Below are 130,156 nucleotides of genomic sequence, written 5' to 3' on the forward strand. Positions count from 1 at the left end.
TTAGTTCATTAATAGGCTAAAACGAAAGTCATAGAAATGGCGCCACAGTGGCTTGATGACAAAGGCTCATTAAGATCACAATAAATAATTTCAACTAGCCAAAATTATATTTTATACATACTTGAACATGTATATTATCAATATAATACATTGCCATAAACATAAAATGACATTTGACAAAAATAAAAAATACCCTATACTGTAATATGAAACAAACTTTTCTTCGTAAGCTACAAACTAAATACCTGGCTCATAGATGCAGTGGCCCGTTATATACACGTTAAAACCGGTATTCTTGTCAAGAGAAACAGTATACGACGAAAATGCTTCAAAATGCAAATTATCACAAGCGCTAGCCAGACATTGTTCTGTCAAAATGACATGGTACCCGGCTCCCCTTCATCGATTAGCGAACCAACGGAACACTCGATCCTTTTCCGATGGTTCCCGTCCTTCGGCCGCTTTCGCTAATCGATTAAGGCGAACCGGGTATTACGTCATTTTGACAGAACAGTGTCTGGAAAGCACTTGTGATAATTCGCATTTTGAAGCATTTTCGTCGTATACTGTTTCTCTCGATAAGAAAACAGGTTTTAACGTGTATATAACGGGCCACTGCATCTATGAGCCAGGTATTTAGTTTGTAGCTTACGAAGAAGTTATAATTTTCAACAAGAATTGGTCTTTGTTTACATTTTCGCCGGGCGAACATTCTTCACTTGTTTCATATTACAGTATAGGGTATTTTTTATTTTTGTCAAATCTCATTTTATGTTTATAACAATGTATTATATTGATGATATACATGTTAAAGTATGTATAAAATATAATTTTGGCTAGTTGAAATTATTTATTGTGACTTTAATGAGCCTTTGTCCTCAAGCCACTGTGAATGGCGCAGCATGTTATAAAGCAAACTCCATCTTTGAAAAGAAAGAAAAGGCAATTGAATGGCATGTCAAAGGAATTTGAAATCAGTTGGACCTATTTGGGCTGCAGTATCACTCGGTACTCCACTTATTTCATGTTCGTTGTATATTTCGGTACGCCCCTTGTTCTAGGTTCGTTGTATATTTCGGTACGGCTCTTTTTTAGATTTGTTACATATTTCGGGACGCCTTTTCTTTTAGGTTCGTTTTATATTTAGGCACGCTTCTTATTCTAGTATTGTTGTATATTTCGGTACGCGCTTAATACTAGGTTCGATGTATGTTTCTATACCCCTCTTATTTTAGGTTCGATGGATATTTCGGTACGTCTTTTATTCTAGGTTCCTTGTATATTTCGGTATGCCCCTTGTTCTATGTTCGTTGCATATTTCAATACGTCTCTTATTTAAGATTCGTTGCATATTTCGGTACGCCTTTTCTTCTAGGTTCGTTGGATATTTCGGTACGCCTTTTCTTCTAGGTTCGTTGTATATTTCAGTACTCATCTTATTCTAGGTTCGTTGTATATTTCGGTATGCCTCTTATTTTAGATTCGTTGCATATTTCGGTACGCATCCTATTCTAGGTTCGTTGTATATTTCGGTACTCATCTTATTCTAGGTTCGTTGCATATTTCGGTACGCCTTTTATTTTAGATTCGTTGCATATTTCGGTACGCATCCTATTCTAGGTTCGTTGCATTTTTCGGTACGCCTTTTATTTTAGATTCGTTGCATATTTCGGTACGCATCCTATTCTAGGTTCGTTGTATATTTCGGTACTCATCTTATTCTAGGTTCGTTGCATATCTCGGTACGCCATTTATTATAGGTTCGTTGTATATTTCGGTACGCCTCTTATTTTAGATTTGTTGCCTATTTCGGTACGCCTTTTATTCTAGGTGCGATGTATGTTTCGTTACGCCCTTGTTCTAGGTTCGTTATTAGTTTTGGTAGACCTCTTATTCTAGGTTCGTTGTATATTTCGATACGCCTCTTATTCTAGGTGTGTTGTTTATGACTGTATGCGTCTTACTCTTGTCTCGATGTATATTTCGGTACGCCTCTTTTTCTAGGTACGTTGTATATTTCGGTACGTCTCCTATCCTAGGTTCGTTGTATTTTTCGGTACGCCTCCTATTCTAGATTTGTTGTATATACCGGTACGCCTCCTATTCTAGGCTCGCTCAATATTTCGGTACACCCTTTAATCTAGATTCGATGTATGTTTCCATACGCCTCTTATTCTAGGTTCGATGGATATTTCGGCACGCTCCTATTTTACGTGAGTTATATATTATGGTACGCGCTTTATTTTAGGTTCGATGTATGTTTCAGTACGCCATTTCTTCTAGGTTCGTTGTAAATTTCGGTACGCCACCTATTCTAGGTTCGATGTATGTTTCAGTACGCCATTTATTCTAGGCTGGTTTTATATTTCGGTAGGCAACTTATTCTATGCTCGTTGCATATTTCGGTAGCCCTTATTCTAAGCTCAATGTATATATCGTTACGCCTCTTTTTTTGCCTCGAAGTATATTTCGGTACGCCCCTTATTCTAGGCTCGTTGTATTTTTCGGTACGCCTTTTATTTTAAGTTCGATGTATATTTTCGTACATTAGGCACGATGCAGATTTCGGTACGCTTCTTATTCTTTTCAATCAATAACCATTTCATATAAGTTACTGTTAAGTCCGTTAATGTTCTGAAAAACCTAATACCGTTTTCAGAAAATATCGAAAATCACAATCTTGAGTTAAACCGAAGTTTTAATAGTTGTGTTATTTTACAGTTGAAGTTAACATCAATTTGGACGTTTACTGTAAAGTGTTTTTATGATAATGTAGACACAATCGGTGAATGTAAATATATAATAGTCTTAAGAATCAAACACCTCGTGGATAATCGATATATGGAGCTTAAAAGTTAAATCACTAATCGTTGTCTTATAGATTACAAGCATAGTTTATAGAGAAACAATTGTTGTTAAGAATATCAATATTGCACAAGCTTGGTACAAACGTTTATACGATTTTATAATAATTTAGGTAAAGTACTTAATACAAAATCTTGTGAATAGGATGCATGTAGAAATACAAATTAAAATTTTAACCTGTAGGTCCTTTGAATGTACATAACTTGTTCGTAAATTGTCTACCCAGTAATCCAACTAAATCGATCGTGTTGGATCTTTCACGTCTAGTCTTCATTGTGCGCCTTAACGGGTGGTGTTAGTAGTTCATACTCCAGGTCCCGTCGTGAGCACATCGAAGCGTGGAAATTCAACCATCGCACACCCACCCTGGGCATACTATCTGGCGGTTAACCAGTACTAGGTGCCTTCACCTCTGCAAGGAACTGACAACTTCTGTACATGTCAGGGGCAGTGGTGCAGAGCGAATGGTCGTAGAAAAGATTTCATAACCAATCACAACAGAAGTGACCTGGTCCGCACGGGAATCGAACCCGGGTTGTCAGATTTCCAACCAACGCTCTACCGATTGAGCTTACCGGGCGGACGTGCGCCGTCGAAGTAGATATTCTGCCTTTTATACCTTTTATACCCACCTTTTATATTCGAAGTAAATGTATAGTTCCCAAACTTTATTGTATTTTAAGTTAAATAAATGTTGAATAACTTCTTGAATTTAAAACTATTCATGATGTGAATGTCGTATTTTGTATGGCACAGGGGCAGGGTGCGTTCTAGGGCCAGTTTTATTAACACCTTCGTACAAATTAGACACGATCACTTCGTACGAACTAGACCCCAAATCTATGATCACTTCGTACGAACTAGACCCGAAATCTACGATCACTTCGTACGAACTAGACCCAAACTCTACGATCATTTCGTACGAACTAGACCTGAATTTTACGATCACTTCGTACGAACTAGACCCGAATTTTACGATCACTTCGTACGAACTAGACCTGAAATCTACGATTACTTCGTACGAACTAGACCCAAAATCTACGATCACTTCGTACGAACAAAATCCGAAATCTACGATCACTTCGTACGAACTAAACCCGAAATCTACGATCACTTCGTACGAACTAGATCCAAAATCTACGATCACTTCGTACGAACTAGACTCAAAGTCTACGATCATTTCGTACGAACTAGACCCGAAATCTACGATCATTTCGTACGAACTAGACCCGAAATCTACGATCACTTCGTACGAACTAGACCCGAAATCTACGATCACTTCGTACGAACTAGACCAAAAATCTACGATCACTTCGTACGAACTAGACCAAAAATCTACGATCACTTCGTACGAACTAGACCCGAAATCTACGATCACTTCGTACGAACTAGACCCGAAATCTACGATCACTTCGTACGAACTAGACCAAAAATCTACGATCACTTCGTACGAATTAGACCAAATATCTACGATCACTTCGTACGAACTAGACCCGAAATCTACGATCACTTCGTACAAACTAGACTCAAAATCTATGATCACTTCGTACGAACTAGACCTGAATTTTACGATCACTTCGTACGAACTAGACCTGAAATCTACAATTACTTCGTACGAACTAGACCTGAAATCTACGATCACTTCGTGAATTTTACGATCACTTCGTACGAACTAGACCCGAAATCTACGATCACTTCGTAAGAACTAGACCCAAAATCTAAGATCACTTCGTACGAACTAGATCCGAAATCTACGATCACTTCGTACGAACTAGAACTCAATTTTACGATCACTTCGTACGAACTAGACCCGAATTTTACAATCACTTCGTACGAACTAGACCCGAAATCTACGATCACTTCTTACGGACGAAGACGACCGTTTTAGTTTAACGCTTTCGTACCATCGCTAACTATATAATAAATATTTTCTTAAGGACTACAATACAATTGTTGAAAAGAACAATAATGGAATCATCTGGATTAAGTTAGACAATTCAATATTCTTACATTAGAATGATGTATACTTATGTCATGCTTATCGACCTCCAAGTAGTACAAAATATTTTATCACCAGAAATACAGATGACTATGATTTCTTTGAAACTATTGAATCTGATATTGTAAGGTATGATAACCTTGGGTATAGGCTATGTACGGGGTGAGATAAACTGTAGGGAATCGAATGACTTTGATTTCATTTTTTATGATAAATACTTAGATGGAAATCAACCATTGATCATTGAAAATAAAGAATCAGTTTTGCGTTAAACTGGCAAAGATAAAATTATAGGCTTTGGAGGGCGAAATTTGCTTAACTTATGTCATGCTACCGGAATAAATTTGAATACCTTCTAAATTGCAACTCGAAAATGATACTTTACAATCTTAAGGATGTAACTTTGCAAGAATTAGCTCCAGAAAATGTACTTGTTTGTGAACTATTCATTGATTGACTTGTTTACATGCTATGAACATTGTATAATGTTTTAAACAATAAACATTCGTAGCGTTTTAAACAGGTAATTTTGGTTGCATTTAATCAGTATTAATTAGTTGCAATTGTGGCCCGTAATAACCGGCGTTATATTATCAAAGAAATATGCATTATACTGACAATCTTTAATTGGCAATCATTAAAGTGTGAAAACCCATCTTGGTGGCGCACTTTCACTGAACAATTCAATTAAAACATTTGCAACGGAAAACAAACAAATATGACAATCCAAAGTTCATTTCAGAAAGCAATCGAACACCTATAAGATCATTTAAGCATTCACAAAAATCAATAGTTAAAAAACTTTATGTAAAACTATAAATCATTTTTCATGATGTCCGCAGATATGGTACGTTATAAAGTTTAAACAAACAGTAAGTAAAACTATAAATCATGGTCCGTAATGTCCCGAAATAGGGTACGTTAAAAAGTGAAATCAAACTGTGAAGTAATTATAAATCATGGTCCGTAATGTCCAGAAATATGGTCCGTACTGTCCCCAAATTTAGTCCGTTGTTTGGTCCGTAATGTCCATGGTCCGTAATGTCCATGGTCCGTAATGTCCGTGACCCAAATAATCTATACATAGAGCTCTATTTAATTACTTAAATTTGAAAACATCACGGAAACTTTGTTATCCAATGCGAAATAGGAGTTTTGTCATTTATTTATTTATTTATTTATTTATTTATTTATTTATTTATTTATTTATTTATTTATTTATTTATTTATTTATTTATGTATAAATTTTATTTATTTATTTTATTTATTTATTTATTTATTTATTTATTTATTTATTTATTTATTTATTTATTTATTTATTTATTTATTTATTTATTTATTTATAAATTTTATTTATTTATTTATTTATTTATTTATTTATTTATTTATTTATTTATTTATTTATTTATTTATTTATTTATCTTTAATCTAAACCGAGGTAAGTTTAAATATGTCCCATTATATCCAAAACACACGAGTCCGATTTGAAAATGACACGATGTTAACACTACGAGGGCGTGAACAAGAAGGAGATATCGACAGAGATCGGTTAGCTTCGAAGTAAGCGATGGTACGAACGCGTTAAACTAAAAAGGTCGCAGAAATCTTCGTACGCAAGTTTGTACGAAGTGATCGTAGATTTCGGGTCTAGTTCCTGTCAGTAGTATAATAATTGGTATTTCGCGGCCATTTTGTTTGGTGGTTTGGTGGTTTTGTCGGTGGTTTCATTGTTTGCGCATGCGCAAGTTTGAAATTGACTTTCGCGGCCATTTTGTTTGGTGGTGCGGTGGTTCTGTCGGTGGTTCCATTGTCTACGCATGCGTACGTATATGTTTTGGCGGACAATTTTCAAAGTTTAACTCAACCAACATTGAGCGGGAAGACAATGGTATCGATTTCGCGCGTTAGCGTTCATATTTGGCGATTTCCCGCTTTTAGCGGTTATGTTTAACCATTGTTTAAAATCCAAGACAAAGGGTCATTGTTTAACTGGGTCTCCATTGATTATCAGTATTAATCTTTTTGCGATTGAAGTTGGCAGCCATTGTTTTACCGGCTAATATGAGTTATAATTTGACACCATATGACTCAAACAGGAGAATGTTTGATTCCTTTTGGGATGAGAATGGTAATATGTTACCCTGGAACGATAGTGAAGCTCGTTGTATATATTTGTGGGTTAAGGAGAGTCATCAGAAAATGGTAACTCTTTTAAGACAAACTAACAATTTTCAAACCATAGTTGATCAGTACAATAGCCATCAAGAGATTGAAGAATATCAGGATAGATGTAAATTCATTCCCTTTTTAACCGCATATACAGGACTTAAAGACGAGCCCATAGTACGAGAATAATCAACGTCCAAGACATTTTTTTTTTTGAATTGTCAATAGTGGTATATAACAAACCGAACAAATTGGATATTGTAAGTCTGTGCTTTAACAGTTGTCTAAAGTGTTTAAAAAATACAAAAAATGGCTCAAGCTCAGATACGTTTTTCTAACGAGTTGCAGACATATTTGAGAGGTTTTGGTTTTGAAAATGTCTCTTGGTCACCAATAAGAAGGGAAATTACATGCACACTTGATGACAAATTTGTCATAGTTGTGAAAGAGAGACAGCGACGCATTAAAATAATATTTAAAAAGGGTCACCAAAGTTTTCAATTACCATTTGATATTTTTGAAACTCTCTGTGATATGAAGGAAAGTGTTCAGTTATTGGCTTCATTCTTACACGGACAGTCGAAATGACAACTTCAAAACTATTAGAGTTTGAATATAGTTCTCCAAGCATGCTATTCTTTCAAGACAGACTTAAAACGTTCGACATGTGGCCACCTCAAATAGAACCAAACAAGTTCCAATTATCTTCAGCAGGATTTTATTATACTGGCAGAAATGACACAGTAGAGTGTTTTTCTTGCGGTTTGCGATTACATCAGTGGCAGAAAGGAGACGAGTCGTTGTTAGAACATAAAACACATTCTCCAAGTTGTTTATTTTTGAACATAATTGGACATCATGAAAACGACATTTCATGGCAGCATAAGGACACCCGATCTTCGTCCTCCAATGACTCATCCCGAGCACCATGGACGTGGACCGAACCTCTGGCGGGTTTTCAATATGGCGATATCCCCGGATGATCTGAAAATTCAAATTTGAATTTTTCCGTTACCATATGTAACTATAAAAGACATACAACACAGCACAAACATTCAGTGTTTCATCGACATTTGGTGTGATCATATCGCAGCAGAAAAACTTAACATGGATTGCAGTGAACTATCTCAAGATATTTATGAAAATGAACATTGTGACTCCAAAACGAATGTTATGGACACTACAGAGATTTATACTCCAGTTTCTACAAGTGTCGCGCTAATGAATTCATACTTTGACTTTGTATATGCGAAGGCACTGTGTGAGGTTATGGGTATGGTGACTAGACAACTTTGCTATGGTTGCCAGATGGATCTCCCATCTCAAAAAGATCACGATTGTATCATGGATACAGACCCTGATGATGATGAGTATAAAATAGAACGTTACTTTAGTGACATGCTAAACGCAGTTAATGAAAAAAATATACTACAAAGTTGGGAAGAAATTGTGCGCATTTCAAACATTTCCTCTGAAATGACTGATTTACACAAACATTTGCTAGAGAGCAATGACTATCTGCAGATAATGAAAACCGAGCGGTGGTGTGAAAAAATGAAAAGAATGGTGTTGACAATCAATCGCATTGAAGATCGACTGTTTCGTCCATCACGTTGAGCAAAAGAATATTTACAACACAACAAAATGGACATATTATGCAATGTTGTATGTGTTTTACTGCATTTTTCTTCAAAAAAAAGAATTGATGAGAAATTAAGAACTCTGGTATTGTGTGGCGTAAAATGATTTGTTATATTTATTACTTCACGAATTTCCTTTTTGCATGTTTCAAATAAATATTTAATTCACTTTATGTACATGTATGTCATTGTATGTACATGCTTGTATGATCATATGCTGACTTATTTTATACATGTTTAGTTTCAAATAAATGTATTTATATCTATACATGTTTTCATTTCCTTGCTTTAGTTTAATTAACAACCCATGTGTCCCATAATATAAACTACTAACAACGATGATCATGTTTAATCATGGAAAAAACGCAGAAGGAACATATCCTATCACAATATTATTTCGATTCAAAAAACGCAGGCAGCTTTTTGGGTGCAAAAAAGTTACACAGGATATTAAACCAAAACTATCCAAGAGTATTTACTACTTATTTCATACAGAAATGGCTCAACAATCAAGATTCGTATGCCATTCAACGTCAGGCGAGACATACATATAAAAGACCACGTGTTGAAGTGGCGGGTATGAACGATCAGGGTGATATGGATTTAATGGCAGTTGATAACATTGCTAAATACAATGATGGAGTTAAATACCTACTCATTGTTATAGATATATTTTCACGTTTTCTATCCGTTCGACCCTTAGTTAATAAAAAATCTAACACGGTATTGTTAGCAATCAAGGATATTCTTAGTGTTCATAAGTTTAAAAAGTTAAGAACGGACCGAGGTTCTGAATTTATCAATCGTGAATTAAAAGCGTTTATGCAAAAGAAGAGAGTTTACTTGTTTAATACACAAAGCACCGCTAAAGCAAACTATGCAGAGCGAGTCATTCGTACCCTTCGTGGTATGATATTTAGAATGTTAAGATATCAGCGAAATTATAGATATATAGATCACCTTCAAGATATTGTAAATAGTTACAATAATTCCCCTCATCGGAGTTTGGATGGATTAGCACCAAGTGATGTTACAAAGAAAAACGAGACACAACTTTGGAGTAAAATGTATCTAAAACCTAAAAAATTCCCCAAAACGCCTCCTCGCTTTAAATATAAAATTGGTGATTTGGTTAGATTAAGTTACACGAAACATCCCTTTAGAAGAGCTTATCAACAACAATATACTACAGAAGTTTTTAAAATAAAGAGCAAGATTTTCAAACAAGGTTTTCCATTGTATAAGATCATAGACTTGAATAAAGAACCAATATCAGGTTATGTGAATCAAAATGAAATAATTCCTGTTGATAAAGATGCAGACAGTCTTTGGTATGTTGATAAAGTTTTAAAAAAGAGAAAAGTCAAAGAGAAATTAGAGTATTTTGTTCGATGGGAAGGATTTCCAAAATCATTTGATAGCTGGATTGATGCAGATCAAGTTCAAGAACAATAATAATGGAACGATATGTGTTTGTGAGAGACAGTGAAAGTAATCACATCTTCACCGAGAACAAACCCTATAACTTCAAAGTGCAGTTAAAATTACCTCTATCTTTTAATGGTTACTGGAAGGTTGCTTTGTGTGAAATAAGTATAAAAACTGATCCTAAAGCAAGAAGAAAAACTGTAGATAATACCTTATTTATTTACTCAAACGTTTGCAAAGAAAGCGTTGTTGACGGAGGTGAACGTCCCTTATTGAGAAGAATAGAGAAAAACGAAGAAAATGGTTGGAATTATGTGTTAGAATCTCCTTTTTATTTACCCTTAAACCGATCAGAATTCCAAGAGATTGATTTCAGTATAAAAACTGTGGAAAACGAGTATGCTTCATTCGTAAGTTCACCAGTGCATCTCACACTTCATTTTAAGCGATATCCATTTTACCCCAAATATGAATCAATCTAAGTTGTATGTACCGAACCCACAAATGTGGATAGACTATTTCAAAAATAACAAACCTCAAGTTGGGAGGGGATTTGCCATTCCACACAAGTCGAAGATGGGAAGTAATGGTATGACAATCAGCACAGTTTCCCCATCGGAACAGACAGTAAACCAGGCGAAAAGTGAGCTGAAACGAGATGGTTTAAATACTTCAGAAATGTCAACCCTTGTTCATAAATTATCCAAACCTTCAGAAGTAACACATCGTGTAAACAGCGCGAGAAAAAAACAGTCGAGAAACAGGAGTAAACAAACTAAACCGAAAAAAGGACAGAAGTCTACAAGAAAAAATAAACAAACTGAAAATAAACCTGTAAAAAACAATCAAAAATCAAGAAAAGGTGTAAAAGCAAGCAAAAAAGTGGACAATAAATGGAAAATTGATAAGAAAGCGAGAAATAATTCGAAGAAATCTATAACAACGTGGGATATATTTGGTTCATAAAATGTCTTATTTCACAAAAGACGGATTTTCTGAAGGTGTTCCGAATGAATTACTACTATTTGACTTACCTCCTACACAAGTTGCGGTGAATGATGTCCATTATCAAGAGATTCGTCCAATATCCCAAGTGTCGGATGATACTCCCATTGAGTTTCAAATCAGTGGTCAGAATTCGATGGACTATCTCGATCTGAAAGATACACAGTTATGTGTGAAACTAAAAGTAACTAATCCAGATGGATCTAACTTAAAATCGGGTGAGAAGGTGGGACCTGTGAATTTGTTCTTGCAGGCATTATTTTCAATTATAGAAGTGACTCTACAAAACAAGGCGGTTATATCATCTAATTACAATCCATATATAGCCATGTTTAATACTTTACTATGTAATGGAAAAGATGCTTCATTTTCTCAATTGTCTTCTCAACTATTCATAAAAGATGACAATGATCACCCAGAAGACTGTGATCCTAGTGGAGCAAACAATGGATTGTTTTTACGGGCAAAATATATAACAGAATCAAAAACTTTAGAGTTGCAAGGGCCTATATATCACAGTTTATTTACTATTAAACGGTACCTGTTAAACCAAGTGGATGTTAATGTGAAGTTGTATCGTAGCATTCTGTCTAAGTTCTGGCGAGACATCCCCAAGCTATAAAGTAAACATTACAGATAGTTATCTTTTAGTAAAAAAAGTTAGAGTCAATCCAGCTCTCATTGTTGCTCACTCTGAGATGTTAAAGATCAACACAGCAAAGTATCCATTTGATAGACTTGAATGTCGGTTACAAACCATTGCTGCAGGTAGTACGGTGTTTACGTGGGATAACTTATTTCAAGGACAAAAACCAAATACAATTGTCGTAGCCTTTGTCAGATCAGCAGCAATTTCGGGAGATTATAAATCAAATCCATTTCATTTCCTAAACTGTGACATTAGGAGTATTTGCCTTTATGCTGATGGGGTTCCAGTGTGGGGTAATCCACTAAAAACAAATTTTAATAATTTAAATGGAGAAAGTTTTATGAGAGTATACGCAAATATGTTTCTAACAAATGGAATGTGGAATAAAGATGCTGGACTTGATATAAACAGAGAAGACTTTGCACGCACATCCTGTATTTTTACATTTCAATTAGAGCCAAAGTTTTCTGATGAAGCATTTCTATCTCTAATAAAAACAGGAAATGTGCGATTAGAGGTTCAATTTGGAACGGCTTTATCTACCGCAACAAGCTGTATTGTGTATAATAGTTCTCCTGGATTTTTTCAAATTAACGCTCAGAGAGACATAATAACAGAATGAATACATCACAGCTTCAGTGTTGTATAGACTGTGATCCAATGTTGCAAAAAACAATTTTGGGGGTGTTTGCGGCTGATCAACTACCAAACGACTTGGTATTTCCATGTGGTTTTATTGCCAATACAGACAATCATTTCATGGAAGGAAGACATTGGTGTACATTTTACTTCCCAAATTCAACCACTATCGAATATTTTGACAGTTATGGGAAACCAATTGACTATTTTAACACTTATTTTCTGAAATATGCTTCTTATTTTTCAACTGTTATCACAAATTCGAGACAGCTGCAGAGTAATTACAGTGATGTTTGTGGGATGTATTGTTTGTTTTTCTTACTACAACGAACAAATGGTGTATCTTTTTATGACATTGTACATAGTTTTTTCAATGATTATGACTGTAATGATTTACTTGTATATAACTTCGTTAGAAATATGTTTCCATATTGTTCGCAAAATGGTTGTTTCAAAAACCAAACATGTAGATCACTAATAAAGTAGTGTATTTAAATGGTTTTTGTTTGTATTCTATTTATTGTGTTCTCTGTTATCAACAAGTGTAGATCATGTTGGATGCATTAATTAAATTTGAATGCCCTGCCACTTGTATTGTGGCAGGAACAAGTGGAAGTGGAAAGTCAACCTTTCTATTTGAGTTGTTTAAAAATGCAAACTCTATGTTTACCATGATTCCGAAAAAGATTATATATTGTTATTCTACCTATCAATCCTTATTTGATGATATGAAAGAACATGTGGAAAATATTGAATTTTTTGAAGGTTTACCAACTAAAGACGATATGGACATGTGGACTATGGAAACTGACTTCAAAATATTAGTGATTGATGATTTAGCACAAAAAGCTTCACAAAGTGTAGATATTGTCAACTTATTCACCATTTATAGTCATCACCATAATTTTTCAGTCTTTTTCGTAGTGCAAAATTTATTTACAGGAGGAAAATATTTTCGAACTATTAGTCTAAACAGTCATTATTTTGTGTTGTTTAACAATCAGAGAGATAAATTACAAATTCAAGCATTAGCCAAACAAATGTTTCCCGGTGAAACGCATTATTTTATGGATGCCTATAGAAAAGCCACAAACAAGAAATATAGTTACCTTCTGGTGGATGTAAGTCCACATTCTAACCCGTTATATAAACTTCGTACAGACATCTTTCCACATCAAAGCCCCATTGTATTTCTACCTGAAAAGGAGAAAAATGGAAGATAAACTACAGAAGGAGAGACATTTTTTAAAATTTATGATCAACACCAATGAAAAACAACAAAAAATGTTGATAAAAAACTTAACAAAATCTCAATTGGCTGCACTTATAGAGGTGATTTACAATGCTATCAGGGGAAATCTTGTCATTCCAGAAAAGGATAAAAAGAACTTGAAACGATATAGACATGTCATACGTAAAGTAATATCCAAAAGACTCTCTCAAAAAAGGAGGAAAGCCATTCTGTTAAAATATTTCAAACAGTTTTTAGCGTTAATTAAACCCAGTGAATCATGGCTCAAGAATTAGTGTTAATTCCTAAATCAAAGTATGAATACTTACTCTCTAAATGTGATGGAAGTTTACAAAACAGTCAACCTTCTAAAAACAATAACATGGTATTACAACAAAATGGTAAGAATTCACAGAAAAGGTTGACTCAAAATGGCGGGAAGTTACAGAAAAAATCAATTCAAAATGACGGAAATTTACAGAAAAGACTAGTCGTGAAACGTTTAAACAAGTTTTTTGAAAAACCTAAAAAAAATAAGAAAAAAAATGAGAATCTCAAAGAAATAAAGTCAAAACAAAACAAAAGGGGAAACACAAAGATAATTAACAAATTGAAATGGATTCCCTATAGTATTTGAAATTCAAATGTTTAAAATTCAAATGTTTGGCGAACTTTTTTCCCGCCAAATTCACATTTTGGTGGAATATTTTCCCACCAAAACATTTGACAAACTAGTTCATTTACTATTGAGTTTCCGAGTTAGTAACATTCTTTAAGTTTTTACAGAAGGAAGAAATTGATACTTTTGAACCTGAAAAAATACCAGAGGATGGATCTAAGGGGTATATTCTAGAAGTAGATCTAGAATATCCAAAACATTTACATGACAGTCATAACGACTACCCATTAGCTCCGGAACGTAAATTCACACCCAATGAAAAATTATCTCCTTATGCTCAACATGTGTTGAAACATTTACACAACAGTGAGGAACTTCCACCCAGAGCAAAGGTGGAAAAATTACTCACCACTTTAGAAAACAAACAGAATTATGTACTTCACTATCGCAACCTGCAACTGTATCTCCAACTCGGTCTAAAATTGAAAAAAATACATAAAGTATTAGAGTTCCAACAAGAGGCTTTCATGAAACCCTACGTTGAGTTCAACACCAAAATGCGACAACAAGCCAAGACTGCTTACGAGAAGAACTTCTTCAAACTCATGAACAACTCGGTCTTCGGTAAGGTTGTTGTTGTTTTTTTTTTTTTTTTGGGGGGGGGGGTTCGTGTTAATTATAACATTGTTATCATTTTTGTATGATCTGCCCGTATGTAATTTATACAATTTATTTATTGTCACTTCCATACCACTAATACTTATCTACAAAAACAACTGTTCAATAATTGTCAGGCGTAGTTTCACTTTTTGGTATTTCATTCATCTTCAATCAAACGCTTACAAGTGCTCATGTACAATTAGGAACCTAAAGTAAAACTGACCAAAACTAACTACCGGCAAGTAAAAAGTGTATTTTTCGGTCCCATTTTCATATCCCTCATCCAAAACACAGGTATCTAAGATAACGACGGATACCATCATAAAAACATATATTGAGCAGTTCAGAGTAAAGATTAACATGATGAAAAGTTACTTACCAAAAATTTTGTTTACTTTCAGGAAAAACCATGGAAAATCTTCGGAAGCATCGGTCCGTAGAACTTGTTCATACAGAAAAACGACTACAGAAGGTGTCATCCAAACCCACTTATAAGATGCACCGGATTTTTTCTGAAGACCTTGTTGGTGTTGAATTAAGTCGCAAAAATTAAATAAAATTAAATTAAATAAACCAATTTTTGTTGGAATGAGTATCCTTGATTTGTCAAAATATACCATGTACGATTTTTATTATAATCATTTGAAAAATGTGTATGGTAGCAACGTTGAGCTAGAATTAACGGACACAGATTCATTTTTAGTATCATGTACAACACCGGACATTTTCCAAGATATGTTGGCCTATTCACATTTGTTTGACACTTCAGATTTCCCTAAAGATCATTTTTTATATAGTGACTTCAACAAAAAAGTAATGGGAAAAATGAAAAGTGAAACAAATGAGAAATGTATTAGTGAATATTGCGGTTTGCGATCGAAAATGTATGCATTTAAGTGTGATGATATAGACGAGAAAAGAGCAAAAGGGATATCAAAAGCGGTTGTTAAAAAATCATTGACTCTTAATGATTATAAACATGTATTATTTAATAATTCTCAAATGCACTCAACAATGCATTCATTAAGTCATAACCATAAAATTTATCTGGAAACAATCAGCAAAGTAGGATTATCTAGTTTTGATGACAAAAGATTTTTATTAGAAGATGGAATTAAATCATATGCTTATGGACATTATAAGATACAAGAGATATAATTTCTATGTTTTATACCAAATTACATCTAATTTCATGTAATTTCATGTGATGTTATCTACTGCTCTACTGTTAAAATGTAACCTAAAATAAATAAAAAAAAAATAAATAAAAATGTATGATCTTTGTTAAACAAATTGTTTGAATTAAATTATAATCAACTTTATTTGTATTTGCATTGTATTGTATTTATAAGAAAATAAATATTAAAATCTTGTCTGATATTTTATTTATTGATACAACATACCGGAATGGTATAAAATAGCTCGTCAGACATGTCCTCAACTTATAAATCTCAATTTGGTCTTGTTAAATTTTAAAATATTGTATTAATGGAATGAAATAGTTATACATAAAAATAAATAATAAAAAACATTCACGTTTTCATTACAATAAGATCGAACACATTTTAACATTTCTGTAGGGTTGATTTAATGAAATGTAAACGATACATCATACCTTTAAGGTATGAGGTTATTTGATAAAGAAATTGTGTGAATCCTTTACCGATTTAATAAAAATAGTGAAACTCAAAAGAAGCTAAGAGAGGACAAAACTGTTATATCTTCAAAACCTACTTTTGGTGGTCAAAATAAAAGATTATTTATTAAGTTGTTTGAAAAACTTTCATGTCATTGTAAGGTTCAACGGAGGTGTTCATAATGATAAACAGAGTCCAGTGAATCGAGCGCTGGCATTTGACAATGGTTTAATAAGTGATTTATTGTGATAGCTCACCACAGTGGAAGAGCTTTAGTCACCCTGAATGATAAACTAGATATATGATAACGACAATCTCGTCTTTTGAGCCATCAGCAGCTCATTTAACTGTCTTCACTTTTAAGTTATTACAATGGGTACGTCGGAGAGTAATTGAGTGGCTATTAGATATGGTGTTGTTGTACGAATTGACACTAAACGGTCAGGTTTTAGTCATTCAATTTCTTGAAATCACTTTCGATCACGCGATGGCTGGGTTCTGATGAACTTTTGTTTGTCAATGACCTGTGATCTTACATATAAAAGAATCCGTTTGATCACATATAAAGATGGTGGAGGTTATGATAAGTCCATCGTCTGATGAGGGAAAACAATACCATTAAATAGATCCTAGGTCGATGACCCTATGTTAGAAACGTTGGATGAGTTGTCCTTTGACATACAATACACTGATGTGGTTAGTGTGACAATGCTATTGTTTATATCCCTTCTATTGAAATGAATACTGTTAATCAATGGAGACCCAGTTAAACAATGACCCTTTGTCTTGGATTTCAAACAATGGTTAAATATGGCCGCTAACGCGGGAAACCGCCAAAGATGGCCGCGAGAGTCAATTTCAAACGCACATCCAATCAAAAGACACATGCTAAATTTATAAGTTTAATGATGTATATTAATGTGTGATCAGTTCGTCCTCCACCTCCTTGTCTGTCTGGAGCGTACATCTGACAGGTTCCAATTGCCCTATCCACCTAATGTACAGTAGCAATACTGAATTTTATCACCACACTTGCTAAAATGTATAACAATGTTGTTAAATTAGATGAGTTTGACTTGTAATTGCTGAAAGTATAGCTTTCATATCAAATATCTGCTGTATGTTTTAAATTAGAGTATGTCTTGCTATACCTATTTCAGGGACTAGAATTTGTCATCAATGCCATCGCGGATAAAATCATTTGCAAGTGAATAATTGCTTTTTTTTCTAGAACGGGCATAAGTACAATTTTCAATGTTCGTTGAATGCACAAGACTATAGGTACTCACATTACAATAACATAGTTGTTAAATGTTTTTCTCAAGAAGCAAATATTACATGGAACAATTTGAACACCTGCTGAAGGAAAGTCATTTCCCCCTTTCTCCTCTTTAGCCAATATATCATTCGTCATAAATCTGTCAAAACCAGGGTACAAAATCAAGTACTAGTAATACGAAGGTTATTAAGGTACCTCTTTGTAAATTATTGGATCAACCAATCATGATTACAAGTAAACATTTAATATAAAGTATATAATACTGCAAAAGTTTCATGAAATCAAACCTGTGAAAAAGATGATGTTATAAATCTGTTTAATATCAATATGTACAGGATTGCTTGGTGACAGTTAATTAAACTATGTACAATAACAATGATTAATTACAAACTAGTTTAATAACATACAAAACAAAATATCGCATGGGGCTTTCTGATTCTAACCAAAGATTAAAACAACACAGTAATGACTAATATTGATCTCAAAAAGAGATTTTTAAAGAGGAAAATTATCATTATCTTCTCACACAAAGGAGTGTGTAATAAATCGAGCATTGGACAACGGTTTAATTAGTGACCTACTGTGATAGATCACCTCATTGTACTAGATTTAGTTAGCCTGGATGATAAACTAAATGTATGATAACGATAATAGTGACAGTCCCGTCTTTTGGACTTTCAACACATCATTTAACCGACTTTTCACTTTAATGGTATTACAATGCGTCAATGACATGTGCTTTTTCACCTTAAATAATCAGAAGTTTGATCACTTAAAAAGATAGAGAGGGTTATAATTAGTACATCGTGTGATAAGGGGATAACAATTAAAGGCAATACTATTAAACAAATGATGCGTTAATCATTGTTAGAAACTTTGGAGCGTTGTCCTTTGGCATACATAACCCTGATCTGATAAAGACGATAGTGCTATCTTCGTGTCGTACCATAAACTACATTGAAATGAATACTCTCAATCAAACAATGCACCCGTCAACATTCCGCGGACCTGCCTGTGATGGGACCCGCCAGATTCGTCAAAGATGACCGCGAGTTACCTTCTTTTACCCTATAACCTAGTGATAACTATGGGTTTTTTCCTTTGTAAAAATGGAAAACATTATTATTCTTTTGAACAGAGACATTATAAATCTTTGTGGTAATGAAAAAACTGTATCTGCTGATGAACAAGGACAACAAACGTCTTTTCAAAGTTTTAAAATGAACATTTTGAAACCTTTTTCTTAAACTTTCTTCCAAAACATTCGTGTATGAATCGTTATTCTTTGAAACAAAGAAATCATATAAAATCATTAAAGGGAAAAAAAAACGTTGTAATTTTCCTAACTAGTGAGATCAAATTTTGTTTATTACTTGTAAAAGGGATTGAAAAAAAAACTTTTGAAAAATTTGATGATTGTAGAAAACAATAGTTATTATCATAACCTCTCAACTGTTAGGTCAGCTCAATATAACCTTTATCAATATTTTATGTAAAATGATCATGAGCCCCTTTTAAAAGGTATCAAGTACAATCATTATAACAATCGTGACCATTTCTATGATAAATGTTATTGTTAACATGTTAAGATTGTTCTCCCTATCGCTCCTTTTGGGAGTTGAATTGATATATAAAAATATTGTATTGATGGTAATAACGGAACTCATCTTGGCTAATGTTATGTTAACGGAAAAATGAGTATGGTTTTGCAAGGTGAAAAGTTCATATCACCGTTCATTAAATTTGAATGTCTTTCACTGTTAACAATGACCCTTTGTCTTGAATTTTAAACAATGGTTAAACATAACCGCTAAAAGCGGAAAATCGCCAAATATGAACGCTAACGCGCGAAATCGATACCATTGTCTTCCCGCTCAATGTTGGTTGAGTTAAACTTTGAAAATTGTCCGCCAAAACATATACGTACGCATGCGTAGACAATGGAACCACCGACAGAACCACCGCACCACCAAACAAAATGGCCGCGAAAGTCAATTTCAAACTTGCGCATGCGCAAACAATGAAACCACCGACAAAACCACCAAACCACCAAACAAAATGGCCGCGAAATACCAATTATTATACTACTCCTGTCCCTGTGTTAAATACAAAATACGACATCCACATCATGAATATTTGTAAATTCAATGAGTTATTCAACATTTATTTAACTTAAAATACAATTAATTTTGGGAACTATATATCTTCAGCGTATGTTTAAGGTGGTTATTAGGCTCTAAGTATAAAATGCAGGAGATCTACTTTCACGGCGCACAATGAATGCTAGAAGTGAAACAGAGAGAACCAAGTTGATCGATTCAGCTGGATTAACGGGAAGCAACTCGCAATTTGCGAACAAGTTATGTACATTCAAAGGAACTACAGGTTAGAATTTTAATTTGTATTTCTACATGCATCGTATTCACAAGATTTTATATTAAGTACTTTGACGAAACCTTTATAAAATCGTATAAACGTTAGTACCAAGCTTGTGCAACATTAATATTCTTAACAACAATTGTTTCACTATAAACGATGTTTATAATCTATATAATTCCACTATTAATGATTTAACTTTTAAGCTCCACATATCGATGATCCACGAGATGTTTGATTCTTAAGACTAATATTTACATTCACCGAATGTGTCTACATAATCATAAAAACAGACTGTATCCTACCATTTATTAAAACACTGGTATGAGTCACTCGTTGATAAACGTGGTGCATTTAATCTGAAGTGCCACATGTATAAACGTGCATAAAGCCTAGTTTTAAGACCAGCACAGAAATGCTGAAACTGCGAAAACAAACAATTTATAAATGTGAATATATAAATACATGTACGGTTTGAATTACTTTACAGTAAACGTGCAAATTGATGTTAACTCAACTATCTATTAATTAATTAAACTAACATCGGTTTAACTCATGATAGTGTTTTAATCGATATTTTCTGAAAATGGCATGTTCTAAAACCTGGTCTGGCCTGGCATGCTGACTCAGCAGTTTGTGTAGGACCCGGCCAGGCCAGGCCAGGACAGGACAGGCCATATTTTAGACATATTGAGAGGACTGAATATATTGAAACACGATGATAGACTTTTAATTAGAAACAAAACTGCATGTTTAATGTAATGAGTATTATTTAGATTAAATGGTAGTTAAATGAATGCGTGGGAATATTGTTAACACTAATCGTATACTTTTTTTTTTATCTAAGTTCATAGAAGTGGGTTTACAAATCGAACCTTAAAATCAATGTGTTCAGACTCAAGATAAGCAAACATATATATTTTATTTTTTACATACATATCATTATGTATATTCTATTTGTGATGATTTTTATGTTTTGTCTTTATTTAAGATGTAGAAATTCCATCTTACAGTTCATATAGTTGAACATCAAGTTGTTCATAAGTACATGCATAGTTCAAATAAAAACGTGATTTTTGTGTAAGTAAATTAATTGATTATGTGTTCAATTAAACTACATTTTCATCTAAATAAAACTCAGAAATAAATATAACATTTAAAATGCAGTTTAATTTCGAAATAAAGGTCTTTCATCGTGTTTGATTATTTTCAGAACTTTTACTCTTATTTTTTATACAATATGGCCTGGCCTGGCCTGGTCTGGCCCGGCCTGGCCTGGTCTGGCCCGGCCTGGCCCGACACAGAGGCCAGGCCTGGGTTTAGAACATGCCTCTGAAAATGGCAATCAGCTTTTCAGAAAATGAACGGACTTGCTTGATATGAAATGGTTATTGATTGAATAGTATAGGAAGCCTACCGAAATATACGAACTTCGTGCCTACTCGTTCTAAAATGCCGTCCAGGCTAAAAATCAAATAAAAAAGAAGCCTGGACGGCATTTCAGAATGACTAACATCGTTCCTAGTGTACAAAGATATACATCGAACTTAAAATAGGAAGCATACCGAAATATATATAAGCATACAATAAGAGGCGTATCGAAACATACATCGAATCTAAAATAAAAGGCGAACCAGTAAAATCATCGAGCCTAGAATAAGAGGTGCACCGAAATATTTTTGTATACATAGTGCCTAGAATAGAAGGCGTATCGATCCTTGTAAAAGAGGCGAACTAAAATAAACATCGACCCTAGAATAAAATGTGAACTAAAATAAACATCGACCCTAGAATAAAAGGCCCACAGAAATATACATCGAGCCTACAATAAAATATAGTACAAAAATCGAACCTAGAATAATGGGCGTACCGAAATATACATCGAACCTAGAATAAGAGGCGTACCGAAATATACAACGAGCATTGAATAAGAGGCGTAACGAAATATACATCGAGCCTAGAATAATGGGCGTACCGAAATATACATCGAGCCTGAAATAAGAGGCGTAACGAAATATACATCGAGCCTGGAATAAGAGGCGTAACGAAATATACATCGAGCCTGGAATAAGAGGCGTAACGAAATATACATCGAGCCTGGAATAAGAGGCGTAACGAAATATACAACGAGCCTGGAATAAGAGGCGTAACGAAATATACAACGAACCTAGAATAAGAGGCGTAACGAAATATACATCGAGCCTAGAATAAGAGGCGTAACGAAATATACATCGAGCCTAGAATAAGAGGCGTAACGAAATATACATCGAGGCTAGAATAATGGGCGTACCGAAATATACAACGAGCATTGAATAAGAGGCGTAACGAAATATACATCGAGCCTAGAATAATGGGCGTACCAAAATATACATCGAGCTTAGAACAAGAAGCGTAACGAAATATACAACGAGCATTGAATAAGAGGCGTAACGAAATATACATCGAGCCTAGAATAAGAGGCGTAACGAAATATACATCGAGCCTAGAATAAGAGGCGTACCGAAATATACATCGAGCCTGGAATAAGAGGCATAACGAAATATACAACGAACCTAGAATAAGAGGCGTAACGAAATATACAACGAACCTAGAATAAGAGGCGTAACGAAATATACAACGAGCAGTCAATAAGAGGCATAACGAAATATACATCGAGTCTAGAATAAGAGGCGTACCGAAATATACAACAAGCATTGAATAAGAGGCGTAACGAAATATACAACGAACCTAGAATAGGAGGCGTAACGAAATATACATCGAGCCTAGAATAGGAGGCGTACCGAAATATACATCGAGCCTAGAATAAGAGGCGTAACGAAATATACATCGAGGCTAGAATAAGAGGCGTACCGAAATATACAACGAGCATTGAATAAGAGGCGTAACGAAATATACAACGAACCTAGAATAAGAGGCGAACCGAAATATGCATCGAGCCTAGAATAAGAGGCGTACCGAAATATACATCGAACCTAGAATAAGAGGCGAACCGAAATATGCATCGAGCCTAGAATAAGAGGCGTACCGAAATATACATCGAACCTAGAATAAGAGGCGTACCGAAATATACATCGAGCCTAGAATAAGAGGCGTAACGAAATATACATCGAGCCTAGAATAAGAGGCGTAACGAAATATACAACGAGCATAGAATAAGAGGCGTAACGAAATATACATCGAGCCTAGAATAAGAGGCGTACCGAAATATACATCGAGCCTAGAATAAGAGGCGTAACGAAATATACATCGAGCCTAGAATAAGAGGCGTAACGAAATATACAACGAGCATTGAATAAGAGGCGTAACGAAATATACATCGAGCCTAGAATAAGAGGCGTAACTAAATATACATCGAGCATAGAATAAGAGGCGAACCGAAATATACATCGAGCCTAGAATAAGAGGCGTAACGAAATATACAACGAACCTAGAATAAGAGGCGTAACGAAATTTACAACGAGCCCAGACTAAGAGGCGAACCGAAATATACATCGAGCCTAGAATAAGAGGCGCAACGAAATATACATCGAGCCTAGAATAAGAGGCCATCGCTGAATTTAGGATGATAGTTTTGTACTATTTTAAAAGTATAATACTCATGCATATGTTACCTTTTTTAAAACAAGAAACAAAGCCCAATGAAAGGTTGACACGCCATATGGTCATCTTAGGGACCAGCACGTTGAATAGACACAAAGAATAACACCGTATGACTCGATATACTGCGGGAATTTGCGTTTGTTCCCCCAAAACCATGTCTATAATATGTATCATGCGTTGCATCGACTCATGCATTCATTTCTTGTGTGTTATCCTATTTTTCAGAAGCCAATGCTCGTTTGGTAGATGGAGAAGACGAAAGTGAAGAGTGGCTTAAGGGTATGTATTCTTTTGTTCATTATATCAAATGTCTATCTAAAGAAACTAATGTTCCTGGTAAAATCTTCATGTAATGCATACTTGACGCATGTCGGGATTACTAACAGTGTCTGCATCGCAGGATTTTCAAATAATGTTTATGAAATGTTTCCAATTGCAGCGTTAAACGTTGACGTAGACAAATGGACGGATGATGACGCTCCCAAATTACGCCAAGGTAGGATATTATGTGCACATGGATACTTTTATTTACTTATAATCAATATCGAAATATATAGTGTTTCTCGTACATTGTTTGTATACTTTGCTTGATACAGTGTCACGGGTTGATGAAAGCCCACGTTATTCCTTATCACTTCTCAAGGTTTCAACTAAAATAGTCCATATTTTACTCCCACGATTAGCCCAAGACCCGGTCCGATTTCTTGCTGAATGTTACAGCGTATAACACGTATCAATACTCACACATATGTATTGTAAAACGAAAGCGCAATTATGACAAATATGACAATGCCAAACTGTCAACGTGGGGACCAGTTTGTTCGACTAGATTATAAGTATCTTCCATGAGTGTAAGATAGGTTCATTCCGACCCAAGCGCAGGGTGTTTTGCGGAAACAAGGTTTACTTATAATAATTGGATCTACTTATCTGAGGTGGGAGAAAAGTAGATCCAATAATTTAACCAGGCTAGAAATTCTTATCTTGCCCACGGGCGAAGATAATATGCCCGTATGGAGCTTTTTAATGGTAGCCACATTGTAATTACCTCCCTTGTTGAAGACTGTCGTCTGTAGCATCATGGAAATCTTGTCTTGTGGCAATATTTAGAACGCTTATCAATTATTTCTCGCTTCAAATGTCACCATAAAACAGTTTTCACGCACCTTTCAAGAAATAATCCTTCACTCTCCTTAGAACTATTTAAAGACCGATTTGACTATTAACATAATCTAAATCACTGCGCGCATATCAATGACAACCACGAATTATCGCATATCCATAAGCAATTATTTTCACTAAGCTCTAAAGAGTTCCAGCAAATAAATACATTTTTACTTAATTTTGTTTATCTAAGCTGGGAGAAAAAGGCATTTACCATAGCCGCTCGTGTAAAATAGGTTCATCCCGGCCCTCGAGCAGGGTCGGAACGAACCTATCTTACACTCTTGGCCATGAAAGATACTTACAGTGCTACCTCATTCAATCCTGAACAGGCTTTGAAATTGTAATGCAATCTTACGGATACAATAAAGCCATGAAGTTGTACACATAATAAGCTTAAACAATTAATACCTTTCAGATGAAGGGGCTGCATGTGCTGAAGAAGATGACGGGGACAGCGATCTAATAAAAAACAATGATAACCGTGAGTATTATTGGACAGTGTTAAATTTCTGTTAGAGCCATCTTATTAAAAATCCTAAGGAAAATTGTTAATGGAATGTAATGTGCACATTTATATTCTTATGGAAATATCTAGATTTTCAACTGGTTATCTTTATCATTAGAAGCGGTGTAACGTTTTTTTATAGTAAAATATGTCACTCAATTGCTAATGTTATCTCATGTAGTACACCGAAATGAGTAAACTCTATATATCACCATAACAATGCACTATATTGAATCGTTAAAAGACATATTAGGTCCTACTAAAGGACATGCCCGTCATGATATTGACTGTTATGCCTTGCATTGCAAACATTTCAAGATGTGTATAATTTTTTATGATACCTCATTCAATCTTGAACGGGTTTCGAAATTGTAATGCAACCTTATGGATAGAATATAGCCTGGAGGTTGTACACACAACAAGCTGTTACCATTAATACCTTACAGATGAAGGGGCTGGATGTGCTGATAAAGAGGATATCAGGGAAAACGATCTAACAGAAAACAGGGATAACCGTGAGTATTGGACAGTGGTTTATTTCTGTTCGAGCCATCTTATTAAAATTGCCAAGGAAAACTGCTAATGAAATGTAATGTGCACATTTATATTCTTTCGAAAAAAGATCAAGCATTTCAACTGGTTGTCTATATTGAAGCTGCATAGCTTTTGAGGGCCAGTATAAGAATTATTATGGTTATTAGACAACATATGTCGTTGTTCAATGAAACACATCAATAGGGCTTTAAAATTATTGAATGGTAATGTAAAGTGTTCGGTATAATATAAGAAATATAACACACCACTTCGGGCCATATATCATTATTAGGACCGGCCAGTCAGCCCCCAAAGGTGAATGGACCTTGGCTACCGCCTCAGTCCACATACACCTTCGGTGGCTCAGTGGTGTGTAATATTTCTTAAACAGTGTATGCAAAGCAGAATTTTGGCGTTATTTTTATGTAATGTTTTGAAATTGCAGACTTAATTGTTGCCCCACACAATTCAACGGAAGACGACGTCACCAACTTCAATGGAGGTAGGGTATTTTATACAAGTAGTTAAGTTCATAAGCATAAATATCTAAATGTATAGCTTTTTCCCCATATGCTTCTAGAAAAACAAAAATGGCCCGATAACTTCTGTCTAGGTGCCTGATGGTGGTGATAGAAACAGAGAAACAGTTTAATGATAGCATTCAACATTTCATTAGGTCCAACTAAAGGCTATAACGACTAAATGTTGCAGCCCGGCACTGCAAACATTAACAGATGTGTATTACAGTATATGATACCCCATTCAATCTTGAACAAGCTTCTTAATTGTAATGCAAGTTGTACACATAAGAAGCTTGAACAATTAATACCTTGCAGATAAAAGGGCTGGATGTGCTGATAAAGATGACAGGGAAAGCGATATAATAAAAAGCAATGATAACCATGAGTATAATTGGACAGTGTTTTATTTCTGTTTGACAGTGTACGAAATTTGAATCCACTAGCCCATTCAGACTTCCAGATAGGAAATTGAACTAGACCGAAAACAATTTCACTAGCTGAAACTTAGACGTCATAAAGTATCACTCGTTTGGAAAAATTTATGGAAGTTTGAATATGATTCTCCTTCAATTCTGACCATCTAATCAAGCACACTCATTGAGTTTCAATAATTCAATAAATGTTACGCAATCTGGATGATGCGTCAATAATTCAATAAGCGTCGGTATCCGTTAACTTACATAATAAGTGAAGTTATTGACGTCATTAAGTTTGAGTGCTGCTAACAGACACAGTTACTGGTTAGAAATAGATACAGTACACTCAACGAGTAAGACCCACTTTCCTCCCTCACTCCGAGGGATAAAGTCGATGATCGCGGACTTCCTCCGAGGGTAAAACTGTTGCCCTCGCTAAATCCCCCCGAGTTCCTCCGAGTGGCTTGTTTACCGTCGAGTTTAATATGAACGATAGCGTTGACTTACACATTGCCCCATAGCCAGGGTTTTTGGTGGAAAAAATTAATTCGGAACAACTTTTCATTTATAATTATAAATGCATCTATCATAACTTTTGGGTGACATTCACAGTTCTATACAGAGTACATTCATTTCACAGAGAAATGTTGCCCAAAATGATGATTTTGTTGAGTATTTTACTTCCTCTTTATTGCCGATTATTACATGACTTGCACGCACTTTCTTTGAATTGACAAAAAAGGCATGAAATCTCTTCCCTTAAATTTATGTAGTAAAATTTCCCAATTTATCTAAGGTCTTCTTCCCAAAATGGTCAGAAAAAAGCCCCGCTGTTACAAAAAATAGATAAATGGTCAAAACTGGTTAACTTTTATTTGGGTTGATGTATTTTGACAATACTTGGTAGAAATAGTTTGTGGAGACCTTTTATTGGAATACGTGTGGGGACCCTATGATCAAGGGCAAGGATACTGTTATCATGAATAGAAACATGATTAAAACTGAATTTCTGTACTCTGGTTGACTTTATGGATACCTTTCATGGGATTGTGTTTAAGGGCCTTTAGATCAAGGTCACTGTTAAGTTAAAATAGATATATTTTTTGACCAAACTGGTGTATAGGCAATATTTATTGAGACAATTCATGTGATTGTGTTATGTGCCAAGGTATTTGTTACTGAACAAAACCCCCCAGTTGAAACTGAATATCTTTAGTTTAGGTTAACATATTGTAACTCAATTTGGATTGTATGAAGAATTAATGGAGAACTGTCATTGGAAATCATTTAGAACCTCTAGGGTCAAGGTCACCATAACTTGAAATAGAAAAAATGGTTGATACTGATTTAAGTTTGAGTTGACATATTGTGAAAAAACTTGGTATATAGGAACAATTTATGGACACATTTCATTGGATTACAATTGTGATTCCCAAAGGTCAAGGTTAATTTCAATCTGGTCGTCATGTTTGACATTTTTAGTAAACTGCTATTAATGTATTTGAGTAGTCAGGTTAACACATTTTTAGCTATTGTGATTGCCCTGTGTCAGTCGTATGTCGTCATCGTCCGTCGTCAACAATTTGACTGTTAACACTCTAGAGGTCACAATTTGGGCACTATCTTAATGAAACTTGGTCAGAATGTTACCCTCAATAAAATCTTGGATGAGTTTGATATTGGGGTTAAAAACTAGGTCACCAGGTCAAATTAAAGGAAAAGCTTGTTAACACGACAGAGGTCACATTTATGACTGTATCTTCAGGAAACTTGGTCAGAATGTTAATATTAATACTCTCTAGGTCAAGTTCGAATTTGGGTCATGTGCGGTCAAAAACTAGGTCACCAGGTCAAATTGAAGGAAAATCTTGTTAACACTCTAGAGGTCTCATTTATGACTGTAATCTTCATGAAAGTTGGTCAGAATGTTTATATTAATAATCTTTAAGTCAAGTCAATATGGGTTATGTGCGGCCAAAAACTAGGTCACCAGGTCAAATCATAGGAAAAGCTTGTTAGCATTGTAGAGGTCACATTTATAAAGGTTTCTTCATGAAAGTTGGTCAGAATGTTGACATTAATTTTCTCTAAGTCAAGTTTGAAACTGGGCCATGTGCGGTATGTTCATGAAACTAAGTCAGAATGTTTATATTGATTAGCTCTAGGCCAAGTTCGAATCTGGATCATATGCAGTCAAAAACTAGGTCAACAGGTCAAATTTAAGGAAAAGCATGTGAACACTCTAGAGGTCACATTTATAAATGTTTCTTTATGAAAGTTGGTCAGAATGTTTATATTAATTATCTCTAAGTCAAGTTTAAATCTGGGTTATGTGCGGTCAAAATCTAGGTCATCATTAGGTCAAATCATAGGAAAAGTACATTTTCGGTGCAGGAGGGGATTAAAATAACTAATAGACAATGCTGTTCTTTCTCATGCGTCACCTACATGTTTACATACATGACATTGACCTTCATTGCCAATATCGGAAAATGACAGAACTGAGAAGTGAAACTGAAAGTAGAAAACTGGGTGAAATGACAAAGTATTTATTTATTTATTATAATGATGGTGTATTACTTTTTGATGAATGCCGAAGGAAACATGTTGATGAAATTTTACAAAAATATTGATAATTATATTCATTCCATTCTCTCTATGAGTGTGAAAGTCATCATTTTTAATAGACAGCAGATTTTGTATTTAATTTAAGAGGAAGATAAGCCCAATAAATTGTCTCTGAAATTTTTAAAAACTTGTTAATCAAACAATTGACTTTTTCAAAGAGTTAAAACAAGGGATTTAACAATGTAAGGTGTTAACAGAGTCGGTGCATTTTGTGATGAAAATACCAATGTTATTCATTATAGTATTTTATAAATTATATCTTTTGTAATTATATATGAAGAATTTCCCAACATTGATAGGGATAATTTGGCACAAAAATCATGTTTTACATGTTTTGATGATAGTAACTCTCATTAAAGAGAGTTGAAACAGTTTTAATAGGTGTCCTTATTATTGGTTATTTTAAATGACCATTTTAATGTTCATTGTTTTTTCCCAATTTTTGGAATTAACGCGCTTATTTTCCCAATTGTTAAGCCACAGGTGGTTTTGAAAATTTAAATAAAAATCACTGGGTTCTTGGTTATTAAACCTTGATTTATTTTTTATAATTTTCAGGAAATGAAATTGTTGACCTTCACCCCCACAACAGAGATTGTCCCTCTCCCAATCGTAAGTGAGGTTCTAGTGTTTCTTGAATATAGACGAAATAGGTGTCCTTATTATTGGTTATTTTAAATGACCATTTTAATGTTCATTGTATTTTCCCAATTTTTGGAATTAACGCGCTTATTTTCCCAATTGTAAAGCCACAGGGGGGTTTGAAAATTTAAATAAAACTCACTGGGTTCTTGGTTATTAAACTTTGATTTATTTTTATAATTTTCAGGAAATGAAATTGTTGACCTTTACCCCCACAACAGAGATTGTCCCTCTCCCAATCGTAAGTGAGGTTCTAGTGTTTCTTGAATATAGACGAAAGAAAAATGGCAGTAATGATTCAATTTGGCAAAAATCAATATTTTGTTAAAATATATATGTTGTTTATTTGACATGTAATTTGACCATTTTTGGTCATCTAAATATATCATGATAATTTAATTATATTTTGAATGATAGTTTTAATAAAATTTAAACCAACTAAGTTATAAAAACAAACCTGTGCAAATAAATCCTTTTGTTATTGTTATGTTTGAAATTGTTTTTTTTTGCTAATGATCTCATTTTCCATGTTTAATACAATGTTCTTTGTGATTTACAGTTATTTCTGCCTCCAGTGTGCCTATCAACTCTCTGTTTATGCTACACATGGTACTTGTCCTATACTTCATATTCGGAGAAAGCACAAATGACTGGTCAAGTTGTACAAAAAAGGACTTCATTATCAATGCCTGTGAAGCAATGAAAAAAAAAAACGTCAAGAAAATGATCATGAAGATTTTGGAAGAAAGTGTTATTAAACAGAAAACAGAAGACATCATTGGATTGGATGGGATAGAAAGAATTAAGCAGGCATCATCATACGTGTATGACAATTTCCCAATGCCTAAACAACAAGAAGAAGAAAGACAGAATATACAGAAAATACCAGACGAAAAGAAAAAAGAAGAATTGTTAAGAAATAGAAGCAGTCACAATTTACGCAATGTGTTGAAATGTATGAGACACGTATCCGTTCATTATCACTCTTTAGATCTTAAAAAGTTGAGAAAAGAGCTTGGCGGGGGCACATATCCCGACAATGTGGTACGTTTTTTTGAAGACCTGTTTCCTGGAATTTTTCATTATCTTTTAGTGGTATTTAAACTTGCATATCCTTCCAAAGCCCTTTTACATGATGTGCTAGAATACTAGAGAGTTGGCAACGTTTTGTTTCGATTAGGTCGTCTAGATTACCTGTTCCGTTTCAAGTCAGTTGTTGTACACATGGTGACATGTTTGGTCATTCCAATTCTTTTTCTTTATTTTCCTTTAACTTCTAAATGCATCACTTACTAAAACATATAACGGCATATTTATACAACTTCTGATGCATCCCCATCCGAATTAAAATTGTCCAAATTAACTTTTATTGAAAATATTGTAGCCATCATATGCATATAATGCACAAAAAATGCACCACTTCAGACTGAAATTAGCCAAACTTTCCTTGGGGAGCACCTCCATCCCCATAATCATATTTAAAACCAAAAGAAAATGTATGTGTATCGAATTCCGCCCAAAGTGCCCAAAGTAACGCCTCTCTGACATAAAATCGTGGAAATGGCTCATGCATATAAACATCTTATGTTAATGTGACAAGGGAAGATATATTGGTTTAATCCCATTTATTTAAAATTCATCGTTTAAGTTTAAAAAAGTTTGCATTGAATATATTTATTTATTAAAAATTTGCATTTTCTAATGTAAATGTGACAAGAGAAGATATATTGATTTAATCCCATCTAATTTTTATTCAACATTTCAGTTTGCATTGCGAATATTAATTGATGAAACATTCATTTACAATTTGCCTTCGCGTCATTTTCAGAATTGATAACAACAAAATTTTAAATTCAAAACGCAAATAAATAAAATACACTTTGATTAACAGGGTATTAACTTAACGGTAAAAATCTTCTCCGGATACTCCGGTTTCCCCAACAAGACCACATTCGCGCGCATTATCGTGCCAACGAGAGTGACTTAGTTTAAGTTATCATAACTTTCTTCACAATGGTTGTAAAATATATTATGTTTAAACTAATCCGACTCTTGTGGTGCCCTTTTTGCATTTTCATTTATATATATATAATATATATATATATATCCCCCTGGCTCGTCCATAGTATCTGACAGTGAAAACGGAGAAATATGAATTGGAATGGCATTGACCTCGTCACCATGTTGTTTGAAGTTTCATTGTGCCCATGCCTACATTATGTACAGTAACACTAGTTCATGTATGACATATAACTATTTGTAAACTTCGAAAAACATTTATTCAGGTAAATCATCATATGTAATAATTTAGCTTTCCATGAATATTGTATAGTTGTAAATTGATAGTTAATATACCATTACATCATAAATTGGAATCCACATATATTGTGCGACTTTAAAATACTGAAAAAGAATTAAACTATATATTTGTTATTATTTAGATAATGCCAAAAAAAAAATACACAAGACAAATCTACATTCGCAAAAATAAAATACTGAAAAGCGTGAGAAAAAAAAATAAAAAAAATAAAGATAGAACAAAACCTGAAAAAATGTATGTATGTCGTTTACATGTGAACAAAACCTGAAAAATGTATATATGTCGTTTACATGTGTAAAGGTGAAACTGTTAAAATGTGTGGTGTGATAATTGAAAAAAATATGAAAAAATAGCAAAATGTATAAAAAAGAAAAGAAAAATAGCAAAATGCATGACAAAAACGAAAATCAAATAACAAAATGTATGCAGGAAAGAACATAAAAATAACAAAATATATATAAATAAAAAGAAGATAAAAGAAATGTATGAAAAAGAAAATAAAAATAGAAAAACATTGCTGATTTTGTTTGTTTGTGTCCAAATCATCCGATAATAAACTAGACAGACCAACGATAATTCCGCATTAATGAAGACCATGAATGTAATTCTACACCTATGGACATGATTCTACATTACCGCAAAATACACCCATGGACATGATTCTAGATTACCGCTTAAATACACCCATGAACATGATTCTAGATTACCGCTTAAATACACCCATGGACATGATTCTAGATTACCGCTTAAATACACCTAGTGACATGATTCTAGATTACCGCTTAAATACACCTATGGACATGATTCTAGATTACAACTTAAATACACCCATGGACATGATTCTAGATTACCGCTTAAATACACCCATGGACATGATTCTAGATTACCGCTTAAATACACCCATGGACATGATTCTAGATTACCGCTTAAATACACCCATGGACATGATTCTAGATTACCGCTTAAATACACCCATGGACATGATTCTAGATTACCGCTTAAATACACCCATGGACATGATACTAGATTACCGCTTAAATACACACATGGACATGATTCTAGATTTCCGCTTAAATACAACCATGGACATGATACTAGATTTCCGCTTAAATACACCTATGGACATGATTCTAGATTACTGCTTAAATACACATTTGAACATGATTCTAGATTGCCGCTTAAATACACCTATGGACATGATTCTAGATTACCGCTTAAATACACCCATGGACATGATTCTACATTACCGCTTAAATACACCCATGGACATGATTCTACATTACCGCTTAAATACACCCATGGACATGATTCTAGATTACCGCTTAAATACACCCATGGACATGATTCTAGATTACTGCTTAAATACACCTATGGACATGATACTAGATTACCGCTTAAATACACCAATGGACATGATTCTAGATTACCGCTTAAATACACCAATGGACATGATTCTAGATTACTGCTTATATACACCCATGGACATGATACTAGATTACTGCTTAAATACACCCATGGACATGATACTAGATCCCATGGACCTGATACTTGACTGCCGCTTAAATACACCCATGGACAACATTCTCACTACTGCTTAAGTAAACCCATGGACATGATACTATATAACCGTTTAAATACACCCATGGACAACATTCTCACTACCGCTTAAATACACCCATTGACATGATATTAAATTATCGCTTATATACACCCATGGACATGATACTAGATTACCGCTTAAATACACCCATGGACAACATTCTTACTACCGCTTAAATACACCCATAGACATGCTACTAGATTACCGCTTAAATACACCCATGGACAACATTCTCACTACCGCTTAAATACACCCATGGACAACATTCTACATTACCGCTTAAATACACCCATGGACATGATTCTAGATTACCGCTTAAATACACCCATGGACATCATTCTACATAACCGCTTAAATACACCCAATGGACAACATTCTACATTACCGCTTACATTCACCCATGAACGACATTCTACATAACCGCTTAAATACACCCATGGACATGATTCTAGATTACCGCTTAAATACACCCATGGACAACATTCTACATTACCGCTTAAATACACCCATGGGCATGATTCAACATAGCTGCTTACATACAACAATGGACATGATTCAACATAACTGCTTACATACACCCACGGACATGACTCAACATGACTGATGACATACACACATGAACATGTCTCAACATTACTACTTAAATACACAATTGAACATGATTCAACATAACTGCTTTACAAAAACCCATGGACCTGTTGAAACATAACGGCTTACATACACCCATGGGCATGATTCAACATAGCTGCTTACATACAACTATGAACATGTTTCAACATAACTGCTTGCATACAGGTATGGACATGATCCAACATAACTGTTTACATACACACATGCACATTATTCAACATAACTGCTTACATACACCCATGGACATGATACAACATAACTGCACAAATACACAAATGAACATGAATCAACATATTAACTGCTTACATACACCCATGGATATTATTCAACATAACTGCTTACATACACCCATGGACATGGTTCAACATAACTGCTTACATACACCAATGGACATGGTTCAACATAACTGCTTACATACACACATGGACATGATTCGACATAACTTCTTGCATACACAAATGGACATGATTCAACATAACTGATCATATACACCCATCGACATGATTCATCATAACTGCTTACATACACCAATGGACAAGTTTTAAAATAACTGCTTACATACATCAATAGACATGATTCAACATAACTGCTTACATACACCCATGGACATGATTCAACTTAACTGCTTACATACACCCATTGACATGATTCTAAATAACTGCTTACACGTGTTTATACTCAGGAGGGTACACGTATTCCGAATCTGCAAGGGTTTAAGTGAGGTTTTGGAGCTTGATATGCAAGATGGCGGCGAAACCAAGACGAAATAGGATTTTTGGAACCTGTTTTCGCCTGGTAAGTGGTATTATGTATATATTTCAAAGATATCATGACGCGCATTCGGCTTTACACTTACCATGCCTCACTCGGCTTTTTATTTCATGCGTCTAGGTTACGGAAGAAAAAAGTTATTGAAGGAAAACCTTCGACCAGACTGTTGTTTACAAATGTGGGAAGCGAGAATTTGATACTTTTTAGGACGTTTAAGTTTCAAAACCACATATTCTTGCAATGGTTTCTGCTTTAACATTATTTAAATGTGGTATTTTAATTTCCTGACAATTCTTTTGCTCTACAAGAGCCTTCATGGTAATTTTATTTTGGTTTAACCACCTAAATGTGTGCTGAAAATAGTTCAACCACCTTTTGGCATCTGCACTGAAAGACACTTTTATAAATGAAAACAAACTTTGTGACAAATTAAACTTTTGACAAACGTTCCATAATAGTATGACACACTTTCCATTATATTAAACTATCACGAGTTGAATACTTTCTATAAAAATATTTTTAAAGCGATTTATTTGTCTTTTATTTACTGTCTAATTTTCTTTTTCTCACATTATAAGTACTTACAACCAACTGATAAAAATAGAAACTAAAAGAACCTATTACAACCTCTTACCATTACAGTGGATAGTTATTTTTATATTTGCTAATTCATAATGGTCACATCAGAAGAACCAGTAATAAAATGAAAATATTGTTTACTTTTAACACTCGAATTAACGTCATGCTTCTATTGATAGGGCCAATGATATGCCGAGATACAAAAATATATCTTCTCTGAGTTTAAAACTCTCTAAAAAACGGAAAACGGACAAGCCTTGTACCAGGCAATTCAATTTTAGAGTTACCGTCACGCCCCGAAAGAGTTTCAGTTTCACACCAAACAAAAGGGCGAAACGTCTTAAATACGATTTTTAGAGAGGCACACATTTTCATAAGTTGATGATCTGCATAGTTCCAAATTGTAATCATAACCTAACGGACATTTTTCATTCTTTCTAACGATTAAGACCATATTCTTTCTAGCGATCATTGATATCAGCACATACCAACAGAAGAGTTATAGACGGCAAGGTTAATATCAATAGCTATACACTTTTGATCGGACCAATTTGTTTTGTTCCTAGAGTCAAACTGACAAAGGAGAGCATGCATGTATAAAACGTTTGTTTTGTATATAACACGTGATAGTATAATATAATTGAAAGTTTGCCATAATATTATGGAACGTTTGTCACAAGTTTAATTTGTTACACAGTTTGTTTTCATTTATAAAAGTATCTTTCAGTGCAGATGCCAAAAGGTGGTTGAACTATTTTCAGCACACATTTAGGTGGTTAAACCAAAATAAAATTACCATGAAGGCTCTTGTAGAGCAAAAGAATTGTCAGGAAATTAAAATACCACATTTAAATAATGTTAAAGCAGAAACCATTGCAAAAATATGTGGTTTTGAAACTTAAACGTCCTAAAAAGTATCAAATTCTCGCTTCCCACATTTGTAAACAACAGTCTGGTCGAAGGTTTTCCTTCAATAACCTTTTTTTTTCCGTAACCTAGACGCATGAAATAAAAAGCCGAGTGAGGCATGGTAATTGTAAAGCCGAATGCGCGACATGATATCTTTGAAATATATACATAATACCACTTACCAGGTGAAAACAGGTTCCAAAAATCCTATTTCGTCATTGTTTCGCCGCCATCTTGCATATCAAGCTCCAAAACCTCACTTAAACCCTTGCAGATTCGGAATACGTGTACCCCCCTGATACCCATCGGCATGGTTCTACATTAATTTTAGAATACATCCATGGACATGATTCTACATCGTTGGTCAAACACAACCCATGTACATGATATGTGTTTGTTTATTCCAAAGACATTCATCCTTGTCATAAATGAACTGGGTTTTTGTTCGGTGTAGCTGTATTAGATAAGTTTAGAACTAAATGTTTGAATTGCACCAAAAATCGAAAATATTTCTTTTAACATAATTGTGTTCAGTAGTTTATTTTCAAACGATACCTCTAACCCTGTCACGTACCCCTCTTGCAAAAAAAATACAAAAAAAGACTGATCGGGCCACGATCGGCTCTATCCGCGGAATGTCAAATTTATTCTGACTTCATTGCACCGTTAGAAAGGTGTATGGATGCCGTTCGTTGACGGACTCAAAACAAGCCATTTCTGCCAAGGCAAAAACTATAGCGAAAACGCGCCTCTGTTGTCACGACTTATAACCACAGGCGTCTGGCTCATTGTTTGTCTAAAATGTTAATTAATATCATTTTGGGTACCTATAATGAGATAATTTTTCTTTCTTGTATATCAAAGGCATTAAACATCTTCAGATGTGTTGTTAATCTCATATATTTTGTACCCAAAATAATATTAATCAACATTTAAGTCAACATAATCATCAGCATACACACTTTTTACATGAAGCGAATGGTAGCTTCGGTTCCATAGTATAATCAACATAGATTCTTCACTTAGCGAATGGGGGATTCGGTTCATCATCATCATCATCATCATCATCATCATCATCATCATCATCATCATCATCATCGTTTCCATATCATCGTCAGCAAAGACACTTCACATGAGGTAAATGGGAGCCTCGCTTCCATATCATCATCAGCATACAGTATTGATATGACGTGAACAGGAGCAATTCATAGTCAGCATGCTTAATTGACATAACGCGAAAAGGAGCTTCGCTTCCAAATCATCGCCAAGCATACAATTTCGACATGGCGCGAATTGGAGCCTCGCTTGCATATCATCGTCAGCATACATACGCCACTTGAGGCAAATATGAGCTTCGCTTCCTTATCATCAACAACATACATAATTGACATGACGCGGATAGGAGCATCGCTTTCATATCATTGTCAGCATACATAAATCACTTGAGGCAAATGGGAGCTTCGCTTCCTTATCATTAACAGTATACATAATTGACATGACGCGTATAGGAGCCTCGCTTCCATATCATCATAAGCATACATAAACCACTTTAGGTAAATTGGAGCTTCGCTTCCTTATCATCAACAGCATACATAATTGACATGACGCATATAGGAGCCTCGCTTTCATATCATCATTAGCATGTGTACTTGATATGACGCGAATAGAAGCCTCGCTTTCAATTCATCGTCAACATACACTATTGACAAGAAACGCCAAATTGGAGCCTCGCTTCCATATCATCATCAGCATTCAATATTGATATAACACGAATGGTAGTTTTGCTTTACTGTCGTCACCAACATACAAAATTGACATGACCCGAATAGGAGCCATGATTTAACATCATAAATACCAGCATCTGTCGACTTCTTCATTCTCTCAGTGAGTAATCAAAAATAATATGAAACGAGTGGGAGTTTCTCCCTCATATCGTCCTCAACATACATACTTAGCATGATACAATTGGGAGCCTCCCTCCACCTGGTCACCTGTATGAAAATGTTGGATTAAACAACCATGTGTAATTATGTATTGATGAAATTGGTCAACTGAATGTTTAATTGACGAACATCGGCGTGTTAAAACCCAGTATCTAACAGGGGAGTGGAGTTACCAAATTAATCATGATATTAGTTCCGATATTAGTTCGGAAGTTTATTAAAGTTTCCGCCAGCAAATCAGAATCAAGACGAAATCACGCTCAAACTGTTTAATAAAGAAAACTAATAAAAATGGCAAATTAACAACAAGGGAGAGAACTATAAATCAGATTTTAATATACACAGGTTATGTTACACCATAAACTAATCACTATAGTTTCTGGCTCTCCTCAATACAACAATTTATATTCACTCAATGGTTGAGTTATAGGAAAATGGGCTGCCACCAAATGGATGAGCTAGATGTAATCACAGTACTAATACAACACACGAATGCTGACAAAACCCGTCAATAATAAGTTAATATTAAAGATATGCAAATGACAAGAGGAAAGCATTGTAAATCAGGATTAGTAAGCAAACGTTTTTCACAGTAACAATGAGTATTCAAAATACACGAACGTTCTAAACTTTCTGCAGCATAGTTGCATAGTTGTGTTTTATACTTTAACAAAGAGTCTGTTTGTTCAATAGAACCATTATATATATATATATATATATATATATATTTAAAAGAATGAAAAAATTTAACCTTTGCTAAATGAAACAACTCTTTTTTCATATTCTTTTTATATAAACTGGCAGGCAAAAATTGCTATGTTATATAACGACAATTAAACGACAATAATATTTTCCTCCATTTTACAGTCAACTGAACTTAAAATACATTTATTTTATACTACCAGCGTGTATAATTACAAATACAAGGATGAATAAAAAAACCCCATAAATATGGCTTTTTTTATTTGGAGATCCATATGAAAATCAATCGTTCAAGTCTGGCGCAGCCAGAAGAACTACCAAGTTTTATATAGTCCTACAGATAAATGATAATGTATATAATATTAATTTATATTATATCTGGCAAAGACCTACCTACCCTAAAGACAGAAGTTATATTTTTTAAGCTGTGCAATCAGATTCTACCAAATATCGTGTTCGAGGGCAACTTGTTGAACTTTGTTCAAAACCATAAACACTTAGGGCTTTGGTTTACAGCCAATGGAACATGGCACGAACATATAAGCCAAATTATTAAATCAGTCTCTAAAGTGCTTGGGACAATGAGGTTGTTAAAATATAAACTTGGTAGAAAAACGCTTAATCAAATATACATCTCGTTTATGCGCCCTTTGCTGGAATATTCATTTTTAGTTTGGGATAATTGTGCCGTCTATGAGAAGGAATGTTTAGAAAAAATGCAATACGAAGCGGCTAGAGTAGTAACTGGGTTAACCCGATCAGTTTCTAATCATAGACTTTTAATTGAAATTGGTTGGATTCCACTAAGTGAGCGCAGGGAAATGCAAAAGTTAATTTTCATGTATCGTCAAAAGTTCGGTAGCTTGCCACAGTATCTTCGCGAACAAATACCACAGACAATTGAACAAACAACCAATTATCCGCTTCAAAACAGACACAATTATGTCACCATACCTAGACGTTTAAGTATTTACTCGAAATCACCAATCCCATCTTCCATAGATTTGTGGAACCGGCTTGATGTTCACCATCGTAACAGTAACACGCTTAACGAATTTAATGCACGTTTAAAAGATACATACAAAGGCTCAGTTGTTCCGAAATATTATCTTGTCGGGGACAGAATTTCAAATATACACCATACAAGAATCCGAAATGCTTGTAGCAACCTTAATGCACATCTCCACATAAACTTTCTTGGTGATACTCCTATTTGTGACTGTGGACACGGCACAGAAGATGCAGAACATTATTTCTTTAAATGTAGTAGATACGGTGAAGAACGCGTGTTATTTTGTCGAAATACTCGAATATTTCATCCTTTAAGTACATCTAAATTATTATTTGGGATAGAAGAAAACACAGTCGATGAAAATAGTGTGCTTTTTATTGAAGTTCTAAAGTACATAAAATTAACGAAACGTTTCTTTTGATATCACCCTAAATCACGATATAAACTGTCTGGGATGTTATTACATTGTATTTTCTTTTGGTGGCAACCAATTCTTTTCTTCTTTTTTCTAAAGTAATTAACGTTAACTCTTTTTTCTAGTTACGTTTAATCATAGATTTAAACGACATTGACGCTATATTGACGCCTGGGAAGGGCTGAAACTAATGTTGTAATAACTTGTAGCTCAACCCATTTGTTCTTTTTGTTTTATTTGATTGTAAATGTACATGTAAATTGTATGCAAAATAATTCTTTACAAAAGAGCAATAAAATATGATTAAACTAACCTTTAACAATACGCATGTTTAAAGGCGCACACTGTATGTTGAAGCAAACTATTTCAATGGATTATCCTGTTTAACGTATTTGACTTTATACTGATCAAAGCAAATAAAGCATAAAATTTAGATTCAAATAAAAAAGATATTAGCAGTATTAGCTCTTTTTACAGGGAAAGTTGTAGCTATGTAGCAAATAATTCAAAACATGCATTTATAAAGGCTTATATTTTTTATTTATACCCAAATCATATACTTTTTTAGTTTTTATCATTGAAGTATAATGAGTTTAACATGATAATGCATTAAAATAAAAACAACAATTTTTGCATGAACCTGTAACGTGCGCATTTAACGGTCAATAAACTACACAGACAACACAACTCATATGATTAAATTCATATATAATGTAAAAAGTATCAACTAACAATATATTGTATGTATTACACACATTATTCCGGTATATTTTATTAATAAGTTAAAGGCATTCATTCACAGACTACATGTGTTGCAGCATGGTTTCAAAATTACTTTGTTCAAAATTGAGTCATTTTGATGAATGTGGAACAGCATTACGTCCACAAAGACTTATTTGAACAATTCTTGCGTTCAGTTAGGTTTCAAACAAGTGTTTGTTATCAAGAGACACACGAAAACAAAGAGCACATATTCTAAAAAAAATAAGTTTTTTTTTATAAAATGTTTATTTTTGTCGATATTTATCCGTAAGAACTCTAACAAATATCGCAGTTCTTGAGCTCAAAGCTATCACTGATACGCAGATGCTTTCTTTTTCTTTTCTTTTTCATCTTCTTCACCAGAGCCGAGGAGTTTTGGTAGAACATAGCTGGCCACAGCAGCCAAGGCAACGCCCACACTGACCATAAGGAAATTATCCACCTGCAACAAACATCAACAAGGCTTCCGTGTGAAATATACTCGTGGTAACATGTTGCCACAACTTAGTAACTTGAGGCCACAACTTATTAATTCGTGGATACATGCTGAATGTTGTTCTGTTACAAGAGTTCCACAAATCGAACGCAAACGCTCGTTTGTTTTCTCTTAGTCAAACAATGGGCATTACTTGACATTTATTAAAGCCAGAGTAGCAGGGCTTGCTTAACATTTGCATACTGTCTCTTGCGACATGTGTAATACATTTCATTCAAATATCTTGAACAGTTTTTGAGTTATGGCCAGGTTTTTGCACATTGAGGCCAACGCCGACGCCGACACTAAGACCACGACAATACCTCGACCCTTTTCTTTGAAAAACAAATGAGCTAAAAACGGTCACAAACAAAAGTTCATCATTAGGTAAAAACATTCCTCTGATCATTAAGCCGTGTGTTTCGTTGTTTATTGATCCAATGTTAAATTTGTACTGATACGCATTGTGAAAGGACGCTAGTCCTTGGGGCTTGTTCATTAGTTTTACCTGGTCACTTTTCGACTTGCCGTATCTGCAAAATTTTGCGAAATGTTCACAATTTGCCCACATCACATTGTAATCGATCTCCCCAATCATCTCCATAGCTTTTTCCACAATGTCCTTTCCATCACGAGGGCTGAAATGGCAGTGAGGATGGGTGAATTGACATTGCGTTTGTTTATTTGAGTTTTTCATGGTATGCCTGCGCCCATTGGCTGCCTTATGGCTTGACCACGCCGTGGCGCCATCACGACTTAAATTGTGTTTAAATGCCATTAGTGATACTGGAAAAAAGAAACAGCAATTCGCAGTCAAAGCTAGACACAGGAAGACTTGATGAAACATAGTGCGATACAAGAGAACCGGGTGCGATACCCTAGCTCTTTGCGAAGAGACCTCTTGGTTCTTTTACATGCTTGGTTTAAGCACCGATACACGGGATACAACTTTCCTGGGTTGAACCAGAACTGAGTACACAGCTTTTCCAACATTACCCTTTAAATGCCAAGCGCCAGGCAAGGGAACTACTTGTACCAACTTGTAACGTCTTTTGGTATGATGCGGCCAGGGATCGAACCCACGACCTCCCGCTCCGTAGGCAGTGGCCTTAACCACTAGGTCACGGAGACGGTAAACATTAAAACTCGAAAAGTTATTTATAGTTCCTCTGCCCACAAAACGAGTTATTGAAATTATACCCGAGCTTTTCATCGTGATGGTAGTTGGTGACATAACTGTTTGTACCATATATTCAAGGACAACGTTAAATAACTAGATTGGTATAAGTGAGTAGCGTTTAGGTTTCTGCTTGCTAGTTACTGAACAGTTATGCTCCGCCTACTTGTAACCATTCCGATATTGAAGCTAATGTATAGACAATAACAAAGGAAACACTCTTAAACATGGTACAACCAAAAATAAGCCGTCTCTCGGTAATATAGGAGTCTGGTTTACAAAATAACTAAATGAAATAATGTCCATTGGTAATTTTGTTTCGTGTGTAACATCACTTTTTATAATATTTCCATTGGTTTGAAGGTTATAAAATCTTAAATTTAGGCTGCTCGGCACCATTTCAATTATCAGTAGCACAAACGTACATAGGACATTTTTATACACATTTGAATTATTTAACATATATTTAACGCTATTTCAAGACAATGAAAATAATTATAAAAAATAAGATCTAAATAAAAATTCATGTAAAAGTTAGTACCATTAACATCTTTTATAAATCTACTAAAGTATTAGTCGCCTGTCCGGAGGGCCCGTATTTTTTCCAATAAAGGTCATAATGACCTTGAACTCTGACTCCAAAATTAATACAGGTCATCTACTGACTATGACCTACGTACATATCAAGCAAAGGGCCACAACTCTGTGATAAAGCATTAATAAAAATGTTGCAATTTAAACATATCTTATACGGATGACGATGCCTAGTTTCATATTTGTAAAAGGTCATGCAATGAAGCTTCCAGTAGTTTCATTTAATTTGGCCTGGAAGTTTCAGAGGGGATGCTTTTAAAGCAAAACAGGAAGTTAGTCAGATTGTTGTTGTTGTTGATCAAAGGCGACCCCTTGTTGTACTTTTGTAGAAGGTTACCCAAGGAAGCTTTCTGTAAAGTTTCATTGAATTTGGACTGGTAGTTTTAGAGATGTTTTTTAGAGCAAAACAGGATGTTGGCCATTTTGTTGTTGTTGTTATTGCTGTTGTTGTAGAACAATTGTGACCTTTTGTTGTATTTTTGTAGAGGGTCACCCAAGAAAGCTTCCTGTAAAGTTTCCTTGAATTTGAAGTGGTTGTTTCAGAGATGTTTTTTCAAAAGCAAAACAGGAAGTCAGCCATTTTGTTGTTGCTGCTGTTGTTGTTGTTGTTGATAAATAGTGACCCCTTGTTGTATTTTGTAGTGGGTGACCCAAGGAAGCTTCCTTTAAAGTTTAATTAAATTTGGCCCGGTAGTTTCAGAGATGTTTTTTAAAGCAAAACAGGAAGTCAGCCATTTTGTTGTTGTTGTTGTTAATCAAATGTGACACCTTGCTGTATTTTTGTAAAGGGACAGTCACATCCAAGGAAACTTCCTGAATTGAATTTGGCCAGGTAGTTTCAGAGGAGATGTTTTTTAAGCAATTGTTGAGGGACGGACGGACTGACGGACGACGGACAAAGACCGATCACAATAGCTCACCGTGAGCACTTCGTGCTCTGGTGAGCTAAAAATTCATATTGATACGTACGTTGGCACAGAGGTGACATGTGTATCTTTTAATTTGTCTCGTGCGCACGAGATACTATGCTGTACGTACGAGATACTATGCCGTACGCACGAGAGAATACTGCGCACGACATAATTGGTCAATTAGAACAACCCTTACATACATAAATGTTAAAGTGTATTCTGAATGGCTAAATATGTCGTGCACACAACTTAATTATCTCGTGTGCATAACTTCATTATCGTGCGCAAATAAATAAAAACATACATATGTCACCTCTGTGCCACCGTAGATATGATTTACTTACGTCATCTTTTGATCCCTTTTATTATTTTTATACGCTTTCGAGTCAAGGATAACATCCCAGAAGTCATCATCTCTCACAAACGCTTTGTTAAAACGCCTCCCGCATATTGTAAAAATATTTCCGGAATTAAGATTCGCGTTTAAGCCATAATTTTCGTCACCAGCCAAGTGAATAACTCGACCTTTGCCTGTAACATAAAGAATTCAACTCATTAAAATAAGAATGAGAGTGTAATTATTTTGTTATATATGAACAACTTTTAAACAATGATGGACACTTATAGGGTTTAAGCCAAGTTTTAAAAAATACAGGGTGCTAAAAAGGGACATATGATAAGGAACAAATAGACAAATTAAATCGGGCAGTGAATAATTAAAGCATTATGAATTTCACAGAAAATGTTAGAAATTGTGCTATTTGGAAGTAATATTAGGTTTCAACTACTAATTTGTTTGTTTGTTTGAGTCCATAACCACATTTCAAGTTTGGGCCGAGACAAAAGAAATACTTGATAATCTTAAGCATTTAATTCTTTGAAGGCAGGAGAATGCACATTCTGATCTCCATGAGGACAGAAGAGTGCTTTAAAAAAGAGACAGGTTGAAGCACCCCTCTTTAACCCTCTAGCTATAACTCTTAATGTACATCATATAAATATGTATAATTATGTTTAAAATATTTAATATCTACGATAAACAACTGTACGGTGCCTGTTTAAAATTAGCAGCAATTGGAAAACCAATATTTAGAGAAAAGTTGTTAAACAATTATTGATTTTGTTTTCAAAAGTACGAATAAACAATCACAAACAGCACATAAAATAAACGTTTCTATATAAAAAAGTATTTAAGCAAGGTGTGATGTTAGATGATGTTGTTAGAAAACTAAGAACCGTGATTTTATAATAATTGCTCCTACCATCTACAAAACCAAAATCTCCTTACATATAAAGCTCTAAACTTCAGTCGAGGCCCCAATAACGTAGGTTATGAGAAATATTATTACGTCAAGCCTATGTTTACTTTTAAAAATAATTCATTTTGACTAACCAAATGTCTGTGCTTGATAGGTGCCTTCATTTATATCCAATGATTTTGCCTAAATATAATTTAACCTACCTTTATAAACTGCCCAGTGGGAATACATCCCTCGATCAAACTCCACTAAATCTCCAGGTTGCAGCTCCTCCAATGTGGTTGCATTATGCTTTCGAAATGCTACAGCCATTTCTGGGTTTTTTTCACGAGTCTTGTGTTTTGCTGTCAATGAGCTCTTGGTTCATTCGTTACAATCCGTAAACTATCCAGGCTGCAAAGGTAAGCATCCAGGCTGCAAATGTTAGACACCAGGCTGAAAAAGTAAGCAAACAGGCTGAAGAGGAAATCATCAAGGCTGCAAAGGTAAACAAACAAACTTAAAAGGTAAACAACCAGACTAAAAAGCAACCAGGCTGAAAAGGTAAGCCACCAGGCTGAAAAAGAAATCATCTAGGCTGACAAGGAACTGGAAAGGTATGCAACCAGACTGAAAAGGGTCAGCAACCAGGCTGAAAATGTAAGCAGCCCGGCCGAAAAAGAAAATATCTAGGCTGACATGGCGATGTAAAGGTATGCAACCAAACTGAAAAGGCAAGCAACAAGGACGAAAAGGTTAGTAACCAGGCTGAAAATGAGCTGAAAAGGTTAGCAAACTTGGCTGAAAATGTAAGAAGTCAGGCTGAAAAGGTGCTGAAAATGGTAAGCAACCAGGCTAAAAAGGTACACAACCAGGCTGAAAAGGTGCTGAAAATGTAAGCAACCAGGCTGAAAAGGTACGCAACCAGGCTGACAAGGTAAACCACTAGGTTAAAAAAGGTTTACCACCATGCTGAAAATGTGTTGAAAAGTTTAGCAACCATGGCTGAAAAGGTAAATAACCATGGCTGAAAAGGTGCTGAAAATGTAAGCAACCAGGCTGAAAAGGTAAGAAACCAGGCTGAAAAGGAAAGAAACCAGACTGCAAATGTAAGCAACCAGGCTAAAAAGGAAAGCAACCAGGTTGAAAAAAGGTAAACAACCTGGATGAAAAGGTAAGCAACCAGGCTGAAACGGCGTTGAAAGGGTGAGCAACCATGCAAAATGTAAACAACAAGGCTGAAAAGGTAAGCAACCAGGTTGGAAAAGGAAAGCAACCAGGCTGGAAAAGGAAAGCAACATGGCTGAAAAAGGTATGCAACCAGGCTGAAAAGAAAAGCAACCATGCTGCAAAGGTAATCAACCAGGCTCTAAAGGAACGCAACCTGACTGAAAAGGTAAGCAACCTTGCTGAAAAGCTGCTTCAAAGGTAAGCAACCAGGCTAAAAATATAAGCAACCAGGCTGAAAAGGTAAGCAACCAGACTGATAAACGAAAGCAACCATGCTGAAACAGGAATGCAACCAGGCTGAAAAAGATAAGCAACCAGGCTAAAAAGGGTATGCAGCCAGGCTGAAAAGCTAAGCAACTTCAATTTTTGTTACTGAAGTTTTAATATTAATGGTTTAGATATTATATTTTATATCTGTGTTGTTTTCTAAGTTCATGTTTATATAGCTTTTCAGTTTTTATTGTAATTTAGCAATTAAAGCACAGCAGAACAAAGGTAAAATGTCTGCTTGTTGTTTTATCATTTGTTTAGCTTTTACATTTTCAATTGAGATAATTTTTCAAGTCTTTATGCAAACTTATGTATTTTGTGTATCAGTATTCTATTAGTGCTTTATATATACTTGATGAAAGTTTAGCAGGGTAGTATACCATAATCATACTAACTGTAACAATGTTATTGTTTTAGAAAAAAAGCATTTTTTTAAACAACGCATTCAAGTTATTCATTTTTACCATGGGACTCTATTGTAGCACCAATAATGCGCGTTTTGGGAACTTTTTTAACATTTAGATATTCATTTTTTTCCCTAAGCGCCACAAGTCGACTGATTCATACCAATGTAAAATATATTCTTCAACTGTTACTCCACAAACTTAACACTTCAATGATAAATAAAAACACAAAGTTACACATTCATTGCTTTGAGCAAATACCTTTCTCTTATTACATTTAAGTGTTTCATTAAACACTAATTTAGGTTGACTTCTGTCAACAAGCATTGCCATTTTTTTTAACTATCTAGCAGGTGCCCATTACCTTCCGATCAATATACTTAGTGCTGGGATCTGTCATTCTTGGCTAGGAAAACAACAAGTGGGATATGGAAGCGAAGAGTCCCAAATAAAAATTGTCAAAGTCTTTGAAGTGGCTGTTAATATGGACTGACAGGACTAGGTCTTATTGGTTGCAATAGTTAAATACCAAAAGCTGGTGTGATTTTACAAAGAGCACAAATCATGACATTGCATTCCCCCTGGTTCCACAGTGAAACAATAACATTGTGTTCAAGATGTTAGACACTCCATCCGCACCTTCAGTGCTTTGATTACAGTATTCTGTACGAGCCAAGTGTGCAAATAGTAGTGATTAAAAGGATTGTATAATTCTGAACAATCACTTTAGATTGTAACACTGTTTATTGTCGCAAAGAAAAATTTATATCATTATCAATTACCTTCGAGTAGCTGCAATTATCTAATTACCCAAATTCAGTAATTGGAAATCATGGATCTAGTATGATTCAACTGGCAAACATTTACTTAATATATAACTGTACATAAGTACCAAAAACTTTAAAAAAAATCAACAACAACATTTAAATGTCTATGTTAAAATATAAAACATAAACAATATGTTTTACCTATTCAACTTTCGGTTTCATTTGTTGACGGTAAGCGCTGTTTACCAAATAGTATTTTTAATAGATGTCGTTCAGTTACTACAGATCGAAAGCAATGAAAAATGAGCTAATATTTATAAAAATAATGAATTTAAAGATTAAATGTTACCACAAATCGTTTATTATCACATTAATTTTCAATTTCACCAATTATACAGCCATCAATTTGACAGGAACAGCAAAAATGGACGACCTAATCACACTGTCCGAATTAGTGTCAACTTGCAAGTGCTAAGCGAAGTGGAGCAGAATTTAAACCCAAACTGAGAGGTTTTTGTGCATTTATTATATATACTTAAAACATATATTGACATATATTATCTTATTCTTAGATAAAATGTAATATTTACTACCGGAAACAGTGAGACTACTGTATTTCGAACATTAAATAATATTAGTTTCAGTCTCATAAGATATGGGGGCTCATATGTAGATTTTTAGACAGTTATGTCTGACGGTTATGTCCTGGGGTCTGGAAAACAGTCTCACAAGAAATTATATTGGGGGCCAATATGCAGATTTCTAGACAGTTACGCTCTGGAGTCTGGAAAACAGTCTCACAAGATATTTGGGGCTCATGTGCAGATTTATTGACAGTTACGTTTTGGAGTCTGGAAAACAGTCTCACAAGATATGGTAACAGTTACGTTTTGGAGTCTGGAAAACAGTCTCACAAGAAATGGGGGCCAATATGCAGATTTATAGACAGTTACGTTCTGGAGTCTGGAAAACAGTCTCACAAGATATTATGGGGGCCAATATGCAGATTTATAGACAGTTACTCTCTGGGGTATGGAAAACAGTCTCACAAGAAATTGGGGGCCAATATGCAGATTTTTAGACAGTTACGTTCTGGAGTCTGGAAAACAGTCTCATAAGATATTTTGGTGGTCATATGCAGATTTATAGACAGTTATGTTCTGGAGTCTGGAAAACAGTCTCACAAGAAATTGGGGCCAATATGCAGATTTTTAGACAGTTACGTTCTGGGGTCTGGAAAACAGTCTCATAAGATATTTGGGTGGTCATATGCAGATTTATAGACAGTTATGTTCTGGAGTCTGGAAAACAGTCTCACAAGAAATTTGGGCCAATATGCAGATTTATAGACAGTTACTTTCTGGAGTCTGGAAAACTGTCTCGTGAGATATGGGGGCTCATGTGCAGATTTTTAGACAGTTACGTTCTGGAGTCTGGAAAACAGTCTCATAAGATATGGGTGCTCATATGCAGATTTATAGACAGTTACGTTCTGGAGTCTGGAAAACAGTCTCATAAGATATGGGTGCTCATATGCAGATTTATAGACAGTTACGTTCTGGGGTCTGGAAAACAGTCTCACAAGAAATTTGGGCCAATATGCAGATTTAGAGACAGTTACGTTCTGGGGTCTGGAAAACAGTCTCACAAGAAATTTGGGCCAATATGCAGATTTATAGACAGTTACGTTCTGGGGTCTGGAAAACAGTCTCACAAGAAATTGGGGCCAATATGCAGATTTATAGACAATTACGTTCTGGGGTCTGGAAAACAGTCTCATATGATATTGGGGCTCATATGCAGATTTTTAGACAGTTCATTAAATGGAGTCTAGAAAACAGTTTTATAAGATATTGGGTGCTCATATGCAGATTTTTAGACAATCTTGAAAAAAGCAGCATTATAATAAGGATATAGGGTTTGGAATGCAAATTTTCAAGATCCGGTTGTTGTTAGTTTTAGGTGGATTTTTAATATGTAGTCAGAATCAGTCAGATAGGTGAAAATGGACTGTGAGACAAATAGAAAAGCTCATTGTAATATTTTGTCTGATTTTTTAAAGCAGGGAATGGGGTGTTTGTGGTGAGTAGTGAAAATATTGCCAATCAATTGGTAGTTTGGAAGTGGTAACCAGCTGAAGTACCGAAAATAGATGATTTTTTTTGTAAATTTCATTGAATATTGTCCTACATACATATTTTCAGAAATACCTGAATGAGACAATGCAATGCTCAACGGATAGATTGGACTGATGGAGGAGCTTATCAATTGGATCATGTATGTTTTGAAGATCTTTAAATAATATATGACAGAAATATTGTTGACATTGATGCTTTAGTTGTTGTGAAGCACCAACATATATTGTTTATGGGTTTTACTGAGATAAGGGTTAGGGTTTCTTTGTAAGGTATTTTAGAAATAAAGCCCTTGAAAACATCAGGCCTCTTTTTATAATACTTATGTAGATCTTAAGTCATATTCTTACTAAGGCAATTTTCCTATTTTTTATTTCTAACTGTTCATAGGACATCATAGGTTGGTTATTTCTGAAATATATTTATTGGCTTAATTAAAATACATGATTTCATGTTTATTTTTTTTCATAATTTTCTTTTTAATTTGAGTATTGAAATACTCTGGGGACAGATAGGATCATTTTACCAGATTTTAGGTGGATATGTTAAGTACAATATCTTAAGTATACGAAATGTTGCGCACAGTTTATACCAAACAGGGGAGAAAAGCATCGATAGTTGCAATGGTCTTGAATACACTGGGATGTTATAAACTGTACCACCAGATTGTTTTGTAGTTCTCTAAATATTGTACACGGGTGGCCGATAAATACCAATTTTAAAGTATGTTCATGAGCTAAGGTGAACAAATATGTCTCATATTATTTTGTAATGAACTGTATCATGTAAATTAACTCCGATTCTTTATTGGACAGTATATACCGGTAATCATCAAATGCAAATTTTTTGTCTTTTATTTTCAGTACAACATGTTCTTGCTCCAGTTTCCCACAAGACAATGCGACAATACTGTGGATGGATATGTGACATTAGTTTCACATGCAAGCCAGCTCAAATTTCTATTCAATCCAGGACATAGTTCTTAACATATGTTTTTGTCCTAAATGTGTGTTTTTTTGTCTTAAATGTAAAACAGTTTGTTGAATTGAAAATTTGTGCTGAGGAGAGTGATGACATGTACATATATTAACAAATAAACACAAACAAAACTAGTATGTTTTTTACTTTTATAAAATTATAACCTTGATATGGGACCATGTATAAATTTACAAATAAAAAAATCAAAGAGTTAAAGACCTTATAAAAGAAAGTATTCTGTCAGTGTTGAAACTAAATTTGCATCAAAAACTTGCTGTACAAAATAGAGCTTATATAAAAAAGCGGATGCAGCACCAATGTAACATTTATACTGAATAAAAAGATAAATAAAAACTAGAAAATAAGTGCAAGCACTACAATGGTTAAATGTTATAAAAGTTTGATAATTTATATTTTTCACTTATAAATGCATCTGATCAATATTCTTCCATGTTTATAAAAGTTAGGTCTATAAATAACCCTTCTATCTATAGTAGTGAGTTGATTGGCAAGCTTCCACATAATGTATTTAAGCAAGGCAAGAGGTAATGTCAAAATACAAACAAGGTCATTAACATGAAAATAGCAAATTTTATGTAATTGTAGTTACCATACATATTGATGACCTTAATGACAGTGAATAGTGATGTCATACCACTTAATTACAGAACAGCATGAACTCCTTTAACGAAACACTTGTATGAAGTAGTAAGGTGTGAAAGGAATATCAATAGGCCCATCAGAGGAGCAAGTCATTTTTCGTTTGTCTCAGTATCAGATTATCCTTGTTCGCTAGTCTTCCAACGCATGATGATTGCATCTCCTAGAAGAAAAGTACAAATATGTTAATTTATATTTGTGAACTTTTTAATATTAAGTAACGACTCTTTTACTTCAGGATTGAATGACAAAAGGATAACACATAGTAATAGGACATCACCAGTCTAACAATCATGCAAACAGAATATGTAACATAAAAGTATCAAGCAGCATGTTTGAGCTATGTGCTACACTATACGCTGCTTTGTTTTAGAAATGAATCCAACAATGATTTAATATGTGCCCGTTAAAAGCAATTAAAAAGTCAAACCAGAAGAACTGCAGTGTAACAAAACATGGTTTTCAATGATTGACAGAAGAACTTCAGCCTTTCTGATGACATTCAGTTTTCTGTTTTATTCTATTATTAGTATAAGTTACAGTGACCTTGATCCCTTCTAGGGGCCAAAATTCAACCCAATGAAAGGTCTTACTTTATGCAAAGTAAAGTCACAATATGTCAAATCAAACTAATATTATTCAATATCTAAGGTGCGTTTGAAACTGTCCTCCATCAGCCCATCCAAACAAGAAAGCACATCATTCTGATAACCTGGTTTCACTTTGTGAAAACCTGCTTAAAATTTCACCAAGAGCTGCCTAAAAGACAGCGTGCTCGACTATTCCGCCGCTTTTCAGTGTAAGGATTGAAAAGTTTTGGCAAAACATGGATCACTGTAAACTGAGATAAGATTTCACTGCAAGGGCCATTATTTGCAAAATACAGTTATCTAACTTGGATATTCAAGTAGGTCGGATGGTTGAGTACCATTGTATAAAGTCTTAATGCAATAGATCAAGTAGTTGCTGAGAAATTAACCAATGTGTGCTTACATGCAAAAGCTTAACCAGAATTTCTAAGTCAAATAATCAAGGCCCATTATTTGCATTAAATGTAAACTAGAGTTATCTAACTTCATTTATTTAGTAGGTTAGATAGTTGGGAAAACATATATTAAGTTTCAATGCAATACATGATGTATTTACTGAGATATTGACTTAAAGTTGCTTACATGCAAAACCTTAACCAAGGTGTGACGCCGACACCGATTCTGACGCTTGGGTGAGTAGTATAGCTCTCCATATTCTTTGAATAGTCGAGCTAAAAATGTGCCTGTCAAAATGCCAACTTGCCCTAAGTCTCGAACTGGACACTGGGGCGAGTATAAAGATTCTTCATTCTTTGAATATCTAATGAGGTATGAAATATTTTGTGTTGAATTACCTCTCAAATGACCTATTTATGCAAAACTTTAATTGAAATAATATTCGCTGCATTAAATTAGACATACTCAGGCATCGCTGCTTCAATTCAGCTCCGGGAGCAGTCCAGTCCTCAGTTGAGGATAAGTCTTTATTTGCACTGTGATATGAACATCTGAATAACTGAAATGCACATGAAAATCATGGTTTCACAGCATTGTGATAACAAAAAAATCATAGGGCTTTATGATTTCATTTTTGTAATATATATAATTTTTCAAACATGGATTGATGCCTTAGAATTGTTTTTTGTATTAAATAGATAATTTCTCTAGATTACAGAACTTGTTATATTATACCTTAAGCATGATGGCAATCATTGCCTCCTTCCACAAGACATCTCTGGCATATCTTTCTGCCAAGCTGAAGAATTAAAGTGACTATACAGTGAAATGAATGAACAAAAAGAACTTTAGTGATTGTATAATTTATTAAAAGAAATCCTTACAAGCTGGTATATTTAGCAAGTGTGCATTTTATTCTGCACTTTTTATACATATCAACATCATACATTCATGAATAAGTTGCGATTGTAGTTGGCTTTTTGTTAGTTGATTACCGTTAAGAAATAGCCACATTGGAAACAATATAATGATTATGCTTACGAAGAATCTTTTTTCCAGGCAGACTTCAACTTGGCATTTGACAGGCCTATCAACCGACTTAAACCGGAATATATCCTAAAAAAATATATATAAATTCAAATCAAAAGAAAATTTAGTCATTGAATATCCATTAATAATTATTTTTACATCTAAAATTTAATGAAAACACTATAAGCCCATGGATTTTAACTTGCCCTAAGGCCACAACAAATTGATAATTTTTTCGTCGGATTTGCCGCACCTAAAATTCGAAAAAACGAAAAAAAAAACTTTTTTTTTGCGCCCGCACTTACTATTTGGCCGCGCATATTATTTAATTTTTTTTACTTCTGAATTTCCTCTATTTTCTGAAGTTTTTTTACTTAAAATTTGAACCTGCAACGTGGACTTCGCCTTTTTTTGAAGGTATTTCCATGCTTTACATTCTCCGCGAGCAAACTTTCCTCGTGTCAGGACAAAATCAGGTCCGGGTTACCGCAAAACAGCCGATATTTGTTGACAGTCTTTTTTGTCGGGAATATTTTGCAGGACGCACCGTTGTTATCTATTTCCGGTATTAATTTGCAGGATACTTTCAGTTTTCGTTAATGTAAAATACACATTTTTAATTGAAAATCAGTGTCATAGTCAATGGTTTATAGTCTTCAGTAAACAACAACAGTTTCACAGCGTCAAAGGCAATAATTATTTATGTTTGTTTTAAGTAATTCATTGTTTTGTACTCAAAATTTAGTGTTAAATAATAACTAAATCAGATTTTGAGTGCAAAACTTATATTAAAATACACGTACACTCGACTTACAACAAATGAACATGTTTTCGTGAGTTATTTTTTAAATTCTAAAATGCATTTCTCAGTTTTATACTCGTAATTGATAAAAATAGAAGGACTTGTAAATGTTTCAGAAACAGTCTATATTTATGCACCATTCAATTGTAACCATGCCCCCCCGCCCCAGGACCGGGGGTATACCGGAGATAGCCGGTGAAATGGGCCGTGTTTTCACCTTCCAGGTGGCCCTGCAGTGCCGTTGGTTTTACCCGGGGTTGGCTGGACCGAAAGTCAAAGTCCCCGCTATTCCCCGGACCTTGGGGGTCGTGGTTACAATTGACTAGTGCATTACACATATATGTACAGTATAAAAATAACATCAGTAAAATCAGAAAATAAAACCTTTTATAAGTAAAATGACTTATTTAATTTTCTCAATTCTTTGTTCTTATCCACATGTTTTCTTTGATCGATTTGTAGTAAAGTGGCCTGTTATTAAAGTGGCCTGTTTCTTACGGGCATTGAAGCTATGGAGGGTGTCATGATTTTTTTTTTCAAGGCACGGACCTATAAACCATTGGTTCGTGGTAAAGGCGAGGTCTTGAAAGGGAAACATCTTTATTCCACCACCTGCTCTAATATAATGACCGGTGCCACATTTGCAGATTTGTTTAATACTGCTTCAATTGTGTTGTCCCGCAATTTAATCGGCAGTGTCTTAAGTAATAGTAAAGCACTGGATCTTATTGCCATTTGTTATATATTGAGACAGATTTTCATGTGATACAATCAAAACCTTTTCATTTATATTTAAACTAAGAACCTATGTGTGCAATTAAAAAGCATTTCTTGACATATTGCATGATAAATTTAGTAAGAAATAAACTTTTTAATTTTTATTTTATTTTTTGCCTTGCGCTCGCCTCTGAATTGCCTTAAATTTAAAAAAAAGTATTTTAATTTTTTTTTTCGCTCGCTCGCTCCTACTTTTTTTGGGCAAAATCTGTAGAACAAATGATCAATTTGTTGTGGCCTAAAACATCGTTCTGAGATTAAGTCATTGACTCTATTTACTAGGCTATACTCCTTATGGGATGACATAATTGCAATTACAGATGTTTGTATAGCAGTGCAATAATTTGAATTACCATTCCAAATAGACTTCAAAGTTTACAAGCATTATCAGTTTAACCCAATTTTAGCGAAATTGAATGTAAAATTTATGTTAACTTTGTTCTACATTCAGTACAACCACACTATTACTCCAATCAGTATAGACAACCTGATGTCAATATTTCTGAAATGTGGTGTGATGCAATAATCTACCTTTTTGGGTCTTCTTCCAGTACATTGTCGTATATGTTTGTCAATATTGCATCTCTTGCCTGAAATTGTAAAACAGTTCATATAAACAATGCATTAGTGGAATGGTATAATAATGAGGTCTATTCCACTTCAAACAACACTAACAATCACTTACGACATTAGTAAAGATGGCCCATCCAAAACCATTTCTCTGCTCCTTTAATGTTGACAGCCTCTCAACAAAACTACAGTGGCGCTGAAGCCAGTCCATCTTACTGCAATTTTGGCCATTTATAAATATATATATATATATATATATATATATATATATATATATATATATATATATATATATATATATATATATATATATTGAATCTTTTAAATCGCTTAAGGCTTATAAAAGTTGAAAGACTTCTAATGCATTCAATTTCGGAAGTTACTGTATATATTTAGTTACTTTATCAAGGTTACATCTTCCAACTAATATACTACATTGTCTATATTATCAAATATAAACTTTAAGTTAAAGTTTTATTCAAGTAAGTTTAATTTGTTTATACCTTTGGTTTTCAGTGTATGAAAGAAGCTGAAGCACCCTTTTAAATCCGCTGTTCATCTAAAAGGAAGAATATGGCCTTATTATCTTTGTTTGAAAATCTAAACGGTTTACAAAAAGTTTTACTTTTTCAGGAAATTTTAACCACAGTGTTTATATAAAATCAGCTGTTCCGGGAAATGTGAATAAAAATCATTATCTAAATGGTAGCAACTTCCATTAAAAGGAAACCTGCTATGAATTGTTCTTAACCTAAATATAGAAATTGACTTTAATTTATTTCATTATGCAAATTAAACATTAACAGGTAAATGAATACCTCTTTTAATGTCTTCTCGTAGCCAATGAGGTACAGATTTAAATCCTTATGCTCATCCTGAAAAGAATAATTTAAAACACATTGATCATATTGCTTTTATTATTCCTCATGTATATAACTGTTCAAAGTAAAACTCCTTATTCCATAAGCTTTAACTGCAGAACTCTGGTTGTATTTTTAGACATTTTAAAGTTTAAAATGTAAGCAGAATTTCTTTACCTGCTATGTCTTAAAATGTAACCATTATTAAAATTGAAGAAAGTAAAATTATGATACTAAAATACAATGTTAGGAATACCATTCTTACCTCCAACCGATCATCTGGTACATATGATATGGCCCAGGTCTCTAGTTTGAAGTCCTGGAAAGGAAAAACAGTTCTCTAATCAGATTGTTTTTTAAATGTTAATCTTTGAACATAAAAACATACATGAAAATCTAAAAAAAGATAAATGGCAGCTATGAATTATTATCATGATGTAGAACATTTTATATTTCATCCCTAATTTTGCTTTATTGTAAATATCGGCATTCCTTTTTGGTTACTTGCAAGACAAGGTGAACAGAAAAAGGGAGTTGGCGTCTTTTTATTATCCTCATAACCCAGGCAACTAGGATGGAACCATTTCTCACATCTCTCACATTCCCAGTACAATCTGAAATAATGAAATTACAGCGTTTGGATTGTAAAACATTGTAATGAATAAGTAGTTATAATCTTAATTGCGAAGAAGTATTTATAAGGCAATAATTTTAATTTGTTGAATTTACTTTGCAGTGTAAAACAGATAAAGTCTTGTCTTCTTTACTATTGTATTACAACCTGGTCCTTTTCCATCTATGTCACCCAAACTGATTATTGTACTTGTTGAAAAATTATGTTAACATCTGTGGATATATTGCAAGTATCAGGTTTAATGTTGAGATTAAACCTACCTGCCATCATCTCTCTTCTGACATATACAATGCAATAACACCTGTCTCTTGGAGGGCCGTTTCAAATCGTAATAAATGAAAGAGCTCCTTTTTTTCTGAAAAAGAGAGGAATTATGAATGTACTTTTAAGGACATTAATATCACCTACTAAAACAGCTAGATATTCTGAAAATTGCTTTTATGTCAAAATCCTTCCTTTGCTTTTCATTTAATTTTATTGTATACAATTATTGTACATCAAGAGTGCACAACAAGAGCACTGTATAGTCTATGCTTGTCTTTTGGCCACTGCTTAAGAATAATGAAGACAACATCACCAACTAATAAAAATAGACAAGCTAAAGATAACCTTAAGTGCATGACGCTTTTGCCTGGTGTTTCTGTTTTTGGCTTTATCGTCCTCTTCCGCGTCCCGCATAGAACAATCTTCATCACCATCCAGCCTTGTACCGTCTTCATCACCGTCACACCTAGAACCATCTTTATCAATGTCCCTCCTACAACGATCTTCATCACCATCCAGCCTTGAACCATCTTCATCACCGTCACACCTAGAACCATCTTTATCAATGTCCCTCCTAGAACGATCTTCATCACCATCCAGCCCATCATCTTGGAGAAGAACATTATAAGATTTATTTATCTTTCGTTCTCATTCCCTGCGTCTCGTAGTGTGCGTTGACAATGTGTTAGCGGCCATATTTGTATTCTTAAAGTCCTAGTTTAAGCCTTCTTTAAGTGAACTACCTCCACCCACCCCCCACCCCCCAAAAAATCAACAACAACAAAAAAAAACAAAAAAAAAAAAAACACACACACACACAAACAAAAACGTGTATTTGTACACAACCTCTGTTAATTGATCTTAATCTTATTGCCTAATTGTCATATAAGATCTCCAATCTGAGTGTCCTGGGGCCGTATTCATAAACTTCTTAAGTCATTTCCTAACTTAAGTCAAATTCTTAAAAGTTTCAAAGTCAAATGAAAAGAAATGTATGAGTGTTTTTAACATTAAAGGATGTTGTTTTTCAATAAGGCAATAATAATAGAAATCATGTACATTGTGTATTTATTTTTTATTTCATATGACTAAAGAGATAATAAAATTAGGAAAGTGACTTAAATTGGGAAATGACTTAAGAAGTTTTATGAATGACTGCCCTGCTGTGCAGTTTGGGATGTTTTATTATAAAAATGGACCCTTGAAATGGCCCTGCGCCAATAAACGAATACACAGGAAATTGGCCCCTACTGTGATACCAGTGCAATTAGCAGGAGATGCAGGGGATTATCATGCCAAACATTCCTTAAACTAGGCCTTTAAACAGTTACATGACCTCAAGTAATATTTAAACGATTAGCAAGAGCTATTTCGCTTCGCTCACTCCGCCCATTCTTAATAATAAGAAATTGACTTAAGTTAGGAAATGACTTAAGAAGTTTATGAATACGGCCCCAGGACACTCAGATTGGAGATCTTATATGACAATTAGGCAATAAGATTAAGATCAATTAACAGAGGTTGTGTACAAATACACGTTTTTGTTTGTGTGTGTGTGTGTGTGTGTGTGCGTGTGTGTGTGTGTTTGTTGTTTGTTTTTTTGTTTTTTTGGGGGGTTGGGGGTGGGGGGTGGGGGGGGTGGAGGTAGTTCACTTAAAGAAGGCTTAAACTAGGACTTTAAGAATACAAATATGGTCGCTAACACATTGTCAACGCACACTACGAGACACAGGGAATGTGTATCGGATGAGCGGCAGTAGACGGACCTTTAAACGCCCGCAAAACTTGAAATTCCGAATGATTAAGCCTATAATTAATGATTGCCTTTCTATAATTTCATTGGCTGAAAATGTAGGTTATATTCTATTTTTTGTAGTTATGGCGATCTGCAAAGTATGATAAGTATCTATCATGTGCTTCCGGTACGGATAGAAAAATCCAACCCGAGGGCACGCGCGTAAGCCGGTAACGATCGAGGCTTGCCGAGTTACCGGCCACGCAGCGTGACCGAGGGTCGGATTTTGTTTTATCCGTACTGGAAACACATGACTGATATTTGTTCTTGCATATCTGATATTATCAATTTGTGGAAAATATGACGTAGAAAACAAACTTTCGTATATTTCATTGCGCTTAATTCAAATGACATACTATACTTTTCGTAGCCCATGCAATAAAAGAAATTAGAAGTGGCGCGTTGTTTAGCGTGACTCATCTTACATGGGGTATGTAAGATGGGTTTTTCCAGCACTGGTCACATGACCGGAAACACACGTCCGGTATGCAAGAATAATGTTTCTTCACCTAGCCTAATTTACAAGCCGGTCATAATTCTTGTCAACGTACAAACACCAATCTGAATCCATTTATCCTTTATGCAGATGCGAGTGCATACTTATACAACTAATATTTTTTTATATAATACGGATTCTGTAAACATTATAATATTTCCAGTAGAACAGGATAAAACATTTTTCTGATCCGTTCATTGACACCGTAAAATAGGGTGAATATCCGGTAAATGTGTATAAACCGGTTCTCGGTAGCACTCGGATCTCGAAGAGTATGTGGCATTCATGGTAAAACTCATTGCATTATTTTTCTGCAAAACCCATAAAAATGGATTTAATAGCGCCATAATGGCTTTTGTCGGCAATAGATGATCAAATTTAATAATGTGCAGACAATCTGACCAAAACTAGGCGTGAAATAGTGAAACAATGTACAAAAAGTGTATTCACTAGCTGTCAGCGTTGAAAGCATATTTTAAACTCGTACAGACGGACGACCGTACTTAATCTAAGCAGACAGATATCCTTTCGTAACCTATTGTTTTTACTCAAGGGAAATATCAGATCCTAGCGCGTTTTAAGCAATTTAGGCTTTCAACGATCGTTCAATGTGTTAAAAACCGCTATCGAAGACGTGCCGAGGTGGTACCTTGGTTTTAACCGGTTCAAATCTTTGTTTGGTGCTTAGGAAAAGCGGAGAGCCCTCGTTCAGTAGGTTTTGCTGGAATCTTTCTAATAGCATATTACTGATAAGGCTTAAACCTCTTCATGAGCTAAACGATACATTTCAAAATTGCCCATTTCCCCCCGATCAACCAGCGTTTCGAAACCGTTCTTTGACCGTGTCTGCACGACCTGGAGGTTTACGACTTTGAGCAATGTCATTCGAAGAATCTTGTAAAACCCTACTCTACCCAATTTAGTTCGCGTGTTTATCTCTTAAAATGGCTTTTGTAGGTAAAAAAACGTTATCGGGACTTTACCGCGTATGTCAATGATATCGATGAAAAAACAACCTTTAAAATCATTATTTTGAAGCTGCGGCTGAGTATGCGTCCGTCCGCAACTTTTCAGATCACTACAGCCATATTTGGACAATACATACCTTATAGGTGAACAAATATCAAATCAGGCAGAATCGAGTAGGTACAAAACATTCACTTGGATGATGGGAAACCGACTGACCAAAAAGAACATTGGGACATAAATTCGATAATTTAAAATATGGCTGGTCCCTGAAAGCGCTAATTTAATTTTCGTATTTGTTTTCATTTAAGAATTAATAAATAACAGGTTGAACTTTTTTGGTAATAGCTGTTAAGACTTCGGTAAATTTTACATTTATGACGTTTTGATCTCGTAAAAGTCTCAAATTTTCTTAAAGTTTACATTTGAAAAATTTAAATATGTTCATTAATGAATATAACGGGCGAATGGTATTTCATATTAATTAATTTAATTAATTAAAGTGTAACAGAGACATTCAGACTAACGGCGACTGTTGAAGTAACGTCGGTTCGTATCCCGCCTTTAATTATCGAGTCGCTCCTGTGTTTTTGTACACCCTATTCTACGACTATAATGATTTACTGACAATGCGACAGTCCACATTGGTACAAACAAGTCCATGGGAATGAATGCATTCATTTGAGTAGGATAACATGGTTCCAGGTATAAAATTATTTCAGATTTTCGCCTTGGAGTCCTCACAGCGCAAATCTCATACATGACAAGTATTACGGTTTTTTCATACAATCAGAGACATTAACTCAAGAATACTGGTAATAAAATTTTATTTCATGATCTTGAGGCATGCATCTACGAACATACGATATATACCAAATAAAATCAAAACATCAAAATAAATGCATTTTATAAAATGCAAAATTTCAAAGTCAAAACAATACAATGTATTAACAGAAACTGTATAAAACTGTATCAGATGTCGTGAAACAGGACGTTAAAGCTGCACAGATATACCATTTTTATAAATGATAAAGAAAAGTAAAAAGAATTTTTTCAACAATGCAATAAAAGACAATAAAAATCCGACATATTTATGGAAAAATCTAAAAGATATTTCACATTTGAATCAATCAACTGTGACAGCATTACCTCATAAAATGACATTTAATGAATTTCCGGTTGAAGATCCGTCAAATATTGTAAACGAATTAAACAGTCATTTTGTAAGCATTTCAAACATTATAAATAAAACAAAGTTTTTGAATACAAATTTTAGAAACTTAAAACATATTGTAGATACAAAACTAGGTACAAATAGGTTTGAGATTAAACATATTACCCCTTATGAAGTCCATACTATTATTGATAAATTAAATGTTGGAAAGGCCACAGGCATAGATGGAGTAGGCCCCAAAATTTTGAAGCAATGTGGTGATACTATTACACCTTGTATAGCATCAATTATCAACAGTAGTATAGCGCATGGAGTTTTCCCTGATAAACTGAAAGAAGCACGAGTAATACCAATTTTCAAGTCGGGCAACAAAGAGGACCCCAATAATTACCGCCCCATTTCAATACTCCCAACTATATCAAAAATCTTTGAAAGGCATATAGCGACACAGGTACAGTTGTACTTTGAGAAAACCGATGTCATACACAAAACACAATCTGGATTTAGAAAACACCATTCATGTAACACTGCTCTAATAAGACTTATAGATACTTGGCTTAAAGATGTTGACAGTGGTAAACTAGTTGGTGCGATATTTTTGGATTTGAGAAAAGCTTTCGATTTAGTTGATCATGAAATTCTTCTTTATAAATTGAAACTGTATCATTTTTCTGAAATAGCATTGAATTTGTTTAAATCATATCTTGAAAATAGAAACCAAATTGTAAAGATTGGCAAAATTAAATCGCATAAACTCACTGTTACATCTGGGGTACCCCAGGGTTCCATACTGGGACCCTTGCTTTTTATTTTATACATAAATGATATTGCAGTTATGCATCCAACATTAAATATAGATCTATATGCAGATGACTCAACACTTTATGAATCTGGATATCAGTTGACGGATATTCAAAATAAATTACAACATCATTTAAATTATGTTAATAAGTGGTGTCAACTAAATAATATGTCATTGCATCCTTCCAAGACTAAATGCATGTTAATAGGTTCTGCAAATAAATTAAAAAACACTGGGAATCTTGAACTTTGTATTAATGATGTTCAAATAGTTAATGTTGTTGTGCAAAAGTTATTAGGGTTGTATATAGATAATACACTAAACTGGCATGTGCAAATCGATTATGTTTGTAAAAATCTGAATAAGAAAATTGCACTTCTAAAAAATATAATATATTTCCTCACACCTGATACAAAACGAATGTTTTACAATGCATATATTCTGCCAAATTTTGATTACGGCTGCTTGGTCTGGGGCAAGGGAACCAATTCATATGTGAATAAAATAAATAACTTACAAAAACGAATTGCAAAAATCATACTTGGTAAATCTAAACGAGATTCATCAACAAATCTATTTAAAGAACTAAAATGGCTAAACTTCTCGGATAGATGTAAATACCACGCAGCAGTATTAGTTTACAAGACGTTGAATAGCATGGCTCCATCATATATGTCAGAATTAGTAACAGTTTCAGACAATAATGTATATATGCTAAGATCAATGGCACACAAAGATATTGTTTTACAAACTAGACCTCGTACTAATTATATGAAAGCATCGTTTACATATTACAGCAGAATTGTTTGGAATAATATACCTTTGGAAATACGAGAATCAAAAAACTTTAATACGTATAAAATAAAGGTCAAACAGTACCTCATAGGAAACTTGTGATTATACAAATTGTGATGTTTTATTCATAATTATATTTAACTGAGAGTATCTGTCTAATATTGATTCAACATCATCATCATCATCGTCATCGTTGTTAGCATCGTCTTCATGTTTGTCTTATGATTATTTGCCATATTTTCATTCTGTTTCAGAGGGCCATATCGAAAATAAGATTCTGTAGTTTTGTACATGATCTTAATATGTCACCTTCTTAAAATAAAGATATTATTATTATTATTATTATTATTATTATTATTTTTACAACTTTTTTTATTTTTTGTCTTAGAAAAGGCTTTTTTGCATGAATATCTGCAAAGCAATGATATAAGATTGCTGACAAAAAATCAGATTGTAGATTTTTATATTTCTGTTCGAAAATTTATGCATAAAACATCAATTTTTAAACTTAAATAAAAAATACTAGTATGCGATCTTATTTTTTGTCAGCAGTCTTATATAACTGGTTTCCATGGATTTTCGCAAAAATTGGCTCGTTCCAAGAGAAAAATTGTTTTTGGTCAAAATGTTCAATCTGTGAGAGTGCAGCTTTAAGGTGAACGTGTATGTGTAAGTACTGTTACATTTGAGTTATCTTGCCATATATTTCCTTAACTTTTTATTGTAGGCCCTGTCTTTAATTACATTTCATAGGACAATGAATGCCCTTGACAGAAATGGGCAATTCCTGACTATTTCAATCGTTCTTTTGATGTAATCATCTTTAAACTTAACAGAGTTTGGATTTCTGTAGTAATACATTGTTACCAGTCCTCACATTATCAAAACAAAAAGATTGCAACAAATATTGGAATTCATCACCTGAACATTTACAGTGTTAACATAGTCTTTGCCTTCTTAATATTTAGAAATGTTTCTTTTGCTGTTTTTTTCAAATACAGGACTTCAAATGGCTAGTCCAATAAAACATATAAACTACAGGGCAACTGCAATTACTTTAATAGTATATGGCAGTGTCTTTTTCGCTAATTTGGACACCAAAAGTGTCAATTTACTTCTGTTGGGGGGATAATTACAAGGACCTTCCCCCAGGAGTTAAATGTTTAAATGCAATAGCCATCAATTACAACACTTTGAACAAAGGGTTATTTGCAAATATTTAGACCACATATTTCCCAGTCATTCATCATTGCATTAGATATAATACAATACAATTTACCAGGCACTTAGGAGACTATTCAAACTCCAAATCTTTCCTTGATGTTTGACTTTAATGATAAACAAATTCCTGTAAAGTCTCTAGAGTGTGTATAATGATGATGTGCAGATCACCATATACACTGTAGTTTATGAAAGGTGTTTAAAGTTTGATGACATTGTTTCGGCTCGATGCATTCCCTATTGATATGTGGATCTGTCAGGATGGAGCAAGCTGGTATTTCCCTCAAACTGTTCATAGTTAGCCTTCAGGATGAGTTTCTCTACATTCTAGCACAAGTGGATTGCAAGAATATGCTGTAGAAAGTCTGCGTAAAACCTGAAAGAGGAAGGCATACAATTCATAGAATATATGAACTCACAGTTTTATTAACAATCAACATTTTACTTATGTTATTATATATTACATATTCCTGCTCTTAACTTTAAGTTTATAACCATGTTAGTAATTATTTACTTACATTAAAGTCCAAAGACGTCATGTATTTCTGTTGGAACATCTGGCAGGACTTGTTGACCTTTCTCACTGGCATGGCTGGAAGCAGAAGTGTGCCCTCCAACTGAACCAAACGAATAAATGCAGCAGAAACCATGAGACAATTCCTAGAATTGTTCATGAATTTTTCATGGTTATTGGCACAAATGCTCTACTTCTTTGAGAAGCTCTTGACTTCAGAGAATTGAGAGTGTACATTCTGAAATTTGTGAACAGTTCAACAGCTTCATCCAGATTCTAAAGAAATCAGAAAAGATGTATTAACCACTCTCTCTGTTGAGGCAGTATTTTTGTATGTTACAATATTCTTGTAAGTTACAGGCAAAGTCATAAAACACTGCCTCTGGAGGTTTGGCTGTGTCTGTACACAAGAGCTGTCATAAGACAGCACATTCGAATATGCCACCTTGACTTAAAAGTGAATACAATAATGATATATGTGCCTGTCAAAAGCAATAAAAATTCAAATTAAAAAGTAAACAGTGACTATAACTCTTGGGGGCTCAAAACACAATCTCATGAAAGGTCTCTATATGCTCTTTATATATACCAAGTTTGCTCACAATATGTCAACCCTTACTTAAGTTTTTAAATACCAACCTTTTTTCTATTAATAGTAACTTTGACCTTGACCTTCATTCTAGGGGCCTCAAACCCAATCCCATGAAAGGTATTCATAAACTCTTCCTTTATACCAAGCTTGATCACATTATGTCAAAACTAGCTAAAATAATTGGATACATTAAGGATTAAGTCAATTGATAAAAAAGAAGTTTTTTTTATTAAAATCAGAACTTGCCCTTAAACTTTAACCTATGTTCCTAAGTCAATCAGGGGCCATAACTTGTATTAATGATAATATCTTGTTTTGTAACCTCATTGTGGGATGGTCCTGAACAATTGTGTTAAGTATTAGGTCAATTGAATGAAGGGTATAAAAGTTATTAATAAATATCCCAACTTGCACTAAAACTTTAACCTAGGTTCCTTAGTCAATCAGGGGCCATAACTTGTATATAGGATAATATAGAGTTATCTAACCTCATTATGTGATGGCCCTTAACAACTGTGTCAAGTATTTAGTAAACTGAATGAAGGGTATTGGACTTATAATTAAAAAACACAACTTGTCCTAAAACGATGCCGACACCGATGCGAGTAGTATAGCCCTCCTTATTCTTTGAATAGTCGAGCTTAAAACTGTCAGGTGTACTTATATCTGTGATTTTTTTTATGACAGGAACCTATGCCTACTCTGGAACATTCACAGCAGTCTCTTAGGCTCATACCTACAAATATCACATGGCTGTCTGAAATAATGTTCATATAAGCTGCCCAACTAAACCTACATTTTTACAAATCATAATCCCTTTTCAACCATCTAGATCTACAGCAGCCTGTATTGTCTGGCATATCCAGATAGAAAAAGGGACCCTTCAATGAACCATCAGACTGCCTGATCAAATAATTCCATCACGTTTGAGGATGTTGCTCTCACACTTAAACATACATAGACCTGTTTCAGGATCAAAATTGGCATTAGTTTCAACAGGATCATCATCACCCGCATCATCATTTGTCATCATTTAGTTGGTGGTCATCGAAAAAAGCTATATATGTCCTGATAGTCCTAATCAAACAACTTCAGCTAGATTCTCTTAAAAAGAAATTGAATATTTCTCACATTTGGGAATGAAATATTGATGGAAAATACGTTTTATTTTCATGTTTGCACTAATAAAAAACTAAAGAAAAAAACTTCCAAGGAATTTTGAACAAGAAACTTAAATCAGTGGTATCTGAGTTGAGTCGTTTTTTGGAAGATATTCCAGCCAGTCTTCCAGTGAATCTGTCCCTGAATATAAAATCATTAGGGTTAAAACAGGGCTTTCGTTAAAGGAAGTTTGGAAGTAAATTACTCCCTAGAAATGGGTTAAAACTTCCAAAAATGATTCTTTGGAAGTACAAAAACTTCCATAATTTTGAAGAAAACTTCCAAAGTTGAAAGCTTGGAATTTCAAAATTCAAACCCTTTTGTCAATATTACTTTTATGGTCACAATTTCAATCAGTTTAATTGTTTAAGTAAAATGAATTATTACAATATAAGTCTGTGATTTTGGCAAGTTAAAGTTGCAAATTATTAGATTTTCAATGTACTTGTTGAAAAATAGTTGAAAAGGATATTGTATTCGGGGGACTTAAAACTTCCACATTTCAGTGTAAAACTTCCAAAATTGATTGACAGGAAGTTCATACTTCCAGTTTCAAATTCTTAATGGAAGCCCTGGTAAAAAAGATGAAAAGAAATGTTGTCAAGTCAAACAGTGTCATACATTAACATTAAGGGAATGCCAGAGCTGGATTATTATTTCTCCTTAGGATCAAGGAGAACATCATGGCTATTGATACAACTATGGGAACTTGTTCAACTAATACCCATCTTTACATTGTACCCTATAGATGCTGTGTCTGACCTGATTTTTTGGGTAATAATGGGTAAAAAAACATGAATTTTGATGGATTTTGGGAATTGGACAAGAAGTGGTCATGTATTGTGAAATACTATTTGTGAGACAATCAGAACATGAGACTAGCATTTCTTTTATTAAAACCAGTTATGTATCATTTTCCTAAAAATTAGCCATTAAAGACCTTTTTGATACTGTATTATATAGCATAACCATACGTTTGGAAAACATGCAGAAGATGAAGGTTGGAACTAAAACCAGTTATGTATCATTTTCCTAAAAATTAGCCATTAAAGACCTTTTTGATACTGTATTATATAGCATAACCATACGTTTGGAAAACATGCAGAAGATGAAGGTTGGAACTAAACTTAATAAAAGTAACTTTATATTTCACTAATTTTGATCTCTTAGCTATTTTTCTTGTTACCATATTATTTACTGGTCCAAGATTTTGCTGAACATCCTTGAATAAAAGTATTTTCAAATATAAATTTGAGAGATCAGCATTATCTGCGACATCCCATTCGTCTTTTTAAAAAAATAAAATCAGAATGTGATCAATTTTAACTTAACACAGATATAAAGTTAACTAGAAGCGCCGCAATGCGACGAAACCAGGTTTTTGTTATGGGCAATCAGAAATTATAGCCAATTAATTTGTTGTATGAGCAAATTCAATCTGCAGCTTCATATAAGTTATATTCACACTAAGATTCATCACTATCCATCAATTCTAACTAAGTTGTTGGGCAGAAAAACATTTTTCTATTTTTAGTAATAGTGACCTTGACCTTAGCCCCTCCCCACTCAAAAGCAATTCCAAGCTATCTCTTCACATAAGCTACCTACACACTAAGTTTCATCAATATCTATCAATGCTAACTTATGTTATTGGGCAGAAACCATTTTTCTATTTTTAGTAACAGGCGACCTTGACCTTAGCCCCACCCCCTCAAAAGCATTCCCAAGCTAGCTCTGTATATAAGCTACCTACACACCCAAGTTTTATCAATATCGGTCAATGCTAACTAAAGTTATTGGGCAGAAACCATTTTTCTATTTTAAGTAACAGTGACCTTGACCATTTTTCTATTTTAAGTAATAGTGACCTTGACCTTAGCCCCTCCCCACTCAAAAGCAATCCCAAGCTAACTCTTCACATAAGCAACTTACACACCAAGTTTCATCAATATCGGTCAATGCTAACTAAAGTTATTGGGCAGAAAACATTTTTCCATTTTAAGTAACAGTGACCTTGACCTTAGCCCCTTCCCCCTATATAGCAATCCCAAGCTAGCTCTTCACATAAGCTACCTACACACCAACTTTCGTCAATATCTATCAATCCTGACTAAAGTTATTGGGCAGAAACCATTTTTCTATTTTTAGTAACAGGCGACCTTGACCCTAGCCCCACCCCCCTCAAAAGCAATCCCAAGCTAGCTCTTCACATAAGCTACATACACACCAAGTTTCATCAATATCTGTCAATGCAAACTAAAGTAATTGGGCAGAAGCCATTTTTCTATTTTAAGTAACAGTGACCTTGACCATTTTTCTATTTTAAGTAAAAGTGACCTTGACCTTAGCCCCTCCTCACTCAAAAGCAATCCCAAGCTAGCTCTTCACATAAGCAACTTACACACCAAATTTCGTCAATATCTATCAATCCTAACTAAAGTTATTGGGCAGAAACCATTTTCTATTTTTAGTAACAGTGACCTTGACCTTAGCCCCACCCCCCTCAAAAGCAATCCCAAGCTAGCTCTTCCCATAAGCTACCTACACACCAAGTTTCATCAATATCTATCAATGCTAACTAAAGTTATTGAACAGAAACCAATGTTTGACGCCCGCCCGCCCGTCCGCCCGCCCGCCCGCCCAACGACAACCTCATTCTAATAACCCGGTTTTCGTTGAAAACCTGGTTAATAACAAGAGATGTTTGTCAAACATTATGCTCCCTGAGCGCCATGTTGTCAGGATTATATGGACAATTGAATGAAATATGCATGGACCGAAATGACAGCTGGTTTGTCACTGACATTGGATGCCGTTGAGACAGTTTTAAGATTATGACCATTCAAAGTGTGAGGACAGAGTGTGTTAGGACCATGACCTTTTAGGAGTCATCAGCTGGTCACAAAAAATCTAAATGTCAAGTTTGAGGGCAATGGATGCAGGCATTGACAAGTTATCACACAGACAAGATTTTTTCGTTCAAGGTCACTATGACCTTGACCTTTGACCCGATGACCACTAAAATCATAAGGGGTCATGTACAGATCAGACGCAACATCAAGTCAAGTTTGAGAGCCATGGGTGCAGGCATTGTCGAGTTATCACTCGAAACATTTTCGCATTCAAGGTCACTGTAAACTTGACCTTTGACTCGATGACTCCTAAAATCAAAAAGGGTCACCTTCTGGCCAGGCCCAACTTCCATGTCAAGTTTGATGATCATAGGTTCAGGCATTGTTGAGATATCACTGGGAAAAAATTTGTTGATTTTTTTGCGTTACTGTGACCTTGACCTTCGTCCAATGACCCCCAAAGTCAAGAGGGGTCATATACTGGTCAGGCCCACCCTTCATGTCATGTTTGATAACCATAGGTCCAGGAATTGTCGGGTTTACTTTCAAGGTCACTGTGACCTTGACCTTTGACCCCTAAAATCAATAGGCGTCATGTACTGGTCAGACTCAACTTCCAAGTCAAGTTTGAGGGCCATGGGTGCAGGCATTGTTGAGTTATCATTTGGACAACCTTTTACCATTCAAGATCACTGTGACCTTGACCTTTGGCCCGATGACCCCCAAAAACAATAGGGCTCATCTACTGGTCAGGCCCAACCTCCGTGTCAAGTATGAGGGCCATAGGAGCAGGCATTGTTGAGTTATCACACAGACAACCTTTTACCATTCAAGATCACTGTGACTTTGACCTTTGGCCCGATGATCCCCCAAAAAATAGGGGTCATCTACTGGTCAGGCCCAACCTCCATGTCAAGTATGAGGGCCATGGGTGCAGGCATTGTCAAGTTATCACTCGGACAACCTTTTACCATTCAAGGTGCCTGTGACCATGACCTTTGGCCCGATGACCCCCAAAAACAATAGGGGTCATCTATTGGTCAGGCCCAACATCCATATCAAGTTTGATGACCATAGGTCTAGGCATTGTTGAGTTATCACTCGGACAAGCTTTAAAATTATTTATCATTAAAGGTCACAGTGACCTTGAAGGTCACAGTGACCTTGACCTTTGACCCGATGTGCCCTTAAATCAATAGGGGTCATCTACTGGACAGGCCCAACCTTCATGTTAAGTATGAGGGCCATGGGTGCAGGCTGTGTCGAGTTATCACTAGAACAACCTTTTACCATTCAAGATCACTGTGACCTTGACCTTAGCCCCTCCCCACTCAAAAGCAATCCCAAGCTAACTCTTCACATAAGCAACTTACACACCAAGTTTCATCAATATCGGTCAATGCTAACTAAAGTTATTGGGCAGAAAACATTTTTCCATTTTAAGTAACAGTGACCTTGACCTTAGCCCCTTCCCCCTATATAGCAATCCCAAGCTAGCTCTTCACATAAGCTACCTACACACCAACTTTCGTCAATATCTATCAATCCTGACTAAAGTTATTGGGCAGAAACCATTTTTCTATTTTTAGTAACAGGCGACCTTGACCCTAGCCCCACCCCCCTCAAAAGCAATCCCAAGCTAGCTCTTCACATAAGCTACATACACACCAAGTTTCATCAATATCTGTCAATGCAAACTAAAGTAATTGGGCAGAAGCCATTTTTCTATTTTAAGTAACAGTGACCTTGACCATTTTTCTATTTTAAGTAAAAGTGACCTTGACCTTAGCCCCTCCTCACTCAAAAGCAATCCCAAGCTAGCTCTTCACATAAGCAACTTACACACCAAATTTCGTCAATATCTATCAATCCTAACTAAAGTTATTGGGCAGAAACCATTTTCTATTTTTAGTAACAGTGACCTTGACCTTAGCCCCACCCCCCTCAAAAGCAATCCCAAGCTAGCTCTTCCCATAAGCTACCTACACACCAAGTTTCATCAATATCTATCAATGCTAACTAAAGTTATTGAACAGAAACCAATGTTTGACGCCCGCCCGCCCGTCCGTCCGCCCGCCCGCCCAACGACAACCTCATTCTAATAACCCGGTTTTCGTTGAAAACCTGGTTAATAACAAGAGATGTTTGTCAAACATTATGCTCCCTGAGCGCCATGTTGTCAGGATTATATGGACAATTGAATGAAATATGCATGGACCGAAATGACAGCTGGTTTGTCACTGACATTGGATGCCGTTGAGACAGTTTTAAGATTATGACCATTCAAAGTGTGAGGACAGAGTGTGTTAGGACCATGACCTTTTAGGAGTCATCAGCTGGTCACAAAAAATCTAAATGTCAAGTTTGAGGGCAATGGATGCAGGCATTGACAAGTTATCACACAGACAAGATTTTTTCGTTCAAGGTCACTATGACCTTGACCTTTGACCCGATGACCACTAAAATCATAAGGGGTCATGTACAGATCAGACGCAACATCAAGTCAAGTTTGAGAGCCATGGGTGCAGGCATTGTCGAGTTATCACTCGAAACATTTTCGCATTCAAGGTCACTGTAAACTTGACCTTTGACTCGATGACTCCTAAAATCAAAAAGGGTCACCTTCTGGCCAGGCCCAACTTCCATGTCAAGTTTGATGATCATAGGTTCAGGCATTGTTGAGATATCACTGGGAGAAAATTTGTTGATTTTTTTGCGTTACTGTGACCTTGACCTTCGTCCAATGACCCCCAAAGTCAAGAGGGGTCATATACTGGTCAGGCCCACCCTTCATGTCATGTTTGATAACCATAGAATTACCGGAATCCCCTTATTACCGGAATCCACCGGAATCCACCGGAATCTACCACAATCTGATTAAATTATACTTAAATGTTGTTTGGGGATGTTTTTAAGCTTTAATATATGTAATGTACTAAGAGGTATACCTTTATAATCATATTTCCATATACAGAAAGTGACAAGCCGAAGGATTCCGGTAGTTTGCAGGTCGGATTGCCGATTATAATGATTTGACCAAGCTACCGGAATCCCCTGAGAAATAATAATTAAACTATACTTAAATGTTGTTTGGGGATGTTTTTAAGCTTTAATATATGTAATGTACTAAGAGGTGCACCTTTATAATCATATTTCCATATACAGAAAGTGACAAGGATTCCGGTAGTTTGCAGGTCGGATTGCCGATTATAATGATTTGACCAAGCTACCGGAATCCCCTGAGAAATAATAATTAAACTATACTTAAATGTTGTTTGGGGATGTTTTTAAGCTTTAATATATGTAATGTACTAAGAGGTGCACCTTTATAATCATATTTCCATATACAGAAAGTGACAAGGATTCCGGTAGTTTGCAGGTCGGATTGCCGATTATAATGATTTGACCAAGCTACCGGAATCCCCTGAGAAATAATAATTAAACTATACTTAAATGTTGTTTGGGGATGTTTTTAAGCTTTAATATATGTTATGTACTAAGAGGTATACCTTTATAATCATATTTCCATATACACAAAGTGACAAGGATTCCGGTAGTTTCAGGTCGGATTGCCAATTATAACGATTTGACCAAGCTACCGGAATCCCCTGAGAAATAATAATTAAACTTTACTGAAATGTTTTTGGTACCAAAATCTAATTAAACTATACGTAAATGTTGTTTGGGGTATTTTTAAGCTTTAATATATGTTATGTACTAAGAGGTATACCTTTATAATCATATTTCCATATACAGAAAGTGACAAGGATTCCGGTAGTTTGCAGGTCGGATTGCCGATTATAATGATTTGACCAAGCTACCGGAATCCCCTGAGAAATAATAATTAAACTATACTTAAATGTTGTTTGGGGATGTTTTTAAGCTTTAATATATGTAATGTACTAAGAGGTATACCTTTATAATCATATTTCCATATACAGAAAGTGACAAGCCGAAGGATTCCGGTAGTTTGCAGGTCGGATTGCCGATTATAATGATTTGACCAAGCTACCGGAATCCCCTGAGAAATAATAATTAAACTATACTTAAATGTTGTTTGGGGATGTTTTTAAGCTTTAATATATGTAATGTACTAAAAGGTATACCTTTGTAATCATATTTCCATATACAGAAAGTGACAAGGATTCCAGTAGTTTGTAGGTCGGATTGCCGATTATAATGATTTGACTAAGCTACCGGAATCCCCTGAGAAATAATAATTAAACTATACTTAAATGTTGTTTGGGGATGTTTTTAAGCTTTAATATATGTAATGTACTAAGAGGTGCACCTTTATAATCATATTTCCATATACAGAAAGTGACAAGGATTCCGGTAGTTTCAGGTCGGATTGCCAATTATAACGATTTGACCAAGCTACCGGAATCCCCTGAGAAATAATAATTAAACTTTACTGAAATGTTTTTGGTACCAAAATCTAATTAAACTATACGTAAATGTTGTTTGGGGTATTTTTAAGCTTTAATATATGTTATGTACTAAGAGGTATACCTTTATAATCATATTTCCATATACAGAAAGTGACAAGGATTCCGGTAGTTTGCAGGTCGGATTGCCGATTATAATGATTTGACCAAGCTACCGGAATCCCCTGAGAAATAATAATTAAACTATACTTAAATGTTGTTTGGGGATGTTTTTAAGCTTTAATATATGTAATGTACTAAGAGGTGCACCTTTATAATCATATTTCCATATACAGAAAGTGACAAGGATTCCGGTAGTTTGCAGGTCGGATTGCCGATTATAATGATTTGACCAAGCTACCGGAATCCCCTGAGAAATAATAATTAAACTATACTTAAATGTTGTTTGGGGTGTTTTTAAGCTTTAATATATTGAAGAAGATTTGGCACCCATTGTAACTTCAAAAAAGTTGGTTTTCTTTATTTTATCCGAAAGAATAAGGTTTCAACTGAAGGCAGTGGGTTCAAACAGGCCTTAATTAACAAACAACCCATCAGCTATCAATAATGGGGTAAACAAAAATAAGCGAGGTTATGAATTCTTTTTATTTATGAAGAAAAAAAATTCACTTTTACAGAGGAAAGTATTCGGCAGTTACATCAAAATTATCAATACGAAAATTTAATCCTAAATGGTTTATAACAGATTTCTTCGTAGTCTCAATGGCCATTAATATTATTACACTGATCGAGATACATATAATTCATTGGATAGTCGCCATTTATGCATAATTTTTAACCAGAATTTGATTGCCCTTTCCTTTGCCACAGCAATGTGACAATTTGTATACTAAAACAATGAGTGGTTTGAGAAATTATAGTTATTGTTCAAAACACAGATGCCCCCAAACGCACCTTAACGTTATTTATTGTCGAAATATATGCATGGGTCGATTTTAAAAGTTACTTTGTTAACGTGGAATGAATGTAATTTTTCATATGCTTTTAACTTGTCGACCTAAGAAATGATTTCAGCACCATATTTCTTTCTTTTTTTGCTCAAAACATGACCTGTCAATCTGTCCTCGTATCAATCGATCCGATAAGGGTTTTTATTGGGGGCCAATATATAGCGCGAATACACAGTATCGATCAGATTAGGGATTTTATTGTGGGTCATTTCCCGGGGCCAATTCATTTTATTGCAGTTAAGTTCTGATAAATTTCACACATTTGAAAATTGATTTACATCTAATTGCGTGAATTGTTTTGATATTCTCATATATCTTATTAGGTAGTTTGGTCATAACATAATCAGCGGTAAACTACCGGTACCTTGTCACTTTTAGATTAAAACTCTTACCTTATTCTATATTCAAGCATTAACATATTTGAAACAGTATTGAAATTTAGTTATTTTAGTAATTCACAGGGGATTCCGGTAGCTTGGTCAAAACATAATCAGCGGTAAACTACCGGAATCCTTGTCACTTTTAGATTAAAACTCTTACTTCTTTCTATATTTAAGCATTAAAATACTTGAAATAGTATTGAAATTTAGTTATTTTAGTAATTCACAGGGGATTCCGGTAGCTTGGTCATAACATAATCAGCGGTAAACTACCGGAATCCTTGTCACTTTCAGATTAAAACTCTTAATTCATTCTATATTCAAGCATTAACATACTTGAAACAGTATTGAAATTTAGTTATTTTAGTAATTCACAGGGGATTCCGGTAGCTTGGTCATAACATAATCAGCGGTAAACTACCGGAATCCTTGTCACTTTTAGATTAAAACTCTTACTTCATTCTATATTCAAGCATTAACATACTTGAAACAGTATTGAAATTTAGTTATTTTAGTAATTCACAGGGGATTCCGGTAGCTTGGTCAAAACATAATCAGCGGTAAACTACCGGAATCCTTGTCACTTTTAGATTAAAACTCTTACTTCATTCTATATTCAAGCATTAACATACTTGAAACAGTATTGAAATTTAGTTATTTTAGTAATTCACAGGGGATTCCGGTAGCTTGGTCAAAACATAATCAGCGGTAAACTACCGGAATCCTTGTCACTTTTAGATTAAAACTCTTACTTCTTTCTATATTCAAGCATTAAAATACTTGAAATAGTATCGAAATTTAGTTATTTTAGTAATTCACAGGGGATTCCGGTAGTTTGGTCATAACATAATCAGCGGTAAACTACCGGTACCTTGTCACTTTTAGATTAAAACTCTTACCTTATTCTATATTCAAGCATTAACATATTTGAAACAGTATTGAAATTTAGTTATTTTAGTAATTCACAGGGGATTCCGGTAGCTTGGTCAAAACATAATCAGCGGTAAACTACCGGAATCCTTGTCACTTTTAGATTAAAACTCTTACTTCTTTCTATATTTAAGCATTAAAATACTTGAAATAGTATTGAAATTTAGTTATTTTAGTAATTCACAGGGGATTCCGGTAGCTTGGTCATAACATAATCAGCGGTAAACTACCGGAATCCTTGTCACTTTCAGATTAAAACTCTTAATTCATTCTATATTCAAGCATTAACATACTTGAAACAGTATTGAAATTTAGTTATTTTAGTAATTCACAGGGGATTCCGGTAGCTTGGTCAAAACATAATCAGCGGTAAACTACCGGAATCCTTGTCACTTTTAGATTAAAACTCTTACTTCATTCTATATTCAAGCATTAACATACTTGAAACAGTATTGAAATTTAGTTATTTTAGTAATTCACAGGGGATTCCGGTAGCTTGGTCAAAACATAATCAGCGGTAAACTACCGGAATCCTTGTCACTTTTAGATTAAAACTCTTACTTCTTTCTATATTCAAGCATTAAAATACTTGAAATAGTATTGAAATTTAGTTATTTTAGTAATTCACAGGGGATTCCGGTAGCTTGGTCATAACATAATCAGCGGTAAACTACCGGAATCCTTGTCACTTTCAGATTAAAACTCTTAATTCATTCTATATTCAAGCATTAACATACTTGAAACAGTATTGAAATTTAGTTATTTTAGTAATTCACAGGGGATTCCGGTAGCTTGGTCAAAACATAATCAGCGGTAAACTACCGGAATCCTTGTCACTTTTAGATTAAAACTCTTACTTCATTCTATATTCAAGCATTAAAATACTTGAAATAGTATTGAAATTTAGTCATTTTAGTAATTCACAGGGGATTCCGGTAGCTTGGTCATAACATAATCAGCGGTAAACTACCGGAATCCTTATCCATATTCCTTAAATACAGACTTATACTCATTATAGTCGTTGTATACTGACATGAAAACTACCGGAATCCCCGTACCCTTTCAGATAGTATGTACGTACATACGCTCATAATGATATATAATGGGTAGTAAATAATTAAAACACCTCCAAACATTTATATAAACTAAAACAATATTAAGTTTTAAATTTAAGTTATTTCTCAGGGGATTCCGGTAGATTCCGGTGGATTTTGGTAGTTAGGGAGATTCCGGTAATTCTATGTACCCATTAGTTGGTGTAGAGGCAATTATAACAACCTTTCAGTATGATACCTAAATTGTAAACTATTTTTTTTAAACTGTCAACTACATGTACATAGAAAAATGACTTTTTCCATACTCTGCCTTATGTTGCCTTTTTGTTAAATTTAAAGGTTCCTAACAGTAATTAGTTATTACACAGTGTGAACTACCAGATTGTTAATCAATACTTTACATAATTGATCAATCCAATTTTCAATATCTGGTAGGCCATCTGGTAGATGGCAGTTTTATTACCCCTTGGAAAACAACAATGATTCTTATCAGATGTACAATCTAATCAATCCATATAAGGGTAAAAACAAGAAATCAATGAGTTTTAAAACTACATCTTATAAATTTCATTGTATTTTTATGAGCTGGATATCATTTTGAAATATAAGTCCAACATGTTAAAGTGTGGCATAGTTTTAAAAAAAAAGTCACTGAGGCTATTAAGTAATTAATAAACAACTAAAATAAGTATAAAATCATAATATTGTAAGAACTCACCAGTATTGCATGTCTTCTTTTACAAATCATCAAATGATTGGATTGTCATATTCCAAATCATAGTCCATGCTCATCTGATCTTATGATAGTTATATCATAAATTTATTTGATTTATCCCTTTAATTATCAATGGTTGTTATTTGTGTAAATTCATTAATTCCTTTAAAAACATCCAACCCTTCCTGCTGAAATCCCAACAAAATGGTCGCCTCTATTTTAAATTTGGTTCTGAGATTCTGATTGGTTGTTGTACAAATATGGCTTATCATGGGAATGGCTGATTGAACAAAGCATTAAGATCTATGATGATAACATATTAAGAAATTAAAGTAATATGAATTCTGTGAATATTCAGTTACATGCAATTAATAACTGTTTATTTGGTTACTGTATTTTATTTTTTTGCATAATATTATAATATCATGATTTATTGCATTGTTTAATTAAAAATATCCTTTTTTATTTTATTTGAATCATTAATTGATAATTTATTAATTTATTAATTTATTTATTCATTCCTTCCTTCCTTCCTTCCTTCATTCATTCATTCATTCATTCAATCATTCATTCATTCATTCATTCATTCATTCATTCATTCATTCATTCATTCATTCATTCATTCATTCATTCAATCACTAATCATCAACCAACCAATCAATCAATCCACCACTCAATCAATCAATAAATCAGTAAATCAATCAAACATTCACATTCACTTATTTATGCAATCAATCAATCAATCAATCAATCAATCAATCAATCATTCATCCATGTATTAATTTAGTTTTGGATTCAACCCTTTTTTTCCATATTTCATTCATTCATCAAGAGACTGAATACTTCATTCAATCAGGAATAGAAAGTATGAATTTGATGATGAATATGTTACTGTAGATTTACACATGGATAAACTGAAACAATTAAATTACTGCTGATAAAAGAAATCCTTAACTTGAACATGAATACTTGAGATGAAATGCAGAATTTTTAATAGAAAAAAAGACTTATTATTTGAATAATTCACTTAAAACGCAAAAAAGTGCACCTACAAAGCAATAGATACAAAAAAATAAGCTTCGTCTTTTCTTTTAAAGCTTCGTCTTTAATTGAAAAGCTTCGTCTTTTCAAATAAATATTGGCCATTTGAAATTTGAAAAAGACGAAGCTTTTTATGCAAAAGACGAAGCTTTTATGTTAAAGACGAAGCTTTTGTTTAAAGAAAATATGGCTTAAACAGAAAGACGAAGCTTTTTTTCAAAAGACGAAGGTTTAGCGAAGCTTTTTTACAAAAAGCGAACCTTTCATGAAAAAAACGCAGCTTTGTGAAGCTTTTGCGAGGCAAGCCTCGTTACCGGCTTACGCACGTGCCCTCGGGTCGGATTTTTCTATCCGTACCGGAAACACATGATAAATACATATAACCTTGGTGATGATTTTTTTTAGAGGCTTTGGACTGGCTATTGAAAGGGTGCACTTCAGGCTGAATTATTTTGCCCTTCATATATTTCTTGTTCTTAAATTGTAACAAAATGATTTCATTAAAGTGACACTCTCATTCCAAATCAATACATACACATGCATAACAAACATTATTTTTAGTGATAAACCTTCAACAACTTACTAAATGATGCATTTATGGAAAATATTTATTACTGATAACAAGATTGTAACCAATTGTTTTAAATAGCTGGAAACACAAATATATTAAATGATTGGTGGTGAGTGCTTAAAGATTAAGCGCGATCTAACGATTAATACAGTAAAAATACCATGTTTTCTACACCTTTCTTTCAAATTATTTTGGTATCCTTCATTGTTTTCTACATTTATTCATTGTTTTGGTATATTTAAAGAATTGTATGAAAAGTGATAAATCTTATTTGGGAGTAAGAGAGCATCCTACAACAATAATTTACTTTCCATTATTTAAAAAAGATTATAACCCCATGGAAAATTAATTCTATAGACGATACTTGTTTATTTCAGTGTAATATTATAATTAATATACTTAACACCAAGTGAGTACTAAAAGTTATATTTCGCAAACAATTTACCCTTTTACATGTGAATGTTAACATCTACACCAACTGGTAGGAATTAAAGCTGTTCCAAGACAGAACAAGACCGATATGCATGGCCTGAGTTCAGCATTTTTATTTGAGTAAAAAAAATTAAGGAGGTTGGCGGTATTAAATTCTTGCTATTTATTTATAGCCGCCATATGAACATGACCAAACTAGTTATCTTAGAAATGAAGTGGTCAAAGACTATGGAAGTTTTTACACAATTTCATAACTTGAAGGTAACGATCATTCTGTGATAAAAAAACACAACCTTTTACACTATCTGGTACTCAATAACAATCAAACATACCTGATAACAGAAAGAATTGTAAGTGTTCTTTTGTTGGATTTGACCTCTCCAGGTAAATGGCGCCGACAGAAATGGTTCAGTAGGAAATCTTCTCTTGAAGACAACTGGACAAAGAGAACAGTCAAACCATGTCTGCTACAAATAACAATGCATTCAAGATCTTGAAATGAGTTTTAAAATGAGGTGTTTAATTGGTAACTGATGCACTTAAAACACTTTAATAGAAGACAACAAAGCATAATGCACCAAAGCATTTCTATGAGATATGTAGTGTTACTAAAGATACACTACAATATAATACTATAAAGAAGTAATGGACATTTTGAAACCATGTTGCATTTAACAATGAAAAAATATAGGGTACTTAATTATAATGTCATAACACTTCGTAATATAGTTTTGAGCTAGAATCCAGTAATGCCAATTCACCACAGTTATGGTTTAACTAAATGCAGCTGGAAATGAAACCTAATATTAAAAACCTCATCTCTTTAAACATAATACCATGGTTTCTTGACTTTAGGTGAAGTTCAAGTAGTTTTTGAGTTATAAGCAACAAACATTAGGACGGAATCACACACACGGACGGACAAGGGCAAATCTATATCCCCCATTTTTGTGGGCACATAAAAGACACAAGAGTTCCAACATTTTCATTTCAAATATTCATGATTTACAATGGCACTGGTTTTGCCTTCACCTTTTTCTAAAATTGTAGGGAAACTGAATCCCAATAATTTAAATGCTGCTGCAATCTGTTACAAGTTACAATTATGGTGTTTTTACCTTTACTCTGGTCATAGTCCAGCAGACAAGTAGGCTTTCCATGTTAATCATGTCTCTTTCCAGCACTTCATATAAAAGGTATTAAAGCATACTTCAAAATACATGTAAATTTAAATTTCAAGTATACATTTGATGGTCACTAGGACTTCATTATGCCTCGAAAGAGGATCATGTTTATTTTGCTCGCTTCATAAACAGTTTTAAATCAAGCTTGTTTAATTTATTCATTATCAATACTCCTATGCCGGGTTAATTTTGATCTTCGCGCTTTACTTCAGGATTTAAGGAATATTGTAACATACTATCCAGATGCTATGCACATTGTTTGCCTTCACCTTTGTCATCACATCAAATGCCAACAGAATTTTAACCAGATCTCGATACTGCTTATCTACAAATATACATGCAGAAACATAATTGTAACAGCACTACCTCACAAAAATGCTCATCATGATTTCATCAATGAATGTTATGTAAATGCTCATTTTATTTCATAAACAGTGTTGCATTGCCCATCTGAAACAGATGATCAGCCTTTCAAAGAGGACACCAGCACTGGATTATATACCATTCACATGGATTTAAGAGTGACTCACATTAGTCTGTTGCACTCTTTACAATAGATACTTCTGTTACAATAATTGGGAAACAAACATTTATGACATTCAATACATTGTACCTTGGTGGTTTAAATCAAATGTTCCTTTTGTGGCCATTATACAAAGTTTAAACAATCAGTTTAATGAAAACACTATGAAAGAAAAACAGTATAAACAGGATTTGAGGCAAAAAATTATGTGTTAGGTACATGACAATCAGATTTTATTATTTCATAAGGTAAAATAACTTGATGTTGACCTCTTTTGCCTTATAAAAATTAGCTCAAATTTTCTACACAAAAGAAATAAAATCTGTTTGAGCATTAAATGTTCAAAGAATCTTACATTCGTTGGTATTTATTAAATACAAAATGTTATGAATCTCAAAATAAAAAACTTCATAATTTGTTGTATTAAATGGTTACATATGCATGCAAGATCCTTTATTAACCAACCAACACATGCATTAGCAGGATGTTTTGAAAGATCAGATAAAAATGCTTAAAAATTAATAAATCAAAACTTTTGATTCAGGAAATGTATATTCCATTTAGAACAAGTGTTATAGTTACCAAATGCACTTTTTCAGATTGAAGAGGCTGCCTTGTGGCCTGGACATTCCGGTACCTTTCTGGTTCAACAGCAGCTGCCTGGCTTTAAAACTAAAGTCATCTCAAAACGAGGAACCAGAAAAATATGTTTTCCATAGGAACAACAAATGAACAAGTAAGTAAATGGAAATCATGTCTTTAGTTGACTAACATATTACAGACTAAACAAGGCATACTTAACCTACCGGTAGCATCATTTATCAAGCAATTGGGATAAATTGTATGGAACAAAGCCAACATTTAATGGAATTTTGTCTAATATTTTATGTTAATTCAGCAACGTAACATTTTCATCTTATACCCTTTCACAACACTGAGGCAATGACAATATTCAGATATTTTACACAAGCTGATTATTTAAATTACACAAGCTGATTTTTTAAATATTTGAAACAAATACCAGTGGTCAAAGCTTGATGCACCAATCTCTGCTAATTGTTGCTGGCATATGTCTTGAATCCAATGTCCATCCAGCTGATAGACTTGATCACTCCAGAAAAACACATCCTCCTCATTCCCCTTACTACAGTGCTTGCCACCATCTCTCCATAAAGTCCATCACACACAAGACATCAGCACAATCCTTAATTGTATATTAAAACAGAATAAAGGTTAATCATACCTTACAATCAAGGGTATATTGAGTCTTGATACACTATCTTAAAAAACCCAGATACATTGCTTATATACTGTTTCTAAAATAGTCTATGAATATTAATAGATGTATGACAACCCCAAATTCTCAAAGGCATAAAACATTAAGGTAACATATTTATATTTTCTTGGCAGAATAGAACATAAAACAATCCAAGTGTGCAGACTCCTCTCATGGTTGCTATTGCATATCTCAGTGGCTTTCCTATACATAAATTATAAGACTAAACATACAGACACGGCAAACAAGTAGTACAAATAAAACATTATTAAGTATCTGACTTAGTCATTAAGTTATTGAAACATGCATAATCAAAAACATTAAAACTTATGATATGTACCTATATAACATATATATATCCTCTCTGGCTAAAACATCCTTGGAGCCAAGATGAATACTACATGTATATATATATACACATGGGTAGAAATCCTTTTTCTATGAAAGTTGCAGACCCATGTTTCTCAAAAATTCTTACGCGTAACATCTTAGAACTGTATCTTATTTCATTTAGCAAAATTACTTAATTAAATATGATTTCATAAAACAAAAAGTAGTTTATCTTATTGATCTCCAATTTAAGTTCCCTTTCAAGTTTCAATATTCTTTAAAAGTTTATATTACACAATTTATACCTTATCAAAAATACAGTGTTGAGCTTTTGAGTTTTCAGGCAGTCATGACTTTGATTCCACAACTAGGTACACTTTTCCATAAAAGATTTCTTCACCGGTGTCAGAAGTAAAAGGCAAAATGCCAGAATCACCATATAGGTTATTGGGGTCGAGGAGTGTTTTATGTGTGGGCAAAAACAAGATGCCCATTTAGCTCAGTTGGCTGGATTGCTTTGAAATAATTCTAACAGTCTTATAACTGAGCTCAACAATTCACACAATTTGCTCCAAGGATTACTTAACTGAAGTCAAAAGTAAAAGGCATGAGTGCCTGAATCAGTCTAAAAGGGGGGGGGGGAGAATGTGTAAGGGTAAGAACTAACTGCCTGGATAGTTGAGTTGGTTAGAATGCTACAGTGTATGCTAATTGGTTCGAGGGTTTCGCTATTGTTCTGAAAGTCTTGTTTAGGCCCTAAACTGGGTGAACTTTTGATTTCCTCCCAGGATGACTTTATTAATGTCAGAAGTTAAAGGTGAGAGTGCCAAAATGCACAAAGAGTGTCATATGGGGAGGATGGGTAAGTGTGGGTAAGAATTACCAGATGCCTGGATAGCCTAGTTGGTTCAAGCACCATTTTAGTGTTTTGGCTCTTGGGGTTTTGAGGCCCACACAATTTTTCTCCCAGGTTATCATTAACAAACAGCACTTATAACTCTTACAGTGTTTTCAGTGATAACAGAGTCTTGGTATCATTACCTTTTCAGGTGTTTATCCAGATGGATATAAGGTGATAGAAACTAGGTGTTTTAATGGTCCAGAAGCTTAGTCAGTAGGGCACTCGCCCTGTTAGCGAGAGGTCCCGGGATCCAGCCACGGTCTGGCTGCACATTTTTCTCAACCTATGACAAATGGGGCCCAACAAGAAACTGTTACTTTATACTAACTCAATATCCAACCCCAGCCTGGTTTTGAGATCATGTCACCTGTTAATTCCAGGACAAATTCCAACTTAGCAGGGGAGAATGTCATGGCATCGTTACCTATTCTGGTGTTGAGGAGATGTGTAAGTAGTACGGTGACTCAGTCAGTAGGACACTTGCTTTGTTAGTGAGATGACCTGGGTTCCAGCCCCTCGTCTTGCTGCTTTTTTTACTTAACATGGACTTAAGGTTGGTTAAATATGTCATCTGCAAAACTGAAAGAGAAAATCAGTGGAATTTTCAGGCATAATATTTGGTCATAATAGTATTATTACCAATAATGCACCAGTCAATTGTAACCACAGCCCCTCCAGTGGTATACTGAGGATAGCCAGGGAAATGGGCCTTGTTTTTACCTTACCGGTGGCACCACAGTGCTGGGTGAATGCGGTGGTTTGGTCTTGAAGCCAAATATACAGGGGAATGGGCCTTACCTAGGGTCTCTGGGGTGCGGGGGCATTTAGTCAGGATTTAACCATCAGTTTGTCCCCACGAGACGGATTTTACCCGGGCTTCGCTGGACTGCAAGTTGAAGTCCCTGCTATTCCCGGGGCCTGGGGGGGGGGGATGGGGGGGCATGGTAACATTTTACTGGTGCATAACTTCATCCATCTACCTTCAAAATATTTGTGTACCTTATGCACCAGTCAATTGAAACCAAGGCCCCCCCCCCACCCCTGAGGTTAGGGAGGAAGCCGGTGAAATGTTTTTACCTTTCAGGTGGCACCGAAGCCGAGTGAATGCGGTGGTTTTGTCTGCGCCAAAACTAGCCTGGAATGGGCCTTACTGGGGTCACTGGGGTGCGGGGGCATTTTGCGGGGATTTTACCAGCAGTTTGGGATTTTACCCGGGCTTGCCTGGACCAAAAGTCCCTGTTATTCCCCGGACCGGGTGGGGGGGCAGTGGTTACAATTAACTTGTGCATTAGCTAAAGAACTTCAGTGTCACTGTGCACACCGTTATATATTTCCTATTGGGACGTGTGTAGTAAACATACAAAAATAAATAACTACATTGACGATATGGAAGCCAGAACTAATGTACAGTACCTGAAACCAAAGGGTTACCGCTTAGTCTAAAATAATAGACGTGTTATACGGGATTCTTCCAATCCCTAACGTCTAAACGGGAATGTGCAAAACAACGGGGGGGGGGGGGGGGGGGGGGGGTTAAAAATATTAAAATTGTTTTTAGTGAAGTATTTTATGGTTGAAATAGATCATAAAGGGTTATATTCATATTTTACCATGTAAGTGAAATGTTATTTTGCACTAAACAAGCATTTAATGCATTAAAACAAGTTGTTTACCTTTCCAATAAAACGAAAGTTGACTGACACAGACAACAATTATGCGAAGGGGAACAACTCGATACAATCGTAATAACTCGGCCTCCTCCGACAAAGCTTCGAGATAAACCTCGTTATACAATCGTAACATAATCGTTGGATATTTATTTTTTGTGTACGGAACTAATATAAAATAACATTATCTGGTAATATTTCTTATTTTTATGATATTTTATAAACGCTATATGCTTTAACCCGGAATCCTTATCGGAACAACTACCCACTTTTGATATTAAACAATTTGTACGTGAAGGATTTGCCATATCAAAAATCTAAAAAAAATCCGTCAACGTACAATTATTTGGACTAAGTTACCCCTTTGCCTGAAACTGGAAGCCTCCAATAGTTGTCGCTGCTTGGGTATGATGAACATTGTAATCCGTGACTACTGCCACTTGAGCCTGCAATGGAAGAAAATAAACGCCCCTTGCTAGAGAAAATATATATGAAATACATGGAGGTTTTTTAAATTAATATAAAAGTCGCGAAATCAAATGATGATTCACCATATAAACTGACAATCCTGGAAATGCTGCCAAAATTATATTCAAAAAATGGCGCGCGCAGTACTTATATTTAAGTATGGTCAGCGAAACAAGTTTAAGCAAGCTTAAATCACTGTTTTAATCCCAAGAAATTCTATTTAAATATCTCTTCTTTGCAAGCATCAGTTTTCGAGTCAATTTCCAGAAATATGCGTTGGTCGTAACCTTTGCCATACGTCATGCGCTATTTTTAGCATTTTCCAAATAAGGTATTTGTCTACTTCCGATACCGAAAAACATACGACAGGCCTCTCACGTGGTGTGTGTGGGGGGGGGGGGGGGGTATAGAGGAGTGTGACATAACCACGCACCCTGCCCCTATGCATACGACAGTCACATCTTAAAATATTTAATTCAATAAGGCAATATTCAACATATATGGAATTTAAAAGTCAATCATATTTGGGGACTATATTTCTCCAGTGTATGGTTAAAAATTGTTATTAGGTTCAAGAGTATAAAAAGCAGGGTATCTACTTCCACGGCAAAAATTATGATAAATACCCATGAACAAATATTGAAATGTTATAATAATAATATAACGTTTTTTGGAGGAGGTGCAGCCTGTACAGGTTAGGAGTCTGATTAGTATTTATACATACAAGCTTTAGTTTTTTCTATTAAGTATATTGCCGAAACTGTGTAAAATCATATATTTTAGCTGGTACAATATTTCATATTTTGCATATAATTTTAAATGCCAAATTTCACAATATACCATTTTTATACATTTAACCAGCTCATAAATACTGCAAGTTCGACAACAAACAGCACTGCTGTGTTAAACAGTTTAATGAATGAATACAGTTGCTTTTATAATAACAGTTGATGTTTACCTGTAAATCAGTGAAGTTTAACTCTTTCTTGGTCTGATTGTATGTTCGACATTTTCTGAAAACGGCAATCGGCTTGTCACAAAAATTAACGGACTAACTTCTACATTGCCACTGCAGTGAAGTGGCGGCCAGTGTGTGTATACCACGTGATAAATAACGTCATACTGGTTAGCGACCTGGTTATTATTCGCCCGTACCACTTTTTCGCCCACCCAGTTAGAACCAGTCAAAACGAAATATGTTGCACAAATCAGTCTGGCGTTTCATTGCAGCATCATTTTTAACAGATATCAGCTGTTTTTTTGCGTTCAAATGTTAGTAGTATGTGGAATTCGACCCAAATAAACATTGTTTACACTTCTGACCTTGTAAGTTGCACGCGGGGATGACGTCATCACGCGCGCGCTCATTTGCATGAGGCCCTGTAATGATTTTTTAATTTTTATTATACCTTGCACAATCAGACGACAATATTGATTTGTCATTTTAAAGTATAAAACCGGTGTTAAATTATACAAATACAATAAATTGCTGTATTTTACGTTCAATTTTCGAAAAAGCAAATGGTAAAACCGAATTTTTCGTCTTAAGGGAAGCAACTCAAATTTGAATTCATCATTACATTCTTGTACGCACAGGTGCTCGTCACATTGCCTGGATAAGTAATACATACTTATTTCATATTTTCTCATTTATTTATTTTTTTATATTTTTTTTATTATTTATTTATTTATTTCGGTCAAGATAGTGAATACATGTCATTTAAAAAAAATATTCCACAATTTTCATGAAAGAAAATTAGTATAATATATAAATAAATAAAAGGTAAACATGTGCAAAAAATCATCAATTCCAAACGGACCTAATCAATAGAGCATAGTTCCTAAAATAATTGAGATAATCTAATAATTTTTACTGTTCTGATAAGGTAAGATTCACATCTACAAGAAAAATATAACTTTTATGCTAGTAAGAGTGACCTTTACGGCATATTCAAATAAAATGCACCGACCAGAAGCTGAAATTCGCCATTACGAAAGAACCGGGAGGTTGAAAAACAACGGATTTTCCCCCCTAAAACACGTTAAAAACAGACTGACATGCAAACTTTCCGTATGCATTACAAAAAGGAGCTAAAAAAATATCATTCCTACCGTTAAAAACTCGTTGAGTAAGACGCGTATTTATCCAAATAGAAAGTTTTTTGTTGCAGTATTTCTACTTTCACTTCGAATCACTTTCTTGCAATTTTGACCTTGACCGCGCACTCGGCTATGCCTTAAATACACGAATCCAGGGGCGTAGCTAGGCCGTTTCGAAGTATACGCACATTTGTGGTTGAAATGGGCGGAATGTCCTTATGGGGGGGGGGTCATGGGGGCTCCAACCTCCTGGAGCTCTCGGTGTTGTCATAGTCAGAATGATACTGAATAGCAAAATAAATTTATTGGTACAGGATCATCAGCATTTAATCAACGATAAGAATACATCCAACATTTTCAGCCAATGAAATTGCAGATAGGCAGTCATTAAGTAGTAGACTTAATCATTACGAATTTCAACTTCCGCGCGTGTTTAAAGGTCCGCCAATCATCCGATACACAATCCCTGCGTCAGAATTTGCGTCGACAATGTATCAGCCAATGAGGTTCTAGTCTAAGTCACTTTGATGACATGAAGTGAATTCTTAATAATTTGGGACTCGTTCGCTACGCTCACTCCACCCGTTCTTAATCATTAGGAATTCACTTCATGTCATCTAACTATTACATATTCAATTCAAAAGTGCTATGTCTAAAACGGCTTGATAGGAAATTCAAAAAAAATCCTTCACATCGTAATGTTATGTTACAGAAAGTATACTCCAGAAAAAGTCAAGCACAATTTCTGTCGTATTCATAAGTCTAAACGCAAGCTGCAGTGAGCCATTAACATTTTACCGAATCGTTAACTTACATGAAACATTTTTTTCCCGCAGTATATTCGACAATTTGAGAAATGGGTGTTGTCAATATCTGTAGAGAATATTTGTTTATCTGATATTTAAAATAAAATATTATATATCATGAATATCTACAGTTAAAACAGACACCTCTGTCTTAAATGTGTGCGTCCTCTTATATCAAATGCTATGGGGCACTACACATTTAATTATGCACCAGTCAATTGTAACCACGCCCCCCCCCCCCTCCCCAGGTACGGGGGTATACCGGGGACAGCCGGGGAAATGGGTCGTGCTTTTACCTTTCAGGTGGTCCCGCAGTGCCGGGTGAATGCGGTGGTTTTGTCTTCGCTTTAAATAAAGCGGGGAATGGGTCTACCTAGGGTCCCTGGGGTGTGGGGGAATTTGGCGGGGATTTTAACATCTGTTCGTCCCTGCAGGGCGTGGATTTTAGCCGGGGTTGGCTGGACCGAAAGTCAAAGTCCCCGTTATATCCCGGACCTGGGGGGCCTTGGTTACAATTGACTGGTGCATTATGCTTCACAAATAACCTAAACAAACATGTACCACCTTGGGGAGGAAAACTCATAGAAATGTTCCCATTTTGCAGCTAAGAGTTTAGTGTATCAGCATTGTCAACTGTTTGAAGATTATCTTTGAACATGTCAAGATGAGGAGGTTCAAGGTTGGCGTTTGATATTTTAAAACTTGCCGCTTTGTAAACATCGTTCGGATATATTCAGTATTTATGGAAGATTCATTTATGACTGAACAATAAGGGAAACTACTCACCAGGCTTGTATAACTTGTATAACTGTCCTTGTATAGTGCATTAACGGTAAACGAGGCTCTTACTGAATAATAGGATTTTTTATATATTTTATTGTCTCACATATTCAAAATAGGCGGCCCGCGAACGCTGCACCCTCTTACCCTTCAGTTTTTTTTTGCATGTTTGGCCCCAAATATTTTCTTACTTGTGCGACGAATTGTACGCACGGGCGTATTGTGCGTAACGGCAGCTACGCCACTGGAAGCGTTTTCATTGGACGGCTACCATCGACTTTCCTTGTTTTAATGACGTAACTGGAAAAACATTCAAATGTTATCCAAAGTTTAGAGAGAAATATACGAAAAACTTCGTAAGAACAGCGAATTTATGGGGTGGGCGAATAATTGGTACAGTAGGGTGCTTATTTTAGCGAAATTATAGGGGTACTTTGCACGTGGGAATATTCGGAATCCCTAGCTATTTTTTTTTTAAATACTCAGTTTTGGTCTGAAAAGCCAACCTGTCTGAGCGTAAAGTTTTATCGTAATATTTATCTTGTGTCAAAAGTAATGAAGGAAAAATCTTCATTTCCGGCCGAAAAGGGGTCGCTAACCAGTATATGTTACGTCGGAAGGCAATATTTTGCTTAAAATAAACACTTAAATCAAAGATAACTTTTCTTTTACTACACCATTTTAAATGCAACAGGGCAGTATATGCCGCTTAAAGAGCACCACCTTCGTTTTATTACCGAAGTATGATAAGGTGATTAGTTTCATCAAACATTTCGACAAACCTGTTTCCAAAATAAAGTTTTGACAGTGCTCCATCAGACGGCCGTATTTTGAAAAGGTTTGTCGAAGTGTTTTAAGAAACTAAACTCTCAATCAAACTCTGGTAAAAGACCGAAGGCGGGGCTCCGTAAGCGGCGTAGTCTGCGCTATGTTTCATTTAAAATGGTGAAGAAATAGTGAAGTTATCTTTGTTTAAACCCTTCATTCGAAGCAACATATTATATTGCCTTCCGACGTAGCATTTATGACGCAATTCATCCCGACCCTTGCGCAGGGTCAGAATGAACCTATCTTACACTCTTGGCCATGGAAGATACTTATAATGTTACCTCATTCAATCCTGAACAGGCTATGAAATTGTAATGCAATCTTACGGATACTATAAAGCCATGAAGTTGTACACATAATAAGCTTAATTAATTAATACCTTTCAGATGAAGGGGCTGCATGTGCTGAAGAAGATGACGGGGACAGCGATCTAATAAAAAACAATGATAACCGTGAGTATTATTGGACAGTGTTAAATTTCTGTTAGAGCCATCTTATTAAAAATCCTAAGGAAAATTGTTAATGGAATGTAATGTGCACATTTATATTCTTATGGAAATATCTAGATTTTCAACTGGTTATCTTTATCATTAGAAGCGGTGTAACGTTTTTTTATAGTAAAATATGTCACTCAATTGCTAATGTTATCTCATGTAGTACACCGAAATGAGTAAACTCTATATATCACCATAACAATGCACTATATTGAATCGTTAAAAGACATATTAGGTCCTACTAAAGGACATGCCCGTCATGATATTGACTGTTATGCCTTGCATTGCAAACATTTCAAGATGTGTATAATTTTTTATGATACCTCATTCAATCTTGAACGGGTTTCGAAATTGTAATGCAACCTTATGGATAGAATATAGCCTGGAGGTTGTACACACAACAAGCTGTTACCATTAATACCTTACAGATGAAGGGGCTGGATGTGCTGATAAAGAGGATATCAGGGAAAACGATCTAACAGAAAACAGGGATAACCGTGAGTATTGGACAGTGGTTTATTTCTGTTCGAGCCATCTTATTAAAATTGCCAAGGAAAACTGCTAATGAAATGTAATGTGCACATTTATATTCTTTCGAAAAAAGATCAAGCATTTCAACTGGTTGTCTATATTGAAGCTGCATAGCTTTTGAGGGCCAGTATAAGAATTATTATGGTTATTAGACAACATATGTCGTTGTTCAATGAAACACATCAATAGGGCTTTAAAATTATTGAATGGTAATGTAAAGTGTTCGGTATAATATAAGAAATATAACACACCACTTCGGACCATATATCATTATTAGGACCGGCCAGTCAGCCCCCAAAGGTGAATGGACCTTGGCTACCGCCTCAGTCCACATACACCTTCGGTGGCTCAGTGGTGTGTAATATTTCTTAAACAGTGTATGCAAAGCAGAATTTTGGCGTTATTTTTATGTAATGTTTTGAAATTGCAGACTTAATTGTTGCCCCACACAATTCAACGGAAGACGACGTCACCAACTTCAATGGAGGTAGGGTATTTTATACAAGTAGTTAAGTTCATAAGCATAAATATCTAAATGTATAGCTTTTTCCCCATATGCTTCTAGAAAAACAAAAATGGCCCGATAACTTCTGTCTAGGTGCCTGATGGTGGTGATAGAAACAGAGAAACAGTTTAATGATAGCATTCAACATTTCATTAGGTCCAACTAAAGGCTATAACGACTAAATGTTGCAGCCCGGCACTGCAAACATTAACAGATGTGTATTACAGTATATGATACCCCATTCAATCTTGAACAAGCTTCTTAATTGTAATGCAAGTTGTACACATAAGAAGCTTGAACAATTAATACCTTGCAGATAAAAGGGCTGGATGTGCTGATAAAGATGACAGGGAAAGCGATATAATAAAAAGCAATGATAACCATGAGTATAATTGGACAGTGTTTTATTTCTGTTTGACAGTGTACGAAATTTGAATCCACTAGCCCATTCAGACTTCCAGATAGGAAATTGAACTAGACCGAAAACAATTTCACTAGCTGAAACTTAGACGTCATAAAGTATCACTCGTTTGGAAGAATTTATGGAAGTTTGAATATGATTCTCCTTCAATTCTGACCATCTAATCAAGCACACTCATTGAGTTTCAATAATTCAATAAATGTTACGCAATCTGGATGATGCGTCAATAATTCAATAAGCGTCGGTATCCGTTAACTTACATAATAAGTGAAGTTATTGACGTCATTAAGTTTGAGTGCTGCTAACAGACACAGTTACTGGTTAGAAATAGATACAGTACACTCAACGAGTAAGACCCACTTTCCTCCCTCACTCCGAGGGATAAAGTCGATGATCGCGGACTTCCTCCGAGGGTAAAACTGTTGCCCTCGCTAAATCCCCCCGAGTTCCTCCGAGTGGCTTGTTTACCGTCGAGTTTAATATGAACGATAGCGTTGACTTACACATTGCCCCATAGCCAGGGTTTTTGGTGGAAAAAATTAATTCGGAACAACTTTTCATTTATAATTATAAATGCATCTATCATAACTTTTGGGTGACATTCACAGTTCTATACAGAGTACATTCATTTCACAGAGAAATGTTGCCCAAAATGATGATTTTGTTGAGTATTTTACTTCCTCTTTATTGCCGATTATTACATGACTTGCACGCACTTTCTTTGAATTGACAAAAAAGGCATGAAATCTCTTCCCTTAAATTTATGTAGTAAAATTTCCCAATTTATCTAAGGTCTTCTTCCCAAAATGGTCAGAAAAAGCCCCGCTGTTACAAAAAATAGATAAATGGTCAAAACTGGTTAACTTTTATTTGGGTTGATGTATTTTGACAATACTTGGTAGAAATAGTTTGTGGAGACCTTTTATTGGAATACGTGTGGGGACCCTATGATCAAGGGCAAGGATACTGTTATCATGAATAGAAACATGATTAAAACTGAATTTCTGTACTCTGGTTGACTTTATGGATACCTTTCATGGGATTGTGTTTAAGGGCCTTTAGATCAAGGTCACTGTTAAGTTAAAATAGATATATTTTTTGACCAAACTGGTGTATAGGCAATATTTATTGAGACAATTCATGTGATTGTGTTATGTGCCAAGGTATTTGTTACTGAACAAAACCCCCCAGTTGAAACTGAATATCTTTAGTTTAGGTTAACATATTGTAACTCAATTTGGATTGTATGAAGAATTAATGGAGAACTGTCATTGGAAATCATTTAGAACTTCTAGGGTGAAGGTCACCATAACTTGAAATAGAAAAAATGGTTGATACTGATTTAAGTTTGAGTTGACATATTGTGAAAAAACTTGGTATATAGGAACAATTTATGGACACATTTCATTGGATTACAATTGTGATTCCCAAAGGTCAAGGTCAATTTCAATCTGGTCGTCATGTTTGACATTTTTAGTAAACTGCTATTAATGTATTTGAGTAGTCAGGTTAACACATTTTTAGCTATTGTGATTGCCCTGTGTCAGTCGTATGTCGTCATCGTCCGTCGTCAACAATTTGACTGTTAACACTCTAGAGGTCACAATTTGGGCACTATCTTAATGAAACTTGGTCAGAATGTTACCCTCAATAAAATCTTGGATGAGTTTGATATTGGGGTTAAAAACTAGGTCACCAGGTCAAATTAAAGGAAAAGCTTGTTAACACGACAGAGGTCACATTTATGACTGTATCTTCAGGAAACTTGGTCAGAATGTTAATATTAATACTCTCTAGGTCAAGTTCGAATTTGGGTCATGTGCGGTCAAAAACTAGGTCACCAGGTCAAATTGAAGGAAAATCTTGTTAACACTCTAGAGGTCTCATTTATGACTGTAATCTTCATGAAAGTTGGTCAGAATGTTTATATTAATAATCTTTAAGTCAAGTCAATATGGGTTATGTGCGGCCAAAAACTAGGTCACCAGGTCAAATCATAGGAAAAGCTTGTTAGCATTGTAGAGGTCACATTTATAAAGGTTTCTTCATGAAAGTTGGTCAGAATGTTGACATTAATTTTCTCTAAGTCAAGTTTAAAGCTGGGCCATGTGCGGTATGTTCATGAAACTAAGTCAGAATGTTTATATTGATTAGCTCTAGGCCAAGTTCGAATCTGGATCATATGCAGTCAAAAACTAGGTCAACAGGTCAAATTTAAGGAAAAGCATGTGAACACTCTAGAGGTCACATTTATAAATGTTTCTTTATGAAAGTTGGTCAGAATGTTTATATTAATTATCTCTAAGTCAAGTTTAAATCTGGGTTATGTGCGGTCAAAATCTAGGTCATCATTAGGTCAAATCATAGGAAAAGTACATTTTCGGTGCAGGAGGGGATTAAAATAACTAATAGACAATGCTGTTCTTTCTCATGCGTCACCTACATGTTTACATACATGACATTGACCTTCATTGCCAATATCGGAAAATGACAGAACTGAGAAGTAAAACTGAAAGTAGAAAACTGGGTGAAATGACAAAGTATTTATTTATTTATTATAATGATGGTGTATTACTTTTTGATGAATGCCGAAGGAAACATGTTGATGAAATTTTACAAAAATATTGATAATTATATTCATTCCATTCTCTCTATGAGTGTGAAAGTCATCATTTTTAATAGACAGCAGATTTTGTATTTAATTTAAGAGGAAGATAAGCCCAATAAATTGTCTCTGAAATTTTTAAAAACTTGTTAATCAAACAATTGACTTTTTCAAAGAGTTAAAACAAGGGATTTAACAATGTAAGGTGTTAACAGAGTCAGTGCATTTTGTGATGAAAATACCAATGTTATTCATTATAGTATTTTATAAATTATATCTTTTGTAATTATATATGAAGAATTTCCCAACATTGATAGGGATAATTTGGCACAAAAATCATGTTTTACATGTTTTGATGATAGTAACTCTCATTAAAGAGAGTTGAAACAGTTTTAATAGGTGTCCTTATTATTGGTTATTTTAAATGACCATTTTAATGTTCATTGTTTTTTCCCAATTTTTGGAATTAACGCGCTTATTTTCCCAATTGTTAAGCCACAGGTGGTTTTGAAAATTTAAATAAAAATCACTGGGTTCTTGGTTATTAAACTTTGATTTATTTTTATAATTTTCAGGAAATGAAATTGTTGACCTTCACCCTCACAACAGAGATTGTCCCTCTCCCAATCGTAAGTGAGGTTCTAGTGTTTCTTGAATATAGACGAAATAGGTGTCCTTATTATTGGTTATTTTAAATGACCATTTTAATGTTCATTGTATTTTCCCAATTTTTGGAATTAACGCGCTTATTTTCCCAATTGTAAAGCCACAGGGGGGTTTGAAAATTTAAATAAAACTCACTGGGTTCTTGGTTATTAAACTTTGATTTATTTTTATAATTTTCAGGAAATGAAATTGTTGACCTTCACCCCCACAACAGAGATTGTCCCTCTCCCAATCGTAAGTGAGGTTCTAGTGTTTCTTGAATATAGACGAAATAGGTGTCCTTATTATTGGTTATTTTAAATGACCATTTTAATGTTCATTGTATTTTCCCAATTTTTGGAATTAACGCGCTTATTTTCCCAATTGTAAAGCCACAGGGGGGTTTGAAAATTTAAATAAAACTCACTGGGTTCTTGGTTATTAAACTTTGATTTATTTTTATAATTTTCAGGAAATGAAATTGTTGACCTTCACCCCCACAACAGAGATTGTCCCTCTCCCAATCGTAAGTGAGGTTCTAGTGTTTCTTGAATATAGACGAAAGAAAAATGGCAGTAATGATTCAATTTGGCAAAAATCAATATTTTGTTAAAATATATATGTTGTTTATTTGACATGTAATTTGACCATTTTTGGTCATCTAAATATATCATGATAATTTAATTATATTTTGAATGATAGTTTTAATAAAATTTAAACCAACTAAGTTATAAAAACAAACCTGTGCAAATAAATCCTTTTGTTATTGTTATGTTTGAAATTGTTTTTTTTTGCTAATGATCTCATTTTCCATGTTTAATACAATGTTCTTTGTGATTTACAGTTATTTCTGCCTCCCATTTCTGAAGCAATGAATAAAGAAAACGTCAAGAAAATGATCATGAAGATTTTGGAAGAAAGTGTTATTAAACAGAAAACAGAAGACATCATTGGATTGGATGGGATAGAAAGAATTAAGCAGGCCTCATCATACTTGTATGACAATTTCCCAATGCCTAAACAACAAGAAGAAGAAAGACAGAATATACAGAAAATACCAGACGAAAAGAAAAAAGAAGAATTGTTAAGAAATAGAAGCAGTCACAATTTACGCAATGTGTTGAAATGTATGAGACACGTATCCGTTCATTATCACTCTTTAGATCTTGAAAAGTTGAGAAAAGAGCTTGGCGGGGGCACATCTCCCGACAATGTGGTACGTTTTTTTGAAGACCTGTTTCCTGGAATTTTTCATTATCTTTTAGTGGTATTTAAACTTGCATATCCTTCCAAAGCCCTTTTACATGATGTGCTAGAATACTAGAGAGTTGGCAACGTTTTGTTTCGATTAGGTCGTCTAGATTACCTGTTCCGTTTCAAGTCAGTTGTTGTACACATGGTGACATGTTTGGTCATTCCAATTCTTTTTCTTTATTTTCCTTTAACTTCTAAATGCATCACTTACTAAAACATATAACGGCATATTTATACAACTTCTGATGCATCCCCATCCGAATTAAAATTGTCCAAATTAACTTTTATTGAAAATATTGTAGCCATCATATGCATATAATGCACAAAAAATGCACCACTTCAGACTGAAATTAGCCAAACTTTCCTTGGGGAGCACCTCCATCCCCATAATCATATTTAAAACCAAAAGAAAATGTATGTGTATCGAATTCCGCCCAAAGTGCCCAAAGTAACGCCTCTCTGACATAAAATCGTGGAAATGGCTCATGCATATAAACATCTTATGTTAATGTGACAAGGGAAGATATATTGGTTTAATCCCATTTATTTAAAATTCATCGTTTAAGTTTAAAAAAGTTTGCATTGAATATATTTATTTATTAAAAATTTGCATTTTCTAATGTAAATGTGACAAGAGAAGATATATTGATTTAATCCCATCTAATTTTTATTCAACATTTCAGTTTGCATTGCGAATATTAATTGATGAAACATTCATTTACAATTTGCCTTCGCGTCATTTTCAGAATTGATAACAACAAAATTTTAAATTCAAAACGCAAATAAATAAAATACACTTTGATTAACAGGGTATTAACTTAACGGTAAAAATCTTCTCCGGATACTCCGGTTTCCCCAACAAGACCACATTCGCGCGCATTATCGTGCCAACGAGAGTGACTTAGTTTAAGTTATCATAACTTTCTTCACAATGGTTGTAAAATATATTATGTTTAAACTAATCCGACTCTTGTGGTGCCCTTTTTGCATTTTCATTTATATATATATATAATATATATATATATCCCCCTGGCTCGTCCATAGTATCTGACAGTGAAAACGGAGAAATATGAATTGGAATGGCATTGACCTCGTCACCATGTTGTTTGAAGTTTCATTGTGCCCATGCCTACATTATGTACAGTAACACTAGTTCATGTATGACATATAACTATTTGTAAACTTCGAAAAACATTTATTCAGGTAAATCATCATATGTAATAATTTAGCTTTCCATGAATATTGTATAGTTGTAAATTGATAGTTAATATACCATTACATCATAAATTGGAATCCACATATATTGTGCGACTTTAAAATACTGAAAAAGAATTAAACTATATATTTGTTATTATTTAGATAATGCCAAAAAAAAATACACAAGACAAATCTACATTCGCAAAAATAAAATACTGAAAAGCGTGAGAAAAAAAATAAAAAAAATAAAGATAGAACAAAACCTGAAAAAATGTATGTATGTCGTTTACATGTGAACAAAACCTGAAAAATGTATATATGTCGTTTACATGTGTAAAGGTGAAACTGTTAAAATGTGTGGTGTGATAATTGAAAAAAATATGAAAAAATAGCAAAATGTATAAAAAAGAAAAGAAAAATAGCAAAATGCATGACAAAAACGAAAATCAAATAACAAAATGTATGCAGGAAAGAACATAAAAATAACAAAATATATATAAATAAAAAGAAGATAAAAGAAATGTATGAAAAAGAAAATAAAAATAGAAAAATATTGCTGATTTTGTTTGTTTTTGTCCAAATCATCCGATAATAAACTAGACAGACCAACGATAATTCCGCATTAATGAAGACCATGAATGTAATTCTACACCTATGGACATGACTCTACATTACCGCAAAATACACCCATGGACATGATTCTAGATTACCGCTTAAATACACCCATGGACATGATTCTAGATTACCGCTTAAATACACCTAGTGACATGATTCTAGATTACCGCTTAAATACACCTATGAACATGATTCTAGATTCCCGCTTAAATACACCCATGAACATGATTCTAGATTACCGCTTAAATACACCTATGGACATGATTCTAGATTACCGCTTAAATACACCTATGGACATGATTCTAGATTACAACTTAAATACACCCATGGACATGATTCTAGATTACCGCTTAAATACACCTAGTGACATGATTCTAGATTACCGCTTAAATACACCTATGAACATGATTCTAGATTCCCGCTTAAATACACCCATGAACATGATTCTAGATTACCGCTTAAATACACCTATGGACATGATTCTAGATTACCGCTTAAATACACCTATGGACATGATTCTAGATTACAACTTAAATACACCCATGGACATGATTCTAGATTACCGCTTAAATACACCCATGGACATGATTCTAGATTACCGCTTAAATACACCTATGGACATGATTCTAGATTACCGCTTAAATACACCTATGAACATGATTCTAGATTACCGCTTAAATACACCCATGAACATGATTCTAGATTACCGCTTAAATACACCTATGGACATGATTCTAGATTACAACTTAAATACACCCATGGACATGATTCTAGATTACCGCTTAAATACACCAATGGACATGATTCTAGATTACCGCTTAAATACACCCATGGACATGAATCTAGATTACCGCTTAAATACACCCATGGACATGATTCTAGATTACCGCTTAAATACACACATGGACATGATTCTAGATTTCCGCTTAAATACAACCATGGACATGATACTAGATTTCCGCTTAAATACACCTATGGACATGATTCTAGATTACTGCTTAAATACACATTTGAACATGATTCTAGATTGCCGCTTAAATACACCTATGGACATGATTCTAGATTACCGCTTAAATACACCCATGGACATGATTCTACATTACCGCTTAAATACACCCATGGCCATGATTCTACATTACCGCTTAAATACAGCCATGGACATGATACTAGATTACCGCTTAAATACACCCATGGACATGATTCTAGATTACTGCTTAAATACACCTATGGACATGATACTAGATTACCGCTTAAATACACCAATGGACATGATTTTAGATTACCGCTTAAATACACCAATGGACATGATTCTAGATTACCGCTTATATACACCCATGGACATGATACTAGATTACTGCTTAAATACACCTATGGACATGATACTAGATCCCATGGACATGATACTAGATTACCGCTAAAATACACCCATGGACAACATTCTCACTACTGCTTAGGTAAACCCATGGACATGATACTATATAACCGTTTAAATACACCCATGGACAACATTCTCACTACCGCTTAAATACACCCATTGACATGATACTAAATTACCGCTTATATACACCCATGGACATGATACTAGATTACCGCTTAAATACACCCATGGACAACATTCTTACTACCGCTTAAATACACCCATGGACATGATACTAGATTACCGCTTAAATACACCCATGGACAACATTCTCACTACCGCTTAAATACACCCATGGACAACATTCTACATAATCGCTTAAATACACCCATGGACACCATTTTACATTACCGCTTAAATACACCCATGGACAACATTCTACATTACCGCTTAAATACACCCAATGGACAACATTCTACATTACCGCTTACATTCACCCATGAACGACATTCTACATAACCGCTTAAATACGCCCATGGACAACATTCTACATTACCGCTTAAATACACCCATGGACAACATTCCACATTACCGCTTACATTCACCCATGAACAACATTCTACATTACCGCTTTAATACACCCATGGACAACATTCTACATTACCGCTTAAATACATCCATGGACAACATTCTACAGTACCGCTCACATACACCCATCGACATGATTTTACACAACTGATTACATACACACATGAACATGTTTTACATTACTGCTTACATACAACCATGGACATGATTCTACATTGCTGCTTACATACATCCATGGACATGATTCAACATAACTGCTTACATACACCCATGGACATGATTCAACATAACTGCTAACATACACCCATGCACATGATTCAACATTATTGGTTACATATACCCATGGACATGATTAAACATAACTGTTTACATACACCCATGGGCATGATTCAACAAAGCTGCTTACATGCAACAATGGACATGATTCAACATAACTGCTTACATACACCCATGGACATGGTTCAACATAACCGCTTAAATACACCTATGGACGATTAAACATTACTACTTAAATACACAAATGAACATGATTCAACATGACTGCTTTACAAAAAACCCATGGACCTGTTGAAACATAACGGCTTACATACACCCATGGGCATGATTCAACATAGCTGCTTACATACAACTATGAACACGTTTCAACATAACTGCTTACATACAGGTATGGACATGATCCAACATAACTGCTTACATACACCCATGGACATGATACAACATAACTGCACAAATACACAAATGAACATGAATCAACATATTAACTGCTTACAGACACCCATGGACATGTTTCAACATAACTGCTTACATACACCCATGGACATGGTTCAACATAACTGCTTACATACACCAATGGACATGGTTCAACATAACTGCTTACATACACACATGGACATGATTCGACATAACTTCTTGCATACACAAATGGACATGATTCAACATAACTGATTATATACACCCATCGACATGATTCAACATAACTGCTTACATACACCAATGGACAAGGTTTAACATAACTGCTTACATACATCAATGGACATGATTCAACATAACTGCTTACATCCACATGGACATGGTTCAACATAACTGCTTACATACACCAATGGATATGATTCAACATAACTGCTTACATACACCCATGGACATGATTCAACTTAACTGCTTACATACACCCATTGACATGATTCTAAATAACTGCTTACACGTGTTTATACCCAGGGGGTACACGTATTCCGAATCTGCAAGGGTTTAAGTGAGGTTTTGGAGCTTGATATGCAAGATGGCGGCGAAACCAAGACGAAATAGGATTTTTGGAACCTGTTTTCGCCTGGTAAGTGGTATTATGTATATATTTCAAAGATATCATGACGCGCATTCGGCTCTACAATTACCATGCCTCACTCGGCTTTTTATTTCATGCGTCTAGGTTACGGAATAAAAAAGTTATTAAAGGAAAACCTTCGGCCAGTCTGTTGTTTACAAATGTGGGAAGCGAGAATTTGATACTTTTTATGACGTTTAAGTTCCAAAAACACATATTCTTGCAATGGTTTCTGCTTTAACATTATTTAAATGTGCTATTTAATTTCATGACAGTTCATTTGCTGTACAAGAGCGTTCATGGTAATTTTATTTTGGTTTAACCACCTAAATGTGTGCTGAAAATAGTTCAACCACCTTTTGGCATCTGCACTGAAAGACACTTTTATAAATGAAAACAAACTTTGTAACAAATTAAACTTTTGACAAACGTTCCATAATAGTATGACAAACTTTCCATTATATTAAACTATCACGAGTTGAATACTTTCTATAAAAATATTTTTAAAGCGATTTATTTGTCTTTTATTTACTGTCTAATTTTCTTTTTCTCACATTATAAGTACTTACAACCAACTGATAAAAATAGAAACTAAAAGAACCTATTACAACCTCTTACCATTACAGTGGATAGTTATTTTTATATTTGCTAATTCATAATGGCCACATCAGAAGAACCAGTTATAAAATGAAAATATTGTTTACTTTTAACACTCGAATTAACGTCATGCTTCTATTGATAGGGCCAATGATATGCCGAGATACAAAAATATATCTTCTCTGAGTTTAAAACTCTCTAAAAAACGGAAAACGGACAAGCCTTGTACCAGGCAATTCAAGAAATTTAGAGTTACCGTCACGCCCCGAAAGAGTTTCAGTTTCACACCAAACAAAAGGGCGAAACGTCTTAAATACGATTTTTAGAGAGGCACACATTTTCATCAGTTGATGATCTGCATAGTTCCAAATTGTAATCATAACCTAACGGACATTTTTCATTCTTTCTAACGATTAAGACCATATTCTTTCTACCGATCATTGATATCAGCACATACCAACAGAAGAGTTATAGACGGCAAGGTTAATATCAATAGCTATACACTTTTGATCGGACCAATTTGTTTTGTTCCTAGGGTCAAACTGACAAAGGAGAGCATGAATGTATAAAACGTTTGTTTTGTATACAACACGTGATAGTTTAATATAATTGAAAGTTTGCCATAATATTATGGAACGTTTGTCACAAGTTTAATTTGTCACACAGTTTGTTTTCATTTATAAAAGTATCTTTCAGTGCAGATGCCAAAAGGTGGTTGAACTATTTTCAGCAGACATTTAGGTGGTTAAACCAAAATAAAATTACCATGAAGGCTCTTGTAGAGCAAAAGAATTGTCAGGAAATTAAAATACCACATTTAAATAATGTTAAAGCAGAAACCATTGCAAAAATATGTGGTTTTGAAACTTAAACGTCCTAAAAAGTATCAAATTCTCGCTTCCCACATTTGTAAACAACAGTCTGGTCGAAGGTTTTCCTTCAATAACTTTTTTCTTCCGTAACCTAGACGCATGAAATAAAAAGCCGAGTGAGGCATGGTAAGTGTAAAGCCGAATGCGCGACATGATATCTTTGAAATATATACATAATACCACTTACCAGGTGAAAACAGGTTCCAAAAATCCTATTTCGTCATTGTTTCGCCGCCATCTTGCATATCAAGCTCCAAAACCTCACTTAAACCCTTGCAGATTCGGAATACGTGTACCCCCCTGATACCCATCGGCATGGTTCTACATTAATTTTAGAATACATCCATGGACATGATTCTACATCGTTGGTCAAACACAACCCATGTACATGATATGTGTTTGTTTATTCCAAAGACATTCATCCTTGTCATAAATGAACTGGGTTTTTGTTCGGTGTAGCTGTATTAGATAAGTTTAGAACTAAATGTTTGAATTGCACCAAAAATCGAAAATATTTCTTTTAACATAATTGTGTTCAGTAGTTTATTTTCAAACGATACCTCTAACCCTGTCACGTACCCCTCTTGCAAAAAAAAATACAAAAAAAGACTGATCGGGCCACGATCGGCTCTATCCGCGGAATGTCAAATTTATTCTGACTTCATTGCACCGTTAGAAAGGTGTATGGATGCCGTTCGTTGACGGACTCAAAACAAGCCATTTCTGCCAAGGCAAAAACTATAGCGAAAACGCGCCTCTGTTGTCACGACTTATAACCACAGGCGTCTGGCTCATTGTTTGTCTAAAATGTTAATTAATATCATTTTGGGTACCTATAATGAGATAATTTTTCTTTCTTGTATATCAAAGGCATTAAACATCTTCAGATGTGTTGTTAATCTCATATATTTTGTACCCAAAATAATATTAATCAACATTTAAGTCAACATAATCATCAGCATACACACTTTTTACATGAAGCGAATGGTAGCTTCGGTTCCATAGTATAATCAACATAGATTCTTCACTTAGCGAATGGGGGATTCGGTTCATCATCATCATCATCATCATCATCATCATCATCATCATCATCATCATCATCATCATCATCGTTTCCATATCATCGTCAGCAAAGACACTTCACATGAGGTAAATGGGAGCCTCGCTTCCATATCATCATCAGCATACAGTATTGATATGACGTGAACAGGAGCAATTCATAGTCAGCATGCTTAATTGACATAACGCGAAAAGGAGCTTCGCTTCCAAATCATCGCCAAGCATACAATTTCGACATGGCGCGAATTGGAGCCTCGCTTGCATATCATCGTCAGCATACATACGCCACTTGAGGCAAATATGAGCTTCGCTTCCTTATCATCAACAACATACATAATTGACATGACGCGGATAGGAGCATCGCTTTCATATCATTGTCAGCATACATAAATCACTTGAGGCAAATGGGAGCTTCGCTTCCTTATCATTAACAGTATACATAATTGACATGACGCGTATAGGAGCCTCGCTTCCATATCATCATAAGCATACATAAACCACTTTAGGTAAATTGGAGCTTCGCTTCCTTATCATCAACAGCATACATAATTGACATGACGCATATAGGAGCCTCGCTTTCATATCATCATTAGCATGTGTACTTGATATGACGCGAATAGAAGCCTCGCTTCCAATTCATCGTCAACATACACTATTGACAAGAAACGCCAAATTGGAGCCTCGCTTCCATATCATCATCAGCATTCAATATTGATATAACACGAATGGTAGTTTTGCTTTACTGTCGTCACCAACATACAAAATTGACATGACCCGAATAGGAGCCATGATTTAACATCATAAATACCAGCATCTGTCGACTTCTTCATTCTCTCAGTGAGTAATCAAAAATAATATGAAACGAGTGGGAGTTTCTCCCTCATATCGTCCTCAACATACATACTTAGCATGATACAATTGGGAGCCTCCCTCCACCTGGTCACCTGTATGAAAATGTTGGATTAAACAACCATGTGTAATTATGTATTGATGAAATTGGTCAACTGAATGTTTAATTGACGAACATCGGCGTGTTAAAACCCAGTATCTAACAGGGGAGTGGAGTTACCAAATTAATCATGATATTAGTTCCGATATTAGTTCGGAAGTTTATTAAAGTTTCCGCCAGCAAATCAGAATCAAGACGAAATCACGCTCAAACTGTTTAATAAAGAAAACTAACAAAAATGGCAAATTAACAACAAGGGAGAGAACTATAAATCAGATTTTAATATACACAGGTTATGTTACACCATAAACTAATCACCATAGTTTCTGGCTCTCCTCAATACAACAATTTATATTCACTCAATGGTTGAGTTATAGGAAAATGGGCTGCCACCAAATGGATGAGCTAGATGTAATCACAGTACTAATACAACACACGAATGCTGACAAAACCCGTCAATGATAAGTTAATATAAAAGATATGCAAATGACAAGAGGAAAGCATTGTAAATCAGGATTAGTAAGCAAACGTTTATCACAGTAACAATGTGTATACAAAATACACGAACGTTCTAAACTTTCTGCAGCATAGTTGTGTTTTATACTTTAACAAAGAGTCTGTTTGTTCAATAGAACCATTATATATATATATATATATATATATATATATATATATATATATAAATATATTTAAAAGAATGAAAACTTTTAACCTTTGCTTAATGAAACAACTTTTTTTTCATATTCTTTTTATATAAACTGGCAGGCAAAAATTGCTATGTAATATAACAACAATTAAACGACAATAATATTTTACTCCATTTTACAGTCAACTGAACTTAAAATACATTTATTTTATACTACCAGTGTGTATAATTACAAATACAAGGATGAATAAAACCCCCATAAATATGGCCTTTTTTATTTGGAGATCCATATGAAAATCAATCGTTCAAGTCTGGCGCAGCCAGAAGAACTACCAAGTTTTATATAGTCCTACAGATAAATGATAATGTATATAATATTAATTTATATTATATCTGGCAAAGACCTACCATATTTGCCTCCTTATTGACCTATAGTCGTTTGTTATCACTGAATATGTGCTTGTGTAAAAACAGTTAAAGATGCACTCTTGCTCCTAAATAAGATTTACCAATTTAATACAATTGTTTTAATATACCAAAACGGATGAATACATGCCGAAAACAATGGATCTTATGAAGGAAACTGAGTTAAATTAAAAATAATGGTCTACAAGACACGGTATTTCTACCTTATGAGATGATAGAAGATTACAGTAAATCCTTTGGCACTCACCAATCATTTAATATTTTTGCGTTTGAAGTTATCAAATACACGGTTACAATCGTTTAAGCAGTTATCAACAATTTCCATAAATGCATTATTTAGTAAGTAGTTAAAGGTCGATCACTCAAATCACTCAAATTTTATGTTTGTTATACATGTGTATGTATTGATTTTGAATAAGAGTGCCACTTTAATAAAGAAGTATAAATGTAGGTATTTGTATATTGAGTATTTTATCAATTGCACTTTTAAGTCATGGTAATTTACATCCTCTTGCGAAAAATGCATGTGTACATTCTACATTTTTTATTTATCTGCTGAGCAAAATTCATTTTAACTGTCTGGTTTAATGATACTCATAAATGACATTAAAAAGTTACATGTATACACTATAAATATAAACCTTCAGTATGAACAACCAACATGTTGACGATTCAACCTATAATACAGGCAAATCGATCGATCGGTCATCGATCAAAATGAAAATTTAACATCAAACATTTTGAAAAAATACTGTCATATTTTTATCATTTACATCACAGTTTCTATCACAACAAAACAAAAACAATAAATATCACATTTGATAACATAGTCACTCGAACAACAACACAAGAAACATAAGCATATAATATATTCCTTGTAGAATGATAAATACATTTACAATATGCCATATCTATTGCTAAGCCATTACATCACATTAGTTAAATCTTAGTAATTGATAATGTTAAAGGCACTCACCCACAGAGTGCATTGTGATTTTAAAGGCATTTATCACAGAGTGCATATGTTCCAGCATGTTTTCAAAGACCCTTGGTTACTATATAATGACATTTTCTATCGTTACAAACAAAAAAACATACTTAAATAAACGCATTCTTTAGGTACATGAGTTTTATTTACTAGTATTTCTGCGTTTGTTTCAATATTGTATAATCTTAAAAATTTGGATTGAAAAACAAACTTAAATAACCACATTCATTGGTACATGAGTTAAATAAACTGGTTATTTTCTTGTAATCCAACATTTTATAATCTCAAAATTTGGAATAACTTATTAAATTGAAAATCAAACTTAAATAATAACATTCTTTAAGGTACATGAGTTAAATAAACTGGCTTTTCTGCTTGTGATCCATCATTGAAAAACGTAAAAATTTGGAATAACTTATTAAATTGAAAATCAAACTTAAATAATAACATTCTTAAGGTACGCGAGTTCAATAAACTGGCTTTTCTTCTTGTAGTCCAACATTTTATAAATTAAAATTTGGAATGACTTATTGAATTAAAAAAAAACATTTACATTTTGAGGTACATGTTTTCAATAAACTGTTATTTCTGCTTGTGATCCAATATTGTATATTTAAAAAAAAATGAAAAACCTGTTAAATTTTAAATCTTAAATATAATCTTCACTAAGTGTTACATATAAGATATACTTAATATACTGTCATCCGATTGGATCAAAAATGATTACAACGTTATAACATTTAACAGTTAACTCCTACCACAAAAAAGCAACAATAAACATCACATTTTCAAAGATGCACTCTTACTCCAAAATAAGATTTACCAAATTAATACAATAGTTTTAATATACCAAAAACGGATGAATAAATGTCAAAAACAATGATTCTTCTGAAGGATACCGAGTTTAATTTGAAATAAAGGAGCATAAAACACGGTATTTCTAGCTTATGATATGAGAGTTGATCACAGTAAAACTTTTAGCACTCACCAATCATTTAATATTTTTGCGAGTTCAGGTATTAAATACACGGTTTCAATCGTTTCAGCAGTAATTAATATTTCCCATTAAAACATTATTTAGTTAGAAGTTTAAGATTAATCACTCAAATTGCATGCTTGTTATACATGTGTATGTATTAATTTTGAATAAGAGTGTCACTTTAACAATACGCATGTTTAAAGGCGCTCACTGCATGTTGAAGCAAACTATTTCAATGCATTATCGTGTTTAACTTTTTAGATTTTATAATGATCAAAACAAAAAAGCATAATATTTAGTTCAAGTAAAAAAGATATTAGCAATATTTTGCCGCTTTTTAACAGGGGAATTTGTAGCTATGTAGCTAATAATTCAAAACATCCATTTATAAAGGCTTATATTTTCCATCTATACCCAAATCATTTACTTTTTAGTTTTTATCATTTAAGTTTAATGAGTTAAACATGACAATGCATTAAAGTTAAAAAGAAACATTTTTTTTGCATGAACCTATATTGTGCGCATTTACCGGTCAATAAACTACACAGACAACACAACACATATGATTAAATGTATATAGAATGTAAAAAGTATCAACTAACAATATATGGTATGTTTTACAAAGTCATTCCAGCACATTTTCCCGATATATCTTGAGTAAGTTGTATCTTGAGTATGTTGAAGCATGCTTTCAAAATTTCTTTAATTAAAATTGAGTCATTTTGATGACTGTGGAACAGCAACAACCACAAATACTTATGTGAATAATTCATGCGTTAAGTTAGGTTTCAAACAAGTGTCTTTTATCAAGAGACACACAAAAACAAAGAAAAAATATTCTCAACAAAATTAGAGAAAGGATAAATGTTTATTTTTATCGATATTTATCCATAATAACTCTTATAACTATCACAGTTCTTGAGCTCAAAGCTATCACTGATACGCAGATTCTTTCTTCTTCTTTTCTTTTTCTTCTTCACCAGAGCCGAGGAGTTTTGGTAGAACATAGCCGGCCACAGCAGCCAAGGCAACGCCCACACTGGCCATGGTAAGGAAACTATCCACCTGCAACAAACATCAACAAGGCTTCCGTGTGAAATATACTAACTATTTTATCAGTCACAACCATTTAAGATGCACTATTACTCCAAAATAAGATTTACCGCACTTTATACAATTGTCCAGAAAGGATGGATAAATGTCGAAAACAATGGTTCTGATGAAGGATTCCGATTTCAATTGGAAAGAAATGTGCAGAAAACAGGGTATTTCTACCGTATGAGACGATAGTAGATCACTGTAAATCTTTAAGCATTCACCAATCACTTAATATTTTGGGGTTTTCAGCTATTAAATACACGGTAACAATCGTATTACAGTTTTTTCCATAAATGCATTATTTAGTACGTAGTTTAATATTTTCTGAGTCAAAATTAATGTTTGTCACACATGTGTATGTATTGATTTTGAATAAGAGTGCCACTTTAACAACGAATTCCGTGTGAAATATATTCGGTATTTTATCAGTCACATCCATTAACAAGGATTCTGTTGTGTAATATACTCGGTATTTTATCAATCACATTCATCAACAAGGATTCTCATGTGAAATATACTCGGTATTTTATCAGTCACATCCATTAACAAGGTTTCTCACGTTAAATACACTCGCTATTTTATCGGTCACACCCTTTAACAAGATTTCCCATTTTAGATATTCTCGTTATTTTATCATATCAATCACAACCATTAACAAGTTTCCCGTGTTAAATATACTCGTTTTTTTATCAGTCACAACCATTAACAAAACTTCCCGTTTTTATTCACGGTATTTAGAATCACAACCATTAACAAGGTTTCCCGTGTTAAATATACTCGTTATTTATCAATCTTGCCATTAACAAGGTTGCCCATGTAATATTAACTCGTTATTTCATCGAACTTAGTTCATATTGGTATACTTTCATTCACGAGGGTAGTTGGTGACGTACCTGTGTTGTACCATACTGTCAATGCCAACGTTCAATAACTAGCGTGATATAAATGAGTAGCGTTGGAAGCTATCTCCTTAGTTACTGAACAGTTATGCTCCGCCTACTTGTTACCGTTCTGATATGGGATTTAATGTATAGACTAAAACAAATGAAACCCTCTCGAACATGGTACAATCCAAAGTAAGTCATCTTTAACAAAATAATGCATTGAATTAACGTCCATGGGCAATTTTGTTTGTCGAGGTGCGAAACTGTTGTACAATATTTCCGTTGGTTTGGCAGCTGTAAGCCCTATATTCGGGGCAGTTCGGCGCCATATACATTGAAAGGTACTGCATGCCGATTGTTGATCTGTAACAAGAGTTCCACAAATCGAACGCAAACGCTCGTCTTTTTTCTCTCAGTCAAACAATGGGCATAACCTGCCAAAGTACAGGGGCTTGCTCATGATTGGCAATGTCTCTTGCGACGTGTGTAATACATTTCATTCAAATGTCTTGAACAGTTTTTTAGTTATGGCCAAGTTTTTGCACATCGAGGCCAACGCCGACGCCGACACTAAGACCACGACAATACCTCGACCCTTTTCTTTGAAAAACAAATGAGCTAAAAACGGTCAACAACAAATGTTCATCAATAGGTAAAAAGCATTCCTCTGGTCATTAAGCTGTGTGTTTCGTTGTATATTGATCCAATGTTAAATTTGTACTCATACGCATTGTATCGTTATTTGGTGAATAGACGCTAGTCCTTGGGGCTTGGTCATTAGTTTTACCTGGTCACTCTTCGACTTGCCGTATCTGCAAAATTTTGCGAAATGTTCGCAATTTCCCCACAACAGATTGTAACCGATCTCTCCAATCATCTCCATAGCTTTTTTCACAATTTCTTTTCCATCGCGAGGTCTGAAATGACAGTGATGTTGGGTTAATGGACATTGCGTTAAATAGAAAATTAGTAATAGTTTCTGCACCCACAACACGAGTTATTGATATACACGCGCACTTCCTCGTGATGGTAGTTGGTTACGTAACTGTTCTGTACCATTTTGTCAACGACAGCGTTCGATAACAAGCGTGGTATAATTTTCAAGTTATCTGCTTACCAGTTACTGAACGGTTATGCTCCGCCTACTAGCTACCGTTACGATACAGGAGGTAATGTAAAGACAAAAACAAAGGAAACATTCTTAAACATGGAGTCTGGTTTACAAAATAATTAATTGAAATAATGCCCATAGGTAATTTTATTTAGCGTGTAACGTCAGTTTTTTATAATATTTCCATTGGTTTGAAGGTCTAAAAATCTGAAATCTAGGCTGCTCGGTGCTATTTCAATTATCAGTAACACAAACGTACATAGGACATATTTAGACACATTTGGATTATTTAACATACGCTATTTCAAGACAATGAAAATGATTATAAAAAAAAATGAATAAATATTCATGTAAAAGTTAACTAACATCTATAAGAAATCTGCAAAAAGTTGTCGCCTGTCGGGAGGGCCCGTATTTTTTCCAATAAAGGTCATAATGATTTTCACCTCTGACTCCAAAATTAATATAGGGCCATCTACGGACCATGACCCACGTATATATATCAAGACGTTCAAAGCCTATTGTCGGACAACGACGACGATGACGCGTACAAGGAAGCAGGACAAGGCAATCTTTATGTCTGCCATGGTTCGCCGATAACAGAAAAAAATCATTGATTCATACGGTCAAACGGCTACATGAGATATGTTTGTCTACAAAGAGCCATGAACTTGGATTCAACTCAAAACCATCCATATTAAAGACTGGTACACAAGTAGTTTGAATTAGTTGTGCATATATAACAAGAGGGTCATGACGGCCCTAAAACGCCCACCTAAGCAGTGCCACAACTCTGTGATAAAGCATTAATAAAAATGTTGCAATTTAAACATATCTTTACTGATGACGATGCCTTGTATTATATTTGTAAAAGGCAATGTAATGAAGCTACCTGTAAAGTTTCATTCAATTTGGCCTGGTAGTTTCAGAGGAGATGTTTTTTTAAAGCAAAACAGGAAGTTGGTCAGATGGTTGTTGTTGTTGAACAATCGCGACCCCTTAATGTATTTTTGTAGAAGGTTACCCAAGGAAGCTTCCTGTAAAGTTTCATTGAATTTGGACTGATAGTTTTAGAGGAGATGTTTTTTTAAAGCAAATCAGGATGTTGGCCATTTTTTGTTGTTGTTGTTGTTGATGTTGTTGTTGATCAATCGTGACCCCTTGTTGTATTTTTGCAGAGGGTCACACAAGAAAGCTTTATGTAAAGTTTCATTGAATTTGGAGTGATAGTTTCAGAGATGTTTTTTTTTTAAAGCATAACAGAAAGTCAGCCATTTTGTCGTTGCTGCTGTTGTTGTTATTGTTGATCAATTCTGACCCTTTGTTGTATTTTTGTAGTGGGACACCAAAGGAGGCTTCCTGTAAAGTTTAATTAAATTTGGCATGGTAGTTTCAGAGAAGATATTTTTTAAAGAAACACAGGAAGTCGGCCATTTTGTTGTTGTTGCTGTTAATCAATCGTGACCCCTTTGTTGTATTTTTGTAAAGGGTCAACCAACGAAGCTTCCAGTAAAGTTTAATTGAATTTGGAGTGGTAGTTTCAGAGGAGATGATTTTTAAAGAAAAACAGGCAGTCGGCCATTTTGTTGTTGTTGTTAATCAAATGTTACCCCTTGTTGTATTTTTGTAAAGGGACAGTCACATCCAAGGAAACTTCCTTTGAAGTTTCATTGAATTTGACCAGGTAGTTTCAGAGCAATTGTTGACGGACGGACTGACTGACGGACGACGGACAAAGACCGACCACAATAGCTCACCTTGAGCACTTCATGCTCTGGTGAGCTAAAAATTCATATTAATACGTACGGTGGCACAGAGGTGACATGTGTATGTTTTAATTTATCACGAGATACTATGCCGTGCACACGACACAATTAGCCATTTAGAATAACCCTTAAATACATGGATGTTAAAGTGTATTCTGATTGGCTAATTATGTCGTGCACACGACTTAATTATCTCGTGCGCACAACTCCATTATCGTGCGCACGAAATAAATAAAAACATACACATGTCACCTCTGTGCCACCGTAGATATGATTTACTTACTGTTAATTTCATGTTCTACAACTCTGTTTTAAGTTAGAATACTCTTCCTTTAGAAACAACATTAGGTGACGTCATTGTGACGTCATGACGTCATGAACTTGCTAAGCTACATCAGTGTGAAATATATCTGCGTGACTACTTATTGTGAAGTCTGAAAAAGTGTAAACTATCCAGTGGTGTTGGTGTATAATATTTGGATTAAGACTAACACTTACGTCATCTTTTGATCCCTTTTATTATTTTTATACGCTTTCGAGTCCCCGGTAACCTCCCAGAAGTCATCCTCTCTCACAAACGCTTTGTTAAAACGCCTTCCACATATTGTAAAAATATTTCCAGAATTGAGATTCGCGTTTAAGCCATCATTTTCGTCACCAGCCAAGTGAATAATTCGACCTTTGCCTGTAACATAAAAAATTCAACTGAGAGTGTAATCATTTTGTTATATATGAACAACTTTTTAAACAATGATGGACACTTATAGGGTTAAAGCCAAGTTTTAAAAAGGACAGGGTGCTAAAAAGGGACATATGATAAGGAACCAAAAGACACATTGAATCGGGCTGTGAATAATTAAAGCAGAAAATGTTAGAAATTGTGCTTTTTGGGGGTAATATTAGGTTTCAACTACTTATTACGTAAAGTTTATTTGAGTCCATAATCACATTTCAAGTTTGGACCGAAACAAATGAAATACTTGATAATCTTAAGCATTTAATTCTTTGAAGGAAGCAGAATGCACATTCTGATCTCCATGAGGACAGAAGGGTGTTTCCAAAAAGGGACAGGTTGCAGCACACTAATTTAAAATAACCCTCTAGCTAAAACTCTTAATTTACATCATATAAATATGTATAATTATGTCTAAAATATTTAATATCTACGATAAACAACTCTACAGTGCTTTTCTAAAATTAGCAGCAATTGGAAAACTTATTTTTAGAGAAAAGTTGTTAAACAATTATTGATATTTTTTTCAAAAAGTATGAATAAACAATTACAAACAGCACATAAAATAAACGTTTCTATAGAAAAAACAGTATTCAAAGCAAGGTGTAATGTTAGATGATGTTGTTGGAAAACTAAGAATGGTGATTTTAAAACAATTGTTCCTACCATCAACAAAACCAAAATCTCCTTACATATAAACTCTACACTTCAGGCGAGGCCCCAAAAACGTGGGTTATGAGAAATATTATTAGGTCAAACCTTTGTATACTTTTGAAAATAATTCATTTTGACTAACCAAATGTCATTGCTTGATAAGTGCCTTCATTTATATCCAATACTATTTTGCCTAGATATAATTTAACCTACCTTTATAAACTGCCCAGTGGGAATACATCCCTCGATCAAACTCCACTAAATCTCCAGGGTGCAGCTCCTCCAGTGTGGTTGCATTATGCTTTTGAAGAGCTACAGCCATTTCTGATTTTTTCCCGAGTCTTGTGTTTTGCTGTCAATAAGCTCTTGGTTCATTCGTTACAATCCGTAAAGTAACCAGGCTGCAAAGGTAAGCATCTAGGCTGCAAATGTTAGACACCAGGCTGAAAAAGTAAGCAAACAGGCTAAAGAGGAAATCATCCAGGCTGAAAAGGTAAACAACCAGACTTAAAAGCAACCAGGCTGAATAAGAAATCGTCTAGGCTGACAAGGAACTGGATAGGTATGCAACTAGACTGAAAATGTCAGCAACATGGCTGAAAACGTAAACAACTAGGCTGAAAAGGTAAGCAACCAGGCTGACAAGGTAAACCACCAGCTGAAAAAGGTTAACCACCAGGCTGAAAATGTGTTGAAAATGTGTTGAAAAGGTTAGCAACCATGGCTGAAAAGGAAAGAAACCAGGCTGCAAATGTAAGCAGCCAGGCTAAAAAGGAAAACAACCAGGCTGAAAAAGTCAACCTTGCTGAAGAGGTAAGCAACCAGGCTGAAACGGTGTTGAAAAGGTAAGCAACCAGGCAGAAAATGTAAACAACCAGGCTGAAAATATAAGCAACCAGGCTGAAAAAGGTAAGCAACCAGGCTATAAAGGAACGCAACCACGCTGAAAAGGTAAGCAACCCGGATGAAAAGGTGCTTCAAAGGTAAGCAACCAGGCTCAAAATGTAAGCAACCAGGCTGAAAAGGTAAGCAACCAGACTGATAAAAGAAAGCAACCATGCTGAAACAGGAATGCAACCAGGCTGAAAAAGATAAGCAACCAGGCTAAAAAAGGTATGCAACCAGGCTGAAAAGCTAAGCAACTTCAGGAAAGGAATTTACATAAGTTTTTTAGTAACTTGTTTTCCAATCCTTATTATTTGTATTGTTGTTAAAATACTTTGTATATGTAAATTTGAAATTAATACTTTTTTAAACTAAGCAACTTCAATTTTTGTTACTGAAGTTTAATATTAATGGTTACGGTATTATGTTTTATATCTGTGTTGTTTTCAAATTCATGTTTATATAGCTTTTCAGTTTTTATTGGAACTGAGCAATTAAAGCAGAGCAGAACAAACGTAAAATGTCTGCCTGTTGTTTTATTATTTGTTTAACATTTTCAATTGATATCATTTTTCAAGTCTTTATGCAAACTTATGTATTTTGTGTATCAGTATTCTATTAGTGCTTATAAATAAACTTGATGAAAGTTTAGCAGGGTATTATACCATAATCATACTAACAGTGTTATTTTTTTAGAACAAACATATTTTTTTAAACCATGCATCCAAGCTATTCATTTTTACCCTTTAGGGAACTGTTTTAACATTTAGATATTCATTTTGTTCCCAAAACACCACAAGTCGACTGATTCATACCAATGTATCAATACCAATGTAAAATATATTCTTCAACTGTTACTCCACAAACTTAACACTTCAATGATGAATAAAAACACAAAGTTACACTTTAATTGCTTTTAGCCAATACATTTCTCTTATCACATTTATGTTTTTAAACACTAATTTAGGTTGACTTCTGTCAACAAGCATTGCCACATTTTAACTATCTAGCAGGTGCCCATTATCTTTCCGCTCAATATACTTAGTGCTGGGATCTGTCATTGTTGGCTAGGAAAACAACAAGTGGGCTATGGAAACGTAGAGTCGCCAAATAAAAATTGTCGAAGTCTTTGAAGCGGCTGTTTATATGGACTGTCAGTACTAGGTCTTATTGGTTACAATAGTTAAACACCACACGCTGGTGTGATTTTACAAAGAGCATAATTAATGACATTGCATTCCCCCTGGTTCCACAGTGAAACAATAACATGGTGTTCAAGATGTTAGACACCTTCCATCCGCACCATCAGTGCTTTGATTACAGTATATTGTACGAGCCAGGCATACAAATAGTAGTGATTAAAAGGATTGTATAATTCTGAACAATCACTTTAGATTGTTACACGCTTTATTGTCGCAAATAAAAGTTTATATCATTAACAATTACCTTCGAGTAGCTGCAATTATCTGATTACCCAAATTCAGTAATTGGCAATCATGGATCTAGTATGATTCAACTGACTAACATTTACTTCATATATAACTATACATAAGTACCAAAAACTTAAAAAAAAATCAACAACAACATTTAAATGTCTTTGTTAAAATATAAAACAATAAACAATATGTTTTACCTATTCAACTTTCGGTTTCTTTTGTTGACATGTCACAATATCACGTGACTCATGACTCATAATGACGTTTAACATCTTGATAGTCAAATCGGCTAAAATTAAATCGGTTAAGGTGACTGGCATTTGTGTATGGTTGGCATTACTAACAGTCTTTAAGAATATTTTGGCGGAAATAAAGAAGATTTTTATTGATTTATATGTAATCTATTTTATTTAACAAGTGATCATAGAAAAAAATATGTGCTCACGCGATGAAATAAAAAAAATCTATGATCACGAGTGAAAAAGGATATTATCGTTAGCAAGCCGGATATCAGTTCCTCTATCTCGACACTTGGCAATCATGAATTCGATTTATATTGCAATTGCCAGTTCATTTGTATTTTTCTTATTTCTTCGTTCAAACGTTACAAAACCTGTTGTCGTTTTGCATGTAACATCACTGTAGAAAAGTTCCAATGCAAGCTGATGATAGATGTAAGATGGGATGAAGTAACATTTTAATGATTGAGAATGGGCGGAGTGAGCGAAGCGAAATAGCTCTTCCTTATCGTTTAAATATTACTTGAGGTCATGTAACTGTTTAAAGGCCTAATTTAAGGAATGTTTGGCATGATAATCCCCTGCATCTCCTGCTAATTGCACTGGTGTCACAGTAGGGGCCAATTTCCTGACTGTGTATTCGTTTATTGGCCCAGGGCCATTTAGGGTCCATTTTTATAATAAAACATCCCAAACTGCACAGCAGGGCCGATATTCATAAAACTTCTTAAGTCATTTCCCAATTTAAGTCACTTTCCTCATTTTATTATCCTTTTAGTCATATGAAATAAAAAATAAAAAATAAATACACAATGTACATGATTTCTATTATAATTACCTTATTGAAAACAAGATATTTTAATGTTGAAAACACTCATACATTTCTTTTCATTTGACTAAGAAATTGACTTAAGTTAAGAAATGACTTAAGAAGTTTATGAATACGGCCCCAGGACACTCAGATTGGAGATCTTATATGACAATAAGGCAATAAGATTAAGATCAATTAACAGAGTTTTTTTTTTTTTTTTTTTTTTTGTGTGTGTTTTTTTTTTGGGGGGGGGGGTGGCAATTCACTTAAAGAAGGCTTAAAGTAGGACTTCAAAAATACAAACGCCCGCAAAACTTGAAATTCCGAATGATAAAGCCTATAATAATGATTGCATATCTATATTTCATTGGCTGAAAATGTAAGTTGTATTCCAATGTTTACACTTATGGCGATCTGCAAAGTATTATAAATATCCATCATGTGTTTCCGGTACAGATAGAAAAATCCGACCCGACGGCACGCGCGTGAGCCGGTAACTAGGATTTTTTTTTATCCGTACCGGAAACACATGATTGATATATTTTCTTGCATATCTGATATCATCAATTTGTGGAAAATATGACGTAGAAAACAAACTTTCGTACAATTACACCAAAAATCGCGTGCGACGTTGTTTACTGACGACATAAAGCGCAGTAATTTTAAATGACTAAAAATCGCGTTTTTTTACGATTATTTATTTTCAATTTAAATCAAAAGTCTTGCATACATTTTTTTCATTGCGCTTTATTGAAATGGCAAAATATACTTTTATACCCCATACAATAAAAGAAATAAGAAGTGGCGCGTTGTTGCGCGTGACTCAACTTACTGGGGCGGGGGTGTAAGATGGGGTTTTCCAGCACTGGTCACATGCCTGGAAAAACACGGCCGGTATACAAGAATAATGTTTCTTCACCTAGACTAATTAACAAGCCGACAAAATTCGTGTCAACGTACAAACAGCAATCTGAATCCATGTATCCTTTAATGGCTTTATGCAGATGACAGTGCATACTTATACAACTAATACTATTTATATAATACGGATTTTGTAAACATTATTTGAAAAAGAAGTATGTACTCTGGCAGCCATTTGCTCGTTTCGCATGAATTGTCCACGTTTGCGCGTTCATTCGGAACACCTTAACCAAATCGGGACCGGTCTTCAAGTTTAGGACTACAAGATTCCCTACAAGACGTGACCGTCGGCGCATCTCTGACGGGTATTGCGTCACCGTTTTTATTTGCGTATAAGCTTCATGTTTACGTTTAAAATGGCGCCAAAAATGCCTTAAAATGGGGTAGTTATTGTAGAAGGTATCAGGATTCCAGGATTTGACATTTGAGGGGAAGGGGGGGGGGGTGGCGTAACTGTGGGGCACAATCTTTTGACATACCCCTTTTTTCAGTTCTGAAAAATGTTGGCGTGTGTGTGTAGGGGGGGGGGGGGGGGGGTGCATGCAAATATTGACAATTTCTAGTCTGAAAATAGTGCATTTTATGCGTATTTTATTACTATCCCAAAATTGAAATGCAAAGTGCCCGTCTCCCCGTAAATCCGCTAGTGAGATTGCTTATTGTAACAACAAATAATGTACACGGTTGACCCTGGACACAAAGGAAACGGACCAATCTAACCCCTATAAGTGATAAGAACAAAGTACCAATCATAAAACAATGCAGCTGTTAGATTTAAATTCAGCTATTTTATCATGTTATCTATTTTAAATATGATAAACTACTTCTTTAAGACCCCTTCTCATTTGAGATTTGTTAGAACTCGACGAAACCGCGCAGATGTCATTCGGGAGCTTTTGTATACCCATGATATTTTAAGGATGGATGTACCTATGTTGTCCGGTTAGCGCAGTGGTTAGCGCACTTGCTTCTCACCAAGGCGACCCGGGTTCGACACAAGACCACACTCTCATGCAACATCGTGCCAACGAGAGTGATTAATATAAGTTGCATCTGCATTACAATTAAACTACAGCTACTACAACCCAAGCTGGTGGAAAACTGTGGGAGCTATTTACCAATAAAGTGCTTTTTCTTCGAACCATGATCCTGTTCTTCAATTGGTAAATAAATACATCGATATACTTTTTAAACGTAGCATAATGATATAGTTTAACTATTATAGCAAACATGACATTAAATAACAACTAACGAGTTTCAATGGTTGCTTTCTCCATCTTACTGGTAAGTGAAAAAGGTGCTTATTACACAAAGCACGTTACAAAAGTAAACGTTTTAAAAACCGTATTTTACTATCTTTAAAGTTTAGAATACCTTATTCTAAAATTATATTGCTTTTAAATATATTTCAAATTGAAGTTTTCGCGCAAACACTTTTTACAACACATACATGTTATTTAAGGATTCAAGAAAAAATGCGATCAGTACATATATTTTTTTTTAAAAGTATTCATTTCGTTTAAAAATTAACAGTATCATCTGAAATTGAGTATTTGTTCTGAAAGAAACTGACAACATACGTTTGTATAAATGAATAGCTGATTTTTATAAAGTCGTATATCATTGGTTAAATGATGTCGCGCTTATCCAATCAGAGTGCAATATTGAAACAAGAAATGACGTCATTACTCCTTTGTTATACAATATCTATAAACGTCAAGTTTGCTATACAAAGGACTGGGCGAATGCAAATATGTAGAGAATATCGTCAGGATTTTTAAAACTTTTTTCAGGCTTGTTGTCAGTATGTGCTACTACGGGGTGACTATGTATGCAGGAACAATCGGGGGAAATTTCTATTTCAATTTCTTCCTTCTCGCTATTGTTGAAATTCCGAGATATGTCAATATACCGATGCTAGAGAGCTTAGGTAGAAGATGGACACATATGTGCTTCATGTGGCTGGGTGGATTTGCACTGTTAGGAACACTATTCACGGTTGTGTACGGTGGAAAAGGTAAACTCACTATTCACGGTTGTGTACGGTGGGCAGGGTAAACTCACTATTTACGGTTGTGTATGGTGGAAAAGGTAAACTCACTATTCAGGGTTGTGTACGGTCGGCAAGGTAAACTCACTATTCACGGTTGTGTACGGTGGAAAAGGTAAACTCACTATTCACGGTTGTGTACGGTGGGCAAGATAAACTCACTATTCACGGTTGTGTACGGTGGACAAGACAAACTCACTATTTACAGTTGAAAAAGGTGGACTTGGTAAACTCACTATTCACGGTTGTGTACGGCGGACAAGGTAAACTCACTATTCACGGTTGTGTACGGCGGACCAGGTAAACTCACTATTCACAGTTGTGTACGGTGGACAAGGTAAACTCACTATTCACGGTTGTGGACGGTAGACAAGGTAAACTCACTATTCACAGTTATGTACGGTGGTCAAGGTTAACTCACAATACACTGTTCTGTACGGTCGGCAAGGTTCACTCACTATTAACGGTTGAGTACGGTGGACAAGGTTAACTCACTATTCATGGTTGTGTACGGTCGGCAAGGTTAACTCACTATTCACGGTTGTGTACGGTGGACAACTCACCATTTACGGTTGTGTACGGTCGGGAAGGCAAACTCACTATTCACAGTGGTGTACGGTGGACAAGATAAACACGGTATTCACGGTTGTGTGCGGTGTATAACTCACCATTCACGGTTGTGTACGGTGGACAAGGAAAAGTTACTATTCGCGGTTGTGTACGGTGGACAAGGTAGTCACTATTCATGGTTGTGTAAGGTGAGCAAGGTAAACTCACTATTCACGGTTGTGTTCGGTGGACAAGGTAAACTCACTATTCACGGTTGTGTACGGCGGACCAGATGAACTCACTATTTACGGTTGTGTTCGGTGGACAACTCAACATTCACAGTTGTGTACGGTCGGCAAGGCAAACCCACTATTCACGGTTGTGTACGGTGGACAAGGTAAACCTGGTATTCACGGTTGTGTACGGTGGACAACTCACAATTCACGGTTGTGTACGGTCGGCAAGGCAAACTCACTATTCACAGTGGTGTACGGTGGACAAGGTAAACACGGTATTCACGGTTATGTATGGTGGACAACTCACCATTCACGGTTGTGTACGGTGGACAAGAAAAAGTCACTATTCGTGGTTGTGTACGGTGGACAAGGTAGTCACTATTCACGGTTGTGTACGGCGGACAAGGTAAACTCACCATTCACGTTTGTTTACGGTAAACAAGGTAAAGTCACTCTTCACGGTTGTATATGGTAGGTAAACTCACCATTCACGGTTGTGTACGGTGGACAAGGCAAACTCACTATTCACGGTTGTGTTCGGTGGACAAGGCAAGCTCACTATTCACGGTTGTGTACAGTAGACAAGGTAATCTCACTTTTGGCGGTTGTTCACGGTGGATAACTCACCATTCACGGTTGTGTACGGTGGACAACTCACCATTCACGGTTATGTATGGTGGACAAGGTAAAGACACTTTTCACGGTTGTGTACGGTAGGTAAACTCACTATTCTCGGTTGTGTACGGTAGGTAAACTCATCATTCACGGTTGTGTACGGTGGATAAGGCAAACTCACTTTTCACGGTAGTGTACGGTAGACAATGTAATCTCACTATTCATGGTTATGTTCGGCGGACAAGGCAATCTCACTATTAACAGTTGTGTACGGTGGTCTAGGTAAACTCACTATTCACAGTTGTGTACGATGGACAACTCACTATTCACTGTGGACAAGGCAAACTCACTATTCACAGTTGTGTACGGTGGGCAAGATAATCTCACTTTTCACGGTTGTGTACCGTGGACAAAGTAAACTCACTATACCCGGCTGTGTACGGTGAACAAGCTATGTTCACTATTCAATGTTGTGTACGGTGGACAAGGTAAAGTATAGTAAGAAAGTTAAAAGAATACAATATGTATAATTATTGGTATAATGTGTAAGAATATTCACTTCTACGAATAACATCTACGAATAACCAATCTACGAATATCCACACCTACGAGTAACAACAACTACGATTAACAACGACTACGAAAAAAGCACGACTATGAGTAACCTGGACTACGCATAAACACAACTAAGAGTTACCACAACTACGAGTTACCACAATACGCATAACTCAAGGCAAACTCACTATTCACGGTTGTATACGGTTGACAAGGTAAACTTGGTATTCGCGGTTTTGTACGATGGACAAGGTAAACTCACTATACACGGTTGTGTACGGTGGACAACTCAACATTTACAGCTGTGTACGGTCGGCAAGGCAAACTCATTATTCACGGTTGTGTACGGTGGACAAGGTAAACTCGGTATTCAAGGTTGTGTACGGTGGAGAACTCACCATTCACGGTTGTTTACGGTCGGCAAGGCAAACTCACTATTTCCAGTTGTGTACGGTGGAAAAGGTAAACACGGTATTCACGGTTGTGTACGATGGACAAGGAAAAGTCACTATTCGCGCTTATGTACGGTGGACAAGGTAGTCACTATTCATGGTTGTGTACGGTGAGCAAGGTAAACTCACCACTATTCACGGTTGTGTACGGTGGAAAAGGTAAACTCACTATTCACGGTTGTGTACGGTCGGCAAGGCAAACTCACTATTCACGGTTGTGTACGGTGGATAAGATAAACTCGATATTCACGGTTGTGTACTGTGGACAACTCACGATTCACGGTTGTGTACGGTCGGCAAGGCAAACTCACTATTCATAGTGGTGTACGGTGGACAAGGTAAACACGGTATTCACGTTTGTTTACGGTGTACAAGGTAAAGTCACTATTCACGGTTGTGTACGGTAGGTAAACTCACTATTCACGGTTGTGTACGGTGGACAAGGCAAAGTCACTATTCACGGTTGTGTACGGTGGACAAAGTAAACTCATTGTGTACGGTGGAAAAGGTAAACTCACTATTCAGGGTTGTTTACGGTGGACAAAGTAAACTCACTCTTCAGTGTTGTGTACGGTGGACACAGTAAACTCACTATTCACGGTTGTGTACGGTGGACAAGGTAAACTCACTATTCAGGGTTGTGTACGGTGGACAAAGTAAACTCACTATTCACGGCTGTGTACCGTGGGCAAGGTAAAGTATAGTAAGAAAGTTAAAAGAGTACAATATGTATAATTATTGGTACAATGTGTAAGAATATTTACTGCTACGAATAACAACTTCTACGAATGACATCTACGAATAACCAATCTACGAGTATCCACACCTACGAGTAACAACAACTACGATTAACAACGACTACGAAATAAGCAAGACTACGAATAACCTGGACTACGCATAAACACAACTAAGAGTTACCCCAACTACGAGTTACCACAATACGCATAACCATTACGAGAAACTCAACTTCGTATAACCACAACTACAAATAACAACAACTACGAAAAACAACTACTACAAATAACCCATCTATGAAATACTACAACTACGAATAACTACATCTACGAATTAGAACAACTACCAAATACAGCTACGAATAACCACGACTACGACTTACCACGACAACAAGTAACACCAGCTACAAATAACAACATCTACGAATAACCACGACCAGGACTACGACGTACCACGATTTCGTGTAACACCGGCTACGAATAACAACATCTACGAATAAGCACGACCAGGACTACGACGTACCACGATTACGTGTAACACCAGCTACGAATAACATCTACGAATAACCACGACTACGACTTACCACGACTACGAGTAACACCAGCTACGAATAATACCAACTACGAATACTAACAACTACGAATAACTACATCTATGAATTACAACATTTGCGAATAACACTGCTACGAATACCTTCAACTTCATTGAACCTCATCTACGAATAACACAAATAAGTCAAACTACAAATAGCCACATCTACGTATAACGCGAATAACCACTTAAACAATATAGTTATTTTTTTGTGAACCCTACTTTTCTACAGAATTGCACTGGGCTACGTTAACATTATCTTTGATCGGAAAGCTTGGTCCGGCCGGTGCTTTTTCAACTGTCTACGTCTTTTCCCTCGAACTATACCCGACTGTCCTGCGGAACGCTGGGATGGGGACAAGTAGTTGTGTAGCAAGATGGTGGAATGGCTGCCCCTTATGTAGCCAAAATGGTAAGTATTTGAACTTTGGACATAGCATGATTATGTCCAAAGCCATCACAGGCTTCAAATTATTTCGAAAACAAAAACATGACATCTTTATTTAGTCTTAAGCCTGATAAGCGAATGAGTAGCATTACATTTGGTATTTCGAATTAAACTTCACAGTATCTATCCACTGGTACCGGATTTTCAAACTCTAATGTTTTATTAAATCTTATAATTCCAAACCAAACATTACAGTGCCAAGAATGTGATAAAAATGTACTTTGTACTGTTTACATATTTTAGTGAGCATATGTAGACAGTACAAAGTGTATATATTGATGAAAACAAAATTCTTTTCACATTTGACACCTTATTTTTTAGTTTGGAATTAAATGCATAAGATTTTTTTCATTCAAAAGAAATAATAATTTAAGATTGAAAATCAGAGGCCAGTGAATCTTTTATGAAATACGGTACTGAACATTTTAAGTCATGAAAAAGTACATCTTCCGCATGTATAAGTAAAAGATGACACGAAGTCAGAATTCCATGATTACAAATGGGCGGAATCATCTAGCCGACTTAGAATACAACCTCATTGCAAACGCAAAATCTGACGCAGGGAGTGTGTATCGGATGTGTGGCAGTAGGCGGACCTTTAAACACCCGCGTTAATTGAAATTCTTAATGAATACCTATCTGCAATTACATTGGCTGAGAATGTAGGTTCTATTTTAATTGTAGGGCATACTCATCGGAGGGGATTTCGGCAAAGCTCTTCCATTGGTTATATTTGGAGCATCCTCAATCCTGGCGGGGTTTCTTTGCATCTTTTTGCCTGAAACGCTGCACCAGAAGCTCCTCGATACAGCAGAAGAGGCGGCTAAGTTTAAAGGGTAGGAAGGTTCATAAGCAATTCCTCACTTAGATTGAAGTTTCTTCAATAATAACAAAGAAACAAAGAAAACGAGGTGTTGGATAATCAAGATTACAATTGGTTATATCCATGGTACAAATCAGAACTAACAATTGGTTATATCAGAGGTCCAAATGTCTGGTTGTGAGCGTAAGTCGTTCGCACTATGCATAATACTTGTAGAAAATACATTTAACGTTGAACGGGTGTCCAGCTCCCACCCAAGAGGTTGTGGACTCGTTTCCCACCAGGGGTACTTTCTAATAACCTCTTAAAATGGACAATATGTGGACAACGTACTCTAGTGTAAACCACTTGTCTTCGCAATCGAGCAAAATTATTTTAGTACCAACCTTTCGTTATTCTACCTACACGAAATCGTGTTCTTTCATCTCCGTCAAAATATCAATTTCAGGCGCATAGCCGATACAAGAAAGGCTGATAAAACTGTGTTTGTTGGCAACGACGAAAATGGCACGAATACTTGCAGTATTGAAAACGGTAGTGGGCTTGAAACAGAAGCTTATAAAAACAGCAACTTTAATCATGAAATTGAGAATACCAAGGTGTAATAGAAGTGGGCTTGATAAATATAATTATGGCCTTGGTATATCATTTGACAACGGCAATATTGCAGTATTGAAAATGGTGTCAGCCTTGAAAAGGAAGCTCATAAAATAGCATCATTGAGAACACCAAGATTTAGCACTGATTTATAAAAGGTGTGGTGGATAGATATATTGCCTTCGCATCATTTGACAACGGCATTGTCGCAACAAGAAATCTAGTTCAAAGGGAAATTGTGAATTGTATAATCTTTGTTTAATAATATATATTACTCAGTGAAATGGCTAGATCACAATTAATGTGCACGCCCGGTTTGCTTGAGTCAAGGGGTGGGGCACGTTTCGGGGGAATGCCCCCTCCCTCGATTATTTCCTTATTGCAATATACTGTTAGGTGCATTTCGGATTATATCTTGAAAAAAAATGACACCAAGGGCGGTTCCAGAATTTGACGTTGGAGGGGCCGTAACTTAGGGGCGTAACCTTTTGACTTGCGCCCCTCCCTCAGAACCAGTGTTGGCGTGGAGGTGTGGACGCTTTCAAAACATACAAAACCAATACACGCTAAAAAGAAAGACTGGCTTATATTCTCACCTGAAGAATATACCCACCTCAGTTGTCATAACTGGTCTGTTCGTGTTTAAAATGGAGCCTATATATATATATATAGCCTACTTTAATCTACGCCAGTGTACTATTGACTCATAATAAATTATGTGTACTGATATAAACATCCAACAAACATTCTAATTTGTTATTATCCCAATAAATCTGCATTATGCCCTTGGAAACAATAAGTTTTTATTACATGTATATAAGGGTTATTTTACAACAAACCCGCCAACATACTCCACGATCCCTATAATAGAGAGTTGAGGCTGGTTTGGGGCCTGTGCTTGATTAATACATGTAGTAATCATTTGACATGCCTCAGTGTTTCCACTCATTAAGGGGTCCATTTTATGGCATAGTATTATTGTTATGTTTCTATCATTTGTGCAATATTTGTAATAGTTAGATGTAATATTTTAATGATTGAGAATTGGCGGAGTGAGCGAAGCGAACACGCCCTTCTTCGTGAGACCAGCCCCTGGGCTCCAATGAAAACACCTGAGATTTAACTCCTCATATTTAGTTCAATATTAAGAGTTTATTTTAAACCGTTGTCTGGTAAGTGCGATCTGAGTTTGGTTGGCGATGAGAGTGGGTATTTTTCTCCGGGTTCTTCATGAAAACAAGATCCCACTCTCACACGAGAGTCACTTAGCATATGCACGCATAGCTGTCACCACAATTGTTTAAATAAATAAAGTTTAAACTTTTAAAATAAGGTATTATTCAACGTTTGACTTTGCGTTGGCTGTATCGAGCGCAGTGATGGTGATGTTCCTTTAAATCTGTATTTCAGTTAAGCTACAGGTAGGGTCGAGATTGGCGTAAATATCCTTTAAAATGCACCAATGGCAATAACAAATCAAACGTCTGTTCGTATCGGTACACTTAGAATTGCTTTGTTTCGGAAACAACCGTTTTGACCAAATCGAAGTTAACCTACG

The 130,156-nt window shown here is 34.9% G+C and overlaps 3 protein-coding genes and 2 long non-coding RNA genes across 18 annotated transcripts; 1 reads left to right on the forward strand and 4 right to left on the reverse strand.

The window, feature by feature from the left end:
* Positions 1-7,846: 7,846 nt before the first annotated feature.
* LOC128234724 (uncharacterized) lies at positions 7,847-15,295 on the reverse strand. 12 transcript variants are annotated; one of them, XR_008261021.1, is made up of 7 exons: positions 15,281-15,295; positions 14,651-14,717; positions 13,501-13,588; positions 11,645-11,719; positions 11,133-11,254; positions 10,634-10,746; positions 7,847-8,014 (listed from the first exon to the last, which is right to left on the reverse strand). It is a non-coding gene; the product is annotated as an uncharacterized LOC128234724 (long non-coding RNA). The 12 variants fall into 12 exon arrangements; XR_008261020.1 differs by lacking the exon at positions 15,281-15,295 and adding an exon at positions 14,993-15,074 and having other exon boundaries at positions 13,501-13,990; XR_008261019.1 differs by lacking the exon at positions 15,281-15,295 and adding an exon at positions 14,993-15,070.
* Positions 15,296-20,084: 4,789 nt separating this feature from the next.
* LOC128233974 (uncharacterized) lies at positions 20,085-100,568 on the forward strand. 3 transcript variants are annotated; one of them, XM_052947884.1, is made up of 10 exons: positions 20,085-20,202; positions 24,019-24,072; positions 24,233-24,289; positions 25,376-25,441; positions 25,912-25,980; positions 26,445-26,501; positions 93,819-93,875; positions 97,766-97,819; positions 98,037-98,090; positions 98,409-100,568. In XM_052947884.1, the coding sequence occupies exons 1-10, from the start codon at positions 20,094-20,096 to the stop codon at positions 98,429-98,431; spliced, it is 600 nt and encodes a 199-aa protein (XP_052803844.1). In that variant the 5' UTR covers positions 20,085-20,093; the 3' UTR covers positions 98,432-100,568. The 3 variants fall into 3 exon arrangements, with proteins under 3 accessions (XP_052803844.1, XP_052803841.1, XP_052803842.1); XM_052947881.1 differs by lacking the exons at positions 93,819-93,875; positions 97,766-97,819; positions 98,037-98,090; positions 98,409-100,568 and adding exons at positions 30,123-30,176; positions 30,394-30,447; positions 30,766-33,040; XM_052947882.1 differs by lacking the exons at positions 25,376-25,441; positions 93,819-93,875; positions 97,766-97,819; positions 98,037-98,090; positions 98,409-100,568 and adding exons at positions 30,123-30,176; positions 30,394-30,447; positions 30,766-33,040.
* Positions 41,030-49,335, reverse strand: LOC128233975 (phospholipase A and acyltransferase 3-like). The gene is made up of 5 exons (XM_052947885.1): positions 49,117-49,335; positions 46,469-46,700; positions 45,351-45,537; positions 42,833-42,962; positions 41,030-42,291 (listed from the first exon to the last, which is right to left on the reverse strand). Exons 2-5 carry the CDS (start codon positions 46,575-46,577, stop codon positions 42,160-42,162), a joined length of 558 nt encoding a protein of 185 aa, XP_052803845.1. The 5' UTR covers positions 46,578-46,700; positions 49,117-49,335; the 3' UTR covers positions 41,030-42,159.
* Positions 65,216-86,224, reverse strand: LOC128233976 (uncharacterized). The gene is made up of 8 exons (XR_008260830.1): positions 86,139-86,224; positions 84,229-84,411; positions 83,790-83,871; positions 82,921-83,009; positions 82,619-82,683; positions 81,833-81,936; positions 66,378-66,476; positions 65,216-66,235 (listed from the first exon to the last, which is right to left on the reverse strand). It is a non-coding gene; the product is annotated as an uncharacterized LOC128233976 (long non-coding RNA).
* An 8,439-nt stretch (positions 100,569-109,007) lies between the features above and the next one.
* Positions 109,008-119,229, reverse strand: LOC128235044 (phospholipase A and acyltransferase 3-like). Its single transcript, XM_052949744.1, has 5 exons — positions 119,174-119,229; positions 116,869-117,098; positions 115,767-115,953; positions 113,179-113,308; positions 109,008-111,474 (listed from the first exon to the last, which is right to left on the reverse strand). Exons 2-5 carry the CDS (start codon positions 116,975-116,977, stop codon positions 111,343-111,345), a joined length of 558 nt encoding a protein of 185 aa, XP_052805704.1. The 5' UTR covers positions 116,978-117,098; positions 119,174-119,229; the 3' UTR covers positions 109,008-111,342.
* Between the last annotated feature and the right edge of the window lie 10,927 nt (positions 119,230-130,156).

The sequence above is a fragment of the Mya arenaria genome, chromosome 5, assembly GCF_026914265.1.
Source record: "Mya arenaria isolate MELC-2E11 chromosome 5, ASM2691426v1".
NCBI classification, from domain to species: Eukaryota; Metazoa; Mollusca; class Bivalvia; order Myida; family Myidae; genus Mya; species Mya arenaria.

What these genes read in the sequence shown, in the direction of transcription:
- LOC128233974 (XM_052947881.1), top strand. Translation starts at nt 20,094, where the DNA reads ATGAATGCTAGAAGTGAAACAGAGAGAACCAAGTTGATCGATTCAGCT. An exon ending in AGATTGTCCCTCTCCCAATC is followed by an intron (nt 30,177 to 30,393) that starts GTAAGTGAGGTT and finishes TATAATTTTCAG; the next exon opens with GAAATGAAATTGTTGACCTT. An exon ending in AGATTGTCCCTCTCCCAATC is followed by an intron (nt 30,448 to 30,765) that starts GTAAGTGAGGTT and finishes TGTGATTTACAG; the next exon opens with TTATTTCTGCCTCCAGTGTG.
- LOC128233975 (XM_052947885.1), bottom strand. Translation starts at nt 46,577, where the DNA reads ATGGCTGTAGCATTTCGAAAGCATAATGCAACCACATTGGAGGAGCTG. An exon ending in CCACTGGGCAGTTTATAAAG is followed by an intron (nt 45,538 to 46,468) that starts GTAGGTTAAATT and finishes TTTATGTTACAG; the next exon opens with GCAAAGGTCGAGTTATTCAC. An exon ending in AAAAGGGATCAAAAGATGAC is followed by an intron (nt 42,963 to 45,350) that starts GTAAGTAAATCA and finishes CTGCCATTTCAG; the next exon opens with CCCTCGTGATGGAAAGGACA.
- LOC128235044 (XM_052949744.1), bottom strand. Translation starts at nt 116,977, where the DNA reads ATGGCTGTAGCTCTTCAAAAGCATAATGCAACCACACTGGAGGAGCTG. An exon ending in AAAAGGGATCAAAAGATGAC is followed by an intron (nt 113,309 to 115,766) that starts GTAAGTGTTAGT and finishes CTGTCATTTCAG; the next exon opens with ACCTCGCGATGGAAAAGAAA. An exon ending in GCAAGTCGAAGAGTGACCAG is followed by an intron (nt 111,475 to 113,178) that starts GTAAAACTAATG and finishes TGTTTGTTGCAG; the next exon opens with GTGGATAGTTTCCTTACCAT.